The sequence below is a fragment of the Falco punctatus genome, assembly GCF_963210335.1.
Source record: "Falco punctatus genome assembly, chromosome: 6".
Taxonomy (NCBI): domain Eukaryota; kingdom Metazoa; phylum Chordata; class Aves; order Falconiformes; family Falconidae; genus Falco; species Falco punctatus.
Genome location: NC_137585.1, coordinates 79,103,800 through 79,247,978, shown reverse-complemented (window position 1 = coordinate 79,247,978; position 144,179 = coordinate 79,103,800). Strand labels below are relative to the sequence as shown.

Below are 144,179 nucleotides of genomic sequence, written 5' to 3'. Positions count from 1 at the left end.
TCACTGAAACCTATGTTTTTCAAAAACCATTGCCTTGAAAAACCAAGCACAATGTGCCCATAGCAATTGATACTCTTTCAGAAAAATAGATTTTTAACTGTGGCAGAATGTTAATTCACAGCAAAAAAATGAATTATTTATGAGATTAATTTGTGCAATTCATACCTATAAATAATATGGCAGTTGCTAAATAATTTGCACAGAGTGATAAGATGCAGACATCACAGTTAAACAATAAGAGAGTCACCAGCTGTGAAATACCCACTATCTGCTAGCATTCTGTCATGCACAAGCATTTACAGAAAATTATTTGTTAGGGGTGGAAAGTATTAGATCTGATACTTGGCTTCTTCTCATGGGTAGCGGGAGAATACTTGTCAGTTGATTACTGTCTTCTACTCTTCCTGAAAAGAAGTGATATTTCTTTAAATGTATAATGCAAAGTGACGTTACCAGCAGGCTACATAAAATCATGTGATGTAACCTGCCATAATATGATGCACATGACCGACTGTGTCACAAATTTAAAGAGACTTATTTTAGAAGAATTGGTAAGGAAAAAAAAATAAAAAATTACCCCTACTCATTTTCAGTCAGTTGCCATTGATCTGTGTTTGCCTATAGCCAAATGAGTACCTGGTAGTTCAGTAAACGTCTCTGCGCAATATACCATCTTACACTTACTGTATCTATTATTATCATTTAAAAAGCATCTGCCAAGTACTTCATAGTTTTCTACCACTGTTTTTCAATCTCTTCATTCCTAGCAAGCACACAAAACCTCAACAAAGAATTAATTATCCAGTCCTTGTTTCTTGAAAAACAGTTGTTTAAAGTGTATGGCATTTAGAATTTGAAAATGTTTTCTTCATTTTCTTCCTTGACTTCCCCACTCTGGAAAATATAAAGCGTACACTTAATATTAAGCATGTCTTAAATCCCATCAAAGTTAACAGTGACAATGACTGAATTTTTCACTTAAATAGGAACTTTATTTTCAGACTGCATTATCTGGACATTCTGGACAAGGGGACAGAATATGGGCACCCCTTCCAAGGGGGGAGCACACGTGTCCAACCATACCATGCAAACATGATGGCTATTTTTTGAATGGTTCCGAAGAAGGGATAAACTATGCAAAAGAGCAATAATCAACAAAGAAAACCCAAGAATCAGGAAGAAAGTATCTTATGACAGCGTCAAAAAAGTCTTGGCAGCAAACACATCAGTTTTGAAAGCCCACTTGCCTGGAAATATTACTAACTTTTTCCATCTCTCAGTCCTTTTTTCCTATGAGTAATCTGCATCATTGACTATATGGAGAAGTTTAAATAGCCTCTTCTTGTGAGCCAAAACCTGCACAACCTGACACTGAAAATCATCTCAAACACTAATCATATGGAACAGGTGACAGAGGGTTTGCATTGTAAAGATGTCACACTACAGATACACAGACTAGGAAAAAAACTAAAAAAAGTTTAAGCAAGATTTGGAATCCCTAGTTGGAATTAATGATTTAAAGTGCCCGTGTTTACTTTCTTGTTGAGCTAATATGTTTGCTTCTGCTAGACGTAGCAGAAAGCTAACTTTTGTGTTACTTTAACCTGACACAGAAATTTTTAAGAAACCCACAACACCAAAACACCCGTGGAGAGGCAAGGCTGGTAATAAGGAACTAGATATTCATTAGGGACTCAGTTTGTAACAGAGCTTTGACTATGCTTGCTACTTCATTCTCCAAGCCACCCTCCTGTAGAGTCCAGCTGCACAAGGAAGGTAGGGAGGAAGGGTATTGTAGTTTCCCTCTGCTCATTTCTGGTTGTGCCATCCAATAAATGCCTCACTTTAAAATCTTTTTCCTTCTATGCAGGCAGCTACTTTTCTGCTAGTTATTTCATTGTGTTCTCTTCTGGTCATTCAGATTATGACAAAAGAAATCAAGTTTCAAACACCTTCTTGTATCACAGAAATGTATGGAAATCTTGAGTCACACAGCAGCAAGTGGCAAGACTGCTATGAACTTCACCAACCCAAGCGTTCATCAGCAGTCTCTTGTTACACTAACCATCTGTAGGTGGTAATTTCTGGATCTGTAACTTTCCCAACACCAATGTATTTCGTCATTCCTCCTGTAACCTGACATGTTCTGACACACACAAAGACAACTCCTGTCTCCACACCTGGAATGTCTTTGTCTCACTTCTTTCCCTTCCCATGCCCTCCTGCCACCTCCCTTGGCAAAGATCCATCAGCAAAGGGTTTCACATCTCCCTTTTCGGACTGATGAGATCTTAGTGGTCTTTCATCACTCAACAAATGAAGGAAGGCTGTTTATGAAACCAGAAATATGTATTTAAGATCACATCCACAACACAGTTTATTTCTGTAATTGGTGCCTATACAGTGTTTCCTGCCATACAAAACCTGTCCTTTTATGTCAATAGATGGTCTTTGTCAGATTATAAAAGATATTTAAAAGAAAAAAAAAAGTAGCAGTAGAGCAGGGTGTCATGTTGGAGAAGCTCCCCACTGGAAGCAGCATCTTCCTTCTTCTCTGGAAGGAAACAGAGAAAGGTTTTACAAACTACAGAGATTCCCAGACCAATTCCAGTCTCAGTGGTTTCAGAAAACAGTGCTGCTCAAAATAGCTGCATCCTTCTTAGCCACTGACGGATGCAGAGCCGGCACAAATGTCTTCCTGGCAGTTCATATTATCATGGACAAAATCAGTGCAGGTATCAGTAGAGAGGCAGAAAGATGTGGATACACTCACAAAACTGCAGGTTTATACAAATAGCATTCATTTACTCACTGAGTTCAGAAACAGATTATTTAAAGAAATGGAGGGCAATGACAGCAAGACTTTTAAATGATAACTAAGCAGCACCTTGGCCTCAATCACAAGACTAAATTAAAGCGGAAATCATATAAAGAAAAAGGTGACCCAACTTAGCATTAATTATAGAACGACAAAACCATGTAGGTTGGAAGGGAGCTTCAGGAGTCATCTAGTTCAACCTTCTGCTCAAAGTAGGTCCCTTGGATTCGGCTGCCCTGGTGGTGAATGATTAGCTTGCTGGGGCACAAGGAAATTAGAGATAGCTAGACAAGGAAGGAGGTTAGTAGTTTGTTATAGAGTGGATTGTAGCAATGGGGAAGAAAAGGGCAAGGAAACTCAAAAGTGGTTATATAAACGAGGTGGAGTATAGCCACAAATAGAAGTTGGAGGTGAGTCCGCACCCTGCATCTTGCTCCCGTGTTGCCGTACAACACAGGTGACTGAATGAATTGTGCTAGTTGACACCCACTGCAGATCTTTGCTTTCTTGCCTGCCAGTGGTTGATCAAGACTAATACCCACAGCCCTGCTTCCAGGACTCACCCATGACCAGATTCCTCATCCTGAGCACCACGCGCTGCTCATAAGTTCCTGTCATGTGTATGTGACCTACATTCTTGTTTTGAGTCTCCCAAATACTATCGAAATTAATTCTATTTTTCTGTAATTCGAAAGATGATTCTCCAATTTCATCCAGAGTTTGAAAACAAGTTTATTTGTTTCTTTTGATATTATCAAGCTGGTTAGCAGAAATAGCAAGAGTTCTGCTTGCTCATCAGTATCTCACACAATTGTGGATTTCCTCTTTTCCATCTAGGGAGTACACATTTTATGTGTTTTTGCAAGACAGAAGAGAGAACACAGTCGTTGCTTCCATGCTCTGCTGCTACACTTGTAGTTGCTGAGATCCTACAAAACTCTGTTTCCTGCTAATGATGGTTGCATATGTAAATGCAGGACCTGCAGTAATCAATTGCAGAGCTGCAGTTCAATAAAATAATTTACAAGGAGACCTGTTACACCAGTGATGCCACCTGATGTGCAATTTACCTCCTAGCCTATTGGAAGGTGGCACCTCTCCTGCTGCTCATACAAAACTTTTTTTTTTTTTTTTCCCAGCATATTACTGCAGTTCACAGTTCTATTTTGTAAGTGTTTTATATTGTTCTGCTGGAATGAACAGAGGGACCCCTTTGAGATCTTCAGGTGAAATGTATTACAGAAATGCACATCAACTAGCTTCTTATTTGATGCAGAGGCTGCTGTGTAGCTTTGCCTAGCCATTACATTTACTTTCCATGCCTATCAGTATGCACTCAGAGATTGATAGATGATGGTTTTATAATTCTTAAATAGTTTTTTGATATCCTAAACCTATAGAGCCTTCAGACATTTTGTTCAGGAGATTTAGAATACTTTGCTGCTTGAAATAGAAAGAGCTTCAATTGGCAGGGTTTTAAATCCAAACATTTAAGGCATTGATTTTACTTAGTTTTTCTAAAGTAACTCCTTTAGGAAATTGAGTGCTACATTGCTAATTTTAACTTTATTCATTTTAAAGTGCTCCAGGATACTAGCACAAAGGGCACTGTAAAAATTGCATTGTGCTGTATTAGTTTTGAATAGGATGAGTTACAGAACTGTTTGAGACTTTGAATTTCCAGAATTTAGTTATTACAATGCTTATAATACTAAAGGTTTCTTATGTATGCATTTTATGTTTGGGGTTTTTTTCTTAATAATCATAATTTCTAAGAAATATGTACCATACACAGCCTGTCGCTAAAGCTTTCTAATATTTTCTATTGTAATACAGCTGTACAAAAAAGATTTTATAGAACAGTTACTCAGCCCTACATAAATATAAATTAAAATGCAAATGTTCATTGCCTAAATTACAGTGGACATTCATTTTCACTCAGTGAATCTTTAAAATAGTTCCAGTGATGATTAACTGGAATTAAATAAATAATAAATAAAGCAATGGGATTTTTTTTTTTGCAATATGATAAATATGCTCACTTTGTATAAATCTGAATACAGCATGCAAAAATGTCTCTAAATATTACATAGCAAGAGTGAGGGGTTGTGTATTCATAATAACCAATGTAAAATGAAATTATTTGTATGTATTTTGAGTTTTAGAACATTTTACTGTAAGAGATTTGGAGTTTTATGGCCTACTAGAGGACTATTAAATATACAATAAAAACACAACAAAGATTGCACTAATTTTCCTTTGACTATTCTAAAAAATTATTCATGACTATATAACTGATTTCAGTAAAAATTGGTTCATAATACGTTAACTTTAAAAACGATAATATAGTTTCATAGCTGTATTTTTCCTGTAAGTTTTCCTTCCAAAAAATAGATGTTGTAGGTAAAAATGTGAAAGATATTGTAAAGATCCTGAATTTTCCTCTCTGTTTTCCAGTGATTTGTCTCAATCTCATGTATAATCTAGCACTCATAGCAAGTGATAAATACCTAACACAAGCAGGCGTTGAATTACTTTAAAAGCAAGAAGTAAAACTTGAAAAATACTATGAGTTAAGAGGGAAAAATAATCAAAAGTATTCAAAAAAGTAAACATTGGCTTTGGAAGAATAAATGGAACATTCCTTAATTGCTTTTTCAAGACCAGTGGAAAATATTCTTCACACACACAGTGGTTTTTTGCCCCCCCGTGCCTCTCAACAAGGGATAATATGTGAAGGGATAACTCAGTGCAGGAGAAATAAGGTGGATGAACTTAAGCAAAATTTTAATAGCTATACCACCAAACTTCAGCAAGTCATTGGGGAGACAGATCGATGGAATGTATGTTATCACTAACATCAAAAAGAATAGATCTATCACAGAAAAAAACCACCACCCAAACTATTTAAAAATTTAAAGCATTATCTATAGCATTTTTATTCAAAGGCTTTTTTGAACAATTGTGTTTGCTTGCACATTCTTTGACAATAGAAAGTTCCTACAAACCCTACCCTCATGGCCAAGGTACTACATGGGATTTTTAGATTTCATGTGTAACTAGATTTGATACGTACTTCAGTTCTGTTTAGAAATATATGCATTAGTGATCATAAGTCATCTTAGCTTTAAAGGAAGAGGGCAATATTGCAGTCACCCCAAAGCACAAAAAATTGATGGTAAAGTCAGGCAATGAGACACATTTTTGCTTTTATGTTGTCTATATTAAAACACGTTTATCACAGTAAAACATGTACTATGTAGTATTTATTTTATGTTATCTGCCTGACCCATATCCAAAAGAAACTGAAACCCATGGTTACCTTCTCATTGGTCTCCTTTTCTTGGTCAGTTGTCCACATTTGGTCAATTGTGGTCATTTTTTGAGCAAATGTGGTAAAAAAAAAAAAAAAAAAGGTCAACATTTCTTGAAGTATGTCTTCTGAGTATGTCCAGTGTGTCGTTAATTCTTATGCCATAGATCTACCTTTTTCTTCCGTCACTGAGACCTACAAAATTTTTGGTTTTATCCTCACCCACTTGTTCAGTGCCCACATACTGTAGGCATTTTATTGATGACCAGAAAATGCAGTGTTTGTGCTAAAGAGACCCATTGGCTTGAAGAGCACAGGGCCTCGAACGACCTCCAGCCCACAACGCATTTACGCCAAAACACAGCCTGGTGTGGCAGGAGGAACACAGACAAGAGCAGCCAGTAGCAAGGAGGCAACAGGAACCAGAAGCATGACCTGAAGTCGTGAGCGTGTGTGTAACATTCACATCCTGCTGCTCTTCCGAGGTGGTAAGATAGACCAGACTTTCTGAAAGAAATAATAGCTGCAAATTTGTTACAAGTCTGTGATAACCAGTAATTAAGATCTGTGATGTTTTCAACAGCTTTAACTGTAAAATAGTCTGAATAATCTAAATTAACTTAATCTAATAAACTGCTTACTTTTGCCATAGTGAAATCTGCAGTGGCTTAGAAAAGAAGAAAACTGTTTCACACTTCTTAGAAGCTGCACAACAGCTGCTCTTTTTATTTAGAAAATACAAATTTACATAAAAGTGGGAGATGTTTCTCATCCCTAGGGAGAACAATTTTCATTAAAATATTCTGGTTTTCCAATGAAAAGTCAAAACTTTGTCTAGCTAGCAAAAAATACAGTTATTTAAACAATGCCTTGCTTTTCCATCAAAAGACTTTTGAGTAAGTATATTGGTTTACTTACATGAGTTGCTTTTCTTGAACAAAACAACTCTACAGAACAATCAATGTTTACCATAAAACCATTTATGTTGGCTGAATTTAGCATTTTTAAAAGTATGAATTTGGCTTGAAATTTCATTCATCATGGTTACTTTGGACTGGATTACAACACAAACCGTTTTTCCCCCTGGGACTGGGATACAAGGTAGACTTCTGTAATGTATTCATTGAAATATATTTTCATGCAAATTTCAAATAAAAAGCAAAATGTAAGAAATGAAAGTATTTTCATTTGGAAATCCTGACATACTTTTTGCCAGGAGTTGTGCTCCAAGCCTTCTTTCACTTGGAGGGGTTACCTGGTCAATACATTATGCATACAATAGTAGCCTTTCTTAGCTAATCTGACAAGAAAATCCCCAGAAATTGTGATGTAGTTGGACAATCCAGCTAACCATTAATTAGTAAAAAGACAGGGAAGATGACCTACTGTTCTTCTAATCTCCACACTAAAAGCACCAGAGTGGCAGCATTCCAGCTTTTGGGCACATGGCTCTAACGCTCTTTTTTAATTAAAGAAAAACCCAAACAACCAAACCTCTTCTATGAATAAAGAAATGGGCTTAGGCCACAAACCCAGTTGGGCATTGAAAACAAAACCTAATAGTGAAATATAATTTCTTGCACTCCTCTGACCCAAGACACCCTCTTCATAGTTAGTGAGAGCAGCAGTCACCTCTGAGTCACAGCTCCTCTAAAACAGGTCAGATGAATTGCACCCAAACCCACCTGTTCCTCTCCATGGAGTCCCAAAAATGTTGGGGTAACTGTCCAGAGATAGATCTCCAGTACTAGGTGAGATCAGTCCCAAATCTGGTTTTCAGTCACACAGCGTTCTAGCAGAAGGAGAGAAACGAAAGAAAGCCTTCCCTTAGGTTAGGAAGTTACTTTTTCAACCTCTTCTGAGCTCTTTTTGTCCATGCCTTGAAGCTATTTTACAGAGTCATTGTTGGATCTCTGTCAGGAGACTTTCACAGCATTTTCTGAAGAGTAATGAAACCGAAATTTTCAGTCCCATTTCTTCTCTGTATTTTCATGTAGCTCCCACAAAATTTCATCAGTCAAAGCCATGTTTATGTTTTGTAAAAGAAAACAACAGTCTTGTTCTGAAGAGAGGTTTTGGTTCAATTTCCATGTTCAGCTCAGTGAAGTAAATAATAAAATTATATATGTGCTTTTTTAAAAAAATCCTGCAATTCTAATTAATTCAACCAAAATCTTATAAGAGTTTCGAGAAAAGTCAGCCTGCAGTCTGCATTCACATCTCATGTACAACATTCAAAAATTTATATTGACTCCTTTGAAGTCAATGGATTCACTCCAGTGTAAATGACAACAGTCTACTCTGTGACCCTAAAATACTCCTAGTAGGACTCCGTCTGTAATGGTATTTTAGGGCACATTAGAGTGTAGGCACACAAATTTGCTACAGAAACCCCCTTTTGAACTTTGCATTCTTTTCTTTAAACTACTATCTTAATGAAAGAACTTAAGGGTATTTTGCCATCGAAATATGTAAAAAAGAGAATGAATCAAACTTCGTGAGTATAAGTCAGCAAGTATAATTTACATCCTTTCAACACCACTAATCAGCCACTTTTTTATCTATACAATTAAATTTATATAAAATGGCTGCAAAGATCTGGAGAGATCATTCAGTTCATCCTTTACCCCAAAAGAGGTGTCATCACTTTCGAGATTAACTAGGATACACAATATAGCTTTCTTTTTGCATGCCACAATGTGAAGGTGTTCAGAAAGTCCCATTTTCAATGTTTTCATCAGTCCAGTCCAGAAGCCTAGATATATAAAGGCAAATGATATTTTAGTTACCTAAATGTTTGTATGTTCAAGTTCCAGTTGGCAACGACCTATATCTGCACGTGAGGCCTGACGTCACATCCCTGAAATCCATGTGGATTAAATGTGATGGACTTTGAAGTAAGCGCCTATTCAAGCCCCCATGTGGAATAATTGCATGCACAATTGTAAACATACAATGTTTCATTAAAAAATGCCTACAAAACCCCATTTATTTGAAGGTTGATCCGTAAATGAACACAAATCAGCAAAAACATTAGAGGAAAACTTCTCCAGCTAAATTAAAGCATCATTCTCAAGAGCAGAATGTATTAATTAATATTTTCACCAGTGAACATAAGGGCGTTTCCCCCTCTTATCACACACTTTTGCTGTATATAACTTCATACACCTGAATAACTAGCAGTTTCTTCATGCAGCTCTAATAACAGCTCTTACCAAGGCTATGAGGATAACGTGCATAAAAAATTTAGATATCTGCAGAGAACCTTTAGAAAACACTAAAGTTTTATTTTACTTGTTGTTTCTTGAACAACCTTTTACCATTCTGAGCATTTGCTGTACAACGGAGATGTTAATAGTTACCCTCAGCTTGTACCTTATCTTTTACTGTAAACGTCTTCGGCAGTGCATTCACATTTCATGTCCTTTCACAGTGCAGTTCACTTGGAGACAAAAGCCAGAGAAATTTGTTTCAGTTGAGCTATTCCTTTTTAACAGACACTTTACAGCTCACTTGCAGAGGCTGCCAAAAGGGAAATCAAGGATTGAAATTAGCATTTCCACCCCCCCACCCCCCCACCCCCCCAAGATCTGAAAGACCAGTAAGGTCATGGGGAGTTTTAAAATTTATTTGTCATTGATTAAAGTGTTATTAAAGTATTTGCTAATTGATGGACTGTCAATTATGGGACAGTCCTATACCTCTAATCTTCTAATTGTGGTCTTCCAAGATGTCATTAACATCTTAAATTTGTCTGTTGGAAACTGCTTCCAAGTTTCACACTTTTCCAACCACTGCTATTGAATTGGTTTTCCAACAGGAACAATAAAAGGCTAATTATGTTAGCTATACATTAGTCTCTGGCTGGGCATTCTAGAGATGGTGCCGAACTTTAATTTGTTTACATGCTGCTCAAATCTAATGTTATTATAGATGCACATGACTAGGAAATGTTTTGTCCAAATATTTTTAAATTTAGTACTAAAAATAACAATGGCAAAAAAAAATTCTAAGCTTTTGTACTTTCATATGTATGTTGCTTATACATCATATAGAATGAAGTCTCATCCAATCATAATTTAACCAATTTAAAAGAGTACATGGAATTTTTACTATTTATTTTATGTTACACAGAACATGACTATATTATATATTACTGAAAGACCTTAAAAATTATTACCACCTTGCAATACAAAATATTGTTTTAAGCAGAGGTGGACTCAGTCACTGATTCAAAGACTCATAATGAGGAAACCTATTTCATCAGGAGCTTCTAATGAGCCTTTTTACTACCTCCTTCCCCTGCAGAAATGCTGGAAAGCATAGAATAATTTTTCTGTGCATCTTTCTACTCTGTTTGCAGCATCTGCCCAAAACCTGTTTCACAGAGGGACTTTAAGTCTCCATGAAGCCCAAGATTCAACTACCTGTCTTGTTTCTAAATGGAGAAGTGAAGGTTCTCTCCAACAGAGGTCTTAGCACTAGGTAAGGACAGAGTAGAAAAACCACTATTATCAACTCCCATTGCGGTGTCACAGCTTTTTTCACATTATTTTCTCCAAAGCTCCAACAGTGACCTGCCCCCAGGCCCTCTTGGTAGCAAGGGCTGGTTCCCTGGCTAAAAACTGTACCAAGGTCATAACTTAGAAAAGCACCTGAGTATTTCCTAGGTTAAAATATACCACGGAAATGTACAAGACTTTCAAATGTATTGAGGAACAACAGAAGCAGAGGTGGAAGATTACTTAAAGGTGATAGACACAACCCTGTTGGGCCTCTGTCATGTTTTGTCGGGAGACAGTGTAGCAAACATTCATTCTGCCCGTTGTGTGGTTACCAAACCTTTCTTCCGAGAGTGAACTATTATGAACTAGCTTTGGATACATTTGATCGTGAATATGTAGAATTTTTTGAAAAAAATGTACATAATATAATGGTGACTACTTGAAAACACAATGCATTCTTTTAAAAATATTGTAAGCAATTAATACAGTATGTTTCCATATTTCTTTTAAGGTTTGGGAACAGATCATACAAGATGAATTTCAGCAGTGGAAAAAAATAATATTTGGCATTTTTGCTATAGCTTCTGAACTGGGATGTTGTTTTTTTCTCTGGCAGAGATCTGCACTGAGCACTACTGTCAACATTCCCACCAAGAAAAATACTACAAAAACTGGTTTGGATCATCTGAGACCTCGACAAGGGACAAGGTTGCCTATGGCGATCTTTACCTTAATGCTGGTATTGGGCCTAAGCCTTGATCTAAGTTCCCAGGCAACAGATCTATTAAAGCTATATTACTAAGGTTCACACTGCCCCTGAAAGCTTTATTAAATGATTATTTCACAGCATGGTGGGAAATCTGTTGGAAGTTAACATGCAGCATCAGCCAGTCACAGCTCAGAGTTGAGATGTGCTCTTTGTGTCCAGAAACTAGAATTCTCCAAATAAGAACGTGTAAGTGAAATTCCCCTCATTAACTTTACTTGTCTATTCTGACTTCTACGGCTATAGTCAATGGGGGAAATGGCTATTTATAGAGTTGATGTCATCTTTCTTCTGTCTTAGGAGACCGTAGGGTAGGATGCATTGCCCGACAGAACTGCCCCTGTGCTTCTGCAGACCTTAGAAGGGGCTCAGCTCCTCACCAGAGCGGCTGAAGTTCAACAACATGAGCCCCAGATGCTGTGAAAGGAGTAAGATTTGATGGAGCCATCCAGCCTGCAGGATTCCAACAGACTGAAAAAAGCATCTTGAAGATACACAGGATTCAGTGGATTAGGTTATCCTTTTGGCAGAAAACAGTCTGAGACAACTGATGCCAAGTAAAATCATGCCCACACATATTTCTTCAGGAGAATTGTTCAGGAGCAGTTAAGTAACAGCTAAACTTCTACAGTGTTGCCACAGTCAGAATATACATATTTTCTTCTATAAAAACACAATTACATGTTTTATTAAGGTGATTTTTTTTAATGAACAGTGAAGACCTCTAAATAATTTAAAGGTATAATTTAATCTTCACAAAATCTGTCATTTTACATTATTACATTGCTAAGAAATGTAGTAATTCGGATTATACCATCCTGAAGTTATGAACAATTAAGAAAATGGGCAAGTTCACTTGCTGGCTTCAATTAATTTGGAAGGTGAGGGCTAGGAAGAGCTCAGGCAGGCAGGTCCTGTCACTGGGAGCACCAGGTAGCAGTCCAGCGTTGACTGACAGGTCTTCATTTTCTCCTGCACTCCCCAGACCAAAAGCTCTGCTTGTTACAGTCTGACTACCTCTGTTCTGAAAGCCCTCTATGCTTTTCTATCTGCTAAATAACATACGCTCACCCTGGAGATTTAAGGGCAAAAATACTTCTTGTGGAGATTAAGATTCATGTTTTTCATAAACTCATCCATATCACTTTACTGATGCTGAAATGCCAGGGAATTTCCCTTGCCTGAAGCATATTTTCACAAATTAAGCTCTGAATTTTGCTGGTAGGCAAGACCACACTAACACACCCCAAAAGTTTAAATAACCTACAAAACCTTATTCAGGAAACATAAGGCATATGAATCTTTTATCTGCTAGTTTATCATGTTTTTCACAGCACATGTAACAAAGATCTAATCAAATAGCTCAAAATGAAGAGAGGGAAAAAAAAAAAAAAAAAAAAAAAAAAAGAACAACCCCAAAACCTTCACAGCTCCAAATTAACACTGGCAAAAGTACTGGATAGGAGATCAGCGTACATCAGAAAGTTTGTGAGATGGGTTGAACTAGTGTAAAATCACTGTCTTAAAAAACTTGGTGGTCCAAAGGGTCATGTTTTGGCAATGTAAGGTATGTAGAACAGCTTCTAAACTGACAAGCTGAATTTATTTTATATTTTTTCTTGCTAACCTCTAGAAGAAAAAGAAATTTTGTTACATATAAAAGAAAAGAATTTTAGTGAGGTGTACACCAGATTCTCAAACATCCATGGAAACTATTCTGCTTTATTTGTTACTCATCGCTGTGTCTTTTTAACTAGTCTAGTGGTCCGTTTAATGATAAATTTTGTTAACAAAGGACGTAAACAACAACAAAAGATGTAAGCAAAAATCTTATAACCTTCCATATAGTGATAAAATGTATTCTTTTAATAACAGAAAAACAAGTTTTATTAACAAATGCAAATGTTTCACTGAAAATGCCTGCTAATTCCTATATATCTAAACATGCAAATCATTCATTGGAGCTTTTCTCCTAAGCCAAGCAGTCACTCTTTTCACCTTGAAAAATTGTGCTCACATATACAGATAGCTCAGGTTTCTGAAAAGGAGTAATAATAAATAAAACAATAATAGTAGTAATAATAATGTGGGTTTTATGTGTCCATTTTGGTAAACTGTGATTTGCACTGCATGGTGTTCTTTGTCCTCAATGTTTATGTAACCTCCAAGGGAATTTCTTCCATCTTTTCCAGAGGATACCTAAAGTATCTCTGAAGCTGTGAAGGCTGCATTTTTGTAAGAAAATTTGTTACTGAATATTGCTAAAAACATTAAAAAAATAAGACTTTAGAACCTGTGACAGTGTAACTAAAAGTAAAGCTAGTAAAAGTTGTGGGGTTTTTTCCTTAAGCAAAATTAACTGGTTTGGAGAGGTGTGACCATGTCTGAACTACTAATTCTGTTTGATTTGAAAAGGTTAAATTCAGTAAGCAACTATTATTTTAATAATTATTCACCAACAAACAGCTCAAGCACTCTTCAAATTACTTGTAATAAAGCAAGAAGCCTGTGTTCATCATCTTGACTAGAGAACTGAAGCAGTTCACTAGTCTTCTATTGTATGTACACTAATATGATTGCAGTGGATATATCAAGAATTTTAGCCTATGTTCCTTGTACACTTTTCCTAAATTATTCTCTATATAATTCTAGCATTTGTGAAATCTCTTAATTCTTATGAGATTCCACCCACAGTGGGCATACAAAATAATTTATATAAATTACATATATTTAGCCTTACAAAGAAACAAATTGTTTCTTGCAGAGCACTCTCATGTGGCTATACTCTCTTCAGTGATGTTTAAAAATTATAGACCGAGGACAATTTTACTCACAATTAGCATGCTTTATTCTCTCTTTAAAATACACTTGTGGAATTTTCAATCTTCACAGACTATTCTCATCTCGTTATGCTCTTGTGACGGCACAGAAGAGCTTTATAGCCTTAGATAAGCCTACAAGGGAAAGCGCATGATGCAGACTGTGCAAGATGAACACTGCTGTGGCATACAAACGTCGCTGGAGGACCCAAAGGTAGAGGCAGAGCGGCCTCTAATGAAGGGGCAGGAACAAAATCCAGAAGGGATTTCAGCGATAGTAATTACTCAAAGGGAAGTGGGGACAGTCTTTAAAGGTTATACCTGCTCTGAAAACCACATACAAAAGAGTATGTGATCAAAAGTAATAGACTTAAGGCTAAGTGTTTTTCAGTTTTAGCTGGGGTGGGATGAAGATCATACACGTGGCCCATGACCGCTGCTTAGCTGAGCGGCAACACCCTGCCATGCTGCAGTAACTCCGATGCTTTCCGTTTCTGTGTCCGTACTCTTAAGAGCAGTAGAGCACAGTGTGGGTGTGAAGGTTTTTTCTCACACCGGTTTGAAAGCGGCACCTTAATAAAAGCACAGTACAAAATTTCCCCTTAGTTATCAGCAAATTGTTTAAAGCAGAAGTCTTCAACCAGGCCCTCGTCCACAGCTTCTTTCACAACTTTTATAGTAAACAGTCCATTACACAGTATTTTAAAAACTAAAATAGACATACATAAACTACTGACACTTGCATTTTTAGGAGTGTTTGGGACAGTTAAACTCCTAGGGTGCTGCAATAACGTGACAAAGTTGTAGCTCTAGTATCACTAGCTGTGCCCTGTAAGGGCATAGGCTGCATAGGTTTTGCCTTCCCTGTTTTGAGATAAATAAATATAAATAAAATAATTTTTTAAAAAAACAAAACAAAACCAAACCAACCAAAAAAATCTTTACCAGAGTTGTGAAATGGCTCTCTACACACATTTTAGTGTCATGTTCCACCTATCTATTTTCAAGTATTTAGAGCTTTTACTAGAGTGATTACAGTTTATCATCTTTAAAGTATAAATACCTGAGAAGGAGGTATCATGAAAAAGTCTGTTATTTGGTATCAACGTATTCAAACACTATTTTATAAAGTTCAAATAAATTTTAAAAAAAGGAAATATCTGCACAAAGAAAAGAAATTAAAGCCAAATATTCTAGAAAAGATCACGAGTGATGACCAAACAAATAGGAATTTGTCAGACTACACTAGCTAACACCAAGGAGCCACAGGTAAAACAGAGTAGTCCTGCACTTCTCAAAAGTCTTTACCCTCCCCCACCCCCCCCACCCCCCCCCCATTGTCTGACTAACAATAGCTCAGGTTTGTTCCAGAGCTGTCCTTTTGAGCATTCAGAGCAGTATCTGCTGACTTCAGTAAGGAGAGCTGGGGGTGGGGCGAGAGTTTTAAAGCTTTTTATTGTAGCTAGACCTGCAAAACCAGCACAGTTGAGAAAGATGGATTCTGTTCCTTCTTGCTCATCTTCAATAGAATTCTTTAAAATGCCAGTGCAGAAAATGCCTAGTTGCCAAAGGTCATTAAATGTAGAAGTTCCCAGGCATGAACTGTGCTACAGAAGCAGGGTTCTGTGCCTGCATATCGCCTTGCAGGACAGGTGCCTCATAAATGCCTTAGAAGCAATACGTATCTTCTCTGAGTCAAATGTAGAAGGGGGCACACATCATGCACCAAAGAACAGCTCACTTTCTCAAAGTCACTGAAGCGCAATCACTGGCCTTTTCCAGTGGCCAGGTTAAATTTGTGAAGGTTAAAAATTAAAAAAATTAAAAAAAAATAATTAAATAAATTTCCAGAATCCTGGTGGCCCTGAAGCAGCTGAGGCAACCCCATAATTACATCTCCCATGCACAACTCTAGACCAGGCTTCGGCGTCCAGGCTGCCTTACACCATTGCCGTACCATCCCGTGGCCGTATCATCCCCACTGCTGAACAGACCCCTGAGTACCGAAGAGAAGGAACTGCTGGCAGAATGCTTTCTCCAAAGACATGTTGACACGAGTATTGTTTTTTCCTTTGTCTTTTTCTTTTCTGCCACAGCCTTGACTTCCTAGTCTTCACTATGGAACAAAGCCTGTTTTCCTCCTGGATCATCTTTAGCACAACACTGAGCCTTTGAATTTTTATCCATAGTACAAATTGAGGTGATGACTGTTAATGCTAATATGGCTATGGAGCAAGCAGTGCATGGAATGGGCACCTATTGAGACTTTTTCAACAATCAAAAATAAGTATTTTTTTAAACCACATGTGCAACACGTCATGTGCTGTGTCTTTTATAATGTGAGCTACTTGCTTGTCATTTTAAAAAATATTTTTAATTGATTTTCAGATGTCAAGCATCATTACAATGACCTATTTTTATTTTATTGCACTGGCTTTTCCTTTATTATTTCATTTTATGTTATTCTATTGAGATCTCTTTATAGAAGGTATTTTCTTCTTAGCCATATTTTATTGAAATGTCAACTAGTACTAGGGATCTTTCCATGGTTTTTTGAAACTTAGGAATAGCTTGGCTCTTACATGATACTTTAATAATGTTGCCAATCCTCTGATAAGTTGTTCACATCAGATATTTAGCCCCAATACCTAATGCTTGAGAATCTACATTGATTCTCTTCACGTTCTGTTTCTGCATTCCAAGATTTATGAATATTAAGTTGTGCTTGCCCCAAAGCAAAAGTATACTCACCAAGATATTTGCTGAGATCAGGAGTCTCTCTGCCCCATTTTTAAAACAAAGGCATTAATAAGGAAGCACTATAAAATGAACGACACTGAAAAAATAAGGAAAATTCAGTATTTTTAATAAAGTGAGAAAAAAAATCTTCCAGTTCAAAGCACCCTATCTGATCTACCCTAAATAATGCAAAAGAGTAACAATTTATAACACTTGTACAGAATTATGTCTGCTGAGAAGTGTGAATAATCCCTGATTTCTAAAACTATGACCATTATTTATAAAAACAGTGGTCACCTAAGGTAAAAATATATTTTTCTTTATAATTTTAACCCTTACAAATACATGGGCAGATACTATGTACAAAATCTAGGGAGGTCGGTTAGACCCAGCAGCAATGGTTGCATCGTTACGAAGCACACAGATGTTTTGTGCACCAAGAACAAAAGTCACAGCCCTATGCAGAGGGTACACATGTACGTCTTTCACTGCTGAAACAACTTTCATAAGGACTAACTGAGCTTTATAATTTGAAATGCATACACATTTACTTTTATAATTCCTGCATTGTTCTCTTTTTTTAAAAAAAAATAATTACATTTCTTAAATTCTGTTCCAAATGTTCTCAGCTTCCTTTGTGATTTGATCCATTTTTATGTGTGCATGAAAATAAGAAAGTTATTTAAACAAGTTAAAACTGGTACAAATGAGAAAGAAAAAAAAAATCACAGAAGAAATGTGAATGAGGAGGTTTACTGGTTTACCAACAAGTGGAATAAACACACTACTGCAAAAACATCCCATTGAGATAAGGGCTGAAGCAAACTAATACTAATCATTTATGCAGGCATATATTAAGATTCTCAAGGCTCAGTTTCTAAACTGTGACTACACAATATTACTTCTGCGCCTCTGTTTGTAATTACATTGCTTTCAGTTTTATATATTAAACAGTTCCCCAGCTGCTCTTTAGAAAATAATATATTGGTTAATTTTAAGATCAACCACATATGGTTAAGCCAATTCAAGAGATACAACTGAGTAATGTAATTTATCTTTTTTTTTTTTCTTACACAAATCTTTATATTAAACTAAAAATAGAGCTCTACTGTGTTTACTACAGTAAATATTCTTACTGAAATCAACAGTATGTGAGGTATTCTCGGCAGGTTCTGTATAAGGCATTACTGAAACATCTCTTTGCAATTATTTTTCAGAAATTTCCTCCCACTGTTATTCTACATATTACAATATATTGAGCAGAAAATAACATGTTGGTATCTCTCAGTATAGCTTCTACTGGATTACAAATTAAGATGGATATAAATTGGATTGTAAATTAAGAAACACGAAAAGTCAAGGCACCCCTTGGATAGCTCACTCTGTGTGGCAGAGACCTCACCTCCCCACCAGCATCAGGGCTGCCACTCAAGACACTTCAGGATAACGCTCTTATTCGTCACACCAGCAGAAATAAGAAATTCCCTGGCTTCAAGAAGAAGTGCTGGAGAAATTTATTCTTCTCTTTACTAGCAATTGCTATGTAGGACATTATACGGATTCCCGGATAGCGTTAATGGTTCTGTTTTCTGCATGCCTAGGGCCACAGGGCTGTGATTACTTTTAATCAGTTTCAAGTCTCCCCAACCTCCACTGTGCTTTGGTTATCTTCAGACTGGATCAGTACATCATAGCCTACCTCCCGTAACACTCGGAAGTTTCCCTGAGGCTTTCAGGCTATGTAGAATGCAGCCAAAATGAAACTTTAGGTCCTTTTCCTTCCCCTTCCCCTCCCTACAGGAACTCTGCTGGCTGTTCCCTGTTCACCGTTGTCCTAAGTATTACACAGCGACAGAAATCCTGCCCTTTCTTTCGTAAGGCAATACCATAGAACAAAAAAAAGAAAGGGAAATAAAAATCGACTAGAATAGATACATAAAATAAAACAAACCCCAAACCATTTCCCTGGAAGCTTGCAGTGCTGTTTCTTTATTTATATTGCTTGTTACATTGCCATGAAAATACACGTAAATTCACTTTACACATATTCTTCATAAAAAACAAAGTCTCGAAATCATCAGTCTGTGTGATCAGCAATAAACTTTACCAGTCTTCACCTCTCAAAATTCAGTTTTATGTGTGCAATGAGGAGACAACCTTCGGTATTTGCCCATAAACACAATGAAACAGATTCTGCCACTCACACTCACACTTGTTCCTCACTTGTTAGCCTTCCTCATCTCAGTGAAACTTGTAACTTAAGTGTAATTGGCCTCTGCCAATATAACTATCACACTTTCTGTTTCAAAACTGTATCTACAAGATAACAGTCATTGCACAGGGATGCCAAAACTTAACCCAAGGGCTTAAAAAGAGTGAATATTGTTGACTAAAGTAATTTTCACTGCCATATGCTAACCCTTAGCAGCATAACGAACACCAATTTTTCTATCATTGAGGTAAAATCACACCAGTGTAGGGGGTGGGGAGTGACTGGGAAGATGTAATGACAGAACCCTGTGCACATGCAATTTTTATTGAGAAAAAGAAAGAAGAGAAAGTTGGAGAAAATGTATTTATAAACCCCCCTGGTGAATAATATATTAATTATCAAAAAGGGCTCAGCCAAACACTCAGTCAATTTATATAGCACATCAGACAAAATACACCAGCTAATCAAAAAACCGAGGCAGATGAGATTAGGCTTGTGCAGGTTGTCTCACTGACATGCAACATTCTAGACAACCAAGTGAACAAGCTACCAGACAAGCAAGTGAACATATTACACAAGGACCTACGCAAACTACAAAATGATCAAAGACTGCTTCAATATCATAATGTAAAATTGTAATGGGAAGGAAGACAGGCTGATAAAAAGAACCAGATCTCTTTGAAATGTGAGTCAAGAGAAAAAAAAGTGACAGGCTCATAACATTTTCAGGTGAGGATTTAAGATGATGGCATCTTCTGCAAGAGCGACGTAGGAAGTGAACAACAAAACATGCAGCTGTTAAAACAACAAGATTAGCGTAAGTTTTTACAAGCTGTATAACTACACTATTAGAGAACTCGGCTAATTCCGGAAGGGAAGATATTCAGGGACAGAGGGATGGAAGGTCTAATTAAATGGAGAATAATGCTGTTAAATAAAGTCTAGAGTGGGTTTTTGCTTTCAAGTACAGAAACTGCAGCCTCCTATAAAATAACAGGTCTGGACTCCACTACTTGACCAGCAGCAGCAACTCCAGAAGCAAGAAGCTGCAAAAGCTCTTTGTCTTTTGGTAGTTTGCTGATGAGCAGCAATAAACTCAAGTTTAACTAAAAGGAGAGTTTTGCAATTGCAAATCCAAGAGCTGCAGTACCACCAGCTTTTAAAAGCTGCCCCTTGTTGCACTGGCTGTGGGAAGCCTAACTCCAGCTGCAGGAAACCAGGTGTTTTTATTTAGTGTTGACTACAAAACTTATCTTCACCCATTATTGAAATACAGGTTGCAGGAAGAAGAGTTTTGTCCATCAGCTGGAAAAGTACCCGAATTACAGTTAACTCCTGCACCAAGACTGACTGATAGCCATGCTGTGATGGAAAGAATAAGGGCAGAAGCTTTGTACAAATGGACAAAAAACCTGTCATGAACAGCCATGAAAAAGACAGGCCAAAACACTTAACAGTGTGGTAAATGGGAAAGAAAAATAGATATATATATATAGACAAATAAGATTAAGAGACACAGCCAAGTTACACTGAAAAAAGCAAAACCAAAATCACTGTTAAACCATGTGGGCAAACATGCTTTTCATTTGATGGGGAAAGGCGTACATGGCTGCCCAGTTATTGCAATTTCTCTGTTTTCAAAACAGCACCAATATCCCTGTTAAAGTCATGTATGTCACATATAAAGTCATAAATAAAATCAAAGGAGAATTGGGACAATTTCCCAGGTTTTGACAGATCTCGAGTCTGGCTACCTCTTACAGTACTTCTGTAATGTAAATCACCATCTTGAGACATAACAAAAAAACAGGCTGCAGGTTAAAAATGCTTCTAGGAGCATCAGCCAATTTGGTCCTGCCAAGGTAAGACAGTCTAATATATAAATACAATGCTATAGAACATAAACAGCAAAACAAAGCAGCAGGTTCACTCTTAGGATCTACAGATTTCATGGTAACTAACAAACGGCATTAAACACAAAACAAATTGAATGATCACTTTAAGATCAAGCTTATGGAGACAGACCTGCAGACAGACATAGTATAAGCTGCTTTGCATTCAGTCTTTCGTGTCCACAAGCACATTATTCAAATACTTCAGGACGAGCATTGGTTACTTTTCAAGATGAAATATTTTCTCTTTGATAATCTCTTTGACTATCTTTCTTGCCTTGCTGGTGAACACTGGCTCAAGCACAGAGTAGCTACAACAAAAAATCAACACAACATAAAAAAGTAAATATTTACAAGCACGTGTACCAAGGAAGCCAAAGTGGAAGAAGAAGATAAGCAGCAGGTTTTCTCTCAGTGCCAGCTGGTAGGATGCATGCTGTAACCCCCACGAGGAGGCAGGTAGCATGGCCCACAGGAGCTCCAGCATCCACAGCTGTGATTTGAGGTAGGGAGCCACATGCCAAATTAGTTAAACAAGACATTCAAATTTAGCAATTCATACAGTACCAGTAACTGAAAAACAGAGCAAAACCCCCAATCAAACAGGTGTTTATTGAAAAACGAAGTATCTTTTGTTCCAGGGAGAACTCCTGCCGTGTATTCGCTGTGTATGAAGGGTGGTGATTTGCTGGTGCATGCAGGGAGGGGGAGGAAGGGAAAGGTGTTCAAGGTTTTAAAATACATGTTTATCAACAAATGCCTGGCTTTGGTTCAATAGCCTTTTTGGTTACTCATTACGACCTTAATACAGTCCTAAGCAAAGCAGTTCCTGCAGAAGGATGTTGCATTTATAATGGGTAAAACTTTTGTGTTTATGTGTTGGTTTGGCAGGTCAAGGTGGAAGGCTTTTTGGAGGCTCATGGGATCTTCGTTTTTCCTCATTTTGAGCTTAGAAAAGACAAATGTTCATAATTTGTCATTTCTGTGGAATCCTTAGAAACGTTTTTTTCTGCAGTTTAGCTAGTATTGTGAATGATTCCCTTGCATAGCTCCACAAGCTACCCCTGTACAAGGAACAGAAGAACAAGTTAAGAAAATGATAAGAGAAGTGCCTAGGGAAGACAGCACTGCACTGTACATTACAAAGATCAGAGGGAGCCCAGAAGCAGAAGTAGAAAAAAACCCTCTGTTCACAACATGCATTGTAGTGCAGAAATTCCCAGAAAACTCAAATATCATCGTTGTCATTTTTGAAATCAAGAAAGCCGGGCAAAAAAATGGCAGAAGAGACCTGATAAAAGTACAAGCTAATGAGTCACTTCTATAGAAAGATTTTATTGAGATATTTGAACTTAAACAACAGATATGGTAGATTTTTAAGTCCAATCAAAACCCAAATCACCTTCATATCTGGTGGAGAAAACTATTAAAAATGCCTATTTTATTTCCTTTTCTGGAAGGAATTCACTGAACAAACCAACCAAACAGAAACACTTCCAACCTAAGCAAACAATCATCATGTTAGGAAGGGTTTGGAGCAGCATATTTTTCCCAAAATATTTATCATGACCAAGGTGTAAGCATTAGGTAAGAGAAGTAAAGGACGTGTCCCAAACAGAATGTGACAGGAAACAACCCTTTAGTTTGTACATACACAACAGTATGAATCCCTCAGTTTCATTTGCTGTCACCTCTCTTTGACTGCAACCTCAGTAGAAGAAGCGATAGAAGATGTTTTCTTGGTATGTTTACCCGGTCTGTGACGGTAAGAAGGAACACCAAGAGTAGAAACCAAGTGACTGGTTTCTTAGAAATAGAAATGAAATTGAGAAAAATATCATCAGTGTTTTTAATAAGTAACCAGAAGAAAAGATCGAACCAATAAGAAATCTACCTGGCAGGAGAAAGAAATTAGAAATCTTCAGCATATTTTAGTAGAGTAAATAGCTTGGAAGACGATTCAGAAAAGCTGAAACACAGACATCTGTGCTGAACCTGATCCTACGCTACATAAATTACTGATCAATAAACTGAGATCCGGTATACAGAGGCTTATTTAAATTCTTTTAGTAGGACTTAAAACACTCCCAGAAGCATGCTGTGAGTTGGTGCAAAATTTGCTTATCAGCATAACAAGGAGAAGGAGGAGGCCAGAGCTAGTGCAAGCATTGCTAATGAAAAAAGGACAAGACTTTGCGCTGATGCCTGGCATATAACTGTAAGTCACACAGTATTCTGTATTGCCTTTTAAATGTCAGCTATTGGAACAGACGGTTCATATCAGAATTTTTGTTTACTTGACTTCTCCTTTTAAGTTATTTTTGCTACTGCTTTTTAAGGAAGCATTTAGCCTCTTCTAGTTCCAAAGAAAAACTTGAAAATAAATGTTTTGTTTTCAGGCATCCCACTACTGGTCTGTCATCCAAACGTTAGATAGTTGCAGATCATACAGTGGTAGATCAGTGTTCTCCGTGGTTAAAGATATCCTAATATATAGCAGTTCATAAACATTATGACATATGGATTTGTATTTCTATATAAACCAAATCTAGACATCACTTTAATTTGTGATATACTGACATTTTGTTTATTTGAAGAAGGAAATAGAAGCCCAAACCAAACACAAATTAGGCAATGGCCAAGCTGGGAATCACAAGGTGTGCAGGAGGGACGATGATGTCTATGTCTGTGTCATTTGGCAAGCACACATTAACATAAATTTTGCTCTTTCCTGGATGGCTAGGTTTGCAATGTTACTACCATCCGGAGAAGTCCAACTTCTACATGCTTACATGTGATATTCCCTTGATGCAGTCTCTTCCACTAATCTTCTAAGTGGTGTATGTGATTACTTCTCTGTGCAAAAGCTACAGGGCAAACTGCGATCAATGTGTAATTTGACTTGATGCCCTTTGAGTTTCCCAGTACTCTGAAACAGGCAAAATCACTTAGAGCAGCTGATTCAATTTGTCAGGCAGCATTGTGTGTCATGTGGATCGGCCCTAACTCAGCTGTAGCAGCACTGGGTGTCCTGTCAGTCCGTCAGCGTGTTGGGTTATTCACAGGAGCAGGGCAGAGTAGGATGTGAGCCATAAGCAAGAATATTTAGAGAGGAACTCATGTGCATGTACAAATATGAACACTTACAGTCACAGAGCAATACATTTTACAGATATAAATTCAGTGATTGTAGATATTGAAAGTTCACAGGACACAGGCTTTCCCACATACCTCACCAAACCTCTCCAAAGGAACAACAAAACTCTCTCTGACTGTTTTCAAACATGGTTTCCAGTTTTTCAGGCTACCAACTTTCGGGAGGTTTTGAGCATTTTCTTTTGGGTTTGGTTTCATTTTGGTTTGGGTTTGGATTTTATTTATTTTTTTTTCTCTTAAACTGCCTGGCACCATCTGTACCAGCACCACGGCACATTTCTGAGAAGGGAAAGGAAGAGGGAGACGGAGGTCCCTCCATTTAATAATGGTTTTAACTGTGAAGTTTTTTTACACAAATCAGCAAAGACCAAAGTTCCCGTGCCACAGCAGACTGCTACTCTGCTGTCTGACCCTTACACACAGCGTTTGAAATCAGCTTAATAGAAAATTATAATAGAACAAACAATGCATGTCTGCCGTTTAATATACTAATGTCAGGAAATAATAATTTACACTAATTGTATCTACATGTGAGCAATCAGTTCCGTTGTTTATGGTTTAAAAGTCCATTAAAGAAGGCTATGTATTGATACAATCTCCTTAATTCCAGGATTTACCTGAAGGCTATGGTAATATTCATACAGGTACAGAGACAGCAGGCAGATGCAGATGCACATTTGTAATTCCCTTTCATAAATAATAGTTTTATGAAACATACCAATGTGGTGTTTGAGTTACTTCCCAGGATCATACCTTATCTTCTATTTGAAATATGCTAGAACACTTTTGGCCTCTATTGAAAATACAAAAAGATCTAACCTCAGAAAAAAGTGAGATATCCTACATTTATTTAAACCACATACGACACTGAAGAATCTTTTATCAAAGATGCAGGAGTACTTACCTTTCCTGATACACTATTCCTTTAAATGTCAGGATCTGAGAGAATTACCATGAAGCCTCCAGACGGCATGTGCTTTCCCCGATTGTCTCTTCTATTGTTTATCTGAGCTCAGAATCGGGCCCACAGAATTCAACAAAAGGCTTCAACAAGCATATTAACCCAAGCACCCCAGCGCGGTGTTTCATACGTAACGAGTAAAAAAATCAAGCATCTGAAATACAGTCAGCACAGAAGACGTCACAAACAAACGGTGTGCTTCCCATTTTAATTTGAACCAAAGGCTTCGAAAAGTCTTTACACTTCTGTGCAAATTGCCTGCCCTGTGTGCGCCGGCGTCCTTGCTGGGGTGCTGATAGCCTACGCGGGGCACCTACAGTCAACAGGATCTTTATTTTCACTACCCTGATGAAGTAAGTAACGTTCATTCCCGGGAATCCCCCACGGAACAGCAGCATTCCTACGTGCGGGGCCGTAACACCAGTAATGACTGGATTCTGAGCGAATTCGAAAACTTTCCTCAACACACTTATTTCTGTTTTTCAGGCTATATTCAAAGCGATACTTTGGCATTGTTATGTGATTTTTGACAGGGTTACAGTAAATTCATCATGCTAAACTGAAATGTTTCTGGCAGATGTCTGCTCTGCAACAATCAAGCTATGTGTACAGTAAAACGTGACAACCACTGTGCTACTTCTGGTTGTAAAATTATAATACTTTATTAATGCTAACTGGGAGCACCATTACACAGTATATTATTTATTTTTCCATTAGAAAATTTTTATTGCTAACAGTAGCTTTGGTACGTTATAAGGAATTAAAAAGTTACAAATTTCATCTTGAGTCAAATGTTGTTATTGGTAAAAAGAAAGTAAGTGTATCGGCTAATAAGAAAAAGTTTCGTTTTCAGCCCTTCAGATTTTTTTTCTTAGCCACTATCAAATTATTTTTTCAGACATTTCTAGTTTTCTTCCTGAAGGCTGCCTTGGAACAACAGATTTAGAATGCTATTTGGTGGGGAAAAAATCCTAAATCATTAAAGGGGAATACCGTAACTTTTCTGAAACTAAACATTACAAAACAGGACACAAAGAAGCAGGACTTATTTTGAAAGCAATGTAAACTATTCATATTTATGGAAGTCAAGCTTAAATCAGGAAATGGCTTGTTCCATGAGTAGTGGAATTAATTTTCATTTGTGGGATTTCAGTCTCTCAGCTTGATTCCCTTGCATTTAATAAAACGTGAACTTCAGCTGTAGTTTTTTTCACAATTAAACATTTTTAGTAAGCCTCCCTTCTGTGGATCCTCTGACAGTTTATAAGAGCCAAGCAAATTCTGCAATTGACCCCTCAGTAGGGTAAAAAGAGGCCCGTTCCCCTTCATTTGTTTGGGTTTTTTTGAATTGCTCTCTTTTTCAGTTGCTTTAAATTTTTTGCTTTTATAAATTTTAATATTTTTAATAAAAATATTTTATTATTATAAAATATATTTTCTTTATAAAATTTATAATAATAAAAAAATTAATTAAATAAACAGGTTTAAAAGTTACTAGCGGGGAACAAGAAAATGGCCAAACACACATGCAAGCATATACATTCACAGTGGATTATTAAGCCCTTTTCTCTCTGGAAACAAGGCTAAGAAAAAGGAAAATTCACTTTGCCATTGGAGAATTCCCCATATGTCTCACAATACATTCTAACACACTACTCATGATTTCCATAGGGGTCAATTTTCATTTTATCATTTGACTCCTACAGAACTGGGGAAGCAGCCTGAGGGAAATAAATAAATAAATAAACCTAACGGTAGAGTTTGTGAGTTACAATTTCTCCTGGAGTAGGGGAATGCAAAACTATTGCTGAATCAATGTAACGCAGCATTTGTATTAACCTCTAACTAAGGAGCAGGGAAGTGAAATATGCAGTAAAGTCTCTACACACACCTGACCTTTCCACCTGCTCTGTAAATTTCCTGCATTGCAACATGTGGAAGGATAGCATTAAAAAAAAAGCAAACAAACAAAAAACCCAAAAAAATCCAAACCCACAAGTCAGTACCCACTTCTAGCTCTGTATTTTTGCTTTTTTAACATTTCAGAGTAGATTCATAATGGTTATGATGAGCCTGCTGGCAGCTCACAGCACACAAATCCCAGTGGTCTTTTGTTTAATACACTGGAATGCATTTTATCTTGTAAATTTTCCATAAACTTCTATATCATAGATGAACTTTCATGCCTTATTTCAGTGTGAGTGGACTATTTATCTTAACATTGCTGCTCATCCTCCTTTCACAGCCCATTTTATGAACTTTTTTATATTAAGTAAATTCACTTTTTATCTGTGATGTTTGTTTTACAGGTAATTCATCTAATTTAAAGTATTTTCTTAGGGACTTCAATTTAGCTCTGCCCTTGGAATTAACATTTAATGTGTTTTATATTTTTGCAATAGAAATTAATCTTTATTTGAATTACTAGTCCAGAACTATAACCTGCATTCACCATATTTGAATGTCAGTATGGGAAACATCTGTGACCACCACATTATCCCAGGCAGCTGCTGTGAGAGAGGACGTACATCTTTGTGTTGTGGAGATCCTGCCCTAGCAATAAAAGCCCCACTTCAGCCCATTCAGTAGATTAGACATATATACTGGTACTTCTCATCCTCATGCTCCTACCAGTAATGGTAAGGAAAGAAAAAAACCAAACAAAACACCCTCCACCTAATAAAACACCAACCCACAGATATGTTGTAGAACCTTTTACAGGAAGACAGTCAAGAAGCAACCCACCCTGCAGACCCAGAAGATGTGCCCCTGCGTTATCTGATGTATGTTACTTGCAAAGCGTGGGTCAGAAAACGTTACTTCCTCATTAAACAATGAAATCTCTGAACACAGGTGATAAACAGTACACAATAGTGCTACTTTTCTTCTACATTAGAATATATAGAAACCTTATGCCAATAGAAGTTTTATGGAAAAACATTTCCTTCCATTCTTTTTAATGTTTGACAAAAGTAACAATTCTACAAACCTCATTCAAGTGATTAAATTACTGACTATAGACAACAAAGGCATGGGGTGTTATTGCACCACCTCATCTAACCTCGCTAATATTAAAGGTAATAAAATTCCATCCAGTTCAACATTTATTAATATTGTATATATATTTTCTATATATATATGCTATATATATTTGCATGTATGCAGATATACACACGGTCTTTTTAAGGGTAAGCGTATCTTTCAGAAACACATTCAGTTGTGAACTAAGGCTATAGGAAGGTGAGTAAACAGATGCTGGGTTTGGTACTTCTGCTCATTACTATCTTCACAATTACATTCAGGTAAGAAATTGGACATCAATTTTTGTTTGGCTTGAGATTTTCGCTCTTTCTGCATCTCTCCGGTAGAATAAGGAAAGCTTCAGAACACCGTAATTTGTGCCCAGTACAGTGTGAAGAAGTCACATCTCAGTCTTCTGCTGGATAAACTTGAGTAGAACACCTGTGAAATTCTCTCTTTTTAAAGTGATTTTATGTCTCTAAGTCATTTCAGTGTCTCTGGTTTGGACTATTTCTGTTTATCAAAGCACGAAGGTCAGGAAGCAGTGTTCTGAAACCGATTTCCGAAGGACACACTCTTCCCTGCTTCCACTCACTGCATTACCCGTTTAAAATTCAAATGTCACCATGAAAAGCCACAGCATTTCAACTGAAAACCATTGTTCAGTACCTTCTTCATCATGAGCCTCAAGTCTTTTCAAAGTATTTTAAATTAATCCTTTTTCTAAAAAGCCTATTTCCTTTCATTTTCATAGGCTAGAAAAACATTTTCTCAGAAGAGGTCCACCCTACCACATCCAGATTGCTCTAAATAAGCACCTGGTAATAAGGTACGTATTTAATTTACTGTTTCATCAACTATTCATTCATCTACAAATTCTACTAGAAGTGCTTCCAGATCATTGATGAAAATGTTGAACAGTGGCAGGCACAGTACCAATTGCTGCAGAACCTCTATAAAATCACCCTTTTAACAATGATTTCATTTGACAACTACTGTTTGAGACCTAACAGTTACTCCGTTTCAGTCTACATCATCTGCACATATTAAAGTATAATCCTGCAAATCAGGATGTCATATAAGGCCTAAGTCAAATCTGTTAAGAACTCAAGAACTCAAGTATATTATGGCTACACAATCATTTTTTAGCAGCCAAACTTTTATTCTCATCAGTGAGTAATAATTGATAAGTATTTCCTGTAAAACTATATTGACATGCATTAGTATTTTTTCCGTAATTCAATTTGTCATTATTTCCAGATCAAGCTTCCAATGATCTTCCCTGAGAATAAAAGGAGCTTTCCCCAAATTCCAATTAACATTTTTGAACATGGAAAAGTACTAAAGTAGCATCAACCCTTTGAAATGCAATTTGTTTATGTTAAAATCCACTCCTGCCTAAGGTCTTAAAATCATATTCTAAGGCTACCACAAAGTTGCAGCTAAGTTTAATAAGCAAAACACCACTCTTCAGTAGCAGGTTTTTTTTCATAGATAAATATGTACTTAATTATTTTTGCAAAATTATTATTATAATCAGAGAGCAATGAGAACCAATAGAACTGGACAAAAAGTTTTAGAGAAAACACAGAGTATGCTGGCTAGTGAACAGTGGTGAAATGCTAAGAAGGTAAAAATGAGAGGGAGCAAAAATACAGAAGTAACAAATAGAGATAATTTTCTCTGTTTGTTTGCTAAGACAATACTTGCAGGCCTCCACCCTGGAAATTTTAGAAAATGCGCGACAAATCCCATGAAAATCTTTTAGGTGTTTATGTAGAAGATCATGATTTTGATTCTTTGGACCGTTTCCTTTACAGAAGTTAAGGTGCAACTGAAATACTGCCAACTTTCACGTCATAGAAATTCATGCACGTTATAGTCATTAATACATTTCTTACCTCAATATACCATCCACCACCTATGTTTCTCACCAGCAATGTCTCTTCACAAATCATTCCCTCAGTCTTGTGATACTTTGATACGGGAAGCACAGCTCACACAGTCTGTCATGCCTGAAACGAATGTCATCCTGAACAGGTTGAAGAGACTGGACTGGATTTCTTTGGACTAGGTAAAAGAAAATGGGGCAGGAGTACCCAAACTATATGAAAGGTTAATATATGAAAGGTTATGACACAAGAATGGTGATTGTTCTACACATCCACTGGGAACAGTCTTACTTGCGGAAACAAAAATAAGATTAAATTGGAAGTTAGAAAAGCTTTCTATCTGTAAGACTACTGTAGCACTAGTGTCGACTGTCTCTAGAGTGTCCAAAATTCCCATCCTCAGAGGTTTTCAAGAACATGTTTTTAGACACTCTTTCGGTTTAGACTGATGAACTAGAAGTTCTCCAGAAGTTCCTTCCAACCATTTACTTCTACATGCTTCCACAGTATTTATCTGTATATTTTGGTATTGGTATCTTTTAGTATTAAGCTTCATTTATACAAATGATTCTGCAAAGTAATTTCCAGTAACAGTTTAAGATTACTCAGAAACACAGTATATTTTTGTGCTTTCCAAACAATGTGAGTTTCTAAACAATGTGTGAGATAGAAATTCAGTATGATACGGTCTTTTTTGATTTACATGTACTTACACTACAAAAATATTACACTTCTGCTTTCAGATGCTATAAAAATTACTATCAGCTTTAAAAGGATGTGAAACATGTAAAGTATCATTTTAACACCAAAAAGTACATTTTCACCACAGGTTTTTGTAACAAGACTTGCATATGCGATACACGGAACAATTTAAAAATCATTTTGATGCATTATGAATCACCTGTAAAAAAATAAATAAGTGAAGACATTCTCAATTTTGGTAAATATTTATAGAGCCAAACAATATGAAGTATATGTAACAATCAAATTTCTAGTGAAAATGTGTGCAAGTAGGTTTATTTTGAAAGGAAAATTCCTACTCTCAGTGTCATACCCAATTAAATTCTCCAGGTAATGACCCCATTTGCATAGAAAGCTGAACCCACAAGTGGGAATTTTAATGGGCACACCACCTGAGTACATTAATTGAGAGTGACACTACTTGAACTAGTTTTGTGCTTACCCCACTGAAAATTCTACTCATATTATTTTTAATGTCAAGCTACAAGTCAAATTTCAAGATGATGGATTTGTTCTTTTTTAAGCACTGAATTTGAATAAAAGAAAGCTTTAATTCTTTTATGCATTGCATAGCTTTAACTAATCTGTAGTTCTGATTCTCACCATTGCTTCAATTTTTCAGTGATTGGAATTTAATTTTATTCATTAATTTGTGAATAATTAGATAGAAAATAATGCCTTCAGCAGCTAAATTGCTTTTGGATTGCTGTTTAATGTACTTTTGCCAGAATATGTGTTGCACTTGAGCAAAATAGTTTACTAAAATGTAATTGTGTAAATAAGTCTGATTATTTTTTCTGAAGAAACAAGACTGAATATAAAACTTCAGTCATGGATACCTTAATTTTCTTAAAATTAACCCCACGAAAGCTTGGTAGTTGCAAAGCAACTGATTACTGATGCAGAGACAGCAGTTGTCAACAGTTGTGGAACCCTTGCACTGTGTTTCCCCTTCATCCTTCACACGATACTTGTAATGACCTTGAAGTTATTGTGGATTCTAAACCACTGCTGTTAGCCTACGTTAAATATGTAATCAAGGTGTCTCCTCCTCCCATGAAGAAACAGACAAACGGAGTTGCATTTCCTAGGGAGCAAAGCAAACCCATGTTGTTTAATTTTTTTTTTTCCCCAGCTTGTTCTTATTAGTCTTCGGTAACTGAAAGTAGCACAGCATCTAAAAATTAGCACAGATATGCTGCTGTAAAATGTATTAATTTTAAACTAATGTACTAGTCTTATTCTTGTGAGTAGAACTATTTTGAAGATTGCCAGTTTGCAAGACAGCAGAGTTCAGCTCGACAGAACTTTCAGTTCTTTATTTCAACAAGCAAGACAGAATCAATAAATTTTGAACTGCATGTATTTAAATATAAACCACTGTTGAGCTACAATTACTTAGATATATTCCAAAGTTCCAAAGATATCAGTTTCACAAGTCTGTCTGACTAGGAGCTGCATGTAGCAGTGAACATAGAAAAGATGAAGAAATAACTTACAATGTAACATACGTACTGGTTATTGTCCTAGATCTACATAATAAAAACCCTTTCTGTTCTCTTTGAACAACAACAACAAAAAATATTAAAAAAAAAACCCACCCACCCAACAAAACAAATCACCTTGTGATAAATCTTTAAAGAAATAAAGGTAGGTGCTGTGGAAAAGGATTGTAATGTGAAACACATACAAGCTGGACTACAGCACATTCACAGTGTGGTCACTTTGTGCAACTTGGAGATGAGACAAATTGCAGAAGCCTGCACCACTGATTGAAGAGGAATTGTACAGTGCTTGGGCACCAATTACATACCCTACTGAGATGATATAAAGAGCCTCAATTACAGTGGAGTATTTTGTCAGTTAAAACAGCATATGCATATAAGACTAAAAATTAGTAAGATACTATTCGAGGTAAAAAAAGTATTACACAATCTTTCATCTAGTTATCCCATTTTTATGAGTATTGAATGGTAACATACTAACAATTGCTGTAATACACATACATAAAGGAGACAAACAGGATTGTATAGTGTTTCACTAAATTAAGTTTTAAGTGAGGTGAACTGATATGCTAAAAAACACATAGAGATTAAGATCACCTAATCAAACTCAACATCTGCTTGTTTTGCAGAACAGGAATTCAGAGAAATTTCTCTCTTTCCAACTACAGCAGAAATAGCCCATCATATCAAAGACTTCTAAAGAAGAGAAAGGCCACCCTTTTTGTCACTAGCACCAAATCACTGGTAAATAGCATAAGCAAGTGCTCATGAGAAGGTTTAATCCTGTACAATCAACTTCACATTCGAGTATACTGAGCACAGGGAACAAATGCATCATGGAAGTGGGTGCAGGGTATAGATGCCAAAACCGAGTTAAGGTCCTCGTACTCTCTTTGGAAGTGCTAAGAACTGTCAGAAGACTTAGAAGGTAGGAAACCATGTATGATTCATGCCTTTAGGATTCTAGAGCTACTACTCTCACCTTCAAAACTATCTGATGTCTTCCAACACATGGTGTAGGTACTCACATATAAGACAAAGAGAGGGACAGAGAGAAGATAGCATGAGGTATTTCTCTAACCTTTCATCTAATTTGGGGGCCAAGAGTAAGATTTCATGTATATGGTTCATTCTGTGATTCATTCTATGATAACATCTGTTGCCTTCCAGAAAGTTACAAGACTGCTGACAAAAGAGGCGTTACTGTGGAAATACATCAGTTGGCATTGCTTTCTGAGAACATACATCAAATATTGCGATTGTTAAGACAATTATTTTTTTTTTTTAAAAAAAAGTGTGAAAAGTTCAGAAATAGTTCATTTAGGAGATTGTGAAAACAATGATTCACCAAACTCAACAAACAGTTCTTAACATGAGTACCATGGCTGAAACAGAGTCATTATTCAATCCAAAAGCTCCCAAATGTTCCTGATTCTTCTTCACAGAAGCCATTTCTTTCTAGAAATATTATGTTATGCATATTGACTAGAACATCCATAATAAGTCTCAAATGGTGCTATTTGTCTATGAATTTATCAGTTATCTTATAGAAAGTATTATTTTGGCACACAATCTCAATGGCAAGACTTCATGGTACACACTCAAGCACGATTACTGTCAGTTTTAACATCTTACCTCTGTAACATCCAGAGAAGACAAATCAGAATATTTTTTTAGACTCTCTAAAGGCCCACGTATACACAGATATGGTAGAATGTTCAACAAATTTAAAATAGACATAGAAACATTAGTGCACAAGACTGTAGACATGCCGTTTCTGCAGTTCTGAAGTAGCCTACACATGTTCACACTCAGCTTAAGCCAACAAGAAAAAAATCTTTTCTTAAATCACAATTGAAACAGTCTGGGTTTAAACTGTTTTTAAAAACATAGCTTACTTTAAAATAGTGGTACTGTGTCTAAGCCTTCATTTCATAGGCCACATAAGCCATTAGACCTTAATATGTCTACTGCAACACTATGAACCAACTACACCCTTGTTCAACTTGTTTTCAGTAAACTGAATACTCTTGCTGCAGATGTATTAAAATACTTTTCATTTTGATCAAATCTAATCATCACTGCAATTTCACCTTATTAACACAACTTCACTAAGGAATGAATTTGCCCTCTTAATGATGAATGCTTGTACTGTTGGAGATTCATGCTAGCACAGCTTCCAGTGCCTGAGCTGGTTTAGCTCCACCTGTAAAACAACTCAGGTAACTGGCTCACCCTCCGTGCAACTCACCTGAAGGGCAAACCCTTCAGGAAGCATTGTAACAGGAAAAAAAAAATCACAAATAAGATATGAAATTATCATATGGAAGAGTAACAGGGCAAGACTAGAAGAAGAAGATATCCCAAAATTTCAAAATAAAGATCTTTATTTCAAAATAGTGTTTGAGAATAGCACATCCAGTTGATATAAAATACAAATAGCAAGTTACCATTTTTTCAAATGGGCCAGTTTGCAGAACAATATAGTGAAACACTGTACAAGTTCACAAGAACTATTATAAAATAGACGATTAAGTTCTCATGTTTTAATTCTATTTAAACTATATTTTCACATTTGACTCCTAATTCTGCTTGTTTTAATTACACAAGGTGCTTACAAGATTGCCTATAGAGTGAAAATTATAAAACAGAATTTAAGACTATAAATATAGAAAGGAATTCCTTAAACTACATAATATTCTCTGCCACAAAGATACATTTTACAGAAGTGCTAATATGTCTAAGACAAACAGTAGCAGATTACATTTAAATGTCAAACAAATCACACAGTTTATATTTTTTTTCAATTTTCTGTCATACTTCTAATCACTGTGAGGGTTAATAAACACTGTTTTCACTTCCTAGTATTTCACAAATGAAGTGGGAAAAGAAATAATATATCTGCATATGTGTGTGAAAGAGAGTCTGTACACATACGCATATATGCATGAACAAAGTTCTTGTAATTATTGTTTGGATTTGAACAGTACTGGAAGTAAACAATAGTAAATACATTTCCCAGGTTTTCATAATTTCAATACATCAAAAAAACCTCTGAGTTCCTGAAACTAGAAACAAGGTTTTGTGTAGAGCAAACTGTAAAGATAAACTCTTACACAGAAAAAGGACTCCCTAGATTAGTATTTTCTGTTTTAAAAAATTATACCATCCTGTGGCAGAAGTGATTTTTACTAACATCCAGTACTCACTAAAAGCTTGTTATGCAAATGTGCAGTTTTCCAAGCACACAACTGGAACAGCTCCGGCAGGGCACGGATATTGGGGCAGGACAGCAGACTGAAGTCCTCTTCCCCACCCCCAAAGCCACAATCAGACAAGACACAGCCATAATTCACCTCTCCATGACCACAAGAACATGAGGAAGGACAGCTCATGGTGCTGCCTAGCCCCAGAGAGCACGTCCCCACCACCACAGTGTCAACCATAGACCTGCAATGGGCAAAGCACTGTCTAGACTTTTTCCAAGGTGCAGAGTCCCAGTGCTCACTGTGATGCCCCCAATTTCCCCAGAGGCATTATGCCTTACAAAGGCAAAATGCCTCCAGGCACTGCCACTCAACCAAGGCACCTCTTCCCCCTTCCCAATGTGGTTCAGACTTTTAGGAGTCATAATTGAGCCCCATGGGCCTGATTCTGAGCTCAGGGAATTTATCAGTTTAACTATATGATTCCTTATTAGCCTGCCTATTACCATAATATCTTTGTGCTCTCTAGCTGGAGCTAAACCAATGGAAAATTCTGACATTAATGGAAACGCACTTAGATTATGCAACACAGATCTGAATCTGGCCCAATATATAGAAAAAAAATAATCCCATGATAAGAATCTATTATTGTAGTAACTACCAGAAAACAGGTAAGAAACCCTCTGAGTAAATCTGCATTGCATCAGAATACACCACAATATTGCAGATGTTAAGGCAAAACATAACACCTCCCAGCTCCCTAGTATAGTTGAGGATTCAGCTATATTACCTTCAGTGATAACTTGCAGTAGTAGGCACTACTAGTCAGTGTTCACAGGGAGAAGCTTTGGTTAATATCAGACCATTTGTTGACTTAGCTTCACACTCCTATGATCTTTAGCTTGTCACATTTGCATAAACTGAATTCACTACAGCGGAAAGAGACATTTATGGTCAATTCACGCAACAGAAATATGCTATTGGCTATTGATGACTCCTGTAACAAGGTCTAAATTTACAAGATCCAACAATCTACAGTTGGGAAATCTGGAGTGTAGATAGGAAAGTTTAAGTATGTGAGATCAAGATGTGTAGGCGGTTTACACAGAAAAAGCTAGAGACACAGAGGGGAGAAACTAGCAGATGGTAAAGAAAATGGGTACCATTATTCCCTAAATCTGGGAATGCCATAAACCTCTTGATGTGTTAGACCAAATTCATTTAACAATTACAATGACAAAGAGAAATATTTCTCAGAAAACCTTTATGGGATTTTGGGAAGAAGTTGCTCACCAGATCCTAACTCTATTTTTCAAACATTTTAAATCCCAATCCTTTTATTTTTAAAGGATATAATACATTTTTAAATGTCCTTTTTTTACACAGTTATTTAAAAATAACACTTCAACAGTATTAGAGAACAAACATTTTAGCGTTTGCTTTTTACATTCATGACAGAATTCCCCGATTGAGTCAGTTTTAATTTGGACTTTATGCCCTGTTTAAATTCTGCCATCCTCTGTGGATCTTTCTCACACAGTGAAGAAATAAATATTAAGTTATGTGACACTAGCCCTAAAGCCACAAAAACTGACATGGCCACTTAATGTTCAGGTTCAGATTATTGAGTTAACTCCTGATAATTTCCTTTTTATAGCCAAATTTTGAAGATTAGCCTATTAGTTAATCTGTTAGTCTAAGGATATATTTCACGTCTACAGGTATTTCCAAGTCTCTTTCTAAGAAGAAGCATTTCAAGTAATATTAGTACTGAAGTAAAATATGAGTTCTCCATTCTGTCTTGACTGATAACAATGCAATCTTGGTATTCTAGTCCACAGCAAAAGTTGCATTGACTATAGTTTGCCAGGTCTTCCCATAGTATCAATAATGACAAGGGAAAATACCAGGAATCTCTCTCAAACCAATGAGATGTTCAGAACAAAAGAAATATTCCCAACGTGACCACTGTAGGAAAACCAACAGTAGATTCCTGATGCTGACTTTTGAATTAAGTTTAAAATAACAGAGCAAAGTTGCTTTTAACCCAAAGAGATTGAAATAAAGCCATTTTGCTCTTCAGAACACCTGTAAAGACATGGTATGCATTGAGGCATTTGAGCATTTAAACACTGAAGTAGGTAAAGGCAAATACTTAAGTCTTTGCTCTGTAGTCTCTCCTCTGACCCAAACCTGTCATTCAATTCAAATGGCAATTTTGCTCTCGTACAGCCTGTGGTACAAGGCCTGTAATTTGGTTTCAATAAAATCTTCCATTTGCAACGCCAAAAGGAAGCAGGAATGTAGCTTGAGTTTCACTTACAAAACTATACAATTTGTGTTAGAATACAGATTTGAGGATTGCTTTAAAAAAAAATATTTATATATAGGGAATTAACAGTGCAATACCATTTGGTTGTGTGAAAATCTTACCTTTTCTTTCTTCAAATGTACTTAAAGAAAAGCTCTCCAGTTTTAAAGAGAATAAAATAAAGAGGGATAAATATTTCATGATGGGAAGCAGATCCCACAGCATTCCATGCAGATCTCCAAGCAATCTGAAGATTCACAACATGCGTCCATTATGCCACAGTCCATGTCACACGGGCAGTTACAGTCATCCCCCATCTCGTCCCCACAGCAACAGCAGCAGGCCTCCGATGTGCAGATGCCACAGGATGCTTGTCCCAGAACAATGTTACAGAGGGTGAGAAACTCACAAAACAAGCAAGCCAGGATACAGTGAACACAGCAATCTTCATACATACCCGTTCAGTAGCATGTCGTGTATGAACAAACGAAACAAACAAACAAAACAAGCAAAAAAAAAAAGAAAAAAAAAAGAAAAAAGGACTAATTAATATGTTATTCTAAATCCAGATATATCACAATGCCAAATAAGTAGCTGAAAGACAATGATTCAGTATAAACATAATCTAACACCACAAAGAACATGTTTTTCATCTTCAAGGTCACTTTTGCAGCCTAACTTGTCTCCAATTTTGTATTGGTTTTGATGCAAGTTTCCTTTCACAACTTCATGCAAATCTCAAGTACTAAACATCCACTTAGATCCATTTCTCCAACCACTTATTATGCAAAACATCCATATCTATCATCTTCAGTCATAACTTCTTCCAGCAGGCTCAGAAAGTTATTAAAGAAAATAAAAATAAAATAAATCAGCTTATAAAGGAAACTACCTAAAATTATTTCCAGCCCCTCCCAATGCATCTTGCCCTTCTGAATCTGTTTTATTGGCTTCTTACTTAAGAAGAAAAATAAGGGAGTTGCCAAATTTTTGCTTTCTTTATACTTTTAAGCACACCTTAAAACCAGCATAACAGCATGTTATATGTAATTCTGTATTTTCAACAGTATATAAAACATTCAGTCAAAACATGGATTTTTCTATTGCTTCTCCATAGAAATATCTTGGCAATCCTTTTAATGTGCTACTTTAATCTTCAACAGAGTTCATAACTACACCTGAACATCAATACCCATCTCTCATAAATATTGCTTAATTACACCTAGATAATTGAAGTGTCCCTCAAACTGTCTGCAAAAAACGCGGCATCTAAAGAGGAAATACATGGAATAACTTCAAACAATTAATGCATCCACAAGACGAAACAGGAAAACACAGGCTGGAACTAAATATGTGCCAGTGAAAAAGAGACTGCAGTAGTGAAGGATATAATCATGTGTTTTCACCCTCCTCCCACAGTAAGCACATAACATGTAGAAACTTATATGTATAAACATCCTTAATTTGTACCTGGCAGTGAACAGTCATCCAGAAAGAAAATGAGAACTTAGAAATATAGGGAATGTTCAGCACAGAGAATTGTTTTTCTTTCCTAGCCTCAGCTTTCATTCTTCTTTTTATTGCTTGCAAGCGTTGAACTTTAGGCACAGACAGCTGAAGACTGGGAAAATGTTCTGGGGAAAATATCCCGCACCATCTCATCCTTTCCCTGTCCCTACAATCTAACACCGGTATCTGCTATGAGAAGCCGGTAGGAGAGACAGGATATTGAGCTATACAGGCACATATAGGCAATTGGTCTGATCATTTACAGACATTATGTTCTTACAGTTCACAGGCTGCAGACTTGTTATCACAGGGGAAAGCTTGCAATTACTTGCAACAGTAATACGATTACCAGCCCTCCTAAACATAGTTATAAATGTCAAAAATGATGCAGCAACCATGGCAAGTATCTGGATTGATGCAAAATACTTCTAACATCGCAGAAACTTTGACTGCAGGATAGTTTAGCGATGGCTTCACATGGGCAAGCATGGATACCTTCAGCAATGCAGCGACAGAGGCTCAGACCTGCAAAATCTGTCCCAAGCAGCAAAGTAACCACCTGAGCTCTTGGCCCACCCTAAACATCACTCTGCTGGGGACTGTCTTCTCCTACTTACTACTCAGTTCCAAACTTAGCCTGGGAATGTCTGTACTGCAACGTGGTCACAGTCACAATATACATAATGAACACTTATGCCCAAAGGAAAAAATGGAAATATCAGGAAAAGCAAGAAGGAAAAAAGCACCCCAACCTCAAAAACTCCCTGCTACTGTGCAGGAAGCGAAACTGAAAGGAAACCACAGGTAAGGCTGAGCTGGGTTTAAAGAAAGTTGTTACTTGTATAAAAAGGCTCCTTTTCCCAAAGAAGTGCTGTCGCTAAATAAATGACCTTCATTGAAAATGCAGAAGGGATGTGAAATAAAGCTGGGGAGTATCAGTTCACTGAAGAGGACCAAAGCCAGACCGATAGCGATTAATTAGCTAGTTGTCATGGAGATGGTGTTAAATTTGTTCAGGTACAATCTCCTTTCAGATTTTCTTTTAATATGAAGGAAAAAGATAAAGAAGCCAAGAGTTCTATCTAAGAAGCCTTCACATTTAAGAAACTGAGGGTTTTACTGTTTTGTATCTTTAAAACACAGCTGAAAGAAGCTAATACCATAACAATTTTTGTTCTACAATTTTTTTTTAAACATAATACCATAATAAAACTTTATGTGTATCAGTATTGAAAATAAGATGCCAAACAAATCTTGCCTGCTTCATGCAGGTTTATGTAAAATTGCAGGGAGAGAAATAAACGTTATCAGAAATTATAATATACATATTTATTGATGGGCAAGAGACAGAGTTCATAGGTTAAACAAAAGGGACTGCACTCAGAAAGCACCTTCTGGACCCACAAAAGAACTTGTCCCTCCTAATCTAAAAACCACACAAAATCAATACTTACAAGAGTCTGTGTTGATTTAAATAAAGGTATTTCAAAGGTTAAAGCTACCAAAAATCATCCGAGACAGAAATTTCGGCCATTAGTGCTATGATGGAAACACTGTGGAGGGTCTGTCTTTCTCTTCTTCACTGACTGGAACACTAAAAGGATTTACTTACCTACTGTCTATTTTTATTTTCTTCTCCCCAGATTGCAAAACTAATTTTCCATTCAGAAAATCTTTCTATAACAATTGTACTTCACCTATGCAAACACTTAACGTAAAGCAGAGATACCCTTTACTGGTCTCTTTATTCTTGCAAGAACTCATTTGTACAATGAACATAAACTTTGATCCACATTTCAAGGACAAACCTGAAATAACCATGCTTTTATATTCTTCATGTTATTGACTTTTAATAGCTATCCAGGTAGCAATTATTTAACACATGACAAAGCATGCTGTTACCTAGTCCTGCCTAACTTGCTGAATTCAGAATCATGACTCTAAAGGTCTGTAATACAATGATAAAATGAGTGGAAGAATAATTTCTTCCATGTATGACTCCTACTTCTTAGTGTCTTATCAACAGATATCAATAAGATAATTATAAGGAAAAGATACAGTCACAGTAGTTTTTTTGTAATAATAACAAACCTACAGACTACAGGAAACTCACATATTCGTCTCTAGCACCCATATTCCTACAGCAACCTGCCAGTTCCATAGAAAAAATTCTACAGCTAAGCCCCGCTTCCTTTGGCTGCTGTTGCAGGGTGTCATCACCAGTGGAATCCAGCCAGGAAGAAGACACTATATAAAGCTCACTCCAAATGAGATGACCTCAGGTTTTTCATTACTATGTTGGAGACCACTAAAATATATTTCACTGCTTGCACAAGACCCTCTAATAATTCTTTCCTGCTTCCAAGACCAAAGAGACTATTTTAAATTACAGATTATTTAATAATTTCAAAACTATTTAAACATGTTAAGAATAAAGACTATACTTAACTTCCACTCTTTGACCTTACCACTTCACAATCCTAATAGTTTTTGCAGATGAGTGAGTAGTGGAACACATTAATCCAGCTGGAACTAAAAAATTATATATCTGGGAAGAATTTGGGAAAAAAAAGTAAATTTTATGATCTTAATGTCTGACAGCATGTTTTCTGGAAACTCTGAATGTATTTTTGTTTTTCTGATAAAAAATGATATAGTAATATCAGTTATGACATTGTATTACTGTAAAGAGGTGCTAGCTTAAAATGTTCTATTTCTTTACACTCTTTTTTTAAAATTTATCTGAGAATTGGAGGTTTTCTCATTCTTCTTTTCCCATTAGATACGCTAACGCAACTAAGAATTAGTAGTGTGCCTTTATCAAGGACCAAACTTCACCTGCCTTGATGTCCATGATGCAGTACTGTTGATAAATGGTTAACTCCCAGGCTTCTTCGTGTTTAAGTTTTCGTTAAATACTTTCACTGAAGAAGAAATTCGTCTATGTCTCATTATGTAAGTCCACCATTAATGAAGATAAGCTTTTCCTTAGGTCTTACACACCATACCACACAGATCTCCAATTTCCACGGGCTTTCAATTCTTCTATTACACCTTCCTCTAATCAATGGAGAAATGCTGCACTACAGCACTATATAATAATAAGGATGTGGGGTGTCAAAACATACAGAGGTGTACTTCATACACACATACACCCCGCCCCCCCAAACAGTAGATCTGCCTTAGTTCCTTTATCAAATGCATTTGATTTCATCAAAGCACAATATTACATTTATTGACTAGGACCCAAGCTGCCAAAAGCTGTAAGTTAATGGCATAAATTACAATAGGCTTGGTCTGTAGGCAGTGATAGTATATTTTATTAGACCAACTCGCAGCTGGGTAAAAAAAAATAGTAAAATCTTTCAGACATTCAAGCTTATCTTCAATTATCCTTTCATTTTGCCTGGGATGAAAGTTAGAAAGGGTCATCCCATGCAGCATTTTTAAATAATGATGTAAGTAAAGCTGTTTCCTTAGTTCTTTGGCACATCCCCAAAAGTTACAGTTTTGTTAGGTAACTTCATCAAAAATGTTAAACAATGCCAAGGCAAACAGAAACCCAAGCAACTCGTCCAAGTTTTTGCTGCTTATAGCATACACACACACCAAGCTACTTTGTGCTGAATTAACTAAACGGTGTATACCGTATATGTAACATCTAATATTCCTGGGTTATAAACGTTACCACAGACAACATCCAGACAAGAAATAGTCTAAAATCCCTTAAAACTGTTTACACACTGTTCTTCAAAGCCCAGAGAGCCCCACTCTATACCTTATAGAGGTATACAGTTATGTTCCTTTAAGGAAAAGAAACAGTATCAACAATAAAACAACTTTAATTTTTGTTCATGTCTTTCAATGTCTGCATGTGCACACCATTTTTTATTTCTAAAATCTCTGCATATAGATGTTACATTGATATCCAATTCCTTTTAAGTACTGAAATATGTATTTTTTTAAAATTTATTTCAATTTCCCTTTTATCACCTCTTCATTTTTACGAAAAGGTGCGGCTCTACTTAACAAACACTTTTAAGAGAACTATCGACCATCTACACTGTACAAGAGATGCAGAAGTCAAACTGAAAAATGTACAGAGGAACACATGTGCATGCTGATCTGTGCTGCTTTTGTAATGTCTGACACTAACCTGTCACCAACTGACCCATTAAGCTCTCATACCAAGCAGGCAGGTCACATATGATAAAAGGTTTTCACGTCTGCAATGGGAAATAAGCTCACTTACAGGATGGTGACCTTGGTCAGCCTCTTCGTAACTATATTCACCGAGTTCAGACAACTCAAACCAAATCTCTAGGCACTCTGCTGTCTCGCAGAGAGAATTAAAAAGGGCAAACCTGCAATCAAAGTGGCAGCTGAGGTCCTCAGCGGGGGTTTACTCCAGGCCCCCGCAGAGACCTGAACAGAAGCCCCAGCAGGAGCTACAGGCGTCCCGCAGTCCAGCAGCGCGGGGCCAGCCCCGGCAGGGATGAACACGCCGACGGCAGAGAAAGCCCCCAGCTAGAGTGGCACAGCCAGCCAGCAGCAAAACACCCTGGCACAAGTTTCTTAAAGGTGTGCATTGCACAGAGATGGGGCACCAGCCTACCGAGCAGCGGCATGCATGCCATCACACCACCGCTCCTGCAACGTATGGGGCTCGTGTGCAGACTCTGCTACCCACCCCCTTCTAGAAAACTCACTGCACCCAGGAAAATGCTCAAAGATAAATAAGAAACGCAGAAAGAACCAAATGACACATTGCATGTAGTATAGTTATCTCTAGATAATAGAGCTACAATTATTTAGACTGGGAAAATATAGTTACAAAGCACAGTATACATAGTATTTCAGATTTTTTTTTTTTTAAATAGAATACTTTTATTTTTTTTAAAAAAAATTAAATAGAAAACTATCACCTGTATTGATCAAGAAAATAAAAATGTTGACTGAACAGACACATTGCACTGCAAAACACATGGAAACTTTCATCAAAGCTTATTTTCTAAACTCTCAATACAGGTATAACCTCAGGAGTAAAATGATCCAGTTCAAACATACAGATGTACTAAAAAATGTGCAAATTTCCAATATCTAAGGCTTTCTCAGACTATTAAGCTTTCATTGCCATTGCTCATCACTGCAAATACTGAGACTAGTTAGGTGCTAGCTAGACCATGGCCTTATAAAATGCATTTTGCAGGGAGACTTTTTTTATTGGCCCTGTGTTCCACTCAATTCTCTTACACAACATGCAAATCACCTCCCAAGACTTCTATGCAAACAAAAATATAAACCATGCTTAAACACAGCACTCTTCAAAATGCCTTCTTCAAAATCACAGGTTTGACCACATGACTGTTATTTGCCTACTGCCTGAGTAACAACTGTGCTCTGATACAACCTTGTCTAACAAAAAACCGCTTTGTGCTCAGACACAAATCCACTTTGCATCAATTTCTAAAAGGTAACAGTGGAAATTCAGGCCCGAGTAGAGGGATTTGCAAGACACCAAGTAGCTGCCTAGATGTTATCTGATGCTTTGGGATAGATTTCAGAAGTGCACGTGTGTTTAAAAAAAAACACAAAGAAAGAGAGAGAAGAGATGGCCAGTAGATATTTCTACAATGACTATTCACGGCGTAACACACGCTCACACCAAATCTCAATCCAATGACAGAACAGTATATAAAAGAAAACTTATTGCTGCTCTTGTGGCACGCAAGAGGGAAAAAACCCCCAAGGCCCCTCCCCCCCCAAATCCTATTCAAAATAATATGCCCAAACAGAAAGTTGACTGAAAGCTATTTTTCAGTTTATACAAAATTACATAAACCAAAGTAAGATGCTCCTACTTCAAACAGAGGTCTGTGACTCTGCTAAGAGAACTACTCACTACCTTCCACGTATATGCACCTAGTGGTTCTTAAGACCCTTGCTTAAGGTTATTCAGTGGACTTCCTTTGTCTTCAGTTAAGCCATCAATATCACTTAGGATACTCTAATAAATTAACGTAGCCAGCAGCATGAGTTAAACAGTGCCCACCAACCTGATGCTTGGATTCAACAACTTGAACAGATGAAGTTGCACTATACTACAAAGGAGGAAAAAAGTTTCTTTCAAATACACCCTGAAATGTTGAACTTTAAACACTGGATGTTAAAAAACGCCACACATTGGGTGAGATTGTTCACTGCATCTCTGAGCTCAGTAGCAGAAGATACACAGTCCAGAACGCTGAGGAAAGTTGCTTCAGGTCTTGCTCCTGGAAGAGCATGTAACTTTACATCTGGCAGCGAGCCTGCATTGCCTGTCCTTCCCCAAAGCCTCACCCCCATGCTGCAGGCTTTCTTTACCTACCTCACTCCTGCATCTAGCCTCACTCACTTCCTAAGACCTATCTCGAAAAAAATCTTTGGAAAGAAGATGCTTTCCAGTGCCTCTCTGGTTTCAAGACCCTGGGATGGAATAATGTAGAGATCGCACCGTATATACAGGAGGCAGGCTCATGATCACCACAGTTTAACGTGCTACCATTTCCAGGTGAATACAGCAATTGTGTATGCTCTCAGCCTTTCGTGAATATGTGAAGTACCACCCTAAACTCAAATTCTCACAAGTTACTGGAGCTGTGGGAACTATCCTGACAAACACAGCAACTTGTGCAGTCACAGCAACTTGACCAGAAGTGAGCACTCTGTTTCAAAACTGAACTGAAACCTGCATTCCCTCTCTCCATCATTAACTTTTTATAAATTATTGCTTTGATTAAAAAAAATACCAATATCAAGCTTCATAATTTTGGTAGGAAAACTTGGTTTGGTTTTTACAAAGTAATGAGTGCCTACTTCATTTTGCCCTGTCTGCCCCCTTAATTAAATTCCTCTTCCAGCCCTCCCAGTGCCCAGTTTCCTCGTCCCCTTCCTCCTCAAACCTTGCATATGTCATTACCTTCCACTACTCTGGTACACCTATGTACCCATTCAGGTACCCGTTTTTCTTCATTTGCTACCATCTAGATTTACTGTTCAGCTGCCTCACTGCTGGCCCCCTTAGACCTCCCTCCCCTCTTTAAGTTGCTCTGGACAGGTACCACTGCTTCCAAACACAGCAGTTACTGCCCTCCTTTTACTCACTTCCAATTGCCTCTTCAGGTTTCTAAGGTGTTTCTCTGTACTACACATAACAGGTGCAAGAGAGTGACAATTCTCTTTGCTAGCGGTCTACTGACAAGAGTTTTGGAAGAATCGTGACACCTTTGACATCAATAATTATTTATATTATAATTTATTTGAATAATAATAATAATAAAATATTATTCCCAATATGCACTGAAACCTATCCAGTCCTGCTGAAAAATATTTAGAACTTTATTAGTTTTTAAAAACTGCTTTTTAAAGGAGGCACTCCCACTATTTCATAACTCCTTTGGTTTTTTGTAGTGTAAGTTATGGAGCTGAATAAGATTTCTTCAGGGACAATATGGATTAATAATAGATGCAGAGGAAGAGCGGAGCTGGTGAGTGCGCTCACACCCTCCTGAGCCTCACTGGATGTGAAAGTGTTTCTAAACAGCATATTCTGGAATGCTGACATGACTCTATACACTACAGGCTCATTTAAAAAGCCAGTTTTTAAAGCTTTTATACTACTGCTACCAAAATGTCTGTTACATTTAAAGCACTTCCTATGTAACTTCAGTTCCAAAAGCTTACAAGATGTGATCGACAGCGCAAGTGGAGCTTGCAGCTGGAACAATTAATAAAAGAGTTAACTAAGATGGGGGGATTTTGGTGGGGTGGGACACTGCGGGGCTTTACAGCTTGCATTAGAGCTGTTTAGTCAGGAGCAGTACTGAGCTTCATGGGAAGATGTGCTGTCCTGGGTAATATAATACTGAACTTCATTTGGCTTACTGGTATAAACAATGAAGTTTGCAGTATCTGAAGCAGCACGCTGCATTTGCTAACCTTTTAAATAAGCATGATCCCATGACACTACCATTAAGTGGTAAGCCCGTATGTCCCTTGATTCTCTCCTGCTTCAAGGTCTACCAAGCTTTCTGTTCTGTCAATAAAGATGTTCTAGAGCAAAATAACTACCAGACCTGGACTTATTTTGCATTACAAGTATGTGTGGTGCTCCAGAAATATTTACATCTTGTCTTTTAAGAAGAAACAAGAATACATCTTTTGGGAGGGAATAAGAAAAGGTGAAAAATATTTGCTCTTTCTTTTTTATAGTCTACACTCAGCTTGATTACTGGAATTTTCACTTTTGTTCCTTCTGAGGACATAACCTATTTCTTTTCTCTGGCCACTTCAATTAAAACGAGTTATTGTCCTGACGGGCAATAGAGCACAGCACTCATGGTAGAAGACAAGGCAGATGAAGTAAGAATACACAGCATGTATTTTCAGGTTAGAAAAAAAAAGAAGCAGCTATAAATTAGATTACAAAATCCAATGTCAAATATAAAGAACAGGAAAATGAAAGTGAATTGGAATATCTAAAAGCATACAAGTTTACTTGTATTTCTTTCTACTAAAATTATCTTGATATTCTACTAAATTGAAGTAGCTGAGTTAATTTGGGTGATTGTATATTCAATAGTCACAGCACAAGACTTAATATGTCTCTTTCTGCACAAGGTTATATAAGAAACTGCATACAACTTACATTATTATACAGTACAGATGTGCACAGACACAATTGCACACCTTCAAGTAAACTCAAACCCAGCAGCTCTTCAGCAGTAATCAATGGCTTAGTATGTTAACATGGCACAAGTTAAAGCAAAGCCAAGTAGTTACACAATGTTGCAAATAATTTCCAATAGTTTCCTATCTTTTCCATCTTCCTAAGCCTTTTCAATAGTTTCTACAGAAATGTCATTGGATCAGAAGAGACAACTGCTCACAAAAAATGCCACTTCGCCCACAGAAGTATATTCATAATACAAAGAAGCTGTGTAGGTTAGGTTCAAATCAATTTGTGCATACCATTTTGCAAGAGTGTCTACGCAATCCTCAGTCAAAGGGCTTTCTAGTGTACTCTTCTGGCTTTGTACTGTTAGACGTATTCATCAAGTACACATACTGCTGATTTAAATGCAATTAAACTCCTTTGAACAAATAACTTGGCTAATGCATCAAGTTTTTAAAATATAGCCTTCCTGAAGTAGTCATGAGGGGCTAACATTTCTTAAATTAATACAAAGAATTATATTAAAGTTATGGGTAGATCATTTTTTCCTTAAATACTGATCTAATATTTGTGTTATTTCCGACCATTGCCAGTCTTTGTGCATCTCATAAAAAAACTAAGGGATGGTAGAACAAATGAAGTATATATGGATACTTCCTGCAAGGCAGCAACTTAGTTAGAACATTACTTTTAGCCTACAGTTCCCCCATGCAACTCCAGAGGGTAAATTACTGAAAAGCTGAAGAAACTGTCAGAAGGCTTGTACTTGTGTGCATGCAGATGTGTAGATACAAATGTAAAATAAGTCTGCCAGAGAACTGTAAAGCAAACTAAAATTTCAAAACTAGAAAACTTTTTTTAAAAACAAGTATCCCCTTACAGGCATATCACAATACCCTAGATATACTTTAATCATTGCACAATAAAATTTTTGTTTCAACCACATTGTAATGTTTGGGGCTCTAAGTTTTCTTAGCAGTGTGGGTCATGCTATTCAGACCACATATCTATGTTCCCACATTCAAAATGAGAACGTTACAAGGTTAGATGTATAACGTCAAATATATTTGATTTAAGCTATTAGGTGACTCAAAAAATGACATGTGACAGTAAGGATTACACTGTATTTCTGTACTTTGAAAGTATGTAAATTAGAAAGTGTGACCACACAATGTAATTATCTGTATTCTAATCAGAGATGCCTTTAAAAATATCAACATTTCTGACTGTATATATAAAAAATGCATATTGGCAGTTTCAGGCAACTAACATAATCATGTGTTGGATACCAAAATCAGACATCAGAATTCAGAGCTAAATCTGAAAGTATCTTCTTAATTTTCCCTCAATCATTCGGTAATTTGACATCATTGCCATGGTTATTAAAAACAAACAAAAAAACCCCACGGACTGTATTCATTCCAATAAAATTTTAGAAGAAGAAAGGAAGTGTTTGCCATAAATAACTGTATAAGGGCATGAACAGGGCAGGCACTCTTTTCAGAACTCTCTACATTTTTTTCAGAGGTCGAATTTCTTAAATTCAGAAGCTTGCACCTTGTACCAGTCACGCGAACAGATCTAGGTCCCTTGAGTTACAGGTTTTTGATACTTGATGAAGGAACAAGATAGATAAGAAAAATATCAGGCTGGACAGTGAACTAGATTTCATATAACAGAAAAAGATAAGGAGAAATTATGAAGTTGTGATTTTGGAAAGAAATGTTAGAGGACTGAACGTGCAACAGAAAACTAACAGTAGATTTTTGAAGACAAATATGAAAATAAACCACAGGAAGGACGACTAGCCGATGGCACAGTCTGAGTGAAGCTGTTCTTGAAACTGCTACACAGATTGACCGAGTGAGTAGGTTTGAGTGAAGGAGTTCAAGTCAAGAGAACTCACTCCACTGGCATCAGCAGGCTCCATTCAGGCCACTATGGCAGTCCTCATCCCTCTTCCTTTCATCCTGGCTGAGAATCCTCCTCATTTCAGTGAACAGTACCATTTCCCATTTCTCTAAGAATCTGTGTCTGTATCCACCCCCCACACACACCCCTCCCCCCCCCCCCGAGTTTTATTTAACCAGTCACATCTATGCCTGCCTTAAAACAATAAAACATATAGAGCCTCTGCACCCTTCTTGTAACTGGCAGGAGCAAAGCCCATCAAGTGTATTAGTGCTAATGGGAAGGCAGTGGATTGAGGAGAGGCTCAGGAACTCTGGGACCATTAGAGTAATTGCAAGCAGTGAAAATGCATGCACACACACAGCTAAAACATAAGGGAAACTATTTACTTTTGCTTATTTAAGCTGTGCACAGGGAGTACGCAGCTTTTTAATGCAAATTAGTTACAGCCCAAATACAGCGTAAGGCATGTTAAACATTGAAGCACAAGTCCAAATTTTATTATCTAGTGTTCAGACCTCATGGCTAGTCAGAATATATGCTAACAGAACATTTTCAAAAGCAAACTCTACCCTCATGGAGGCTGTCATTACTGGATTTAAGTATTTACTATACTTTGAACTAGCGCTTCAAGATTTTTTTTTGGTGTACATGTGACCATGTTGACAGGAGTTTCTATCAGTTCAGGGTACTAACTAGAGGGACTAAAACATTATCACACTATGGTGGCCAAATGTTTGAAAGCAAGAAATCTCCCATTGCTTCAATTTCCTTCAAATACTTAATATTTTCCTTTGGGGAAGTAACTTGTGTTTTATCATAATGATTTCTATTTGCTTCTGGAGCATGTGTCATGCTCTTCAATTATTTTCAGATGATTGTGTAATTATTAGTGAGAATGGGGTTTGGCTAGTCTTTATTCAGTTTGGGTTTTTTAATAAGAATTTCTGCTTACCTTCAGGTGAAGTACCTGGCTTTTGAGAAAACACAGAGCTTATTTTACTCTTCTTACTGCTGTTGCTGTTGACAGACAAGGTGGACTGAATTTTTCTGTGCATTTTTTCTGAAACAGGAGCTGAAAGTTTTCTGTTGTCTGCAGGTGTGTGCTTGACCGCATTGTGAATTCCACTTCCATTACTCAGACCCACGTGGCCGTTCTGGATTTTGCCACTTTCTTCCTCACACCTTTCCAGTACTGAAGTATTTGGCTGAGGCAAACGTTGAGGTTGTGCTTAAAATGAAAGAAAGAAAGGGTTAATTTAAACTGGAAATTTATAACTGAACACCTTAGGCTACACTGGGAATGCAACTTTCGCTGCTTTTACTGATCAAAGATCAGGCTGAAAAGTTAACCTTTCCCCATCAAAACAAGAAAGCAAAAAATCTCTAGATTAAAAATAATTACTAGGTATTCAAAAAACACCTCATGTCTGCATGAGGCCTAGATTCCCCATTCGGCACTGCACATGGAAGGTTTGCAAGGCTCTGTGAATTGCACAGAGAGAATAAGGCAAGCAATTTGAAGGAGATAAAAATCAGAATAGGAGAAAAAGTGAGATAAACTTGGGTTAAGGGAGCCAGATGAAGAATGGGGGAAATGCGACAGAATGAGAGAAAAAGGTATGGGAGGGAAGATACAGACTGCAGCAACAGAAGTGAAGCTGCAGCTTGGCCAACCTGCCAGTCTTCAGAAAATAACCTGAGTGACATGTTAGGGGCCCCCCAACACCCAGCCACAACAGAGCAGTATATTAGAGAAGATTAGAAGCATCCAGGTAACTAACCAGACTTTGAAATTAAATTCATAAAGATTGGGGATTGCAGGGAAGAGCAAAACTAATCAAAATCTGATTTTGTGGAGGAGGAGATCCAGTAACCAGAAGGAACATGTATTCACACACCACACAGCTGTGGCAAGCCAGAGTCCCCCCCTCCATATTCCTCAATTCAGAATCACAATTTTAAAAATGCCTGTAATGGGCCAGTTAGAGCTTTAATGGCAACAAACTGAAATGGTCAAAGGAAAAAAAATACAAAACCTGTCAAGGCAGGCATCTGCAGTGGCCTGGTTAAGACTCCAAGAGCATGTCTTATAAACATCCTAATGAGAGCGCATGAACTTGACCTCTCATAGTAGCTGAGCTACTATATTATAAAGGAGCATATTTTTAATAACATGGAAAATATATTGTCTATGTATTTAAAGTCTGTATCTAAAGAAAAGAAAAGCCGCAGGATTTTTTTTTCATGCAAAGCTTGTTAATAAAAAAGTGGTTTCCAATTAAATATTCTTATTTAGAAAAAAATGCAGACTTCGTTCAAAAACTAATTAAACTATACACATAGTAACACAACAAGATTTCATAATCAAAAAGTATCAGCCCAATCACTTCTCCTAATCAAAACAATACTGTATCATGCTTGGATACATGCAAAGAGGATTTCAGACAGTCCAATCTTCAAGTATTTATAAATCTAATAACAAGGAAAAAGCCCAGATTGCCATGAACACTCAGCTGAAGAGAGATTAGACAGTGCTAGCAGTAAAGAAAAACAGTGCTGCAGTTCATACTCTTTTCAGATCATTCACATCCATTTTCAGGTGATTTCACAGTAAAGCTTTGTATGTAGATTACACTGTGTCCAAGATTACGATACCTATAGAAAATTATAGTTAGCTTCCCCTAAAAGAACAGTCTTCACTGATCACTCCAGGTACAAGTTACCAAACTTTTAGATAAATACTACTGGGACACACCGACCAACATGGTCTCTAAAAACACTCTCGGTTCTGAATTTGCCTAACAAACCCTCAATGCTTCCCTTTTATCAAGGACACTGATACCATTCTCAGATTGCTTCCTCCAACCATCATAAACTTGTCCAGATTAAATTTCAGATAAATCTTAAACTCTAAGTCCTGGTCACATTCACAGGCAAAAAGAGATACTTTTCATAATATTTTAAGATAAACTGGTTCATTTTTTCTTGCCATTTGATTGTTTTAATCACAACAATTGAAGATACCTAGACTGCTGATATCTCTTATGAAGAGAGGCCGAGAGGCTTGGAGTTGTTCAGCCTGGAGAAGGCTTCGGGGAGACCTTATTGCAGCCTTCCAGTACCTTAACGGGGGCCTGCAAGAAAGCTGGAGAAGGACCTTTGACAAGGCCATGTACTGATAGGACAAAGGGTAATGGTTTTAAACTGAAAGAGGGTAGATTTAGATCAGATATTAGGAAGAAATTCTTTACTGTGAGGGTGGTGAGGCACTGGAACCGGTTTCCCAGAGAAGCTGTGGATGCCCCATCCCCAGAAGTGTTCAAGGCCAGGTTGGACGAGGCTTTGACCAGTGGAAGGTGTCCCTGCCCATGGCAGGGGGGTTGGAACTAGATGATCTTTAACAGGGGTCCTCCCAACCCAAACCATTCTGTGATCTATCTAGGTTAGAGTAACCCTGATTGAATCTACTTTAGTAAGTGGTAATTTTGTGTTGCAGGAAAGAAAGGGGGGGCTGGGGGAATATTTATGCTTCAGTGTCTCCAAAAGTGTTGCAGGAGAGACAAAGATCATTGCCTTCCATTACCAGTAGTAGCCATGAACCACCAAGCCCACAGAGCAGAAGCACAATGCTATCTGACACCTAAACAACTAACTGTTGCCCAAAAAGTTTTTCACTGCCAATGTTAAAAGTGCTTCTCCTTGCAATTTTGCATTACTGTTTGCAAAACCTATAAACAGAAGCATAAGCAAGGCACTTTCCTCACTCTGGAATTCAATTTGTAGTATATATTCTGTTAACATTTCCAGACTTTCATAAAGGCCCCCAAATAAATTATTATGGCGTTTTCCTTCACATGAATCGGATTCACTAAAAGTACACTACCAGGAACCATTCGCATAGGTCATCTTTCTAGATACATGCAAAATTCATTTTTTTTACAAATCAAAAGGTATCCCTTCTATTTTAAAAACAGTCAGTGTAGACCTAACCACAGTCAAGAATAAAATCTTTGGCAACATCAGAAATCAAAATTATACTCTCTAAAATTCAGTGTTCGTAGCCATAGTTCCCCATAGATTTATTTTCATTATCTCACTCAAAGGTAAATTGTAGTATTAAGGAACAGCCTTTTTCACATTCCATGTAACAATGTGTCCTCAAACTGTGCTGCCTATGATTCCCAACTGTGCCATGGTGCATTGCAATTAGAATTACCTAGAATTACTGGGGAGGGTTAACCTTCCTCAATAAACAAAAGCAATAAGACTACACAAAAAATTCTGTATGTCTGGATGCAAGTTTCTAAAACTGACAGTTATGACCTTTTCCAAGCCAGCTAAATTGGTGGTGGCAGCTTATAATTGTTTGTATTTTTTTAGTGCTTTGCTACCATACAATAACTTGACAAATTATCCAAAATTCAGTCTTTAAAATCAGGGCTATTTCTGTCAAACTGTGGGAATGGGAAGTCTTGGGGAATCTAAACAGTTACATGTTTTTACTTTTACTACGATTTTTGCTAAGGATTTTGGGAGGGTGGGTTTTTTTGTTTGTTTGTTTGTTTTTGTTTTGTTTTAATTTTCTATTAAATAATCCTGTTCCCAAAGTACTCTTACTTCAGTCTTTTAGCATTAACATACAACTTTTTAGCTGACTGGCTTTACAGTATTCACATGTGATACGCAGGTCAAATCAAAATGGAATAAAACCCCAAATGGATTAGTTATCTCAATTTAAATTTATTTTAACTTTATTGATAATTTTGCACTAGGGAGACTTGAATCTTATGGTTAAAACACACTTGAAACCAATTAGGAACCATATGACCGCATTCTAGCATAAAGAACAAAAGCAATTGACAGTTCCAAGATTAAGCCACAACCACTCAGTTTAAAACAGAAATATTTTTACCTTATTTTTTAAAGGTTGTGTATATCTAAAAAAAAAAAAAAAAAGGTGTAATATGGGGAACGACACAATGCTTCTTAAAACACAGCGATACCCAGGGACTCTCACTCTCTCTTTAATGATCCACTGCTCTCATTCAGCTGTCTTTCTTTTTTCAAATCTTTACATATGTGACAGCTCTCAAAAGTAGACCATAGACCATCTGGCATTTTCCGAGGTGTAACTTGTGCAAATTCAGCTCTACTGGGAACACAATGCTATCTTCTGCCTGCGTTATAAAAGATACAATAGAATGTAGAACTTATGAGTTGTTTTGAATTATTCATTTTTTGCCTGTATATTCAAGAAATTTTACAAACTCTGCATTTTGTACTACATAATCACATGCGTTAAAGGTACAAAGAAACTTTTTGACACCTCTTTTCTACAGAAAGATGGCATTTTGTTTGATATGTGAACATTCAGCGCCTGTTATATCATTCTAAACAGGCCATGTGCTGCTACAAAAGATCCCATTTTACACTCTATGTATGAGCAAAAATTTTATTCTTGATATTCAGTAACTAATGCAATACACATCAAAATTTCAAATATGAGTTGGATGAACATTCAGCATCTTCAAATCAGGATGGCACTGGTCACTTACTATATGTTAAAGATTTTTTTTTTTAAAAAATCATTTCTTACACAACATAGAAAAATTGTCATTTCAAACATCCACAATGAATAGTTTCAAATGTCCTAAGAAATACTGTGCTTTTTAGGTTAATATGTTTTTAATCTTTGGCAAAACCAGTAGATTTAAGTCAGTATTTTATACAGTGCTAACACTAGTGGATTTTCAATAAGAATGATAAATATTGGATTAATGATTCAATAGACTGAATCTTTTTTGATAGAAAACTAGCAGATAATGTAGCTAGTAATAACTGTACATGAATCTGCTGCCTGTGGAAAAGCAATAAAAAGGCAATATATTGCTATAGCATATAATCTATTAGCATGTTTCACTGCTTCCTTGTCACTGGTTTCCTCGCAAAGTGGGCCTTATTACAATAACTTCTGCTGTTATTTAACTGACTTTACATAATGATTTAATTGTGAGGTTACTATCTGGTGAATAAATATTTGAGTACTAAACATTTACTATGGTTTTGATGGTTTTGAAGTAACTATGTACATTCTCGTTCAGACTGTAAAATCCTTAGCACAGTTTAAATGAATATGCATGTATAAATGCAAGCTTACAACACATGTTTACACCTTGCAAAGTAACAGCTATTCTTAGGATAAAAATCCTGATGCATTGAACAGAAAAATGTATGTCAACACAGGGAAATTCTCAACCAAAAGAGGACAGTCTAAGCTATCATTAGGGATTTTGGAGAAAACACAAAAACAAACATACACGGAATACAGGCTCCTCAGAGTCAAAGTGAATCAAAAGAAAACATCAGGAGGGAGAGAAGAATTGAGACAGCTAATTAGTAGCCTAATCACATCAAAAGCGATTCCAAGGCAGCTGATACAGATGCCTGTGTAGTTTGGTAGGCTGGCCAATGCCACCAGTGGAAAAAATACTGTCCGGTTTACAGCCTGGGACATCCAACTGCATACCCAGAGAGGCAAGAACGCTGTTTTCTTTGTTTATGACACAATAGCTTATGACATCAGATCAGGCCACAGAAGCAGGATTTTTGCAGGTGGACTAGGCATAAAATGCGTAACTCCTGGGTGTGAAAAAATGTAACCTTTGGTATTTTCAAACACTGAGAAAACACAAAGCATCACTTCGTTTGAAAACACCCTCAGCACTTCTCTGCCTCCCCAAAACACTTGCAGCCACAATAACAGTATGAGCTCTTTTTAGGAAATACAGAGGTCCTGCTTTGGTCCGTTAATGTAGAAAGCCAAGATCTACATGCTAATTTGAGCTGGGCAAATTGTCTGATCTCAGTGGTAGCTGCTCCTACTCCCTCTGCATGGATCACACGGAAGAGACCACATGCAAGGGAGGTAAGAGTCAGGCCTCTTTTTTATCAGTGCTTCTCCATAACACAGACCTAAGCTTGAGGGGTAAAATAAAGCAGATGACAGATAGTCATGGATTGCACAGTAAAACTAGGGGCTGCCTGGATTCTAGAGTAAAATTAAGGTGATTCCAAATTGCTTCTGGAAAAAGACATAAATTCGGAGATATAAAAGGCAACATTTCCAACTGACTAGCAAAAACTCCCACCTTTTCAAAAATATTACAAATTGTATGCATTCATAGGCTCAATAAGCATAAAATTTCAGTGAAGCTGGGAGAATTCAAATATCTCAATCTCTATCCCTCCCCACTTTTCTAACTAAAATCCTGACTAGTCTCTACATGATCTTCAAACTACATCAATAGTTTGCTCTGCCTAGCTATCCAGAATATTAACATTCAGATTACAAGATGTACCTCTAAGTCAACCTGTGAAGTGGCTTTTGTCAGCAATTATTTTTGAATATTTACTAGGACATAAATAGCATATACTGCAGCTTCCATATCACAGAAGGCATACATTAACTAAATAACAAGGTACCATCAAGGTACAATCTATCTTTTAAAATCAATTTTTTACACTGAATTTTTTATACCATGCTGACTTTACAAGGAAAACAAAGTACCAACTAACAGCATCAACCACCTTTTTAGAAATGCTTCTTGTAAGACATGAGGACATCTTCAAAATGAATACAATATATTATTATGAAACAGGATGTCCTTTGTAATGAAAATACTGTAGTAAAATTGCTGGTACGAGTTTTACAGGACCCACACTGAGAACACTTTGTTAAAATACATTTGAGAACACATCCAGGGAACACCAGGTATAACAGAAATGGGGCTGGCAGGGGACAAAGGGAAAAGGCATTTTATCCCGTCAGCTCTCAGTCGATGAAGGGCTGAGAGAACAGCAAATGCATGTATGTATGTGTGTTTATGGTTGAGAAGGCGACACAAGTGCATGAGAAGGTGCCACAAGTACTCTTACATCTGTGCAAAGACACCTGCAGTGCTTCCAAAGGAAGGCACTGCAGGACCTTACACACTGCTTGAAGGGTTGCATGAATTGTATAAAGATGTCTTTGACATAGCCAGAAAGAAGCAGTTACTACAGGTAAGCATAAAAAGGGTTGGTAGCCAGAGGTTTACAAAGTTGATAGGCATTCCCACTGAAAATGTAGAGTGAATTTCTCTATTTACAAATCCTCTTTCCTGATGCGTTTTTGCAATCAAGAAATGCCTAGTGCTTTTTTTTTAATGATAGCAACAGCAATTTTTTTATCACTGCTGAACTGAATAAATCCTTAACATTTTTAATTACCTATCTTTTAACAATTATCTCAAAATCCAAATACTCTTTTTTCTAATTACCATTAGATTATCAGGAAATTCTCCTTGTTTATCATACAGAAATCTTGCCATCATTAGCAATGTTTTTGTGAGACTGCAAATATTACCAGCTGTGCTAAACTTTGCACATGATCTGGAAAATCCTGCTAGATCACAATATAGTTAGAAATAAACACGATTCATATAATCCAATTATTGTTAAGCCACATCTAAATAAAGTAGAATACATTCTTACTGTAGCTTACAGTTTTTCACTTCTTAAGAACAAACAACAGTAACTTGCCATGACAAATCCAAGAAAAGAGCCTAACACAAAACAGGACATTATAGGTAACAGGCACCCAGACACCAGGTGAATAAATTTCTGCATGAAGCTGTGCTCAAAAGTAAGACATTTTACTGCAAGCTTTCCGCTTGCAACATTTATCTATCCATTCTTCTCCTCACACATTCTGCTAGAGGACTGGAAAAGAATTTCAGTGATTTGCTCTTATATTTCACAGCATTACAACTACTTACAGCAGGAGTAATCAAAGCACAGACGTGTGCAATGGCAGGTTAACCCACTGTCACCATTCCAATGTTCCATGGGCATATTTATGGTGTTTTATACATTCATTAATTACTACTGAAGTTATTTTTTTTTATTTAGGGAGAAAAGCCTAGTTATTTTGTCCTATGTTTTCTACATAGGTAACTTATTAGAGTTAATAGAAGGCATCTTAATCTACTTGATTTTTTTTGTTGTTGTTAAATCCTGCTTTATAATGCACAGTGGCTTGCAGAAATTGGATTTGAGAACAAAATAATAAACGCATTAAGAATCAGAGAATTAGGCTTTTTGTTAATTTCTAAAGTGCTGAAAGTGATCTATTTCTCCAACACAAATAATCAGTAATTTAATAAATGTGAAGACAGTCTCCTGAACTATAAAAGATACAAAGGGGTGCAAACCCAATACAATCCCATCTCACTGAGGAACAGAATGCTTTGCTTCTGGAGCTCTAATTATAAAAGGAAGGTTAATTAACCATTAGACGCAAAAAAAGGTAATCCAAGCTGTTGGCATGACAATTACAGCAGTTATACAATTAGTACATATTACAACATATGGTTATACCACCGCATAAAGACACACTGTTGTCCCATGGAATTCAAGACATTAAGCCAAATATTTGGAACAGCTTTGGTGCCCCTCACCATTGTGTTACTTGTTCCCAAATCAAATAATAAACATCAAAGAGAAGCTACAAACAACAGGATATCACTTGCTGGATATTGCCTCATAAGCGGCACAGCAGGATGTACCAGACAGAAGAGATAACCTCAGTGCCATTAACAGCCGTAACCTGGGCGAGTGCACAAACAGGTCCTCCTGGCTCCAGCATCGCCTGCTCCCTTCCTCAAAACCCCAGCGACCACTGACAAACTAGACACTGTAATTGCAGGAAAGAACGTGGGATGGTGAGGCAAACAGTTTCTCTGCCTAGCCCATTCACTATTCACCTCTTAGTCAGAAAATACTCAAAGGTTAAGTTTATTCTCCACTGACCATACACACACTGACTTTTCAGATGATGAGATTACAGTGCTCAGTTAAGTTGATGTAAATATGCATAAAAACTGGCTGTACTTGGTTTTAAAAAGAACATGAAGGCAAACGCCTGGAATAAGCAATTCCCTTCATGTTCACTGCTCCCTTGATTTCGAGCCCTCCACTCGGATAAGTGGCAGAATTTCAGAAGACTTCAAAAAGTGCTCCACCTCAAGTGTGAACCTGACCACCTGCTCTCAAGTGCTCTATTGTCATCTCTATAACTCTAAGTAATACCCAATGCTACTATTAACAAAACTAACAAGATGCAGAAATAGAAAATACGAGTAAAAACAGAACAACAGCCACAAAGAAAGGGTAATGTAAAAAGGTAGCAGGAAAACACAGAGTATCAGTACAAAAAGAGTAGTGCATACATTGATAACTGAGTTTCTGATCCTGTTGCCACACTTGTTTTCTCTCTGCTATTCTTTCCTGCAACCTAGAGCTGAGTATCAAGTACCAGAAAACCAAAGGAAGAAAGAGAGAAAGCACAGCTGCAAGGAAAATGGAACAGGAGAAACAAATGGAAAGTAACCACAAGGAACAGGCTAAAACTTGGGATTTTACATTATTAAAACAATAGTACAGCAAAAACATCAAAAGAAAAAACAGCAGACAGCAGCCACCCAGAAGAAGACAGCACTGGAGGGGAAGGAGCCAGAAAGGGAAAAAATAACATAGTGAGCTGGGCCACTTCAGTCTGTGAGGGCAGAGAAGTGTAGGGAAGAAGAAACAAAACAACTCAGAAGTAGAACCCCACTAGAGCTAAAGTATTTGCTACAAATCTTATAAGCAAGAAAATAATTAAATGATAAATCATTAGCTGATAAGCAACAAAATAAAATGAAGATAAACACATTGTACTTATACAGCCATTTAGCACTAAAGCAACGGTTCTCTTCTGCTGGAGGGGGAGCAGAATGCTCCTGAGAGGCTCCTGGAGCCCAGACCAAAAAAAATTACATTCAGCAATAGGGGCACGATGGAAAATGGAAATTTTGTGTCAAAAAGCAGGCCAAGGACTTGAGGGCCACAACAATAACTCTTCATGACCCTGCTTTTTGTTACTACAGGCTGGATAATTAATGAAGTGACTGTCAGCAGGAGAAAAAAAGATGTGGAAATGTAGCAGGGAGTGCAGCAAAAGTCCATCTATTTCCCGATCCTGAAAAAGCAAAGTGTGAGGAGAAAGAGAAGCACCATGTATCTGCATGGCCAATACTAAACACACTGAGAAGGGTTAGTCTTTGTTGTAGTTGTCCTTCAGCTACGGGAATTCCCTCATGACAAGCAGGGTCTAGAAGATGGGCACAGGACCCTCGTCACTGATCTACCTGGCTGCTATGCCCGTGGGCTGGATGAGTGGGGCTTCCCCATCCCAAAGCACTCCAGGGACCCCAGGTCACCAAAGGATTTTGAGTCCAGGCAGAGCTACCATAACCAAAGCTGGCTCTTGGGCTGCTTTATGCCACTAACACACCAGCCTGGCATCAGGATGAACAAGAAATGAGAGCTCTTTTTCCTTTTTTGACCTGTTTTGGTATGTCTTGAAAAGATATGGCAAAATCCCACCCAAAATGTTTTTTGTGCAAGCTGACAAATCAGATTCTTGAGAATATGCCTTGAAAAGTCTTATAAGAGTCCTCAAAAAACCTGTATTTTTTTTTCCTTCCCTAGATTTAAAACTGCAAGCAACCATGGACTAAAGGCTGCATCTCTGCAACAGAGCTCGCTGCCCTTTCCCTTCCACATTCCACAGGCAGTTTAACTCCTGTTTTACACTACGCAAGTAGTTCCGTACGCTGAAGGGAAAGTAAATTATATTTCATGTTATATTTCAGAATGTAAAAACTTATGAACTAAGAGATTTGTGTGTTTAATTCAAAGCTTCATGTGCTTAATATGTAATCATTACCACCAATACTCAGCACAGAGGAAAATGTTTTTTACTTACCTCTTATTTACTGTATTTACCAAAATTATCTAGGAAGTATTTTTTTTTTTGACTCAGCTGGACAAACCCACCCATCCTGGCCAAGCTTTCATACATGACCTCCATTACATGAATTCAATATGGAGAAAAAAAAAAAAAATGCTAAATGAGTTTTTGCCTGCTGCTCACACACACATCCCTTAAAGCAGTGCAAAAGTCTGATCGCTGACTGTGCCTGGTGAAGACCAAACTTCCTGTAAAAATGATGCACTTATTTTCCTGAAAGGAAGCAAAGCATAAACCGCTCAAACAATTCACAAGAAAGCTCTGATATCTGAGCCATGCAGTTACAAATCTGTCCTGCCAGAAAAATACAGTGTCACATCAGTGACCAACAGCTATAAGCACAGAAAATCAGAGAAACAAATGCTTTAACACAAAGAAGAAAGCACCAGATTATCTGAAGAAATGGCTAAATGGTATTAATGGGATCAAATTACCTGTAAAACTTTTTTCTTTCATCCCACAACTGAATTAAATTCTGACTCTCCACCCTGTTCATGAAACAAGGTATAAAGCTCTATGAAATTATTGTGCCCAAATTATTTCAGTATAGCAGAGGCCAGCAGCACCTGCAAGTCCTTATACTGCAGAACTGACTGAATAGCAGAAAACTGGGGTTTATCTTTACCGTACAGAAAAGGAGTATTCTTATTTCAACATGTTTAAAAGCATTCAGCATTACATATGGAATAATTTTCAATCTCTATCAAAATAAAAGAAAATATTTCTTTCAATTTACAGAACTATGTATTTTGGCCCACTGAAGTCTATTTAGTTCACCTTCTGTTTAAAAATACTTCTAAGTAGCATTTAAATTTGGATGAGGCCCGTGCTTTGAATCAGCTCACCTTGCAACAAGGATCTGTTTTCTGAAAACCTTTTGTATTGTCTTATTTAGGACATATACTTCCCTTTATTTGCACTAACATACAATGCTTACTTATGTACTCTAATAACAATAACAGTCACTGTTTTTTTCACTGAACGCACACACAGCAGTGAAATCTGTGCTATGCCAACATTATTCACAACACTGAACAGTGTCCATTTTTACATTTAAAAATACTTTGTTACAAGATTTTGTAAACAACCTGAAGGATTTCTCCCAGAAGAAACAGCATTTTACATGAAAGCACTGGAATTTATAGTTACATTGTTATTTATTTTTTTTTGTCCTTTTACAATCCAAGAGCTTCAGAAAGTCACAGCTGAGGCAGCAACCTCCCGTTACCCAGAAAGTACAGCGGCAACTCTTGTCTCATAGAAAAAAAGACAGCAACTACATCACACGCAAACAATGTTCCTCTGCGACTTACACAAACCTTCAGCCCCACAAAAACTTTTGTGTTGTTGTCAGTGACAGCAGCTTGACCAGGCTGGTGATGGGTAAGCCAAACTGCTGCCTCCATCCCTTTGTCCTGTGCAGCTGCTTCGCGCTTGGGAAACGTCTCGGCCTCAACTTCTTGCATTTCTTGGCCCCAAACAAAAAAAAAGCTCTCAGGAAACCATTCAAACAACTGCCAAAAGGACAGAACTGCACTTTTTTTGATACATCCTTATCCACTTTACTAAAGATCTTCCCATCTGCCATTTTATTTGCACCGCTGCCATAGCCCTGTCACTTGGAGTTAACTGCAGCACCCCTTTCTTCACCGTTCCTTCCTCATAACTAGCTACATTTCATTGTGCCATATCATTTTCTTTGGCTGCTGGAATTAACAACTCACAATGGGAACATCTCCCTACCACCTTATATTTAATTAGTGTTATGCTAATTGAGACAAAATTCCTTGTTTCTGTACAGTACAGTACTGCCAAGACAAACTACTCAAGAATCATCAATATTTTATTTGTAAACACATCCTTTTAATCGGCATTCTCAATTCTGAGTCTTAAACTTTCAGCTTTTGTCAGGAGCTACAGACTCAGACTAGGTAATTTTTTTGTTTATTCTATAAAAATTTAAATCTTGCATAATCATATGACTCCAGAATCTCACATTTCCATAGTGTGTTTTAATATTGAACAGCTGTTTTTGGTTTTTTCCTGAATGCACTGTATTTTTTCATGTTTAATTTACTGTTAGTTCTCCAATAGTCAAAATACTCATTCTAAAAAGAAGGTTCATTGCTACTTAAAAAATAGCTTAAATGTTGGTGTTAAGATGCAGAAGCTGAAGCGAACATGCCTTTATACTGAAGCACTTCAAAAAAATCTTGTCAGCCTCTAAGCACAACATTCTAGTCATTGCTTACAGATATGTAATTGTAATAGAGAAAAAAAAAGGGGAAATGGGCAAAAGGACTCTTCAAAAGAACAAACAACAAAAAGAGAAAAAGGAGGGACTAGAGAAAATTATGGAAACAAAGAAGTGGCTTAGAGACAGTAACTACAATGAGGATGTGTCAGTGTTTTCGCTCTCTTCTTGCTTTATAAAGTAAATATGGTAAAAAGGATGCAGAACAATTATTAAGAATGAGAACAAACCTTCAGCACTTTTCCAACTTTGACTCCACCATGATAGCCATGACTTCTCTTTCTACCATATCATCAACGCATATCCTTTATTTTCTTCCAAAACCACCAAAATTTCTAAAGGATTCTCTTTTTTTAATGATTAAAACTCTGAAGTTTGATTCTGTTATAGTCATTGTGAAATGGATTTCTATCTCTGAGTTTAAGTTTTGAGGGTAAAGTGGATTATTCTACAGGAACCTTCCCTGTGCTATCAAACAAGTCTTCTCTCCTTTTCCGTAAGGACCTGCTCCACAAATATCTAACAAAATATTGATAATAAGACCTAAACATCTTGCCCTATTCCAGCTATCTCAGCAGAATCCCTGGTACGGATGCAGACACGGTAATGAAAAAACCCTCTGTGTAGTTTGGTTGTTTTTTTTTTTTTCCCCCTGTTGTCCACGGAGGGAACATAGCACAGCAGACGAGGTCCCTCCATTAGGCTGTTCTCACAAAGCTAGACTAGCAGATGCTCAGTCATACACAAACGCTCAAAACCAAACAGTGATTCATTTAAAACTGAGTTTATCAATTAAACTGTAGGGAAAATGTTCCTCAGGCGTAACACCACCCTACAGATGGGAATCAGAAAATCAAGTGGACAAAGAAGATGATGAAACAACAGTCAAAGGAAAGGGATAAAGAGAGGAATGGAGGAAAAAAAAGTTAGCTTTTATTAGAATTCCTCCTTTAAAATGGTGTTGTGTGTTGTTTTTTTCCCCTCCATATCTTTCCAAAATCAAGCACTGTCTTATTTGTTGTAAATACATAAAACTCACACTAGTTTCAAGTTTCCAGGTCTTGATCCAGCACAGAGCAGTTTACGGAATGGCTGTGATGATGACTGTTACAGAACATACAGATCTTTACAACTACTTCAGATGCATGAATGTACACTGCTAGCAACTTTATAGAGCGATTAGTGTATAATCCCACCGAGAGATCTATTCCCATATAAAACTATTTCTCAATACTGATTTTACATTATAAATATGACAGTGACTATTATCACTAAAAAGTCAGCACACAGTAAAAAAAAATTATATATATATTGAGGTAGGGAAATAGTTTATAAAGTCATAGTTACAAAGTCAGCTAGGAAATACTAAATTATTAAATGAGCTGGTGTAATTTAATGAAATTACATATATGAAAACTGTATGCGTGCTACCCAAACTTAGCTCTGTATCCTGCCTCACTACCCAAATGTATTTTTTATATCACCTCTGTGGAAAAACTCAGTTTGATCACTCAGACAAACCTTTCCAGGCAGGCTTATCCCAAATCTCACCAAAACTTAACATTTCCTTAATTCTGAAATTCAAGCAAAAAGATCATCGTTCACTAATCTCTTGTATTTCTGAAATGTAAAGACCTAAAAGATGTTCACCCTGGTTTGACACTGCTCTTATGGCCAATTTTGGTCAGCATAAGTCTTCCATTGCTTTTCTGTTAAAATGTGAATTTTATTTTAGCTTGCAACTTAGAGAATGCAGTTAAAATACGCATCTGTCTTAATAAAGAAAGAAGATGGGGAAAAGGTACATACCTTCTAAATGGCTAAGAGGTTTTATTTTTGAAGAAAAACGTAATTTCAGAGCTATCCATACCTGAAGGCAGGCTTGCTCCTGCTCTGCTGAGGAACAGGCAAATGGCTTATACTGTCTCCCAGGGGCAAAAACTTGCCCTGAAGGTCAAATCTGACTCATAGGCCACATATTTTATAGGCTTACCTAACAGTTTGCTCTACTTGACTTGTCTCAAAAGCAAACTTCATAACATTTTATGCAAACATTATACAACCTAAAGTCTGAGCTGTAAATCAATAAAACTCACTGTTTTGAAGGTTGAAGAACCTCTGCAACAGGAAAGTCTCTTCATTGAAATTCTGCTGTAATTAACATTAGCATTGCTAAATCCTACAATTTTCTCTAAACAAGTTTCGTAATATTTACAGCTTCAGTTTGAAGTAAAAACATGATAACTGGGATACTGCATAGAAGAAGGGAAGTAGGTTTAAAAGTAATGTTTAAGTCTCTGATTTTCATGGGTCCAAACATAAAACTCAGATTTTGAAAGTTCTTGTGTTAGAATGCCATGGGTTTGCATTTCATGATCACAAATTTCAAGAGCAGTCTCCATACAAAAACATGTTTGTCACACACCGGAACACTAGAGTTCATTTAAAAATAGTTAAGTCTCAGGTGGCAAATAATTCATCATCCTCTTAAATCAAGCCTCAATATTTCTGGAGGCCTACCTCACCAGTATAATGAGTTTAAAAAAACAGTATTAGAAATAGCCTGAGTGACCACAACTGTTTGACATCGGAATGTTTTTAAAGGGATCCTTTGGGTTTGGATCATGAAGAATTTTTATTTTGTTTTTAAAGAGAAAGCAAAAAAACACCACTACCACCACAACAACATACGAATAGGTCACAGGCTCCTATTTTTCCTTGTCTTTTATAAAAATACCTTTAAGGAAAGGTACTTGTGGGTACTTTTGCACTGCAGATATTACCAGAACGCAGAACAACTATGTAGTATTCAGACCTTTCTTTCCTCTGGACAGCTATTTAAAGAAGAAAAACATTTAACCATAATTACTTAGCTATGTTCTGTGTTGTGACCATGAGCCCCTCTTCATCTTTTACTTTTTTTTATTATTAAATACAAAATTCAGAAGATTAGAACTGCTCTGGCTCTCTAAATTTTGAGGATTTCATTATTTTGATGTACACACAATATACAGTACTAGTTTTCAGCTGTATAAATTTACTCCAAGCATACTACACACATGACAGCAGCTATAAATTAAGATTTTAAAAAAGAAAGACTAAGAGAATTTTTGCCATGGTGTAAGTTCAAGACATTTTTGACAGAAAATAGGCTCCTAAAAGTACAGCTTCCATGACGATACTTTCATGCACTTTGTAGGTGTTTCCTTTGTTAAAATTGGCTAACTGAATACCGTTAGTACTGAAAATAGCAGACTGAAACCACATTGACTCATTGGCTTTGTAGTATATTATTTCGCGTAGAATGTAGTTGGTTTTATTACTCTTCCTCTTTAAGGAACCACTACAAATAAATTGTACTCTTCCCCCTATATGAGGAACTAATCAGGAAAAGAATATAAATATTCTTTCCCATCTAGGCATAACAGCACATTATTTCTGAGACAGTACCAATACAACAAAGGAAAATATTCTGAAATTAAGATACAATTTACTTCAGTCTCAAACACAGCAAGCATAGTAGTCTTCACGTTACTTGAAGAATTTCACCTTTGGCTGGTACTGATGGTTCCTGACATTAAACTTTCCCAGCCTCAGACCATAAATTCAGATGTTGCTCTGAGAGTCAGAAGTAAGGTAAAACAGAAAATGAAAGGTTCCAGGTAATTCTGGCTACTCGTGATATACAGAATGCATGCATGCATCTGTCTTATGGTCACCTGGTGCAGTCTGAAGTTCTCACTGACGTTTCACTACTGTTCTGTGAATGGATCAACATCATCAAGTTTATTTCTGCACATGGAGTCACCGCAGAGGATACAAATTCCTCACCCTATTGCAGTCCATCATTAACTGCATTGCTTCAAAACATTCAACCTAGAGTTTAAGGGAAAAGGCTACACAGAAAACATCACATGTCACAGCAGCTCTGCTTACAAGCAAGACTCAGGTCATTCCACAGGTGACTTCTGTGAACACTGAAGACCCAGTCTTAAACTCTGAAGACTGTAACTGTAAAGATACAGCTATCTGCGAAAATGCCTCTCTACCCAGGAGAGGGTGAAATGAAAATTAAATGACAATGCTATGGTTGTGCAACAACGAGGTGTGACATGCCCTGGATGGAAAATTGTCTCAGCTGAGAGGTTTGATCCCAGAAATTCCTAGGGGAAATCAAAATGATGAGTAGATACACTTTCAGCAAGAAAAGGCCTAACTTTCTGCAGAAGCCTTCCAGGTAAAGACTGGGAAGAGTGCATCATCTTTATCTGTTAAAAAAGGGACCCAGGAAATCTAAAGAACCCCAGCTGAACTATCAAAACTCAAGTGAACAGTAGCAAACATGAGCTCCAGCAAACTCTCATTAGTTCTTTGGAATACTGAAGATATTTGGTCTCTTGGTATCCTGACAGCACCGATTTCTCATTTTTATTTCTCAGCCTGCTGCAAGACCACTATTACTCATTCTTCTCCTCAGCTTCAACTGGAACATTGTCAGTAGGAGTAAATTATGGGTCCTTCACAGGCCCTCGTACTTCTGATGCACAACACCCTGGCCTGCCTGTAAGCTAAATGAATTCCAAAATTTTGTTAAATAGCATAATTTTCACTACCACCTTTATTAGATGCTTTATCTTGACTGGCATGAACATTCTGAACGTGCTGTACAACATAGTTAGCTTTCTTCCAGTTTATATAAGTCTTATGTCACTATTTAGTGGCTGAAAACTTGCTCCAGCGTGACCCCAGTAGACAGCTATGAAGAAAATTCACTCTTTCCCAACCAAAACCAGGACAAAATTATTACAATAAATCACATTTTACCTCCTGTGTTCTGCTAAGGGAACTAGTTGATGCACAGTAATTTCAAAGAACATTTTCAAAAATGCATGTGCTGTCAGCCGTCTTACAACTGGTTGGGAAGAAGTCAAAACACCACTAGGCTCCTCAGAAGGTGTGAGAGGAGTTTTTTGAGAACTTTTGGAACAGAAGTAAGAGATCTGCCAGGTCAGGGGAGAAACAGAAGTAGTACAAGCTAGTTCTCTTCTGGGGAAAGGAGTAGAAAATCTCTCTGGGAGAGGAGTTCTCAGGGAGGACCTTCACACCTTCATTACTTCTACTGGCCAGATTCCTCAAAGATTCATCCTGTTTGAAGAAGGATCTAAATATCAAATAGTGCATTTCTGTATTTAAGTGTTTCACTGATGAAGGTTTTGTTCATTCATAGGCTTATACTTTTCTATACCTGGGTATATTCGTAACATTATACATAAATCACTTCTTTAACTAAAAGAACACACTTTCAGACTCAGCAATAGATTTTGAATAATTTCCATTAATCTGCATGATTTCTGTACTCACACAGTTACGCTGCAAGAAGACTGTATCTGTCATACTTTCTAGCTTTGAAGAGAAGCACTTAAGTTATCTCAACCACTCTGTACTATTTTTCAGACAAAACAAACACAGTCATCTGAAATCACAGTAATTTTAAAATGAGTGTGTACCACAAATTAGCCAAGAAAAGACATTTGGATTAATATCAAACAAAAAGAACAGTTCTAACAGCAGATTATCTTCTTCTTGTTGGGAAAAAAGTCCCAAACCCAAACTGCATAATTTAAACTACGGAAATCACTCACTCACTTAGCCAGAAGGAAAAGGGAATCTCTAGACGTTAACATTAAATAAATAGTCATGTAAAGTAAAAATGTCAACGTAAAAATATAGGAAACAAAAAGATAAAAATACCTAGGTTTATAGTTCAATAAAACAAAACACAATAAAGAAGAATGTAGTAAATAAAATCATGGGCACAAGAACATGTAAAATTGTTTAATCCCCGCAGAGCTGAAAGAAGCATCCATTTCTTTAAGAACGACTCTTATCAGGAGGGTGTTTCATGGAGGAGAATGAGGCCATTGAAGCTAGGAAATGATGGATAGCAATGACCTTTCTATCTGTAAAACATGGGCACATTTTAGGTATTTAATCTTGAGAATTGGATTATTATTAATCAATTATTCATGACAATTTGAATCTATGGTAGATGTTTTTTGTTTTCTTAAATATCACATAGCTAAGGTCCTGCTTGAGAACTGGAAAGGAGATTAAATCCTCACAAGCAAATAGTGTTAAAGACTGGCATTTTCTTCCCTCCTAAACATTCCTTCCCCTGCATAACAGCACACACTGATGATAACCTAGTACCCTCTGCAAAAATTCTGCCTAAATGTTCTGAAAACCATCTTTATAGCCTTTTTTTTGTTTTGTTTTGTTTTTTTTTAAAGGGGGAAAAAAGAAATCCTCTACCTTTCCCAAAGAACAAAGCAGGGTATTGTGGTAACATGGAGCAGAAAAAATCCTGTGGCTTCATTCCTGTAGACACAGGTTACCGTGCTGCATTTTTTAACATAAATTCTTCCTCACTTGCCCAAAGGTGAATGGTAACAGAAGCCGAACATCTTCATTACAGGCCACCAGATCGTACAATGAAAATAGGCAGAAGGTGTTTGCAGATATTTAAAATGCACTGCCACAGAAGAAGGAAAAGTATATGGAGCCATTCCGAGGCTAAGTTCTTTAGAAAAGCAGAACCCCTACATTCTGAAATAAAATACAAAATGTGTACTGTGAATGGAAAGGATAAAATAAAATACTTGAGCTGAAATATATTGAGGTTATCCCAATTCGAGGGAACCACTATGGAAAAGAGACTCCCCCTTTACTCAGGTTCTAAAATTGAAGGCTATGGATAGCAATGGCCTCATTGTGAAAAAAGCCAATTTAACACACCTACAAACACCAAATATTTGGCATTCTTCCTGTTCTCAAATACTCTGTTACAAAATGTACACTTTATTTCTAGTCTAACTGAACTTCCAGACATTACATCTAGTTTTCCCTTTGTCTAACACAGTTGAAGAACTGTCTTACCAATTTTCTGTTCATTGTGGTATCATGCTTCTCAGGGACTACGCAAGCCCCTCTGTACCCCTCATGTTAACACTAAACAGATTGAATTCCAGGAGTTTTTCCACAATAAGGCATGTTTTCAACTACTCCAGCCATTCCTGAGGTATTTGTGGTTCTCCCCTGACCCTTGTCCAACTGAATGCAATATTCCAGTAACAGTTATGCAAGTGCATTAACAATTAATACAGAAAGATAACATAACTGATTTTTTATTTAGCTCTTCCCTGTTCATATGTCAGTATGTAGTCATCTTTTGACTCTCAAGCTCTCTTCAAAAACAATTAATTCCTTGGTTGAAGCTTCCCATAAGATTACCCGTTTACCCAGGATATTATGAACGTTTTCATTCAGGTGGAGAAGGGATGGGGAATGGGCTAACTGGGGGGAAATCTCATCCTTGAGAGATTAAAGAAAAGGGGGCTTGAGAAAAGGACTGCAAGGGCAGGGCAAGGTGAACTGAGAACATCTCACTGTGGAAAACAGGGGTAGCATTTCAGTTTATTGATGTTGCCTGGTAAACTGAGTTCACAAGTGCAAATGAGAAATCATACATAATGAAGTCATTACAGAGCCTCTAACACTGGACTTCGTTGTTGGTGTGCCAATAAAACTGACTGATTAATCTACTTCCATATAACAGCAGGATAAAACAGCTGCAAACAAGGAAAACCCTGGAAATTAAACACTGGAAACATTTATAAAGTGAAAAAAAACTAAGGCTAACACAAATGGCGTGTGTATCAACTGTGGGGGTGGAAAACAATCTGTATGAGAAAAAAAGAAACTGAATCATTAGAACAAGTGGTAAAGGGTTGTTAATACCTAAGAAAATTGAAGTACGCCCTGTCTAAAAGCATTCAAAGAAAAAGTTCTAAAATAGACTGTACTGGTCAAAACACTGTTTATTTCTAACCTCAAGCTTCTTTCAATACGCAATATTCTGCAAACTTTAGTCTAGAGGGTTAATAGATCTGGTTGAATCACAGCCAGATCTATAACAGATACTTGTTATTTAAGACGAAATACCTTAGTAATGTTTGCGATAAACAAGTTAATTTGTGCTCTATTTGTTCTATTTTTCAAACTTTAGTTACTAGGTAGATCAGGTGGTAAAACTTCTGCAAACTACAAGAAGCACTTGTAACTGAGCCAAACACCTTTCCTCCATTTTTTAAGTAGAACAGACTTCCCTACTCATAGCCACAGCTGATTAAAAAAAAAAAAAAAAGCTGCTTTAATTTAATATTTTTTGTTTCTTCCACCTATGGGACTTTAACATTAAAGGTTAAAAAAATATATCATTAATTTGAAACAGAGAGAACTGCTTCATAGCAGCTGCTCAAACAGGTCTCATAATAAAGCCACTACCACACAAAACTCAGGTATGAAGACCAGGAGTTTTCGATACTTCCAGCTTTCACCTAAACCTGTTTTTCACAAAGTTAAAGGTAAAACTACTAGTGACTCCAGGAGGATCACAGTTTGCACACTGGAGCAGTACATTGTATCTCTGAATTTTATCCTAGCTTTGCCCTTTTTCCTGTTACTTTTTTAATTCAGCGGCAGATAACCCTCCCATCACAGAGACATATAACTGTCAAGTCACTTTACCAGGGACTTGCACAATCTTCTTCAATTTCTACTACATACTGAAAAACATTATTTTTTCCTTCCCCGTTTCCACAGTCCAGCCGCTACAGCATGTCCTCGTGGTAAACAGATTAGAGAAAGCGCACCACCACCCTACTGTCCTTTGTCCTTTCTTCCACAGTTCAGGCATGCTGCTAACTGCTATGAAATAAATCTGCTTTGCCACTGGTCTGGGAATAAGGAGACCTCTAGGAAGAGAGAATGAGAAGGAGGCCACTTCAAAAGCAGCAGATGCCATATGCATCTTCCCACGTCCTCAACACAGAGCATGAAACAATTACTTTTCCAGGGATGGTTACATCTAAAATAATAATTTTGGGGATTCAGTAAACTCTCAAACTATGCAGGACAACTGTCCTTCTTTATAGTCCTTTAATAATTGTTTTTAACTTGTCAGATAAGTATCTGACGTGCTAAATTCAAGTTTCCTGTAAAGGATCTAGATAATTATTCAATACAATAAGGGTATAAGTATTTACCAAGATTCATTACTTAGAAAAAAAGGATTAACTAAAATTTGAAAAGAACTTTAAATACTGACACAAAATTCAGAAGCTGACTGTACAGATAAGATTAAAACAACAACAATAACAATAATAAGAAACAGGTAATTCCAGAGAAGATCACAAGTTATGACAACAGCAGGTTCAGAAATATGAATTTACCCCACTGTGTACAACGTAGTACTTGTGCAGTGTAAAGATAGACTGACCCTGAAGAGTGTGGTTGGACAATACCAGAGAGCTGGAGCACCACTCAGCATTTAGTCCATTTGCTTTCTGAATACACCCTATAATCAGAAAACAGTTTCTCATGCTGCCCCTCCCTTGAGCAACTAACGTTCAATTATTCACAGCATTATAAAGCAGTATTAGCTCTAGCAGCTGACAGAAATACTTTCACCTCAGGAGGGTGTAACTGTGGATGATCCTTTGGACAGCATATGATCTTAAATTCAAGGCAGAAAAATGGGAATAATATTGCATATCCTTTTGTTTTAAAGCATCCAAGACATACTATAGGAATATGGATTTGTGAAAACTAATCAAAAAACCTCATTTTCAAAGCATAGGTCTAAAACCTTGTTTTACAGCATTCTTCTAGCTTTGACAGAAATAATTAATTTAGGATTCAAAACTCTTTATAAACTTACACCTGACTAGTACTCAGTGCATATGGAAGCGACTGCTCTCAGTACAGTTTACTCTGCCACTTAAATGTATAACCTGAGAAACCAAGGCGACGACACCTAGCGCAGTTGCACACTGCAGCTCACATGCCTACTAAATATACAGATCCCATTACAAATGGTGAGAGAACATTAAGGCTTTAAAATGTAGATGCTACAGAGGTTTATATTATACTGTGCCACTCAAATCACACCTTTCTTTGAACTTACTTATGCATACTGACAGGTGTCATTCTGGGAAGCAAATTCCACAGACATGCATTATAGTTACAACACAACTGTATTTGACACACATTTAGCCGAGTCAACAGGCAGTATATCCCATTACACTTCGAAGCAAGCCTAAACGGCAGCAATTTCTTCTAGAAATACTTACTTCTGACGAGGTCACCATCAGTGCGATTTCCCCAGACAGACTGGTCTTGTATCTCTGATTGTACACTTTGGTTACTGGGAGGCTGATTTATGTTTTTATCTCCTGCTGCGGTATTCTCTTGGTCAGTTTTTTCTAAAAGAAATTTTAAGATATTAGTTTCTATGTCGTTTTTCCTCTATGTGAACAAAATTCATCTTTGAAAATTAAAAACAAAAGCACATGAAATATAACTTGTCTTAGCAACTCATGTAGTTTCCTTAAAAATAACTGCTAATAAAGTTGATTTTCAGTTTGTTTTCTCATCCAGATAAAAAAAATTCCTCTTTAAGGAAGTCTTTTAGTCATATTGTGTTTCATCATGTAAAATAATACTCAGCAACTTTTGTAAAAAGAAGTTATGGTTGAGTTGGTTTATATTTAGTTACCTTCCACAAAATTTTCAGATAAAAATTGGAACAGCTTGTCACACAAAAAAAGCATGAATTTTTGCCCACATTTATGTGGCTCTGGCATATAAAAGCTATAATAATTCCACAAAAGTCTGTTCTCTATTAGTTACAACTGAACATATAATTAATGACAAATATTGTTGAAACTTTCAAAACTGATCAGTACAGAAATTCAGAAAATGTGTAATAACACCCTTTCCTATTTTTCATTGAAAAAATTAGCCTTTTAAAAGCCATTCCTGAATAAAAGTCAATGTTTAGTCTATGATGAAAGGAAAAATTATTTCTTCTCTCCAGGTATATATAAGTTGCAGGGAAATTTCCATGGTAAAGTTATTTGAGGGACTCTTAAACCTACTTCAGAAGATAGCAAATCTTGTGGGTTTGATGATTTCGCCAGTTCGCACACACAGACCTACATTTCCTCAAACCAAGGTGACAGCTTTCATTTCCGCTGCCATTAATGTTTTAATAGTCAAATTCACACACACAAATCTTTCTGTTATTGATTGCTACAAGTTTTTCCTATTGGCATTCAAGGAAATGTTCCCCAACCTGGAATTACTTGGTTCATCATTCACAGTGACACATTATCAGTTTGTATCATTTACTCGAGGGATCTGTAAAACACTAAATATTTTCAGTATCGATTATTTTTGGAGTATATGTACAACATTTAATATTTACAGTAAATCTAAACGAGCAGCTGTTGAAAAGTCTGTTAGCTCTATTTATTTGTCTCAAACAAGAATGTTTATAAGCCACTTATCACAACGTAACGATACCATATCCTCTAGTAAAGCAATGATTCCAGTCCTGAGACACAGAAAACTCAGTTATTGCTACTGCAACATATTAAAGGTTAGTTTCTTTATGTAACCAACAGCAGTTTGATTTTAAATCCTAACTTTCTGCCTTTGTTATCCACCCTATTAAACTGAGGCATTGAACATCACTCAAAATAATATATACCATATTGTATGTATAGTAGCATGTGCCTTCAAGCACTGCTGCTCCCCTTCTATTAATTTCCACCTCTGAAATATCTGACCCAGCTACCTCTTTGGTACTTCTCTCTGAGCCCTCCCTCCCATTGCCACTTCTTCAACAACTTGTCACTACTTCCTCCAGCCCATCCCGAGATGAACCATTTCACTGGGCCTGGTGTAAAGTTACTGAAGCAATTGGGAAGAGATCCATTGACTTCAAGGAGTTTTGCTTCTTGCCCTGATGACTTAAACTCACCTAGATACTCATCCTATATAAAAAAAAAAAGGCAGATTTGTTCAACCCCTTTGACAGACCTCAGATACAAATTATTTCTACCTGATACCTATCAAATTCAAATCTGACTGTTTCGAAGTATGATGATTTTGCCTGTGCAGTTAGGTATTAGGTACAAGTGTGTTTCAAAAGTGTTTCAAAAGTGCCCTGAAATAGACCGAAGGAAAATAAGTGGTATCCTGGAGAGACCTAGTGTAAAAGCACTCTGCTTTCCACATAGAGTAAGCTTAAATGAGCTGTTTTAAGAGATTTTGCTCTTCAATGACTTTGCTGCAGTAGCAACACCAAGATTACAACAATATCTACCAGCAACGGTAGTACAAAACTGCAGGTACTGTATACAGTTTTCTTGTACAGGATATGACTTTACAATGCCCTGCTAGTTCATGTAGTAAACAATGAACGGTTCTAAGGAAACCTTAATATTAATATTATGGGGTCCTCAGTGTTCTAGATTACCTTTTTATCTAAGAAATCTGAGTGCAGAATACAATCAGTTATCATTAGTTATAGGGATTTAATTTTCATTCCTTTGCTTGGTTTCAGTTTGGTATCTTTTTCTCTCTCTTTTTTTTTTTTTTTTTTTTACTAGGTAGAGCTTCTATGTGTATTTTTCACGTTTATTTTTATTATATTAGGTGGATATGGTAAAAAGGCCAGTGAAAACCATGGAAATTATATTAACAGTTAAGAAGAAAGAGGAATTATTAAAAAGTAAAAAAAAAAAAGTTGCAACTGAACAGGAAACAATTTCAAAAGGAGGTTTACAATTAACATTAATTGAGTATCTGTTGTTTGATCTATTGAATTCACATGAAGACTTCCCCACAAACGTACGTTAACAGAAACCTACACCATTAAACATACATATTTGGTGTCTTACTTTGCACTACAGAATTATGCATGGATGCAGCTCATCTCCTGGCAGATGCTGCTCTGTGTGTGGTGGGCTGACCCTGGGCAGCAGCTAAGAACCACACAGCTACTCCTTCCCTCCCTGGCCCACAGCGGGACAAGGGGAGAGAACAGAAAGAGCAGAAGTCAGGAAACTCGTGGATTGAGATACAGTTTAGTAAGTGAAGGAAAGCAAGAAAACCAAAACAAGTGATGCAAAGGCAATTGCCACCTCCTACAAGCAGACCAAAGCCCAAGTCTCCAAGCAATGGCCAACTCCCCCCAAACCTCCTCCCCTCAGTTTTTATCGCTGGGTGTGACATTATATGGCATAGAATATCCCTCTGGTCAGTCTGAGCCCCCTGTCCACGTTGTGTCCCCTCCCAAGCTCTGGCCCAGCCCCAGCCCACTTGCTGCAGGGGCAAAACGGGGAAAGGGGAAAGAGCAAACCTTGATGCTGTGGGAGTGCTGCTCAGCACTGCCAAACCACTGGTGTACTCTCAGCCCTGGTTTAGTCACAGATCCCAAACACAGCACCGCAGGAGCTGCTATGAAGAAAATTAACTACATCCCAGCCAGCCTTAGCATGATGGGGCTTTAGAAAAAGTAGACCTTAAGCTATGTTTATTTAAGATTGTTTCATGCATCCCTTCTGACGCATCAGAATACTGAAAATAGACAAACAATGGTGTCCTGATTAATTATTTTTTCTTGAATGTGCATCAGGTTTCAGTTTCAGAACACAGGAATTTCTTGATTATTCCTTTATAATAAACAGCTGATGATGGGATCATGACATTATTTTTCTGGTTTGTTCCAGAGGTGCAACTACAGCATACCAATTACAACCAACCACACATGAAGCCAGCCTCAAGAACATTCTTGAGTCTGTGTTTGGTTGATGCCATTATTTTTGTTAGGTGCATAAGAATATTAATAAGAGTAGCTGATGAAAGCTAACACAGTTTTGAGTCCAGTAAGAACTGACACAAAAGACCTTAATCTTCTCTGATGTGCCATGCTTGTGGCAAAGCAGCTTTAAGAAAGCCTATAGCTGTCACAGATACCAACGCTGGATCTGACCATAGACAGGTATTGTTTTTTTCTACTGCATCTGCAAATATATATTTTTATATATATATATAAAATATATATATCTCTGCAAAACACTCAGTTGTTTTAATCAAGTTTAACCTTAAGAATTTGTATGCAATATGTCCTCAGTATTTCAGATGCTGCTTCCTTTAGTGCACCTTTCCACTTTCGTGTGGCCAACCTCCAAAACTGAGAGCCAAGAAAAAAAAAAGAAAAAAAAAAAAAAAAAAGCAAAGCTCTTCCTAGCAGTTCAAATAACGGAAAGAAAAGACTCATCGTGTTCGGAGTCTGGCACTGCTGAGGTAAAAATCCAGTATCTCTTCAAAACCACACTCTAGATCATGTCATAAAAGCAACATAAAAGCAAAAAACTTACCTATCACGGCTCAGCCCCAAGAGCAGCAACCCGGTAACTTGTGGCTATGTACTTCTAAACTAACAGCAGTCCCTGGGGCCAAAAAGCTTCTAGCCAAAAGCCCCCGTGGGAGTGACACCCACACAAAGTACCCTGTGATTTATCCTGAAGGTAAGCATGGGTGCATACTCTACTTGTGTAGAGATTAATGCAAGTTCAAGGTTTAAATAAGGAAGAGAGACAACATGCTGGCAAAGTATAGAATTGAGATGGTTAACAGCCCTAATCATAACTATATTACAGAGAACTGGTAAGCCACTTAGTAAAAAAATTTAAAATTTTAATCACATCTCAAAATTACTGTTTCATGCAATAAGTGAACAAAGCAAACTCCTAATTTTTTTGTCATTTGGAATTATTAAAGCATATACAAATCACTTTTATAGTACATACGTACGTTTCCCACATAACTGTTATATTTATTTTTAAAATTACACAGCAATACATGTATTTCATAGACTCAAACCTTGTTTTCACTGTTAAGACTACTGTAACATTGATTGTTAACTCCTATTTTAGTTTGGAGTACACACCTCTGGATACATACACTTCTCTGCATCATGACATATACACTTTACAAGACTCCACCAACAGAATAGTATCAGCAGTCTGGGTCATCAACAAGGCTACTATTACAACAGCCCTATCAAAACCAAAATTATACAAATACCCAGAATTGTCAAGAAAGACTTCTGTAGTTAGGCAAGAAGGCTATGTGAGGCAATCTCTCTAGATCCCTTCCAGCCCTATCGTCTATGCCTTTATAAAGTTGTGGGGATACAGATCAAACTAATTCCTCAAAATTTCTTAGAACATCCCAGGGAAGTACCCCTCTCTTCAAAGCTCTATTTATTCTACTTTTCTTTACGATAATGTAAAGTATATTGAGTGGACATCAAATTAATACACAAAACCGTCAGAAAACACAAAAAAGATATGTAATGGACGTACATTTGCAGGACACCACAAAAAGCTCCAGTCTTTGATGAATACCCAGCTTTTCTTCTCTAAGTGCTTGTCCGTCTGTATATTCACGTTACGGCTGCCCCCACACGACCCGCTACATCTCATGAGTTTACTCAGAAATGGGTCTCAGTGTGTTCAAATATGGCATCACACATTAATGCATCAGTAACTATAATATTCAGTCTCTGAACATGCAAAAACCTGGGAACAACTGCCCACATTAAGTGGGTTGCACATCCTCAGAGTGTGATTGACAGCTGATTTCTATTAATTAGATGACACATAAGCCTATATACTGACTCAGCTATCTCTTCCAGGCATGTGAACTGTAAGAGTGCTTGACTAGCAACATGACAAACTGGACTTGAGAAACAGGTTTAGAGTTTGTCTATTGAGACAGGGAGGCTGTGGATGTAAAGTGAGTTAAAAATCCTGTTGCTACAACAATAGAAGGCTTTCTGTTCACCAACAATGTGGTGGACTGAACCAAGTAACCAGTAAAGCAAAAGAAACTGCTGGGAAAGGTTTCTGGAAACCCAAGCACATCATTCTCATCAAGGAGAGAGGGGCAAGCAGAATGGACCAGCAGAGTGGAGTCACTCTGACCTCCAAAAACACAGTCAGGAGCAGTCCAACAGTTCTGCTGTTTAAGGACAGAGGAATGATGGAAGCACAGGGCAAAGCTTACTTAGGCACTTAAAATTGACCAGGAGCTGGGAAGTAAATTTCTCAGAAGGCCCGAGCTAGCCCTCAACAAGCAGACACAGTTTTAAACATACCTGTACAAAGCTCAAACCATCCCAAATGCAATTTTGTCCTTCAAAGCAGAGAGAAATGACAAAAACAAAGAAACAAACAAACCCAAACAGAGATCTACCAGAAGTAAAAAAGTTGAGGAATGTTTCCAAAAGGAAAGATAACAAAACAGTTCTCTGTCTCAAGGCTACAGCAGTTGGGAGGGATTTTGAAGAGTATGTGGCAAACTGCATTTCTATCACTTCCTTTGTTGATTAATACCCTTGCTGGAAAGGAACCGCTGAGGATGCTATTTCCTACTGAAAATTCCACTGTTAGCAACAATAAATCAAAGGAACCATGATAATACCAGCTTTCACAATGCAAAACAGTAACACCCACCAGCTAAGTGCCTAAAACTTTTAGGCATTTCACATAACGAGTAAGTTCAACTGTGCTATTCGTGCAACAGAACGCCTACTCCAGTTTATGATTTGCCTGAAATAATTTCATTAATGACTAGTTTTACAATCTAATTAATATTGCTAATCCAGAAATTATGGAGTTGGAAGCCTCCGTTTCGACATTTGAATGTTTTGAAAATAAAATAACAGATTTGGGGTTATTTCATTTTAGTGGCTTTCACTTAAATGCCCTATCACAACTTTCAACGGTCTCAAAAATGCCACTGAAAAAAATCAGTTTCTTAAAATTAGAGTAATTCAGCTGAACTTCTTGGAAGGCTCTTACACAGAATTTTCCAGGTGCAAGCTATGGAACTATGAATGTACTACAAGTTTGACAGCCCCGGACAAATTTCAGTTGTGATAAATTAAAAATTAGTAGCAACATGCAAAGAGGTACTCTGCACTATTAAAAGCATTAAACAGTTCAGATTTATAAGTGAAAACTTATTTTCACAAATAATCATTAATTGTCGTGTGGTCAGTTATAAATTGATGTCATTCATGCAACAGTGTTTGACATGTACAAAAGTCGTGTCATGTTCAGTGCTAAGCAATATTCAGTGGTATGCCTGTACTAGCACCAGCATAGGCCAGTAAAAGGGGACCTGTACAGTGAAAGAGTTGATTTTAAGGACACATTCCATATGTTCCAAAGATTTCTACTTTGGACTAGCTCTCAGATTTAATCTCAAAGACTGGAGGCTTATTAGTGGCTGGACTGCATTAGGCACATTCCTGCAGTGAATTTTGCAGATTATTTTGTCCAAAAGGAATCTAGTCCAGGTCATCCTCCAGGGCCACTCCATAAGGCAAACCAAAGCAGAGGCAAACAGGAAATTAGCTTCAAAACGGCACTGCTGATCTAAATGAAAACACTAGCATAAAACACTCATAGCTGGATGCCACTTATTAGGAAAAAACACATGTTTAAAGCAAAAAGAAATCTAACTTCTGAGAGCCTGGAATGGAATTTGAGAACTAGTTCTGATATAAAATTAGCCTATGAAATGGAACAGAAGTATTTCAAATTTGATGCAAGAACTTGCAGTCAACTCTATGAAATACAAGTCTATCACACCCATGTGGAAATGAGTCACTTTACTGGAACGGCATGCACGTGAAACCGAAAGCAGAAGCATATTTTTATGACAACTAGAGTTAGACACTTATGAAAGTTTTAGGTATTTTAGTCAGTAACGTTCAATAAACACCTCAGTACTGACAGACAGCGATGAAACAAATTAACACAGATTCACTCAACTCTTGTCAGATTGCAAGTGGGAGCACAAATGTAGAAGAAGTATTTGGTAAGTTTGAGTAACCTGAGTGCACTGGTTAACCGTTAAAATAAAAAGCCATTACTCATAACACAGAGGCACTGCTGGTAAAGTGCATTAATTATGCTGATAGTAATCGTCGTTGCCTCAAGAATGTCCAAACATTCCCTGCAGTAAGTCTTCTGTCACCCCATCTCATCTAGCCAGCACATTCCTTTAGCGCTCCTCATCATGAAAACACAGAAAGCACAGCAAACATGAAAAGGTTTGAATCACATACTTTAAAAGGAGCACATGTGTTTTGTACTTTTCTGAATGGAAGTACTACTTGCTGAATATGGTTTCTTCAGACACCAGATCAGAACTGCATCTCCATCCAGCAAGTGATGTGATTTGCACCAGAAAGAATGGTCACTTGTAGAACCTGATCCTTAATATTTCTACCAGAATTCTCCATACTCCTCCCCCACCCCATCAAAAAAACCAAGACATTATAGTGGATTTCCATCATCTAAAGTGTTATTAGAAAGTTCTTATAGTTGAAATGCGGTTATCAGTCTCAATTTCATAACAGGGGTTTTTTTTTGTTATTACTATTTATTTTCTTTCTGAATTGAGAAAGCTAAATATTATTCATTTGTTATTCTAGGTTACATTTAGTTACAAACAAGCAAAGGTAAAAGCATTCGAAATACTTGACAGGCTTACATCTTCTAATATGTGGCCTGATTCTCTAAATATAGTTCCATTTTCATTGAACTTCTTTCTTGCATTCGGTTTATGCAAATGCAGAGGATTTAATGAAAAAAGTCTAGCCATAGCCCAGGCAATAATCACAACAAGACCTTTAACACATGAAACATCTTCCTTAAAGCAGACAGACTAATGGTCACCAATTGTCATATTCCTTCCTTAGAGACACTATTTTGGTACCTTCCAGCAGAGAAAATACTTAATCACAGCCAAATTGAAGTGGTCTGAGCATAGAGATGACACTATCCACTGACTACATTACAGAGCACACAGGTAGAAGTAGTCATAATTTGATTCTAATGCTGGTGGAGCTACAGGAGAAGAGAGACAGCATGACATCATCTTGAACAGGGGTGCATGAGTAAAGCTAAGCTTTTGGAAGGATGTGGCAAAAATTCAGCAGAAGTTTTCAGAAATTAGGTTACACATTTCATCCTGTAGTCTGCACCTTAAAGCAGCTGACTCCATTGGCACAGATAATAGTTTAAAGACTGAAACTGAGTATTGACATTGCCACAAAAGAAGACGCTATGATTTTATTTGCTCTCTCTCATAGCACACCAATTGTGGAGGGGCAAAGTCCAATAATCTAATATTTATGCATTAATTCAAAAATGAACAAGGAAGACAGGGGAGATGTTGAGAGACCATGTTGGTTAAAGTAACACACAAACATTACTTTAAGTTACAAAAGCCAGAGCATGCCACACCTGTAGGCCACACTATGTCTCAACCCACAGTTTTCACCATGGCCACAACTGATGTATATCCCCACAGCCTGCCTAAGCGTTATTCCTTTTGTCTGTTTTTTAATTATGTTGTGGGATAGCTATTTGTTGAATATTTAAGATTCAATTGAAACTTCTTTTCCTTTGATGGAAAAATACAATTTGCCTTCAGCATCTGAACGTATATGAGAGCAAGCAAAAGGAGCACTTTGAAGATCTGGATTTTTTGATGACACCTCACAGAACTACAGTAGAGAAGTTTGTTCTCAGGATATAAGGTAGTTATACCAGTTAAATATAGAAAGCATATTACAGTATGCTGTTACCAATCAAAAAATATTTCTCAGTAGAATGCAGTTAATGTTTTATCATACATGTAACACAAGCCATTTTTTCTGATTAAGGAATCTTTATTTCCAGGTGGATATAGATTTCAGGTATCTCACTGTGAATATATGGAGTCACCACATAAACATGATGAGGTGATTCTATGTGAAGCAGTAATTATTTCAAATTATTGCAGATTTTTCCAGATACATCTAGCCTATTTCCATAAATAATATGAATTTCAACCACAGCTTTTAAAATTATCGCCACATTCTAGAGAAGTAGGTGTACTTTTGGGTGTCTTGGGGGTACTACAGAAAGAGCACGACGTGTTGAAAGTCCCAGACATACTATCTTAGATCTTCAGTCCTGGAATATCTGGACTACCTTACCCTGTAACCACATGCTGCAAAGCTGACAACAGAAATGCTGGAATATGGACTGGAAATGTTATGAACTCACCTCTTCCTCTTTCCACCCCCATTTCCCCAACAGAATTAGGCTAGAAAAAAAGCAACAAATATCCACAGTTATACTTAAATCTAAGTTCATTAGAACAAAAATTATGTATCTGAATGCTGAATTCTGTAAAAAAAACAGCCTTGTCTTTCTGTGAGCCATACATATGCTCTAAAATTGAGCATGTGCCTTGAAAAGTGTGGCCAGTGAGCAAACCTGAATCAATCGATACATTACACTTGCTCGTGCCTTACCGATCCCTAAAAAAGTAACTTGAAAATCCTCCACCTCAACAGCTGTGAGCTCTAACTGTATCACTCAGATTTTCTGTATAGAAGTTGTCTGTGGACAGATTAGTATTTGTTGCCTTGCTTTTCATAAAAAGAAGAGCATATATAGAAAACCTTACAAAATAGAATCACATAAGACTTTAATTCTTGAGTCAAAACTCAAATGTGAAGTAGCACTGTCCAAATGACACTACTTTCCAAGCTAGTTAGCTCACCGACTTAGAACTTCAGTAACTTTGATGTATGGCCTGCATGCAGAATTTAACCAGTGTGGCCGCTTGATCACATGACAGATAAAAACAACACATTGAAAATAAACACGTATCACAGATACTGATGTTTCTAACAGTTCAGTTATGCATACTTGATCTTCTGTATCAAATCTTTTTTTTATTATTATTTCTAGCTGTTTAGAAGCTCTGAGTCATTCTCTGGGATAAAAAAAAAAAAACAACCCAACAATAAGATAAGTATAAGCCAATCTAATTTGTCTCCCTGCCAGAACATTTTTTTTACTCAGCTGTGGATACTTTCTGGTTTCTCAAAAGAGTCTTCAACTTTGATTTCACATAGCTATTGATTTTCCAAGTTACAAAAACAAGACTGCATCTCCAATCCACAGTTGCACAACTGTGTTACCAGGCTCTGCTCCAATTAACTAGTTATGAATAAAGTTACAGTTTTAGAATCAGCTTATTTGTTTGTTCTTCAGAGACTTTTTAAACTCTTGTCCGAATTCTGGAAAACAAGTACATAGCTGTAAACAATAAAAAATTAAGTCTCAACTTCACACACCAGGACCTGGGAGGCAACCATACTTCTTATTTTGTGGATAACCTGCAACACACCTTGTCAAACTTCCCTACATGAAAGTGATCAGAATATCAATGTATTTTATAAATAAGACATAACTTAAAAGAATTTCTCTTTAAGATGAATGTGCTTTTCAACAACCTTTTGAACAGCTGATACCAAACAAGTTAATACTCTCAGAAACTGGTTTCAGCTGCAGCATCACAGAGTAATCTCAGAAAAAAAACCCCAGCAACGTGACCTCCAGCCTGAACCACGATCTTGCTCCTAGATTAACCTTTCCCAATCTACTGCAAGACCTGGAAGGCAAGCTTTACAGGAAAGAGCTTCTAAACACAAACACAAAGCTGAGAAACAAGAAAGTGATTTTTTTAAGAAGCAGCTTCTGCCTCTGAACTGCTGCAGTTTTTCACGTACTGAAAACCAGTGCTGACAACAGTGCATCTTTTTTTTTTTTTTTTTTTTTTTTTTAATTTCCACAAAGGGATTCCTGGTTAAAACAATGAAGAGGTGGCCCTGAAAGCTTTACAGAGTTACACCAACGAGGGGAGGTCGAGGGGAGGGGAAAGAAGAGGGGTTAAAGCCCACAAAACAAATCAGTAAACGTATCATTCAAATAAAAAGCGCAACAATTACAGAGAAACTTTAAAGCAACTTACCTCGAGGGAGAGAGATCAAAGAGCTGTTTTCAGTCGGAGCTTGCTCTGGCCCTTCAGGCCCCGGAGGAAGAGGTTCTCTCACTTGGGACATCTGCCAGCGCTCTCACCGAGTAATGAAGAGCCGTCACCCCTCTCCGACAAAACTAACACGCGACCCTGAAGGAACAAGCAAATGAAAGGACTCGTTAATGTATTTTATGCAGAAAACTCACGGCTCGGGGGCGAAGGACTGAGGAGGGACAGCAACGAAGCGGCGGCAACTTTGCGGCGCGGCGCCGGGCGCGCCGCCCGCCCGCCCCCCGCGGCGAGCACCCGTGGGGCCGGGGGGGCGGCGGCCGCGGGGCGGGGGCGGCCGCGGGCCGAGAGCCGGGCGGCCGCGGGGGGTGCCGGGGGGGCGGGCGGCGCGCCCTACCGCCACATCGCCTCCTGCTCCGCCGCGGCGCTCGGCCCTGCGCCGCCCCGTCGCCCCCGGCGGCCGCCGCCTTCTCCCGCCGCGGGCCTTCCCCCGGGCCTTCCCTCGGGCCGGGGCGCGCACGCACTGGCACTCGCACCCGCCGTCCCCCCGCCGCCACAGTCACTCGCTCTCCATCATTTCCGGACAATGAAACATCCCACCCCGGCTGGCGGGGCCGCGGCAGGGGCGGCGGTCGTGCGGCTCCTGCGGAGCGCCAGGGCGGGCGGGCTGGGCCGGGCTGCGCGGGGCCGGGCGGCCGGCGGGGCGCCTCGCTGCCCGCTGCGCTCAGCCGGGGCTCCCGCCACTGAAATTCCCCCAGGAGGCCGAAAGCCGTCAAGCACAAATAGGGAGGAAGGAAAAAAAAAAAATCTGAAAGGGAGGCTTTCATGCCTGGCCGGGACTCGCAGCTGCAGCGCTTGGCAGCGGTGCGGGGGCACTGGTAATGGTGCAGCCGCTGGCTCAGAAGTCGTCGGCCACGGCCACTCGCCATAGCCCGGCTGCGCCTCGGGAGCCGGGTGAGGTGGCACGTGCGGCGCCGCAGGCCCCACGCCTGCCCCAGTGGGCTCCCATGCCTGCCCCAGCCTGGCCCAGTGGGCTCCCACGCCTGCCCCAGCCTGCCCCACACCTGGCCGCCTGCCCCAGTGGGCTCCCACCCCTGCCCCCACCCCTGCTCCCACTCCTGCCCCCACGCAGGCCCCCCTGCTCTGCTGCCTCGAAGACCTGTTCCAACACAGCCCAGCCCTCGCCTGCACCTGAGCTGGTGGCACACAGCGATGCCTACAAAAAGGACTTTAAAGCAAGCGTGTATAAATATACCCAAAAGAACACAAAGGACAGAACAAGCATTTTCCAAAAGTAAAACCCAAAAGACCAAACTGCTTCCTCCACCGCCACCTGCCATCTGGCATTACCCCTGCATTCCACCTATAGGAGATACATTTCTTCCCCATGGCACAGACTGATCTGCACATCAGCCTCATGCTCTGCTCCTGCCCACACCATGGGGTGCTGCGGTATCGCTCATGTGTGCGCTGGTGCCCACAAGCTGCGTGGTTTACCTTGCTGATGCTATCATGGTGTATCACCTTCCTCTGCCAAAGTATGTCCATGTTTAAACTGTAATTTCCTTAAAACTTAGAAGCAGATTTTTAATTATAGTTTAGCAAATGCACTTTACTAGTATGTCATTACAGTGTACAGCCAGTTTTTTTTTGGAAAATAAAAGTAGGAAGACAAAACAGCCAAGTTACAGACTATCTACATCCTAACCTAAGAGGCTATAACTGAAGGATATTTATTTTGGTACCATAAGTGCTAAGGAACATGCTCAGGTATTAAAAGTCCACTTCTTAAAGTTTAGCACTTCCCTGCAATGCTTGCAAACCAACCGGGATAGAGTACAAGTATCTGGGTAGGAGCCAGTTTGTGTGACACTCCACACACTTCAGAGACTCCTCTTATTTCAGGCATCATCAATAACTTTGCACCACTGTATAGCTTTATTATTGGTCATTACTGGTTCAGAAGAGAACAGTGTGATGAAAGATGCATATACTTCCCACTGAGAAATACTATCGTTGGTAAGCATTTCAGTAATCTAAGATGTTCTTCGGAACAACATATCCTTCCTTTAAACTCTTTCATGAGAAATTGGAAAAAAAATGTTTATGTGGGGAAGAAGCTACGTAAGAAATGCATTTTGGGCACACAAAATTATTATTGTACTGCATAACAATAATATCGATCTCAATATTTATACTTTTCATCTACGAAAACACTGCATAATTTTCCATAGCTCCTTCTCTCCTTGCTGCCCTGGGGGCAGAGCAATTTGGACATAAGGTAGAAGGACTTACCTCAAACTCCCAAGTGAGTCAGTAGCAGGAGAGTGGTTATGACTCATACTCAACGTACAAGCTTCTGTTTTTCCCTCTGAAACTGGAAACATAGCAGGGAACAGGGAGGAGCGATAATTTAGCCAACCACACCCTGCCTTCAAAATATATCATTGGATAATAAATGCCTATGAAGAGCAGATACCATCCAGGGTCGGTGTTTGGGTTGGTTTGTTTTTTTTAACCTTATCTATGAAACCCACATGGTAAAGTCCATGGTGTTCAGTTTATCTTCTTAAAAAAGTTGTTGGGATGAGCTCACCCTGCCAAGGTTCAGCTGTGTCACAGCCCACATAGAAATTAAAGCAACAAAGTGAATGGAAGAGGATCTTCAGCTGATATTGCAACTGGTGCAATGGGAGATAACCCTAAGAAAAATATGATTGGGAAAAAAAAAAAAAAAAGGTAAGAGAATATGATATACAGAAAGCACAGCTCCCTGAAATAGCACATTAAAAATATTGAGCAATACATAATACATTATGTACCAAAGACTATGACTGTAAAAAGATGGGTCCAGATGTGGTCACTGTTAATGAAATACCATAGATAAGCAAAGCTCATCAGCGTAAGCCAACCATGCAGCACTTCCTGACAGTACAGCATAGGTCTAACAAATACACAGCTAATCTAAAATAATTGGTTTTATTACTTACCTTTAAAATATGTATCATTCTAAAATGTTAGTGAAAATTCTTAGGAAGCGAGCAGTTCAGACGTCAACATCAGCAGCTTTTCAAGTAGGCTACAAATACGAGATATGCTGTATCTGATTACAGCAATCGAGTTATAGCCTGTTGCACATACATATTCCATATACTCTTCCATTGCTAGATCATAAAATTCAGGTATGGTCTTCTAGAGAATTCATGGCAGGTTTTGGGAAAGATGTGAATAGAAGCTAAAAACTCTTGTAAATAGACAATATGTATAGTTTGTAGGCAGGTAAAAATTCCCTGAAAGAAAAAAAATAAATCAAAAAAACCCAAAACTTCAAGGTTTTCTTCCCATTAAAACATCTCTGTAAAACAAATTCCTATTAAAACTGCAGAATATAAATTAAAATTAAAAATGTAGAATATAATCATGTCTTCATGGCAAAATTGGTCATCACCATTTTCTAGTCTGAGCTCCTACACAAGCGGTAGGATAGATATTACCTCCAGCCAAAACAGACTTCTCACTGAACAAAACGAAGTGTTTTAGAAAGATACAAGTTGTTTATTTAAAGTACAAGTTGTTTATTTAAAGTAAGCTCACAATATCCCGAAATTAACTACTGCAAAGCTTATTTACTTACATTGCTAACAACTTGAGCTATATTTCTAGCTTGAATTTTCCGAGGCATCCTTTTGGTCTTTGAGGTTTTTTGGATATCAGATAGTTTGCTGTGGAGGAGGTTTTGGATAGCATAGTTACTCATCTCACCAATGCTGTAGAAAGTTTGTGCATAACTCTTCACATTAAAAATATTTGATTAGAAATAGGGCTGCTTACATAGTGAAGTGACCGATAACTCTTATGGATCAATGCAGGTGTAGGTACCCAAATTTTCTCGTCATCCTAACGCTTACCCTCCTCAAGGCCACTCTAACTGATGCTGACTTCCTTCCATCAGCGGGAACAGAGGAAACCGGAAAATTTTTACACCCTTCTTAACACCCTGGGTCACTTAAATGGTTCTGAAAGATGGACAATAATATTTATTATATTTTTTGTGATTGATCGCTTCTACCTTTGTACCTTTGAGTTCAAGATATCCTTCTGCTATGTCTAAGAACATGATTTACAACTTTGTAATATGTATCTTTAACATATATGTAGTACTCTAAACTTCATAGCTCTTTTCAGTATTAGGATCATGGCAGGTTCTCTGTCCTAAATATATTATAGTGTAACAATGCTGAAATGGGAAGACTCTTACAGTTAAAAGGGCTAAATAAAAGACTTGGAGTTAAACCCAAATTATATTACAAAATAACAGTATTACAAGTGAAGCTTACAGTATTTTTACTTTTTTTTTCCCCCCCAAATTTAGCTCAAAAGCAGAAATACATGCAGTGTATGCATAAAAGCACAGTAAAAGGGAATTTGAAGGTCACTATCATGCTGGTTTCTTTTCGTTCCTGGTGTTCGCGGCCCAGCTTGTCTATTACCCTTCCCCAAAACATCTTGTTTAAAGCCATGTAAGTTGTCAGGTGCCAGAACAAAGCTGAATGCATCTGTGTTGTAGGTGAGAATTTGTACTCTCTATACCATAACCACTAAAGTGCTGCGGGATTGAGGGTGCCTTAGACACCAGCTGGTCCTAACAGGGCAACCAACCCCTTCTAGTCCAAGGAAATCCACCACCAAGGAGCACAAGCCAAATAAACGGTAGGATGCCTGAAATGGAATTAGAGATACATTCTCCTTCCATAACCAGAAATGGAATAAAGAAATGCATTCTCTTTTTGAAGAAGTGATTCATTCCAGTAATGCTGTACATTGTCCTGGCAGCAAGAAGTAGTCTTTCTACCGTAAATGAATGTTCTTCAGGCTTGATGTTTTTCTGCCACGGGATGGACTCCGCAGTGGGGAGAAAGGGAATATGAGGCTTAATGACCGCTTTGTGCTGGCTTGAGACAGTAATTGAGAATTAAACTCAGTGTAAACATGAATTTAAAATATGAAAAGGGATTTCCCCATTTTATTTTTCTGTTTATAGTAAGTATAACAGCACTAGAAATATTTTGTTTCTGTAAAATATTTTCTAACACAGATGGCAAAGATTTCATTAAAACCGATAAATTATAAAGTAAACCAAAATAAAATATTCTGAGATTAATTATTTCTGATCTAGCTCTAGTGAAGTCCAAGGAGTTGCAAGAAGATGAATTGAGCTCAACAAGCTTTATCCTGCTTAGGGCGAAAGACATCACATGGCATGGTTTATGGTAGTTTCAGCTATTTCTTAGCAAGCTCAAGCAAGTAGCTCACTCAAGCAGGTAATAGATCTCACATGAAAAAGTAACAGATCATATATTGAGGCATACAAAATGACGTTTCATCACAACAAAATGTCAACTAGTAATTCATTACATTCCTACAAAAAAGTCAAGAAGAAATATCCAGTGTTCAATTACAAATAAGACTGCTGGATTGCAACAGTTAATTTATTTGCATATATTCTTTTCAGCTATTCAGCTTTTCACTTTGCAGTTAACATCGCACCTTAATAAAAAACTTATTTAAGACTTCAGAAGAAACTTGAAATCCAGCAAAAATGAATCTTTCAAACTCTTTACTGATTTTTTTAATGCATTCAAGATTATTTGGGTTTTGTCTTAACATTAAAGATCATCTCAACAAAGGCAAACGACGGACAACAGCATCTCTTACTTAACAAGACAGAAAGTTTAAAGGAATATTGATTAAAAACTGTGGCTAACTGAACACAGAATATCGTAATATGAACTATATAGCACTTCATAAATTTAGAATAACTCTAAGAATTTACCTGAACCACTTTGTCATAATAATCCTAGAGTCTGTATCTATAGCAAGAAAAAAAACAAACAACGAAACAAAACAAAAAAACCCAACCACAAACAGAAAACTAAGCCAAATATTCCTCTTGTTTTTCAGGTTAACAAGGCTTCTTTTGCTTCTGCAACCTGAGCAGTATCTGGATCTGGCATTATTCTACATTAGTATTTTATGCACATTCCTTACAATTGTGAGTATTCATGAAATTTACATTACCTTTTCTCAGCAGTATCAAACTAATTGCCAATATCAAATGACATTTGCAAAAATACCGTATCTAGAATTCCACAAAAATAAAAATTTCCATATGAAAAGAATACCTAGTTAATCCTTCCCCCCCAAAAAATAAAATTAAAAATACTAAAACAAGCATGTCTTACAAACGGAATAAATAATGCAGTGGAACAGAAGACTGTATGCTATATTGCTGTGTGAGATCACGGTATCACATCCGGAGATCTATAAACATTTAGTTAAATTTGTGCATCTTCAATATGAATTCATAATACACAGTATCGTTGCTCCTTTTGAGCTGCCAGAGAGTACACTGTGAATGAGTATTAAAAATATTGTGCATTCTATGTTATATTTTCATAATATAGAATGCTCTTACTTACATAGTGTGTATTATTCCTAATACATATTCAGTGCCTATATTGTAACAGCTCCTCTGGAACCACTCACATGTATGCTGTGAATGTGTATTAACAGCAGAATGCATTTGCATATTATGCGTCCATAATACTGAAGGCACAATCAAATCTTTGATAAAAAGTCATTGCTATACCTACAAACAGAAGTGATTTTCTTGTGCTTCTCATTCACAACTGTGCCATCTTGAACAGTCCTTTCTCACCCATATCTTTACAACTCACAAAGAAAAATAAAATCCGGTACTGCAACAGTTCTGTGAATTTTAGTTTTCTTGAAGTAAAATATTTCATGAGGTCTTTTTTTCCTCTCTTTGTTATATCTCATAATGAATATTTTCTTTAATTGCCAGAATGTATCTTTCCTGTTTTGTTCATTTTGGCATCCATATAAATGACTGGACTAAGGTCTTAGTATCCAATGCTCATTTGGATATTACATGTAAAATATAGGTCATGGGAAAAAAATCTATAAAAATAAACCTCAGTCAGTTCTACTAGTATTTTCAACTATCATGATTTGGTTTGTTTGTGTATATTTGCCTAAAATGTGTGGTGTTTGGTTTGTTTTTTTCTTCCAAGCCAGGAACACACAATTCCCTAATTTGGACAGAACTAAAATTACAAAATAATATAATTACAAAACTTCATTTGGATCAAAAAGTTATTTTTTTTCTACATTGACAGGTGAGCATCTTGGCAACCCATGCAAGAAAATACGGAAAAAGACACCCTGACTTGTCTAAAACAAGAGTTAAAGAAAAATAGTCTTCTGACTCAGTTTCTTGCTTAGCTAAATGAAAGTAATACAAATCTTGGGGTTCAGGTCCAATATAATTCTGTGTCTATGCTCCCGGGACGGGGATTTCCCCTAGGAAGCCAAAGAAAAGTTAAGGACAACTTTCCTCATCCCGTAGACTTGCTGGAATAAATAGAGATGAGTGGAAATTATCTGTACCATTTCAAGGACTGCATAGTGACGATACCGACTTAGTTTTAAAATACTTTCAGTTGTATTATTTTAATAAGCAGTACTGAAAGGTATTTTATAGTTCTGATATCACCACAGAGATATTAACTCCAAAAAGTATTCAGATGAGCATTCTGGCAATTAATGGCAAGTATAAACTACCAACCGTACAAGAACCAAATATTTAAGCATGACTAGACTGATACCTCAGCTAAAATATTAATATAATCAGAAAACACAAATTAGATTCAAAGGATCCCCCATATAGCTGGTACTTTTGAATCACATATGGGAATGCAGTCCTGCCCACTGAATGATGGGCAATTACATTCTCCATTAATATGTGTAATACCTGCCACATATCAGAGAGAGAATGTGTGTGTGTATGTGGACATAAAATCACTGGAATTTTAGTGTTTTCCACTTAAAAGAAATGGTTACATTTTAGTTTAGTGAGGAAGCCTATTACAGTGTACAAATTCCTTCATTTCTCTTTTCCTTTTTTCTGTGGTTTATGTCAAACATTTTAAAGTATTAATGAAAATGCTGTAAAAGCCATAATGTTAAAGTATAATTTTATTTAAGATTGTTTTACATTATAAGAACTATAAACAGGCACCTGTAAACTTATACAAGCAGTTATTTTGAGATCTGAGCTGTGTTTTTATTTCTTTTATGATTGTAAATAGAAGATAGGTTGTTTTGGTTTTTTTAGAGTTATTTTATAATTTTAACATACTAGCTGCTCACTCTCAAGGATTGTTTTAAGATATAAATGGCAGCAGTCTGTAAATTACCTTGATCATCAGTGATCAACAAAAACAAGTTAAATACTTTTCTGTGGGTTTCCAAAGTGACCTTTATGTCTTCCTAATAATTTATTTGAATTTCATTTTAATACACTTTATTATAATAGTTGTAAAGTTCTGATAACCATGATCTACAGCCAAGTGAAATTCAAGCAATTGTGGCATGGGTGCTTTCACTGTAGAACCTCTGGTGTTCCAGTCCTGGATCTCTGACCAGTTCCCTGATTTTTGCCTGATATTGTTATGATGGTAAAAGAAGTTCTAAAAAAAAGTCAGGTTTTTTTTTTATGTAATAATGGTAAACCAATCCTGAGCTTGATCCAATACTCTCCAGACTAGTTAGACTTTCAAACACACTTTTATTGTGGGCTTCAAGAAGATTTGACGCTTGTTTTTTAGAGTAAAAGGTATGCCTTTAATTGGTTTATGCCACGAGTATAATTGAGGAGCAAATCAAGGGAGTAGCACAAATGTTACTGCCGTTTTTTCTCATGTATTTCTCACTTGCAGCGGGGACAGGAGGCATCCCAGCCCACTCCATTTTTCCCCACCTCAGCATCAGTCTGTCCCGAGGCTGGGAATGGAATCATTCCTCCTGTGGTCACCCCCCACACACAGACCAAAATAGCAAACGCTTCTCACCAGAACTGTATCTTGCCTCTTCATGTCACCATTTGTGGGTAATTCTGAAAAATAATCATGTCAAATTTAGAGAAGGGTTACTGAAGTGCTTTCCCAAAACAACATAGCATCAGTAAGGTCTTATTTTTCTTTAGGAAAAAAGTAAAATTTACATCTGGAAATTTATGTGGAGGAGCGCTCAAGGCCTATATTCAATAAGTATCTCCTTCTGCCTGCCATTGTAATAGGATCAAATATTCTAAGAATTTATTTTTAAAAATCTTCAATAATTTGTGAGAATGTGAAAATTATGCAAGTCATGCTGTAAAAACTTGGTGCCATATATGAAGAATTAGTACAAAAAACCTAAGTCTTCAGAAACATCTTAGTTATCAGTCATTGATTTTTATTTTTATAAAACTGTAGCTGGAAGAGAGAAAACATGAGGGTAAACAGAAACGCAAAAATATGATACTTTTTTCCTTTTTAATACCAAAAAAGAACTCTCTCTTACAATATCCACAACTTCTAATTTCTTGTCACACTTTAAATTCTTCTCCGTTATGATATTTTTTATGGAATGAGAAGAGATAATGGCACCAACAAGAGCCCATGACAAAGGACACGGTGTTATACTTCTTAAAATAAAGCAGGAGACATTTGATCTCGTTTTCTCAATGTAAATGAGTGAACTTGAGAACAATGGGGTGACTTTGGCCTCATGTTGATGCAACCAAAACCAGAATCTTGACCCATGGATACAGCAATCTGCAAAATACTGCATTAGTTTGCTCTCTAGTTTGCAAGGTAATACACAGTTCGGGTATTTGGTAAAATAAAGCGAAGCTTTTGGAAAAACGCAACAGATTTCTGTACCTATACATTAATGTTTGTCTAAGTATCTGTCTAGACACCCATAGTTAACTACAATCACAATGTGCATGCGTAAACGATATGGTACAGTAGACCATGAGATTATACATTTATCCTCATTTGTGAAGGTGGATGCCTAGAACCCATGAATGGAGAAAGATATGTTATAAAGTATTTAATCCTAATCAATACTTATTAAAGGAGACAAAGTTAACAGTAAGTCAAATCTGCAGTACTTTAGGAAAAAAGTAGCAAGCTGGATTTCTTATCTTGCAATAGTTAATGAAGTTTTATGATTTATTTTAACCCTGAACTGGGCTTTAAAAAACCTTAATTGTATTAATGTACTAAAAGAAATACAATTTTCACTTACTTTCATTAAGCATGACAGGTGACAGTTCCAAAGATAAATGCTGAAACTTGTGAAAATTGCAAGTTCAGGTTGAATTGACAATAATATGGTAGTAATGGAATGGAATTGTGCTGCTTACTGCATTAATCAATACCACAATTTATTTTTTAATGTATGAAGAATATTTAATTTAATTAATTTATTACTAGGTTCTTTCTTCTTAAGTCTTCCTTTCAGTCTTTGGATTTTGGTTTCATTTTAAAACATCCTGGCTATTTATAAATCCAAAGCTAATCGCATAAAATATCAGTGTTGGGAAGGAATCAGTTTTCTGCATGCCATGTGCAATTTGGGAGACTGATAATATAACTAAATCAATTAAAGGGGACGTGGCTCTATTAAGACTGAAAAAGTTGTACTATTGTCACCTGTGCTAGACTCTCTGCAAAATCAGAAGGTTTAAACTTGTTCAGTTTATGATATGTCACTTATCTTTGTAAAACACAGGCTACACCTGCAATGCCCTAGCAAAACCTAGCTTTTTTATTTCCATTTGTAAATATGTACACTACTGTACCGAGTCAGTGTTATATTTAGATTAGCAGAGCCTATATCATGGTGTCAGAGATCTGAAGCTCTTGAACTGGGACTGAGAGGATACTACCATAAGATATTTTCATTGCAACTTTATCATTCAAAATACACACACACACTCCATGCTGCCATGCACAGACAGGGTTTGCTTGTGTTGTACTTTTGTGATAACCCATGTAGTTGAGTTGTAGCACTTTGGGATAAGCAAGCAGTTAAAAAATTTAATTTCTAATGCAGTTAATGAGTAGTTGTAAAGGTGTGTGTACAGTAGATGTTTATGGAGAGCTATCAGCAAGAATGCTTACAGCACCTAGAATAAGCAAATATTTGGACTTCTTTAGGGATAAAGAACATATAGATGGCAATTGATACATAAATTTAAACTTCAGAAATTACAATTATGAAACCATTAAAGCAATCTCCTTCACAGTTCTATAAAATCAATATGGGAAGGGTTTCTGCAGCAGACCTTTAGCTGTGGTTTGGGATACAAAACCCTTTTCAAGTAAAAATGCAGGCAGTTTTGAGTATCAGACAGTTCTGAGAACTAACCCTGTCAACAGGGGTTGAGCTTGTCTTTGACACCATTAGGGACAAGAAATAATGTAAACATTTTCGTGTTGAATGTAAATGAATATATTAAGTCAAGTGTAAATGACCATGAACCTGTTGGTAGCTTTCTCTGCTAATATCACATATTTCTGCTCTCTGCATGTTGTATAAGCTTTCAGTTATGGACTTGCAGCTTATAGTGCTCTTTACATTTCCTGTACATCTGGCTCATTATTCTCGTGACCTACCAAAATTCACATATAAATTGGTAATGTCTCTTAAATTTATTAATCCAGTTTGATTAAGAGACAATGTTCATAGTGGAGGAGTATATGAGGCAATTTATGGCTTTTGAGGGTGATTAAATGCTGAAGTGGAGCCAAGGCATCTGATAATCACAAGAGCTATTTATTGCTGGAATATTCCAGCCACAAGAACATTTTTCCCATCAGTCAGTAAAAGAAGCACATTTTAAAAACAACATTAAAAAGGCAGATTTTTTCTAGGTAAAGGAAGGTTTGAAATGCCGTATGTAACTGCAGTTGAGAGCCCCCGCTTGTGTCCTGTGAAGGGCAGTTATAAGTAGGGTGTGTATAGAATTCAGAAGGTATATGTTCCTCTCCCTAAGAGCCGGGCTAAAGGACAAGTAATTGCGTGAGGGATTTACCTGTGTAGAAACCGAGGGCTGAGGCTGAAGTGTGAACATGCGTGATTTGCGTTAGAATTTATAACTCATTTTCATACTGCTACTGTAAATGAGTAACAATTATCATCTGCCAAACTGGCCTGTTAGCACATGTTGGAAACAAGTCCAGAGTGGCTGCAATTCTCTGGTCTCATGGGAACAGACCTGTTTTATTTATACCTCCAAAAATATAAAAGAGTTAAGGAATGACGCCTTAGGAAGAGGCCACTGCAGAATTAAGAGAAGGAAGATTCTGGTGGAAAACCTTTACAAGAGCTTGGATTGGAAGTTGGAGTTGAGGGTTTGGAGCATTTTTTTGATGTTGGCTTATTTGGTTTTGTTTTTATAGGTGATGCCGTGAGTCACTAGTAAAAGGCCTATGCAGAGATACTACTTCATATTTATTTAGATAGCAGATAGCAGGAGAAATCATTCACAGATCCCATACAGTAGCATGCTGTACACAAAATAGCCAGGTTTGGTTATTTTATATTTTTACAAAGAAGGTGTCACTGGTTCTCATGTGAAAACCAGGTAACATCTTCTGCAGCTGAACTACTAAACACAAAGATGCTAGGCCGTAACCAGATGACTTCCAGAACTGGGGAAACCAATCTGTAGATGCCCAGTGACATTTCTGATCACGATTCTCCTTCAACCTGTTCCTCTGAACTCATATGCCTCAGTCCAAGGCTGTGTAAAATTCAACCTTCTTTTAATTTACTGGAAATGGAGAAGGAAGGTGGAAGGAAGAAGCTGAAGAGTTGGGCAGGCAGGTTTGGGGAGTCTGTCCAAGCAGACTACAGAGAAAGCAGTTTATTTCCACTGGTAAGCTGGCACCTCCTTAACCATTAGTCATAAAAAAAAATGTAGCATTTGTCCTTCTCACTTCACCTACAGAGAAAAAGAAAAGGAGGCCTCGTTTGCCCCAACAGTTCTCTGTCTTCAGCTTTCTGACGTTCTCACTTCATAACTACTAGCAAGGATTCACAGAGATAAAAGGGAAGATATCTGAATTACTGAAAATACTCTTTTTTAACAGCACCCTTGCAAGGGCTGGAGATAGACTATTGCTGCACAGTAAAAAAAAAAAAGAAAAAAAAAAAAAAAACAAACCAAAAAAACAACAGTACTTTTATTTACAGCTGTTAGATGTCTAATTTCAATGTCTAGTTTCTTCTCCCTAGGTAGTTTCAGAAGGGAGAGAGGAAGGAGGTGGGAAGACTGGGGAACACGGTGTTGCAGGGGGGCATGGATCTTCACACCCCTTTGCTCGCAGATGCTCTGTAGCTCCTGTTACACCCACGGTCTCACGTGGTGAGAGCACAGAACAGAGGAACCACTGTGTTGATTCACTCCAGAGACTCTTCTAGAGCAGTCTGTCTCAGAGAGCAGGCAATGCCAGGTATTTCAAGGAAAAGTGCAAGATGTCAGTCATAAAAATGGGGAATAATTCCTTCCCATCTACACTCAATGAGATCTTATACTAATTTGCAAAGAGCTACTTTTTCTTTACTTCAGACATCAGACGGTCCATACAAAAGACCATCCCTATGCATAAATGGTTTATCCAGTTCAATCATTATATTCTATTCTTCACAAAGAAATGTACAAAATCTCACTTTAATGTGATGAGGGATTCTATTTTTTTTCTCTAAAAATTGCTCAAGCCTCAAACCGAATACAGTTTCAGTGCATCTAAATTCTGAGTCCCAGCTGCGTTTCTGTAAACATGTACCTTCTTCTGCATGTACCATTGTTTTTTGGGTTTTGTTGTTGTTTTGTGTTGTGGGTTGTTGTGTTTGGGTTTTTTTGTTTGGGTTATTTTTGTTGGGTGGTGGTTTTTTTTGTTTGTTTTTTGTTTTTGGGTTTGGGGTTTTTTTATGCAGGAAACCTCAACTCTATTCTAAAATCTACCACAAACTTTCACTGTATCTACAAGCAAAACAATCTTTGCATGCCTTCTTTTTATTATCTACAAAATAAGAATGGATGTATTTGCTTCCCAGGAAGATTATACTTACCTGAGATCCTGGGATGGCAGGTACCAATGAATTCCAAGCAGGGTGTTGTTGTTTGTTTTGTTTTTTATTTTACAAATTAGCATAATTTTAACAAATTATTTGTTTAAAGTCTCAAGACAAGAATTTGAAAAATCAGGAAATACACCTGTCAGTCATCTTGCGCAGGAGAACAGGAGAACCTCTGTCAGGAGATTCTATTAGGAGGCAACATTACCAGATTTTCAGTCTTGCCCAACCATCAGCATTCACGTTTGGCCTGTCTCACCTGTGGTATTATTGACAGCGATGGCTTTACCCGCTTTTGCTTTCCACAGTCAGTCAGAAAGGATGCGATGACAAAATAAGAGCAACCACTGAGATAGCAAGGTAGTTATCTCTGAAAGCATACTGAGCCACGGTTTCAGAACAATCCCACAACACTATTTAGAAGTTGACTGGCTTCTTGTTAAGGACATAACAAATCAGCTTGTTCATTCTTGGGATGATAATGCCGTTTCACTGAAGTACAACTGAGTTCCTTTTACATTTTCTGTGTGCAGCAAAAAACCCCATAACAATACTGTTGAGCCTTCTGAAATGAATACCTCTTGAAGCAATAAATCTGTTAAAGGAAAAAATGGTTTCTGGGCACCAGGGCTATGTGTTTAAGGATTTGAACTTTCTTAATGCCTAAAACCTGGGAAAAAAGTCCAGAAAGGACACCCAATTAGAAGGATATTGACTCATCCTGACAAAGAGGGTTGGGAGGGAGAAAGGGAGGAAGGAGGGAAGAGATCAAGGCTCACAACAAAAGACCTATTCATTTATAACAGCTTGGCTGTGGAACCATTCCAGCATGCTTAAAAATACTTTATCCATTAGTTGGGAACTATTTGCTAAATGACAACTTGCTGCCCACATCTGACCACAACCAGCTCGCTTTGCACATTGAACCTAGCAAGGTTCATCTTGTCAAAAGCAGCTTGCCACCTCTTCTGGACGTTGTAGGGGGGTGAGGCAGAGTAAAGCAGAGGTGCCCTGTGCGAAACAAAAATCCCTGACCTCCAGCATATAGAGAGGGGAAGTACAATGCCATTCAGTTCCTCCCAGGCTATTTTAAGAAAAGAGGACAAACGAATACAACGTTTAACTAGAGTTCTCCTCACACACACACACACACACACACACAAAAAAAAAACCAACAAAAAAAACCAAACAGGAAGAACAGTTTAGGTTAATCAATTAAAAATAAGATCACTTAATGCTTCAGTGTATAAACTCAACAATAGTCCTTTGCAATTTTATATGAGGCTACTTTATGTTGAGCTGTGATCAGAGCTTAACATCCTGATCACACACATGAATAAAATCAATTGCCAAATATATACCACCAATGTTCCTATGTATTAGCCAACACAAAATTTTTTAATTACAGATACTACATACTTGTTGAAAAGTAGGATTTTTTAAGCAAATTATTCTCTCCTAGGAACACTTCCTCCTCAGTTATAAAGTGGTATAGCTGGAACTATTAATATTTTATGCTAGGGACTGTGGATACAACTTCATATAAAAGCTTTTCTTTATCTGTAATGTGACTGTTGCTGTAAAGTTGGCATTTCTACCTTTTCCCAGTATTTTGTTGCATATGCTTTCAGAGCTTAGTTTGAGGAAAATGGATCTCTAGTTTAATGTGTGTTTATTTCTCTCGACACATACATTGCATCCTTATGTTAGTTTGCATTGAGACTCTGGAGAAGATTCTGGGAGAATATTGTGTAGTTGATCTTCTCATCAAAGTTTCAGCTTTTCTAAACGTGTCAGTCAGCTACCGCAAAAAGTACTCTATATTACAATGTATGCTATCTGATTCACCTTCTTACAGGGATCATCTTTGTAACCTTTTCTCATGTGGATATTCTTAATAACACCAGCTCTATGTAAATGCAAAAAGACTACATCTGTATCTACAGCATCTGTTTAAAGTGAAAATGCAGTGAGCAAATGCTTAAGTTCGTAAAACAAAGTATTCAATAATTTATATTTGGGGCTTAGGTTTTAGGTATAGAGCAACAAAGTTTGTAAGAATTCCTTGCTTTCTTTTCTTAGTTTAGTTGATGACTTTCAAACTAGGATGGGAAAGCAGCGGTGAAAGTTGGCATTGTAAATAAATATTCATATGTCCAGTTGCTCATGAAGCCAGTTGTATTGTGCAGAACAAAATGAGTGTAAAGGAGATGCCTTTTTAGCTCCCTGGGACATGATAGCTCTTAACCTGCATTGGCAGGTACCTTGAAATATTTATGAATAATACAATACAGTTTCTAAAATGCATCTCATCTTATGAATGCCGGCACATTGTAACTCAGCTCTGCAGAAGGCCTAAGAAAAACCGCAGGGCAAGATCAAACATTTGTTTATATCTCACCTCCAACAAAATATAATTTTACTTTGGCTGATATTTTAGTAGGTGTAACAATTATGTAATGATGTAAACCACAAGCCAAATTGATAAAGAGAGACCACAGGTCAACAATCAAAAACGTACAAGAAACAAAATCTGGTTACGGTTTTATCACGAGAAGTGCCATCTATGTTTTACGTGCAAAGCTGAACTTGTAAATGTCTCTAATTGAATGGGGAAATGTATCCAGATTTTAATAGTTCATCTCATTTTCTAGGCTACATCAAAGAGCAAGATGATCTCAACACAATACCAGGAACAAAATGAATTCCTGAATTCTGAGCCCAGCCAGAGGGCAATTTCAGAAATCTCTTCCTGTCTCTGCCTGGCTCCCATCTTCTGACAAGTTGGGTGGCTGGGGTTTCTTATTTAAAAGCAACATTTACCTGCTGCATAGGAGCAGCACTCTGAAGATTAATTCGAGTGCCATGTAAGATATGGAATGTGCTGGAAAACAGATCTCAATCGTGGAAGTGCAAAGGGCAGTTACAGTGCTGCTAGCATGCTGTCCAGGAGAACGTGCCTAGTTGTCTCTGTTGACTTTAAGCTCCTTGCTTTGACACTCCTCAAGAGAACACGTCAGGGCAGAAAGGAAGGGGTCTCAGGGACAGGCTTCTCTTGGCATTTCTCAGTAGAAAATGCTCTGTGGCCCTCAGCCCAAGCTGGTGCAGGCTGCTTCCATGTCTTGACCAGCAAGGTCAGGTGTCGAACCTTGCATAAACTTCTCTCTGATTCACACCTGGGCTTCTCTGCCAAAAGTGCTTTTAGCCGAGGTTGGAGCTTAATGTATATGCAGAGCTGATAATCAGACAAATTTGACCCTTAAGCAAAACAGAGGATGATCAGCTTGGCTGTGCAGGTGTAGCTCATATATCATGTTCCACTTGATTATTGAATTCTAATTTGTGGGGCTAGTGGACTGCTTAAAACAAAGAACTCACTGCCTCCTCAAACATGAGCAGCCTTAAGCAACATCTTAGCACAACAAAAACTAATTATTAATAGCAGCATAATATGTTTACAATGAATACCTCAAAATGAAAACGATACTATTCTTTGTATCTTCAGTCACAATGTCCTGTGGTCCATCCATAGCATGAAAATGGAGGTACATTTGCATATCTTAATAACTTGAATAAACTTGTCAACAAAGAAAACTATACCAAATGCAACATGCAGCAGAATTAAGCACTTGTTAATTCTGTTTATAGGGATATATAAGAAGAGGAATGTTTGTTTAATGAAATATAAAAAAATAAGTAGAGAACATAATAGACCAACCACTCATCTCTGTACCAGGTAACACCAAGTTCAAAGTAGCTCATTATCTGGTGTCTGACATTAGCCAACAGCAGATGCCTATGCAAGAACAATTATAATTCCCAAGTCTACTTTTGCATGCCACATATATTTTCAGTTCAGAACTAGATGAACCAGATAATTCTTCTAATTCAATAGCTTAGGTAGTTCATGGATTTTTCTTCCAATTCTTTTTCAAGCATCCATCAACTTTTAACACCACCAATGTCCTGCAGCAACTTAATTACATGAATAGGGGTTTTTTTATTGTTTTTTTGAACTTTCCATATTCTAATTTCATCTGATAACTACCTTTTCTCTCTAGAAGAGACAGTGCACAATCATTCCTTGTTTAACACCTCCATAACCTTGATGACTTTATAAAATGCTGTTACATCTCTTTTCACTTGTTTTTGTTTTGGTGTTTTTTGGGGTTTTTTTTTCTAGCCTGAGGAATCTGAAGATGTTTAATTAAGAATCATATTGAAACTCTCATACTTTTGATCATCCTTGTTGCCTTCTCTGTGTCTTTCTGAGTTGGGAAGAGAGGGGAGAAAAGTGAACCAGAAGTATATAGTGTTCAAGATGAGGGTGCACTGTGGAGTTACAGAGAGGCATAATGACATTTTCTGTTTTGAGCTGACATTTTCATAGAATTGTTTCTCTGCAGTTATCTGCTATTTATAACTTGCAGATCTCATGCCTGAGTGACAGGTTGTGTATGTTAAGTTAGGATACATATATATAAGTAAATCTGAGGTTATTTTCCCCCATGGACATCACTTAACATTTATTTACATTTCATTTCATGTGCTTTGTTGTTACCAAGTGTTATGTTCTACAGCTCTTCTCAACTGGTCCTCATCCTTCTTGTCTTGAATAACTTTGTAATACCAGCAAACTTTTCATCCACCTTTCCACCTCATTTTCTCCTATGTTGAATAGCACAGGTCTAGCACACACTTTTTCAGATTTCTACTCTTACTCAACCAAGAAAACTGACTATATAAACTTATTTTGTCTCTACATTTTGAATAATTATTCATCCATTCAAAGACCTTCCCTCTTAGTCAATGGCAGCATAGCCTGTTTTCTAGGAACACTGTAAAAATGTCAAGTAACATTGTAAAAAGCCTTTTGGAACTGCAAGATAACTTTGGCAGCTGGATTACTCTTGTCTATTTGATTGCTGACACCTTCAATGAACTGTACTCAAGATTTTATATGTGACTTTGCTTTACAAAAGCCACGCTGCTTCCCCTCACACAATATTTCATATTTATTCCTATGTCTATAGTTCTGTTCTTCTATTCTGTTCATATTTGCCCAGTTCAAATGGGAACAAGTAGTTTCCTTGATCCTTCTTAGAATCTTTCTTTAAAAATCAGCATCATGTATGCACCTTCCATTCCTTGTTTTCATCTTGATCTTGATTTCATACCTGATGCTATCTTTTAATTTTAATTTTTTAACTTTTCCCCATGAATTCTTTTGTTGAAACAGATGTTCTGATGTCAGAGTCTCTTTTTCAAGGGCTTCAGACGTGGGCCCCAAGTTTCTCCACAGTTAACACAGGTACAGAAAAAATGCTTGTGGTTTCAGCTTTATCTTCCCTAAATCTTTTTTGCATACCTTGATTATCTAATGTCTCTACAAACTCTTGTTTCCTTCTTGTAAGCTTCTTATTCTTCAGGTGTTTGAACAAAAATGAATTATTTTTTAATATATTTTCCAAGTTTTTCCTTAATTCTTATTAAGGCTATCCTTTCCAGTTTCTTTTTTAAGAAGTTTCTTCATTCTTCTGTAGTTTCCTTTTTCAAAATTAATGGGATTTTGGCTTTGTTTTTCTGGCAACAATTTTGACATTAAATACATTATGGCCACTCCGTCATTCTAAGCTTCCTGTGTTGATCGCAAACCAAGATTAAAAAATTAAAACCTGCTATGGCTTTGCTTGCAATAACATTTACATGAACACCTTTTATGGTAATGTAGAGGAAATGAAATCAAATCTCGATGTACCTAGGACAGGACTTGCTCCATAGTAAAGGAATAGTGGTAGATCATGGTACAAGGCTTTTAAGGTAGCATCCTGGAATTTAAAATTTTTCTAGATCATCCCTAAAGTAGAGAATGACAGCAGCCAAAAACCAGCGTAACCCAGTGCAACTGACCTTCACATCAGCTCCAGCCAGTAGCAGCCGGACAATGTCCCATGCGTATTGCTGGGCTGAAGATCATTGTCAGCACAGGCAGAGCCCCTGTACAGGGCTGCTTGCTGAAGTGATGGGTCATAAATGGTGCAGAACCCATGGCTATTAAAAATAAATGAGGGCAGCTGCAACCATTGTACTGGGCCTTCCACGAGCACCTGATGGCAGCCAACCTGCAGTCCAAGTGTCAAGACAATTCTCCAACCTAGAACAGTCTGTATGTGGTCTCTGACCCCCACAGATTAGACTGCATGCAAAACCCAGAATATTAAACTGAATACAACAGGTAACATGAATAGAAAGAGAAAATTGGGATAACACTGGCAAAAAATTTACATTAAATGGAACAGAGATGGTGACCAATTTTTGTACAGAATGGTTAAAGAAAATTAAGGGGTGCTACAGTATGGTCTGTATCTGACAGGATGGTAAATTTGTTTCATTTTAATAGGTAAGACAGAATTTGAACACAGAAGTTTGGATAACATGATAGCATTCGATGCTCACTGCTGCAAAGTCATTCCATATTTAGGAGGACTGTCAAAGAACAGTGCAGAATTTAGTCAGTCCTGGAGCATGTTTAACATTTGGCTTACAATTTGAAGGATCCCAGCCAGACCTGCAACAGTAGGCACTCCATGACTTATCCTTGTGGCTGTTACCTGTAACATTTGTAGTCTCAATCAGCCGTTAATGCTGCTCTTGTAAGATTATAAAATAATTGCAAATAGCTGAGATTAGGAGGTGTGAATGTCACTTAAAGCTCATTTCTGTTTCATATGCTACCCAGCATTCTCTGTAGGCAGCAGATGAGGGTCTACAGAAAAACAGGAGCCTAGAAACAAACAATAATAACAAGCACTAATCAGAGTGTAATAATCTTTGGAGTTGCACTTATGTTAAAAGGTAATCACTGATATTCACATGGTACTGAATAAGTAGCATTTCATATGGACTTCATAGTTACAGAAAGAAAATAAAGAACTTGATTTCCTAAAGGGCATCAGGAAAGAAATATGAAGAAAACACAGCATTGAAGTTTCAGCACTGGCTTTTAGGGTAGCTGTGTTTTCTCAGTTATGGTCTAAGATCCTGTGCAAGTTAAGCAAATTTTGCATCAGTTCTATATTAACGCTGTGCTTGAACACATTTTTCTGTTGCGGTACGGCAGCGGGTGGCTGTCCACTAGGTCAACAGTATAGGGACAACCATGTCTGGACATACTTGAAAACAAATACTAGGTAACTTAGCTGGTGGAAACTTCTGTTAAAGGGTATAAGCACCACCCTGATGAGACGGCAGGTGAGAAAATGGTTTCATGGCAAAGGGTCTCAAGAGACATGCCCAATGTAAAGAGTTGCTGTCCCTACGTCCCCTGTTCTTGTGGCAGCTGGGACAAGCAGGGTTTGCCATACGTAAGAAAGTGTTGTTGCTACAGCCTCCAGACATGAGCATGTGAGCTGAGAGGGTTTTCAACATAGAGATGCAGTCAGAGACCTAGATCTGTGGATCTAACCATATAGTCTTCCAATGTCTCACTGTCCACATTTTTAAAACAGTGTGCGAACATCCATTTCCAGTCTATATGAGGTACCTGAAGAAAGGGTATTGTTGAGTAAGAATTACTTTTTTATTTCTTTATCAAACTCAAGAAAGATGGCATTCTTCTAAGGGCTGTTAAGATTTCTTCACAAAATTGAGATGCCTGAATAACGTAAGAAATATGTAGAAAACTAATTTGAAACATAGATGAAGTGTTTTTCACAACATAACTAATACAGAAAGCAAATAAGATTTCAAACCTCTGCTTTATTTTATGCCTTTTTACATGCATATACACTAAACCAATGTATATACATTATACACATGTGTGATTTATATAATACATTTATCCTAGCCACTTAAAAGCTTTTTATCTGCTTGAAAATCAAAATGTATCTGCAATATGATACTGAACACATACATTTCATACAGGCTTATTTCTTTGTTTGATTAAGATTGAAATAAATGCTTTGGGGTCTAAAATATAACAATAAAATATATGAAAGGGAAAAAATAGCCAGTAAATTATGTTTGTATTTATCATATTCTATCATATAATCTTTGAATTAATAAATATAGTAATCCAGAACTGTGGACTTTAAAATCAGTGATATAGTAACATGTGAAAGATAGTATAGTAGTGTTTCATTATAATAACCTTAGTGATATGAGCTTCTTTATATACACAAATATGATCTTCAAAATGGCCTCTATCAGCCTAAAAAATGGACAACATCATGAAACTTGTTAAAGTCAAGGTGAACTGTGGCACCATATCCAAATGCAGAAAAAGACAATCACATTTTTCGACATTTCTACAGCTGATGGCATTGAAATGTCAGCAAAGCTCAAAGCAAAAGTACACAATAAATTTGATATTACACCACATGTTTGATTAAGCCCAAGGGTGAAATTGTAACCTGCAATTTTATTCTGAGTCAGTAGATTTCTGACACATTTTGATTTTTAACAAAGGGAAACTCATTCCTAAGGCTTCACAGAATTCAGCAGGATTGTCATTGTTTTATTCAGACTCTCCTAGAAACTGGTCTTTACAAGCCCAGTGGACACAAGTTCATTAGTAAATTTTATTATTGCAAATACTGTTCCCAAAGAATTGTTTCAAATAGCAAAGCTGTTTGAACACAGGCTATTAATTAATGGCAAGTGTATGGTGAAACAGCAACAATATCATCTAGTGAAAATTATATTGTTTTCTACTACAGATTTTTTTATACATCAAAAATAGTTTTATACATGTACCTGAAGTTGTTCACATTTAAAATGCAAGAGTGTTGTCTTTGAAAACCTCAAGGAATTTATGACCATACTTGGTTATTTTAAAAAATCCATTTATGTTCATTATAAAGTAAAGGGTAATATAGGGTAATTCCAATAATAGTTAAAAAAAAAAAAAGAAAAACCCACAAAAAAACCCCAAACCACAACAAAAAAAAACCCCAACTCTGCCTTGCAACTTAGACACAGGGAAACTGTATCAGTTATTGTGACAGGTCTCAGAGAAGAAATGCTTGACTAAGATGAAAGAAATACAAATGGCAAAATCCACTCTGGTTTATGACCAGAGCATGGTAATTAACTGACACATATTCAAGCACTTTTTAAAAAACAGCCTATTCAAAAGCCACACATTGTTTTTGTTGTTTCCTAATTTTTATCGCACTGCTGGATGGCTCAGAAGTGATGCTGTCAAAGCGGTAGTCAAGGACTGAAGTAATTGGAACTGCTGGGTGAAAAGACAAGCTCCATACAGGAATTTCCTGCCACTCCGGTGACTGTGACAGAAAAGCTCTGAAAATGCCGGTAGAGATTTAGAATGATGAATAGCTGCTATGGTTAGTGAAAAATCTTGGAAGTTCAGTTTTGTTTTATTTGCTAGAAATATTACCAAAGAAGGCTCGAAGCCTGTGACTTGTAAAATGTGACTCCAGAATGACCTCTGACAGTTGGGGTTGCTGTGGATGTTATGCTTCTATTTATCTGTGAGTATTGTCAGGTCCTTTGTCTCATTTCTCAAAATAAAAGCACAACCTTTGTCCCACTGTTTGTCATTATTTATACACTACAAGGTCAGTTCCTTTATTTTGAGACGTCCTAATTTTCCTGACATTATTTGTTGGGGCTGTCTTTTCTACCATTCTTGATAATTATCCCTGTATTCCATTCTCCAGTCTTCAGAGATAAACTAACAAGGCTATCTCCACGTAATGGACTTCAAAGTAAATTGTTGCAACGTTCAACCTAATTACCCTGCTGCTTGGTGGAATCTGTAACCCTGCGACAGGCACACGGGCTTCTGCTGCCTTGAAGCTCCCAATGAAATAAGCTTGTGAGAATAATATCCACCAAAGGAGGGAAATGACACACGGTACGAAATGTGAGTAAGGGTATCTATCAGCACTCCCAGGCTGGAGGCCACCTGTCTCCTGGCTGGACACTGATTGACTCTTCCCCCCGCTGAGGTTCTCAGATGTGAACTTTCTTCAGGTTTTAGGCACTTAACACAGTTTAATGCCCATGACGGCAGCAGAGAGCCAGGAGTAGTAAGTTAGAGAGTATAAGTAATGCAGCAGACCCAGCTAGAGGATTCACCTGCAGGAGACCCACACTCAAATCTCTCTGAGCATTTAAACTCTTCCGTCTCTCAGGTCTTTGGAGAGCTGCAGCAGTTAGAGCAATGGGGAACAAAACCAACTTCTTTGTAGCTTTTCATGCAAGGAATTATACAGTAAGTACAATTCCAGGGTATCAACATCATTACATGTAAGAGGCAAAAAGATGAGTTTGTGAAATCTTCAGATATTTAGCCACTGGCCTCTTTGACACCACCAGGACTGTGGCTGTGATATCCAGAAATGTATGCCGAGTACTTTATACAGCACCTTGGACACAAACAACAGCAGTAGAGCAATGGCTTTGAAGTTCTACCTGAAAATATTTAGCATCTGCAAGTTATTTGAAGTGAATGGACCTTGACATGATTTCACTCAAGTAGATCTAATTGCAGAAGCAGGGCCTGAAGACATCTGGAGAGCATCTTCAGAAGCATTAAAGGTTAGGACTGATGAAAATAATCCATTGGTACCAAAAGAGTGTCTGCTAGACACTCTTAGATATAAAGCCCATACCCAGAATAAGTGCTAAAACAATTTTATTTTGTATATGATTTTTCAAGATAGCTACAAAAGATTGCATGAAGCAGACAAAATGAAAGCAATAATCTTCAAAGCCAAACACCACATCCTTTTCCTTCCTGGCATAAGTACAAAAATGCAAGCTAAAAGAAGATAACTTCTTACTGAATGAAACCGCTTTCACAGAGACTGGATCTAAACTGCTTTCCTCACTTCTGCTAAAGACTCTTGAAAAAACAGAAATGAACTAATCTGAAGGAGTGGGGGAGAAGGACTCCAGCAAACCTAATACAAAAATAAAGAAACGTATTACATGGAAAATGTAAACTTACTGGTATAGCTGAACATAAAGTTCTTTCATAACTTATTTCTAGGAGTTACTGTAGTTGAACACTTCCACAAGGAAAAGTGCATGTCAAAGTTATAAATGCAAATATATACAATTGATTTAGTTAATGGTCAAGGATGTAGCTCTCACTTTCTAGCTCAATTGTAAAATACAGAATCCCACAAAATTAACTTTTCACAAAGCTATAGTGAAATGAATTTGAAGGCCTTTAAAATATTTTGCTTCTAGTTTCTCTCACTTCCCTTGTGCTAGTTTACACAGCATTCTTTTTCCTATACAAATTCTCTTTTCCAATCCTACTTCTAAGTATTATACTGTATTCCTGTTACGTTGTAAAATGAACTTTTATAAAACTACAGTAAGTCTCAAAAATTATCTACCAATAAATCAGAAACAAAAAAAACCTATGAAATTATTATACATTTTTATGTAGTTATTATTATTACTGTGGTTTAATTTACCTAATTGTAATGGGTGCTGTGCTATACAGTCAAACAAAACCCCCTCAGTCTGTTACCCACCATTAATGCCAACAACAATTCAACTGAAATAAGAAAGAACAGTAACAAGGATCAATGCAATCAACACCTACCATGACCACTGCCACTAAAGAATCCTAAAAAAAAAAAATGTTAACTAGAAATTACTTTCTAAATTCAGGATGCAATAGATACTGAGAATTGAATTGAAGAGTCAGCATAGCACTACTTCCAGGACACTTTCGTTCTGGCAGTGCTCAGCTACTTATCAAAACAGCAGATAAACAGAAGAGAACAGAAAACATTTAAATACCGCTTGGTGCTACTCTTTAAGTTGCCAGTCATGCTCTGAGAATAAACTCCCAGCTTTGCTCCATGTCCTCCCTCTCAACTAACGTTCCCAAACTGACTCTTTTCTCCTGTGTGCTGCAATCATACAGAGCAATCCCTGGCCAACCTTGGAAGAGTTACCGATTATAGGAATATGGGTCTCGCTTTGAGCAAGGCTGATATTTTCATTTAGTCTACACATCTGTGTATATTGTGAGCTGTCCCTTAGTTTTTGCCTAGTCTGACAGATGACCTGGGATAAAAACAATAGCATGGTCTTTCTTTCTGCTCTAAGCCTGCTGGAACCGCTTTTTGGACAGAAGGAGTCACAAAACATCCTGGTACTCTTATAAAAGTGAACGCTCCTTGGCCAGTGGAAGAACAATAGACAGTTTTCCATTACATTCATATAATGTCTGTAAGTTATTAAAAATGCTCTAGGGCATGCAAGTCCCAGGAGGAGTGCCAATTGAAGGGAATATAATTTATATTGTGCCTATTTAAAATATCTTCAAAGAACATTAAAGTTGAACAGCCAGTGTTTCAGACAGGATTCACATATCAGGGAATGCCAGACGAAAGGCCATCTACCCCAATTTTATATATATCTGTATGTCCTTGGCTTCTCGATCATGCATTGTTTTCCACTTTACAGAACATTATCTGGACCTTACATGGAGCCTTTAGACCACCAACAAAAAATCACGAGTCTTTAAACAGAGATAACTGCTCTTCGCCAGTTGCAAGGCAGGCTATGAAACAAGAGTGAAATGCAGGTTGGTTCTCATCCATCTTCCAGCAAGAGGTTGATTTGCTGTCCGTGGCCTCTATTAGCTAATAAAGCCAACACACTGGTTTGGCACATTCATTCTGAAAGTGCATTATGCTTACAATTAAGTCTTGGCTCCTTAATATTAGAAATCAGTATTTTACTCTTTCTGCTAGATCCCAATTAGATCAATTCTAGCTGTCCCAGATCCACGTCATTTATCAAAGCAAAGTTTATTTCAGGGTTACCTCATCTGCATCTTTGTGATTTTACTTAGACCATGATCAAATGTGAGAAAGGACGTCACTGATGTGATCGGTACATGAAATCTGTCTGTTCAGTGCCAGATACTCAGATGTGCTTACTCCTGCCATTTCTTGTCCTCTGACCACCAGGACTCTGGACCACCAAACCCCCTTGTCCTAGTTTTAAAAGAAAGCTAGAGCCCTAAATATTTTTTTTTTAAATTGTTTTTCATTTCTCCAAACAGTTTTCTGATTTCATTAATTTTCTCAGAGAAGGGGAAATCCACACCCAGGTAATGCCACCCTTTGTGAACTGGTGTAGTCTGAGGGACACAAATTTCAGCAGAGAAAGTACATGCACTTTCCAGAGGTTACTGGATAATAATAATAATAATAAATTTTATTATTAATAATAAATAAAAATAATAAATAATTTTATTAGCTTTTTCTCCAAATCATCCTTGTGCTGAGAACAGACTCAAAGTCAAAAGGGGAATATTTAGAGAGACACAGCTGTCATTAATTTGGTGTTTTTAATTAATGTATATCATTGAGTATGGTTATCACTTAGTAGCTTGATACTGTGGTCCTGTGATCCGTCTCAGCGTCCTGACAAACTGGTGGCCATCGCTGTACCCATGTCATTTCTGAAAGCAGGCAATCTTAGCAGATACCATAGATCTTTATGTGGCTGTATAGATCACACAGCTGGAAACTGAGAAAAGCCTTTAAAATGTCTTACTGTACATTTTCTCCAGTTAAAGTGAAGGGAAATGAAATATTCATACAATATGAAGCTTCCTAGGCTGGAAATAGGGTTTCCCTTGCCAAAGGAAGCAAGCACCTTCTATAGAATATTTTTCTTGCCAGGAATATGGAATAAGCATTACCTGACTTCTTAAAATCACCCTTCTATTTGATTTCTTACCAGGCTGAAGTGAAATGTGAACTGTAGCTTTAAGGCCTCTCCCAGACTTAATAAGCTCCAGGTGTACTTGAAGCAGTTAATTGCTTCTGAAGGGAGCTAAGAGAATATTGGTCCAAGAGCCTGTTATTTCTGAAAAGACGCTAAGATCAGGGTTTGCTGCCTCAGTGAGTTCCTATGGTGAAAGTTATTCATGGCAGGAACTATCAGGCTTGAAAGAAAGAGCTTTTGTGGAGAACCTCTTTGTGGAAGGATGAATGCACTGAAGATTCTCTACAGAAGGCTATTTGAATGACATGCATCTTAAACAGTGTATGTTGAACTAAACCCCTCTGAATTTTATGGAAATGGGCCCAAAGTGTGAAGCTGGGCTCATGATCCAGGTTTCCTCCTAATAGAGGGGGCTAAATTCAGTTTTAACGTAAGGCTCCTCTCCAATTTTATTAACAATGCATTCTAGATGGCTCTTTTGACAACTCTGGGTTGTAAAAAATCTTTTGTTGTACCAAACTTTCTTTTGAGAAAAATAAAAATTTCCCCAATAGTAATTCTGCAGCTCTATAATGTACTGACACAGTTTCTATTTTTCCAACCCTACAATTAAAAAATTATTTATATTTTTTTATGGTAATTAATAACAATGAGATATACATGAAGAAAAAATTCTTCAGGATCAATTCCCTCCTTTCTAGCTTCCGTATCATCACATCGTGATAACTAGCAGTGTATTGCAGCCAAGAGATGTTATAGCTACATGCTTTTGCGATTTTATGTGACTATCACGTTTAAAGTGTGAAGGGGTTAATATAAAAAAATGACTTTGGCAAATGCTTCTCTCCAGGGACACAGAATTTTAGTAAATCACACTGAGTTATGAAACATATGTATCATGTTGATTTGTAAAGAAGCGCTACCCTGTGACTGAGACACAATGCTACAATTTCTAAGGTGCAGGCTTAGTTCATCTTTTTTAAATTTTCCATTGTGGCCCTGGATAAGTCATACATTTTTCAGTCTAATCTTGTTGCTGGAAGAAACTTATCTATTAGGATTGAATTTTTCCAAAAATTCAGGCTCTATGGGAAATTTTAGAACAGATGTTTTAAGCTTGGCAAAATTACAAGTAAAGAAAACAGGCTCTTATTTTGGGAAGTGTGGAGCAATTGTATGATTGATGAGCTCTCTCTATTTGAGTGTAAACAGGTCGTACACAAAAATGGACTTTGCCTGTTTTACATCCTGTACACTTATCCTTACTCTACTGTCTTTATTTTCTGCACTAAGTTCTTTACTTATAATTTCAAGATCCCTAACACTTTCAAAAGACAGGAAAATGTCATCTTCAAATCTGGCATGACTCAAGTACTATGATGTTTGTGTCATTTTTTTCTTATTTAAACTTCTTAAAGACCTTTTCCAGGCATGAGGTGAAAAATTTCAGCAAGACACTATCTCCATATCTAGTTACACTTCAACTCAATTTCTTCACACTTCTTGTCATGCTAAACATTTCTGTCCTAATAATATAGCTGTGTTTTGGGGTTATTATATATGTGGCCCTTCTACACCTTTCCTTTCCACAACTTTTGACACTACTTGAATTTCCATCCAGTCGGAAATCGGTTCATAATTCCAGGAAGGTATATACAATCTCTTGTTTTTTCTGGCACACTTTCTCAGGGGTTATTCATTGTTTGAAGGTGATTGGTGGCTGAGGCATTATTTCTAAATCCAGGCTGCTCTTGAGCATGATTAGAGTGTCATTAAATATTTTTAATGTACATAAAGTGCTGGCTATAAAACCCAACCATCTGGCATTGCTGTGTCCTGGTGGTTGGTAAGACAGTAAAAGAATACATTCAACTGATTTTGCCCCTAGAACAACAGTAACAGTCCAACAGAAACACAAGATTTATTTGCTAAAGAAGGAGCATTTCAATGCTGCTGATTATTATTTTTAAATCATTATTATTATTATGCAATATAAATACAGGTACATCTTGGAAGCCCTCAGTATCAAGATTTCAGACATGCTCTGTAGTATCAGTAGTTTAATAAGGCACATCCTACTCTTACATGATATTACGGTTAAGAATCTGGAACACTTCAGATTACCAGGAAATTCCTAAAAAAGCCTCATTCTTTGTTTTTTTAGTTTTACAGCTAGGGAAGTGTGAATACGTTCAAGATGCAGACTGTGTTTGACAAGGAGGAGTGTGTAGATGGAGGGGACACGTTGGGACATCTCAGCAAAGCAGCCATGCCGCTGTACATGTCATACCTAAGAGTATTAGATTTGGGGAGGAAGCCTACAACCCCCCTACTCCCTCCCCTCTTAATGAATTTGCTTTAAATACATCAACTTGAGGGCCTCACCTAACCTGGAAATCTCTTTATCTTTTTTTTATCTCAAAAGAAAAATTCTTTACGTGCTTCCTTCAAAACAGATATAAGGAAGTCAATAAGTGATACTACTAAAAAAAGATATGAAGAAAAAACCCAAAACAAAACAAAAAAATCCTGCCAGTTTACTATCATGCCTTAAAGCGCTGTTCCACATCATAATTTGTCTTCCTCAGAACCTAAATAAGATCTAGCTTTCCTGTGTAACCTGTAAACTGGTCTGTTTGGACTATTTCAGACCAAGGCAACAAGCCAGTTTGAACTACTTGGAGAACACCAAGTACCAGATCTCCTGCTCACATGAAAAAAAATTACTTTAAATATTCTTCCAATTGCAATTTTGCCACTGCATCTCATAGAGAGATAAAATCCTCACAAATAATTTGTTTTCAAACTGTTTAGAGTTGCATAACCTAAAACTTTAAATTCTACCCCAAAACAAATAGGAACCAGAAACCAATTAATCTCCTGCTTTACTTCACAATTTGATTTAAAGTGTTGCACTGCATAAAGACTGTGAAATGCTCCATAGGTGGGTTGATGAAAGTATGGATTTTGGTTACAGCTGAAACAAAACAAAACACGTTGCCATTTCAGGAACTCAACAACATGGACAACCATCCTGGCATTTGTAATTTAATTGACAAGTATTGTGGTATTGTGCCCTTTCTAGAGTCCTTATACCCTCACATTAGGACAGCAGGTTGAAATCTTAGGATGTGGCAGCTCTGTCCTCGTCACAGGATTTCTTAGTATCTCTAAAATTATGCCATCTCAAATTAGTCATGAAGCCATGAATGTGCCACCCAGGAGAATTTTTTTTTTTTTTTTTTTTTTTTAGATAGTTGTCTTGTTCTACTAGGATATTTTAAGCCCTGCAGCAAATTATTCAAAAATCTCATTGCCTTTCCATTCTGCCTAGGCTGTATTTAAATGCAAGTAACTGAACTGAGGCAAAACGGTGTGCCCAGCGGAGTCAGGCTATGACTTCTAGTAACAGCACTGACCAGATGTGTTACAGGAATTTTACAATATAATGTTTGAAACGTATGTTACTATTCAACCTGCTCTGTCAACGCTCAAATCTCGCTGAACAGTGTCTGGTCCAATCATGAATCTTTTTTTCTACATGTCCTGCAGTGGGGAACAGCAAGAAAATGAACGCTGTCTGTGATGCTAATGCTATCGCACATATAATAAAGGACGGTCTGTTTGCCAAGTTGGTTGTTATAATAGCCTTTGCGTAGCACGAGAGGCAGGCTCAGAAAGTGTTTTACAGTGGTAAGGTAAAATTTGTCATGTTCTCACTTCCATCCCTGACAGTGACTAGTAAAACTTTGGGATTCCCTATGGGTTAGCAGGGCATGTGACTAACATGGAAATCTTTGGGGTAAGGTGCATTTCTTAGCGTTTGCTAAGGGTCATTCTATACTTCCATTCCAGGGTGCACAAAACTAAAAAAAAATAGATATTTAACACACAGAGAAATTGAAGAGTTACGCTTTTGAACAAACAACAGGAACTTATTTTTGGGAGTAGAAACTGCATCTTAAAATCCAGTATGAAAAGGACGATTCAGGGCTAATATTTTTTTACCAGTTTATTGATGTAGAAGGTACAATGAAAATACATTGCTTCCCGTTCCAAATTTGGCTGTTGTCCAGTTTACAGGTCTGACTACTAACTGTCTATTCTAATACCAGTTCTGTAGTTATCCAATTAGGTGGAGCTGGGGAACACACATCAGACATTCACATCCACATCTGTATGTGACAGACAGAACTTCTGATAGTCAGTGAAGCACACGGGAAGTGGCTGATTAAATTCTTCCATCTGAATTTGTAGGCTGAAAATCTGATCTCAAGTTTTTTCCACTCTTTCTAAAATCTGACAGTTCGACATCCACCTCCCCAACTTCAACTGATTCCTAATGTGATTTAGAATGACACGAGGCTGCATTTTCACTCGATGAAATGTGCACTGTAATTTGTTCTAAATGTTAAAGGAAGAAGATTAGTTAGATTTCTATATTAATAACTACTCAAACTAGGCAAAACAACGGTGACTTTTACCTGTTTAGACTTAGGTAAAATATGGAAGGATTTTTTTCCCATAATAAAAGCATTATAATTAATCTTTCTTTTAACAAAAGTTAAATTAATAAGCATAATTAATAGACATCAGCTTTCATATGTCTTGTTATGAGAATGTACACCCCTATCCTCTTATTGTTTTTGTTGAGGAAAACCAAGGAATCCTTTAAGAGGATTAATACATGCAATGTGCTTTTAAATGATAAAAAAACACAACATTTGAAACATTTCTGAGCAGAAAGCACTTAATAAAATCTATTAGAAGTAGTAGCAAAATATTCAGAAAGTCAATTTGTAAAGCATTTACTTATATTTCCTATGTGCAAATCATTTTGTATGGACTACAAGGATCAGAGAATGAAGTGTCAGCAAATAACTTCTGAAATACTAGATACCCTTGTAGTTAAATATTTCATTTCTGCATGAGTGGTCGTGAACATCTATGGATTTACCAGCCTTTTGTAGCCTATATAGCAGGATAATATGAGAATACCTTCTACAAGTGAAATTGAATTTTAAGATATTCAGATAAAGTGGGTCAGAATAGTATGGAATTATCAACAAACTTAAAACACTTCATGTCAATTCTTATTACATTCAGTAGAACAGAGCTCTCAAAAATGATATAATCTAACCTTTTCAATAATAAAAAAAGAATACTCCTTCTTTAAAAATCTGATCTCACAAGTATTTTTCTTTAGGGAAATACAGCTCATCTCAGAAATATCCCTCTCTTCCTTTCACTGTCATTTATCATTGAGTTCAACTGAATCTCTTTCACTGAGACTTTATAATTTCATCTTTAATACCCCCCACTAATCTCCCTCATGGTGGCCTTCAGCCAACAAATGTTCTTTACATTACAATACCCTCATTTATTCAATTCCCAAGAAACAGATCTGTGAAAGGGTTAACCATTTGATTGTCAAAAGCTTTGGGTTCTGCTGAGCTACTAAATTTTATGTGCACTTATTACCCAGGTTAGGTTCAAGCCATTGCTGGGCTGGCACAGCGTTTGCCTAACAGGGATAGACCCCTGTAGGGAAAACTAGACAATTAGATGATACTCTGCACACCTAGCATTTATTCAGCCTAAGCCACACTGGTATAAACTCAAAGGTAAACCGTCTTTCCCTGATTACTCACTGGGAGTGCCGGTTCTACAATAAAGAGTTGCAACTTATTCTAAATTAGAGGAACAAAATTAGTTTAACAGCTCACAGCTCCTGCTGCCCCTCCATGCAATACGCAGGATGACATTCTACTTTGTTCCAAAAAGGGGGTGGGGAGAAATCATTTGCAGCTTAAATGGGTAATATGAAAAGACTTATTTTTCACCATTTATTTTATCAAAAGGAAATTACGTACGGAACAAGCAGATGCAATATCACAGGGGATGAAGTGACAACAGCAATGTGTTTGTCTCCTGCTCAGTCTTCCCACTTTTGTTATGTTCCTCTGACAGTTATTAGGTGAAAGTTAGTCCCTCTACCAAGTGACCTGCATTTCATATAAATAATTAAGCATTCTTTGGAAAAAGTACGTGAATATAAGTTTCCTGAGTCCCAGGAGAATGTCCTTGCTGCCTCCCCCCTTAACCTTTCCCCTAATTCACATTTCGTTATTTAATACAGCATTGAATAGCCTTAACAGGAAATATTGAGGAAGCTCTACATCTTTGTCAAGAAGCCTGGTGATTAGGACATTCCTACATTAAATGTGGAGGATTTGGCTTCAGATTCCTGTTTCAAATTACACTAATTGCAGCATCTTAAGGAGGTCCTGCCCTGTGTATGGAGACACAAGTCGATGTCTCTTTCCAGCTATTTTCTGTTACGGTTTCCAATTCTTGTAAGGTCTGAGAACACTTCTGAGCTTTGAACCTGTGTCTTAGACTCAAGCTAGAGAATTTTGTTGGTATTTAGGCAGGTGGTAAGTGTTTGGACTCTGGAGCATCAGCACCCCACCCTGCTCACTGGCTGAAACTTCGGTACTAGCACAACAGATAGCTGGGCTGAGGATCCACAGAGTGCAAAATATTTCTCTGTGAAGTGGATTCAAGTAGGCGGGTGCCTCACGCCCTATTTCTTTCATCCAAAGACAGGTCTTAATAATTGGCCACCCACAGCCAAATGAAAAAAATGGGTGTTACTTTTATCTTCCTGAAGAAACAGTCTGAAAAATGTTCTTAACCCCCTTGTAAAGTCTCTTTACTGAGTTTCTGATGATCTTGGCACTTTGAAATGGGGGGGAGTGGGGGGGTGGGGAGCATCCTGTGGTTTATTTGCCATTCTATATCATGGTATTACGAAAACCTGAGTGCAACTGTCCAGTTTTACTAGAATGGAGGAAATGATCCAATCACTTGGAAATACAAGGGATGAAGTTCAGGCATTATAACATCTCGTTCTGTAAGAGCAAGGGCATATCCCTCCCATTCATTCACTGAAAATGAAGCAGAGAAAATGGAGGAAAAGAATAAAATTTCCTTTCTTGTACCAAAAAAGGCTGGGTGCATTCTGGGTATAAAGAAAACTGCTGCTTGTGATACCAAATGGCAGATAAAGGTTGTTTGATTGCACGGAAGAGGGACTAACAGCTTTTCCAATCTTAAAAATTGTCCTATTAGAGACAAATGAAGGAGTTCTAATCATCATTGAAACAAGTCTTTTTGATTAAGTCAGACAGAAGAATCATTTAAGATATAGGAGACAATCAGCCATGTTCGGATTTGAAGAGAGCATCTAACTGACATAGCACAAAACAAAAGAAAGGCATGCAAATAATTTTATTTATGGAATATCCCTTACTTATTAAATTCATATGAAGCCACAGCATAATAATAATTGATATTTAGGCCAAGATGGGTAGGAATTAATATCTTTATAATATAGATGGTGAGTTAATTAAGACAGAGAGGAGGGAAATGATCTATTTAAGGTCAGCGAAAATAGTAGGAAGAAGCACCAGATGTCCTCTTGTTTCTGAAATCTCTGTTATAACCATTAGATCAGTAATTCCAACTCCCAGTCTGGCAGCCTGTAAGGTCTTCTGGTGTTCTTCATGCCAGTACATATTAAGAAGCTAAAACCAAAGCCAACAGCAAAACATTGCCCATGGCATGTTACTTGCTTACTATTTGGCTGATAAGTGGAGCCAGTTAGAGGCCACTGGTGAAACTGCCTAATTCTGCTTTAGATGTCTTATGTGTAGAGCCAGGTTTCATCCAGTCTATAAACCTGTCTTTGTTGACTTGTTAGAGAAAAACAAAAAGCATAAAGCACTGGCAGCAATGATGCATCAAAGGGAGGCAGCCACCGCCACGGGGAGGGAGCAGCTGCAGTCGCGTGCACAAGCACCACGGTGCTGAGGGATGGCAACACCCACGGCTCCAGCCTCAGCACTGACCCCAGCAGCTGCTGCACCTGGTCCCACAGCAGAGGGTGACTGCTCTAACCCAGCCACCGCTTGTGTATGACAAGCAGGTTACCCACAGAGACTGTCAAATAAACATGGGCCAAATATAAGGTAAAGCGAAGCAAATACAACTGACCACTGCACGCTAGATACTCTTTCATGCCAACTTACATTTTGCAGCCTGATCCTTCACATGTATTGCAGTGCCACTGCACTAACATAACTAAACAGACATTACAGGCTTTTCCTTAGAACCTTTTTATTCAGATTTGATTGTTTTATTCACCACAGAAATATTAATCAAAACTCATTGCAAGAGGACATAGCTAAAGAGATCTAAAAGTGCTTCTCAATGAAGCTATTCATTGAAAATCCTCAATGTGGGAAATGAAGGACCATATCACATCATAATAACTTTGTTTTGTAGATTGCTATCTCTCCCAGAAATCATGGGTAATAGAAGTTTTAATGTTCCTTCAGTCACATGAATGCATATTTCTTTAATTTTTGCTATTTTAAATGAATGGGAATTATAAATTTTGAGAGCAGGTTAGAGTAACAAGACATATTAGAAAAATAACTACACTTTTGGCTTTCTGTTGGCCATGAGAAAAAAAGTTAAACTCAGAGAAGACAATTTTTCAATTATGGCTAATACAGAGGAGTTTAAAATACAGGCAACATGTTAACTTTATATAGACAGGTATTTGATTTTTAAAATAATACAGGTTTGAAACAGTACAAATTACCCACAATGTTAATCTCTCAGATTAAGTTTTCTCTTACTAGAGTAACCTGATCAGAAACATTCTGAAGGAAAAACAACTTTAATAAGGGTACTGTATGTCTGGGTTTCCCTGGTCTTGGTGATTTTCCTACTATAAGTTTTGCTTGGGCAAGATTCATCCTGCTTCATCCAAGATTCCAAATGACTGATAATATCAGAAAGGCCGAGAGGTCTTGGCGAATCTTAGTAGCCCAATGCAATCACATAGCTCTACATCCACATTCAGAAGAGAACAAATCAGACTCACTGCAGGTAAGATAACCTGATCATGGATCCGTATTTCCATGGCAAAAAATTTCCCCCTGAAATATTGCAGTCCTAATATATGCCTAAGTATGCAAATATCATCCCAAATGCTGTTCTGAAACTCAAATCTTCTAGGTTTATTTATTTTTTTTTCCTTCATGTGACAGACATACTGCCTATTTGCCCCTGGGAGTTCACCCACATCCCCTTGCCAACATGACTGAAATCTGAACTGGAGACAGACACGTTTAACCCCTAAGTTCATTCATGTTAATCTCTTTCTACTGACACTGCAGATACAGGTGGCAATCAGACAAAAGCAGTAATAGGCTGTCCACATGATGTGGACACTAGCGTAGGAAAAAAATAATAACAAAGATTGATACTTGTTTCATATAGTTACCCAATGGTTCTTTCTTTTAAGATAAACGCAGTGTAAACCGTTCTTGGTTTCTGAATCATCCTTTGCCTTTGTCAATACGTATTTTAGGTGAAGTGAAAGAAAGTAATCATGAAAAACCCTGAGAAAAATGTATTTGCCCCCATCCTGGTTCTGCCTTCCAAATATTAATGGAATTTCAACAATTAATTGAAATTATCTAAATGAAAATATTTTTCCAGTTATCTGAGAATAAGCTTGAGACTACAGTGGGTTTGTTTTCTTCATTTAAATGGAAAATTATACTTTGACATATATATATATACTACTACTTCTAAAAAATGCTTATAGCACAGAAATTGTCACTGCAAGGATACCAGCAGGAGGAGGATGAATGCTGTCAATGCTTCCAAAACCAATCAGTCATTAGATTTAATATTAGAGTGTACATTTTTGATATTAGAGGAGGGGAGTAGGGAGATGGCAAATATGGACTTTTCCCACCTGTTTTACTTGCAAAGACAAAAGATCAGGTCTGAAAAGAACTGAAAATATGCCAGAAGTGCACAAAAGATGTCATGATGTGAAAGTCCAAGTTTCAGTTACCTCTCTGTGTATCTAAGTTTAGCACTTTATATATATATATATATACACACATACATATATATATACACACACACGCATACATATACATATATATATATATATATATATATGTCCAGCCTTTTATATATTAAAAGATGTATCCTGGTGATTTACTTTCAGGCACCTGAAACATATACATACATACATACATACACACATACATACATACATATATATATACACTTATATACATACACATATATATACTTATATACATATATAAGACACATAGGAGTACGCATCGTGGTTTAACCCTGGAGGGTAATTAAGTGCCACTCCCGCCTCACCCAGGGGGACAGGGAAGAGAATTGGAAAGGAATTTTGAACTCAAGGGTTGAGATAAGAACAATTTAATAATTGAATAAAATAAAAATGAAAGGGCAATAATAATAATTACAGTTATAATGAAAAGGAGGGCGAGGTGGAGAGGAATGAAATCCAAATGAAAGGGAGAAAAGAAAACAAGTGGCACACAGCACAGCTGCTCACCAACCACTGACCGATGCCCAGCCAGTCCCCAAGCAGCCATCGGCCCACCCAGGCCACCCCCCCCCACCCCACCCCAGTTTATATACCAAGCATGACATCCCATGGTATGGAATATCCCTTTGGCCAGTTCAGGTCAGCTGTCCTGGCTGTGTCCCTTCCCAATTTCTTGTGCCTCTCCAGCCCTCTCACTGGCAAGGCCCGAGGAACCAAAAAGTCCTTGACTTAGTATAAACATCACCCAGCAACAACCAAAACCATCAGTGTGCTCTCAGCGTCGTTCTTACACTCAAGCCAAAACTGTATCCCAGACAGAGCCAGGGCAGTACAGAAGGCATAAAGCAGTTCAGAGTAGGGTCGGAGCAAGCGTTTCACAAGGAGTGAAACAATGCGGCGAGTGCTGGAGGTAGATGAGGAATTATACCTGGCAAGTCAGACACAGAGAGAAACTGCACAGAAGATCTCCAAAGAACAGTCCATGGCTATCAGAAGCACTGAATCTAGATTTTATTAGGTTAAATATCTTCTACATTCAAAGAAATAAATGTTCCCATATCCTTTCCAAATGAGTCCCAGGTTGACCCAATTTGCATGGAAATGTTTACACTTCCTTCAAGGTAAATCATCTAAACTTACTTTTCACTGCACTGAAATAAAAACTAATTTATCATTTCCCTATTTACAGTACTAAAATATTTACAGCCAGACATGTACCACACATAGATATAACAAAGACTTAATGATCTTGAGGCTTTTGCACTAACAGCAACGTGTAGACATAGTCTCTGTTATGAGATTTTTTACTTGCTTTCAATAAACGAAATCAGCTTTTTAAACTGCCACTAGGCACAGGAGAGTTAACAGAGCTTTGGCCCAGCTGTGTGAAGGGGCTGAATCAGGACCAATATTCCCATATTTTGGTGTCAAAGAGCCAGTGTAAGTGGTGGCTCTCACTGCCTCAGGTGTGCAGTCTGTGAGGAATAGCCTTGGTCATAGCTTTGCAATGTCTGCTGCAGGATCCACTGGTCGTTTGATTAGCGCCCGAGAGTGAGTACCAGTGACACTACTCACAGCATCTTTCCAACTGCCTGCAGGGCTCACTAGCAAGTCCAGGCTCAGTGAGACCTCCAGGACCACCTGGTGTTCAGGGGCTGTCTTCTAGGAAGGGGTAGCACTGCCAGTTTGTTTTAAATTGAGACATGGTCAATCTTTGCCACAGTTGTCTGGAGCACATTAGTAAAGTCATCAACAGGAATGATGAAGGCATTAAGTAAAAGGCACAAAACACAGCTTAGAGCAAGTGTGGGGATCTGTGGGACATTAATGCAGCGTTATGGCTGTATGGCATCTAACAAGGTTTGGTGCTGTAATAATTTTTGTGCAGTACTCAGCCGTGCAATGGGACATAGCTGGCAATATCAAGGGAAGTGTTGAGGGGAGCGTAATAAAGCTTTCAGGACCTGGCAGCACCATTAGGTTTCCCAACACATATGCCATGGTTCTAATCCTGCCTCTACAAGTTAGCAAGATCTCACTGTCCTCTCAAGCCTCAGATGGAGCCAGGTTAAAGGTTCAGTGGGGCAAGAGGAACATGCACTCAGTGCCGTATCGCCATGCAACAGCTGTACTGTTGTCCCTGCTGGTTTTCATCCCCTGATGCCACAGGGTGGAATGAAGCTGGGGAACCGCAGCAGAGCCAGCATGCAGTGGGACCAGGTGTGCAGCCAGTGATGCTTCCATTGCCCTGTGGTGGAACAGCTTGGCTGCTCCAGCAGTCTGCCTAAGGAGCTGCCTGCTGGGCTCCTGGGTGTGTTTTGTGTCTGCTGGTCCAAAAGACTGTGCAAGAAGGGGAGGGTTAGGTAGGAGGCACAGCAGTGTGGCGCGGCTTCAAATGTGAGATTTTTGCCTCTCGGTGCAAGGCTGGCTGTGCATTTGAAAAAAACATAAACTCCTTCCTAACCAGACTGGCACGGAAATATGAATGTGTGTATGTATGTGTAAACACAGATGAATTGGCTTCAACATTCAGAGTTCCTCATTTCAGGGGAGCACTTGCTTGCAGGCATTTTGAGCCCCAAAAGCTTGCCTTGATAACTTTATTTGCTCACCACTTAGTAATTATATATTTCAGTCACCCAAAGATGTTCAAATGCTGGAAACTGGAAAGAAGTATCAGACATTTTTATAAATACAGTGACTGATTCCATGATTTATTCATGAGGTTATAAGGTACTGTTGGGTTTAGCAATCACTCCATAAATAGGGCAATAAAAGCACAGACCAACACCTTTCACTTACCCTAGTAAGTAACTTCATGGTCAGATTTGTATGGTATACTGAGCAGAAAGCCATTTTCTATCAGATAATGAAAATATTTAGAAAACCTCTAGAGCAGCAAGGTCTACAGAACTCCTAAAGCTGTAATTGCTTTATGCCATTATTAGAATTGAAAATATTGGTAAATTATTGACGTTTCCCAGTAAATAGGGTGTTACACCAAATAACCCTCAGGCTGCTAAGAAAAGCCTTTTTGAACTGCAGGGAAATGAGTGGTTACTTTTTCATCTATCTTCCTCTACTGTATAACAGTATTTATAATGATACTCTTGTTGTCATAAATCTTTTTTTATCAGCAAAGAAGCTATCATTTGGAATAGAGTGTATTTAATATAATTCAAAATCAGAAAAAAAAAAAAAAGTTTTAACAAATGTAATGATGTAAGACCAAATGCAACCGCACATACACTGCAATAACACTTTATTGTTATCTGACATATGTTAACTAACATATCAGCTGAACTATAAAAATGTTATAACATTTATTATTTAAAAAAGAAACTATTTAAGTTCACTTAAAAGTTGGGCCTGTTCTAAGCTAGTCTTTTTATTCAACGTGTTGGAGAAATATCTTTTCTCTGAGATGTCACCCGCGTCTAAGTCTTTCTCCCCACATGGAAAAGGGAGCAGCATGCATGAGATGTCTGGTTCTGATTTTGAAGAGTTTGTGTGGACGTTGCTCGGTCAACAGCTGAGGCATCTCTGAGGAAAACCTGGGGAGGCTCAAGTGACCACAACAGTTACGGTGGGTATTATAATCCCACCAAACTGCTTTAAATCATTTGCATTCACTACGCATTATAAACTTGTAAAGAACCAGACTTTATCCTGTAACCAAAAGTACAACAGAAACTCCAGATCACAAAGAACCTGAAAAAAGCCTGCAGGAAATCAGAAAAGTACATGAATGTGACCACAATGTTCTCAAATCACCTCAAAAACAAATTCTGAATTTCTATACTGTACTCCAGTCTACTAATAATATATACTCAGAAATTCTGGTAAACCTTTACCAGCTTCAGCTCAATGATTAAAGGTAATATTTATGTCACACAATGGAAACTGTCCAACATTATTAAAAACAAATATACTTTGTAATGATTTCTTTTGCCAGTGCATTAGATCACATAGCTTGTTTTTCAGGCAGTATTTCTGTATATTTTTGAAATGTTATCATAAAGTTAAATTGCTTAGAAAGGATTAGCATGTGGCATTAAGATAACTGGTGGATTCACCAGCAAGTGCATGCAGGACGGCACAACCTGTTTAGGTGGTGTGGTTCAGTTAAGCCCAGGCAACAAGGAAGGCTTAGGCCTGGGAAGTCCCACCTGGGACATCGTCACAGCTCTCACAAGATTTGGCTTCCCGGGGCCAACTGGACTGGCTTTTGAATACAGGTGGGAATTATTTACCCTGCATTTACTTTAGTTTGGGGTGAATGGAAGCAGTGATCCCACCTGCATTTACCAACACCAGCTACCTCATCCTGTGTGTGTCTGGGGAGCAAAAGGCTTTCTCAGAACATCAGCTTGGCTAGGCAAAGCCAGGTAGATTTCTAGCTGCAACTAGAAGTTGCAGCCATTAAAGGTACTTTAATAGGTGTAAAATATTTTCAGTTATGAGGTCAAGCGTGATTCCAGGGGTAAGGGATAATCTTAAAAAAGAACAAAGTGCAGGTAAGTTGGTGGTTTTTGAACTATCACTGAGTGCTAAACTTGTTCTTGGCCATCTTGGGCAGCAGACTTATATGAGTAAACTCTGCAAAAAATTTTTTCTTTATAAAATGTGGCACTTCAAGATCTGTGCCTGCTAGAACAGCTCCTTCTCCCAAATAAAGATACCAGCAGTGAAGTTCATGCTCAGCTACTGCCTTCCAAATCTTTCTTCCAGCAATAATAAGATTTTTTTTCATATGCCAAACACCTTCCTAATTCCCAGACAAATCATTAACAATCTGAACTGTTATGCAACAGGTAAAACTAAGGTAAAACTAATACATGATTAGCCTAAAACCACAAATGCAGCCTGGTCTGAGCAGAATATAGAGCTGAGCTAAATAAAATAATTGTGGGTTCTGCTACCTGATTGCCTTCTGAAACCAGTCAGCTTTGTGCTGGGGTGGGAGAAAGTTCCCGTTTACACTGTGTGTTCAAACATATTTATGTACTTTCTATTGTTATGTCAAAAGTAGTTCAGTCAGCTTTTAAGAGCACATTTGGGAATTTTTCCACTATTGTTGGTCTCATCTGTGCTTCCTGTTTTTATGGATGATTCGTTTCAGGAAGTGCTGAGGCCACAAAAAATACACGTATTTATCAAAATAAACCAAACTCAACTGAACCTAATATTTTTCATGTAAAACCAAAGCACAATCTTATGACTTCACAGAAAAAGCTTGAACTCTGTGAAATTTCAAGAATTATTTTCAGCATTTTTCAGCACCTTACCATTTGCTTTGTTTCTCAGCTACAAAGTTTGGTGCTGTGTTTAAAAAAGCAGATTAAAAGGGGGGAAAGATAAGTTTATAATGCACAGTAAAAAACAAACTCACTGTTCTGCACCAGCTTTTTCCATCGGTCAAAAAAATATAACAACAAACATTTCATTTACAGCAGATTAATTTACACAAGGGCTTTGCAAAGTAAAATGAAGTAGAAAAGTATAGAGAGTTGCACTTTCTATAGCTGCAGTATACTTCATATAAAATAATCTACTCTTATGTTAGTAGCCTGATGCAACTTCCATGAGAATGTCAAAGCTGTGCTTTGTCAGTGTAGTTGGGTTTTCTTCCTCAAATAGATTTAGCAAGAGTCAAAGATTTCTTGCCTTGTCTGATCATGTCTGTAATGTTACAATGTCCTCGGTGCGCTCACATCTCAGGAGAAAACTGTTCTGCCAGTTTTTTTTCAAGGCAACCAACAAAAATCATCATTATTTTGGCTACTTACTAACCTTTTAACTGTTGCCCTAACTACATGCTCACCAGCATCTTTCTCATAACACTTCTGTAAGAATCACAGAATTGCTGAAAAAAATTATTTTTACAGTGGAGTAGAACTGCTAAGCTTTTCCCTCGTTTTTGATTAATTTCATGCCTGACTCAGTCAGAGATTAGGCCCTGACACAGGTTATAATTAAATATTGAAATCATGAAGTGCAAGAATGTTTAATTTTTAAAATATGAGTTTTAATTTACCTCATACAGAGAATAGCTCTGGTCACCTGCAGAGATGCATTACACACTACATTGCCTAATGTAGGATGCCTGAATAAGGCTGAGCATACAGTTAAAGTAAACTAATGCAATTTACTGAACAGCAGTCAAATATTTATCCAGTTGATGAAGCAGACTTTATGTGAAACTCAGACAATAATTAAAGAGAAGCCTTGCTTAAAACATGCTTATTCCAGTTTTCACAAATATGTTATACCAAAGCAGCATCTTCCTTTTCTCAAATATTGATGTTCTCCTAACACATTATACAGTAAGCTTGTCCTTGGCATTCTCTTGACTATTTAATGAATACATTTCCTGGCATTTGCCTTATCTTTGTTATGTTGTTCTTTGGAGAGCTAGAGCTATTAGTTAGCCCTTGACAGAAAAACATCAGAGCAAGCTAGTAAAAGGTCTTACAGTATCAGGGTTATTAACATGGTATTTGATTAAACCATAGAAAGATGAGGAATAGATACCACAGAATATGTCCCCTGTACTTAGACTTTCACAGCCTTGGATGTTTTTTCATAGAACTTTCACATTTGTTTTTGTCATTTTATCTGAGCAAAAGTCTGAATAGTCACAGGCTGAATACTAATCCTATGATTATTTTGTAGCGCTGTATCTCTGTCATTTCAAATAGAAATGAATATGTCAGATATTTCCTGTTCTTCAGAACAAATATTTTTGCTTCAAGTTTAAGTTTTCCTAGAAATATATGTTGAGGAGATACATTTTTTACAGGATTTAGAACAAAAGGTAAACAGCTTACAGACATGTAATAAAACTGTAAATGGTCTCAATTTTTAATTTATAACATTGAAGTTTGCGTACTGTATAATTTCCAAGCATTATTCGAGCTTCACATTTCATTAGAATCAGGAAACCTAAATAGTTGTTCATCAGAAACACGTAATACTGACCACAACAAGGAAGGACACAGAGTTTTGATGTAATCTGTATTCCTGAAAGAGGTGGAAGTGTATTTTCATAACAATCTGATGACTTGTAGGTAGTGAAGAATATATACTCGCTGGCTATTAACAGTCATTAGGAAATCCCAAATTTTTCATTAGTACAAAGCTGATGAAATGTTGATGTCCATCACCTTCAAAATGCACCATATTTCAAAATACACCCTACAAATAAAGTAACATTTTTTGTTTGATAGCTTTTTTTTACTTTGATAATGTCATGCATACAAGCAGCCACTGCATCAGGAAGGCTAATGTTGCATTTTTGAGAAATCGGGATTATTTTGTCTGGATCAGAAGAGCTATAAAGGCAAATGCCAACAACACCAAGTTAGCACAACAGAAAAGCCCTTGAGCAAGAGTCTAACTGGCATAAACTACCCTAATTACTTCCATGCAGCTGTGCCAGTATATGTCAGCTGGGGTTCTGCCCTGGTGTTTGGAAGATGCATTCAGCCACACTTGGTTTTCAGCTGCAGCCTCCAACCCAAACCAGCTGCATCTGCAAGCAGCTGGGAGACTGCCTTGCAGACACTGTGTCTGGACTATTTCTATTCTTGAAGATGCAGCATCACCTCAGCCCTTGCCATGCTTAAAGACAATATACCACAAACAGTTACAGATTTAAGCCCAATGCTTACGTGCCCTGGGGGTCAGGAAAAATATAGAGGATTTTTGTATGTGCAAAAATAGATATGTATGCTCTGTAAAGTCACAAAATTAATGCTTATTAGTGATAGGACATCACGGCAACCGGTTTGAGCTGCAGAGGGTTTGGCATTGTATTCTGCCATTCTGCTTGCAGTGTTCATATCATTGCTCAAAGCATGTAGGAAAATGACAGATCACAAAGTTTTAACTACTCATTTCTCATCAGTAAACCAATCTGGGGATTATCAGCCAGTACTTTTTGTAGGGTAAGGCAACAATCCCACCTAACTTGTTTCTCCTCATCTAAATTGGGGGAGGTTGCTGTCTACCCATCTTTCTACCTGCCTTTTCATTGATGATTGAGGAAACGAGAAAAGGCATCGGGCTTAATTTTAAATCAGACATCAACAAAGTCAGTCCTATTTGCCAGATATATTACTGTTCATATAATTACATAAAGAACCTCCTTGCTAAGACAGGTACAACACATACAAAGGACTAAAGCACCAGAAGCTCAAGCAAGACCACTAGTGCCGTCATACCGTATCAGATTTTGCGGTGATTTTTACAACCTGCTGTTGTTACGGGACCTTCAGTTGTGTTATACTATGATTTAAGGTTGGATTGGACCATCAGATTTCCAGGATTAATTGGCTGAGTGCCCAATTAAGCAATAAAAGTATTGATTAAGCTAAAAAATATGTAAGTCGATTTTAAACTATTTTGACTACAGTATTTTATTAGTAACTGTGTTTGAATAATTTTAAACACTTTTCAGTACAGTTGGGTTTGTGCTTTTCTCCCCAAAAGGTTTCAGCAGTAGTAAAAATCTTTGAGTAACTATTGTGCACCACCAGACAAAAAACTGTCCTTTGAGGTGGAAATAAGACAGGGACAGATGACAGGACGTGCCATTTTTTGAGGATCACTTTGGTTTGTCTGCAAACATTGTTCAATGTCTTTAAACTCTAGATCCTATTCACAGCCAGCTCTGTGGTGATTCACATTAGATGACATCACGGATTTTTTTTCTGTTCGGCTATTTCCCTTTACATATCCCGTTTTAACATAAATTTTCTTAAAGGGCATAGGAGTTTTAAGGCCCATTTGTGTCTCAAAGATCAGCCCAGTCCCTACCTCTCATCGATAAACACACACAGGAAATCTCAGGAAATCTCATAGCAGCTGATCACCCCATGAAGCTTCCACTCCACATTCCTTTGTGCTACAACTGTTTCCCAAGACCATACAAAAACTCACATTGCTATTCCAAAAATTACTGACGCTGCAAAAGATGCAATATATTCCAGCAGGAAATATCCAGCACATGCAGATGCTTTAGGTGAAAATACCTGAAGATTCTTGTCGCTAAAGCTCACGTTTTTACACCTTCGTACCTCCTTTGTGTATCTATACTGCTGACCTATTCTCCTTGTGTTTATACCTATTTACTTCACAAATCTGAATGAGTCTCACTTGTGTAAGAGCACCTCATGCTTTACTGGCTTCCACATCATTTTAGCTATAATCCTTGCACTTCATTTATCAAGATCTGAGATTGTATGTCAGGGAAGCTGTCACAAGATTGATTCTGTGTTGTCAAAAAGGAAAAAAAAATGCTTGAAGGGTCTAATACCATGGCCCTTAATTGCAAGACTAATTGTACTTAATAGATCCACTCCTGGGGGCTGTGGGAGTGGGTCTGAACAGATTATGTATTGCCCCCTAGACACCTGTACTTGCTTGGCATGCACCCACTAAGAGCAAGGCTGATTCACATGCCAGAGCAGATGCCACTAATACAGAGGGCCGTGAGTTTAGCCTGCCAGAAAGGATTCATTTTCATATTTAACCATTCACTGCAGCAAGATACATGGGTACACGCTGGCTTGTGACTGTTACAGCCCCATGCTATTTTACAGTGCATAGAATCTGTAATGGAAGAAATCATTCCACAATAAAAATTATTTAAGATGGCCTTACTTAGACTGTATGCATCACAGGGCATCAAATTATTTTACATGGTGGATAATGACCAGCTATTGATGTTCTCCACTCAGGCTTACGAAGTGAATAGAAAACTTCACCTATGCAAAAGGAAGGTTCACCGTGCCATCCTGTACAGTCTTGCCTTGATGGCTACTGCTGAAGATTAATTAACAGCTAATAGCTGCTTAGACTAATTTCAATGTTCTCACAAGTATTTCTTCTGTACCTCGAGCCATGTTTACACACATGTGTGTGTGTACATACTAATCTATACCGGTAAGTACTAGTGTTGGGATCCCATTAGCATAGTGTAGATGTTTGTTTTATCTGAAAAGTCACCTCAGTACTGGAATCCTTTTGATAATCGCTATGAACAATCATCTTGCTATTCCAATGAGTAATGCTTTAAAATAAATAAATGAATAAATAATTGAACAAATAAATAAATAAATAAATAAAGCTTTAAAAGACTTCATATTTCCTTCAAAGACTGTTTTGGGGGTTTGGGGTTTTTTTGTTTTTGTGGGGTTTTTTTTGGTTTTTTTTTTGATGGGAATGTGGCTCCTAAAAGAAGTCCCACTCATATAGTCTAATGTGGAGGCTATCTTCTTGATTCTTTGGAAAAAATACAAAACACACTCCCCTCCCCCAGCCATTCTTAATGCTGATAGATCAATTAGCTAGATTGGTTTTACCATCTTTATATGTATGTGTGTAGACATAGACACCTTTCATTTGAAATGTAAAAATAATGCCAAATTCTTGTTTGAAGTTGTTCAATGACAATTGCTCATAGAACTATAACCTTACTTATGCAAATCACTAGAGTTCATGGTAAGTCTGACATTTACAGAATTAATGAACTAAATAATTAAGTGACCTGGTAAGTGAATTGGTAAACCAGAACTATTAATCTTTTAATGAATTCTTTACTATCACTTAAATAATAATTTTTTTGCATAATTTTAAAGGATTACAGTAAAGAAATATTAGAATAAAAAATCCATTATGTAAAGGAACGTTGCTTTTATAAATCTGTCATTATGTCTCTTTTTATTGAATTCATTTCTATTCAAGGTTTAGAAAAGTGGCAATTCCTGCACTGGTGACTAACAGTCCCCAACATTTTAGTGGCAAGATTTTTTCCTTGCTAAGACAAAAAGTCTAGGATCATTTACTGCTTCAGACAAACCACTGCCTAAAGTGAGTAATTAGCATACAACTGTAATTTAAGAAATCCCCTATTTGATGGTGTGCATCACACATGTTTCAGATTTTCAAAGCACTAGTAAGTTAACTAGGCACAGTAAATGATGTTTCTGAACCAGTTCTTCTTAGAGATTTTTTTTTTTTCTCTACATGTTGCTGGCTTTCACCTTTCTACCAGCTTTGTAACACATCTCTTACTTTTTCATGTTAGAGTGTCCTGAACTCAAATACATTCTTAAACTCCAATATACCAGTATTCCTCATACGGTATTTTGAGTGGTACATAAATTTATCTTTCCCATCTTCCTCTCTATCAATGTCTACAATGGAATCAGATATATCAGAGTGGGAATCTGGAAGCACCATATGCTTCTATAGGTACCATTTCTCCCATTTAGGAAACCATTGCTGTACAGACTTAGACACGTTCTGATTTACTATATCTAGATGTCGATATGTACCAGAGGCAACGTACACTACAATACATGTGCATTTTTTTCCTGCATAATCTGATTTGGCATGACTGCCAAAGACTTTAAGGACTTGTAAAAAAGGCTTCAACATCTGTTCCTTTATTATCATTGCAGCCATTGAAAGCAACCAGGTAAACACAATGACATGTATCCAAAACTATTAAAACATTTTGAGACATTTTTACAAAATTAATACTTAGACTTAATTTTTCATTTGTCTCCCTTGAAAGATAATACACAGTGTCATTTGTCTCAAGGTTACAAAACATTTCACATCGATACTGAAATGTCATAGGGTGATAAAAATAATAATAGAAATAATGACATTAACATCTGATTAGGATCTTTCTTTTGAAAAATAATCTTCGTGGCATACAAAAAAGCAGAAGAACTACTTGTTGTTAAGATAAATATAACATTTCATGGCTCAAGAAAGAAAGAATGGGGTTCTACACGGTTTCCTTGGCATGTGCCAGATACTCAAGCATCTTTGATTGCAATCCAGAAAGTGGATCATATCCACACAACTCCCCTGTGAGCTTTCTGAGCAACATAAAACCACCTGAGATATCTGTAACATAATGCAAAGACTTTAAGTTGCTTTTACAAGCATTTCTAATGATGTTTCTTTTGTGAGTTCAAAGGAATGCACAGAAGATGGGCCATGGCTGATGTTTACTTTACCCATGTTTAGTTTTTATGAATAGATGCACTTAAATGACAGTAAGTAAAAAGGGCAAGGCTACCTCAATATACCACTGTTACAGGTGTGCTTGGGGAACACAATCCTAAAAAACCCCCAACAACGCCACAGCTGACAGAGCTTTACTGTTTGACATGAGTTCAACTTACTTTCAGGAAACTGGTGAAACTTCATCAACAGAAAATCTAATTCTGCCGACCTATGCTGCACCCACACAACAGGGTATTTCCAGTTCATTATGCAAGCACAGCAACTGCAGCAGGCAGTAACACCCACAAAAAAATTTCTGAACTCACAGAGTACTATTCTGTCTTGCAGAACACGCTATCCTTTAGTAAAAATGCTACAAGAAAGCAAGAAGCAAAACATAGGCAGAATGCTATTCTGCAAGTTAATCACTAACTGTAGCTGGTTAAAAATTTGCTACCAGACAATAAAAAGACATTTAAAGAAATCACGTAAACTTAAGTTTTAAATATATTTCATTATGAAGAGGGATGGGGAGCATGGAGACAGAACCAGTGGGGCAAGGTAGAATAAGTTCAGTTCACATGAGTGTTTGCTATACAGGCGTGCACATTTGTGTCTGAATCCTCTGAACTAACACCCATGCAGAACCGTACCTTGTGTTAAACATTAAACAAGCTACTTAGCTTTTCAAGTCAAATAGCATATCTAGAACAAAACATCTATTGTACAGAAAGGGGTTTCTGGTCTGGAGATGATAACATGATATAAAGATACCCAAGGGCTAGAGGATTCAAGGACTAGAGGAAATTTGAAACCAAATGGAAGGAACTAAGGAGTTGTGTGAGCTGTGTGACTAAGAGTGACTGCTTTCAAAAGAAGTTGTGTTGGTTGATGTTTTTTACTTAACCATATTAAAGCTGCAGTGTAAGCCAAGGCTTGATATCAAAGAATCCATATGAGCGAAAATAGCAAAATGACATAATCATAGCAAAAATGTACATCCAGATATTAACTCCCATAGAAAACAAAAAATACACAGGACAGAAAAATGTAAGTGAAGGTCAGATTATTTGATTTGTAATACTGTGCAAACAAGTTTTATAGAAGTTCTTAATTTTTAGGAAAAGTTATTTCCCTCTTTCCCACAATTTAATGGCTGATTCTCTGATGTCTAATATAAATTAAGTTTAACACTGCAACTGTTTCTGCAGTAGAGGAATTAGCAGGGTCTTTCTTAAGCATTTTGGTGAAGATGGTACGCATTTGCAGATATGCATTGAAACAGTTCATTAGGTTTTAAAGTTCCATACTCATCGCACGAGCATGTGCAATTTGAACAGACTCTTTAAAAAGCAAGATGAAAATAAGAACAAAAGAAGCTAGCATAAGCTAGAACAGTGGAAATCAAGACTTAGCAGAGAGATTATGCTTGCAGATTTAAAAATGCATAAGTATATATCAAAAGGCCAATATTTAAAAATGGGATTTAATTTTGACCCTGAAACCAAGGGAGAAAGTCACCAAAATTTTGTTGACATCCGTTTTAAGCTACAGGTTAAATTACTTCACCAAGTACAAAGAAACTGGGGGAGGTGGTAGTGGAAATGCTGAGTAGTTTATTTGAGATATGTTCTAAATGTCATCTAACATAGTTTTTGTTTTTCTTATATTTTGGTTGGGTTTTTTTTTTTATGTTATCCAGCTAATGCTGGTAATTGCACTTTACCTCTCTAACAAACAACCTCTGCAGGAGATTCCTACCATGGCAATCACAACGGCCTTTGGCTTATTTGGAAAATAGAGTATCAGGCCATAAAGGGTAAATATGTAACAGAAAATGAAGCATGTAGGAGTAAAAAGAAATAGCAGAGGGACCAAAGCCAGCACAATAGTTTAGAAAGACAGCGAAATGCTCTTTTTTGAGCTCATTATGTTAAGATCACAGATAAAGTGACTCCAAAATGGTATCAGTTTAATGTGCGCTGGCAGAACCCAGTTGCCAGCTCTTTGGATTGGCCACAGACAGTGTATGGGAGGATTCCCCGGGCTGCCGGCGCCTTCAAACAGAAGCTCTTCAGACCAGCAGCATGGGAATACTCCCTTTGAACAGCTGAGTGATATGCAAAAGATATAAAAACAGATATAAATGCTAATAATTAAAACCTAAATGAATAATACCCAACGCAGAATTTTTAAGAAGGCTTTGGCATTCAGAGGCGGTGCCAGCCAGCTGTAATAATCATCTTTAAACACTCTGAGAAAGAAGAAAGACATTATTAGCGTTATGGAAACAAAGCAAGTAGCCCCATGGATAAAACTGTGTTTCCTCAGTAAAAGCTTCTGTAGTAAACTGAAAAGGTTACACAGTGGAATCTCACGGCTCTGAATGAGCAAAGCAACATATTTTACATTTATTGGTCTGAAGAGACCCTGCTAGAAACATATGGCCTTTTATCCCAGCCTACCCAGAGCAATAAACTTTGAAATACTGTAGTTGTGTTTGTTACTTTATGGGCAACAAAGTATTAAGAAATAAACATTTTTAGCACTGTACTTTTATAAAATGGAAAACATTCAATCTTCTCTGGAACCACCCGGTAAAGTTTTGCTTTTGTTTGATGGTGCATGCCCCTCAGACAAAAACCTTGGCTTTAATGAATTTCAAATAACAAACCCGAAATTAAGCAGCTGAGATAATTTATCTTGAAAATTGTGAACTAAGCATGCTTTTTATGAGCTCTGAGATAAGTTTGATTTATGAGTTTGCTGTGCAATTGTGTCAGGGATAGCTACCCTTCCGCTTTTTGGCTGGTGTTCTTCTCCCGCTGGCTCTTCCAGCATGTGGGAGAACCAACGGCATCTCCGCAGGCTCTCTGGTCCGTTCCCAGCCACCTGCAGCTCTGCCCGCTGCTACAAACAGCCCAGGTGAATGTCCATTGCCTTGGACATAAATCTCCAAAAAATATTTTCAGACTACAGGTTGCCCCTGCCACACAGTTTCTGATTCTTTTTTCATATATGACAGTGCATACGTGATACCTCTTCCCTCGAAGTACTGGATGAAATGCAGGGGTGGATAATGAAGGTAAAGACTGGCTGGTGTTTGAAAGCTCACCTTTCTGCTTCAAATGCAAAAAAGCCCAGCAAAACAAGTACAAAATAAAGAATAAAGACAACTGGTGGATGGCTGATGTTGTTCAGGCTAGGAATAGCCACAGAAGCAGAATCCAACATCAAAATACCACTATCATGGAGACTGGGAAGGAATCTAAGCTTCGTGCTGGGAAATCTAATTGTATATAGATTTTGAGCTGTTCTTTCTCTAAAAAGGGGAAACAGGCATGGCCACCAGAGAAACCCAAACCCCAGTTTCACCAGAGGCCTTGAATTTAGTCAAACTTAAAATATGAATCAAGATCCAAACCCACGGATGTAACACAGACCTGCTGGTCTGATAGAGAGGGAACACACACAGCATCCAGGGAATAAAACCTGCCTTTATAAACACATCAGTGACATAAAAAATAGCACAGACTAAAAATGCATTTATCTGCAAAACTTGTGAAGAACTGTGGGTGTGTTTTGGTGCCAGTTTTATCCTTGCCAATGAAACAATCATGTCACATAAGCAGCAAAAAGAAGCACAACTATGTCATGTTTTCTTAAATTATCTAGGGATTGCTTGACCGGGAAATCACTAAGAAAATCACACCATAGCTGATCGATGGCTGCAGCACAAATGTCACGGCATTAATAACTTCTGGCGGAAAGCTGAGAACGTTGCACCGTGCCTGAAGTGCAACACGGTGGTAGAAATGCCCCGTTCTGCAGAGTCCCTCCTCCAGCAGTGGACGGCAGATCGGGGTGCTCAGATTGTGTAGTGGAGAGGACAGGGTCAGGAGATGGCAAGTTAGCTCTCAGCCCCTCTTCCAAAGCTGACTTTTCAAACTCATATTCCGCTATCTGACCTTAATACCACTGGGAAGAGAGAGAATGTGTGCCACGTCCTGGTCTCCAGCCCAAGGTACTGTGATGAGGACAGAGCACCAGTGTCTGCAACGTAGGTAAATATTTCTGCTTATTTCCTGAACAGCAGTACTGCAGTGTCTTGCTGCCAAGGTACAGCCCTCCCTCATGCAGTTACATGGAAAAAAAAAATAGTGAGAATGTTGTCATTTTGGGGGCCTACTAAGATGAGATGTTTTAGTAAGAGACAGCCAGCAATAAGGAAGGTCTGGGGAGCAGCAGTGCAGGGAAGCAGCTGTGATGCAGTGGTTGCCATATCACGGAGCAAATATGCACCAGGAAGGGAACTGAATTGCTGCATCTTGCCGTTGATCTCAGAAACACGAACCTGAACCTCTATCTTTCCTTTGAAAAAAATTCATTGAATTTTTAGGAAGCCAAAACAAGGAAAACGCAAGGGGTGGGGGGGGGGGGGGGGTGGGGTGGGGTGGAGGGAGGGGAAGACACATGACCCAAACCAACCTCCAGCATTCTTTGCTCTTAAACTGATGAAATGCATGAGAACTCACTGTCATGAACAATATAGCTTGCCAGATCAGCAGACCCCAGAGAACACTCTACCAAGAGGATAGAAATTTTTCTTTTCTTTTTCCAGCACTGGAGGATGCACAGAGATACTTGCATATTGCCTGAAGTATAAGAGGGCCAGAGCCCCCCTCAGTTTGCATCGTGTAAATTCTAGCCCCAGTGAGACCCACGAGGTCAGCCAGGTTGGCACAGCCATCGAACCTCCTCCATGCAGCATGCTGCGGACCCCTGAGGAAGGACAAGGAGGCATCTGGGGGCCCTCCAAAGCTGAAGGGGTCGAAGGGGCAGCCTGTCTGCAGATGGTAGTCCTTCATGCTCAAGAAAACAGAGAGAAGCAGCACATCAGAGGATGTGGCAGCCCTCACCTAGCACGGCAGCACCAGGTTTTTCCTATTTGTCTCTGAAACCTCATACAAGTCCAAGTAAAAACTAGTTTTCCACAAAACTAATAAAGCACCATCTACAGGTATCTGAAAAAATGCCTTCAAGGAATTTTCCTGCTGCACGCATGATTTGCTCTTGTACCAGATCGCTTGGGACAAACACTGTGTCCTCAGTTCTGCCTTCCCTTGCTCCTTGGAAGTGTGTGCCTTCAGCAGGCACCATCATGTCCCAACAACACAATGCTTTCAAGGCAGGACATTCATATTTCAGGTTTGCCAGGTTGCAACTTTCCATTTTGTAGCTTCAGCTCTTACACCCAGGCAGGGGTTTTGGATAGAGAACCAGAAAGTAAACAGAAATTATTTTGTGTCCCCTGGGATTTTCCAGGTGTTTAGGTTGCTCAGAGACAGCTTCAGCCCTCACAGCAAGTCACAACAACATTTGATGGACTTCTCCAGGCCACTTGATTCTGAAGCCTGGACTGCATGTGGACCACACAGAAGGCAGAGGTATGTGTGCCAGGCTGCAGTTCTGGACGTGGCACCTAGACAGGCATCTTTCATCTGTCCAGAAGCCATTGATGACACATGAGATCACAAAGCCAGGAAAAAAGCATTGGCATTAACTGTAAACGCACAAGACATGATTGCACTAGTCAAAGGGGAGGATGATCTCAGTTGCATACTCAATATTCAAGACTTCACAGGACCACTAAGGGTCCATCTCACCAACCAGAGGAGAGCAGCACAGTAATATACCTCCTATTGCCTGGTCATACTGCCCAATCCAAAAATACTCCCTTGCCTACTTCAAACATGTTTATAGCTCATACCAGGGCAGTGCAAAGGGACCCTGGTGGAGTCCTTTTGCCTTATTTAAGTTTGTCGTGGCTCTAAGATGGTATCACTTGCAACAAATTAGTCTTCTCCTAGCTCCTTCAGGAAAGCTAGATCCATATTTCCATCATTTCAGTAGTGTAAGGCCATTATTATTACAGGCGCTTATTTATTTTGGGGTTCAGAAAAATCCATTTTAGCTGGCATTGTGAATATTTAACATACTTTCACAAGTGAAAAAGCAGAGTCGTTTTCACATAATTAAACCTAATGCAGAAAGCTTGCCCGGTATATATAATGATTATAGGAAATTCCATCTATCTTATATGGTATTTTCTTGTTTATTTCCCAGATCTCCAGAGAATTTTCTGAACCACCCTGGAGGACTAGAAGAGGTCTCTGAAGAATTTCCAATGCTCTAGAAGGCCCAAGGCAGCATTTCCAGTGCCGGGAGGTGGATGAAGGGCTGTATTAGCCTGTAAGCTTGCTGTGATGACTAATGGCAGTACTGTGAGACGAAAAAATACTGTACAAGACAAGGCTCAGATGAAACAGATTCTGACTTATCTGGCAGGTCTAAATAATTTAAAAGCATAAAGCATAGCTAGCCTGCTAGAATGAGTAAAGCACATCCTGCTGTGTATGAGGAGACCCGCGTTTTATCAGTTCAACATTTTGAACTACAAGGAAAAAGATTGGGAGGTTCAGAGGAGTGCAAGTATAATAAATTAATACTTACTCATAGCAGCAAGAAATAGCAACAGTTTTGGAGAACACAAGAGATGTGGCAAAATCAGTGATTTCTTCTATCACAGTTGCCTCCTGAAACCCTGACCAAGGCTGAAGTCTTACTCACCCAAACCGCAGCTTCCTGATGTTTTCCTTTCAAGAAATGCACCGTGAGATAGACAGAAGTACATTTACTACCCTGTGATGTATGTGCTGGCATGAGAGATGCCGGGATCTGGGACAAGTATCAAACTACAAATGTAAGACCATCCTACTTACTGTCTCCTGTCTTAGTATTTTTCTTTGTTATCTTTCCCCAAACCTTTGGAATTTATAAATTCTGGTGTTCCTTCAGTATAAAGAGCAGAGGATATTGTTAAGCCTCTTCTCCCCCATGGCAGTACTTTCCAGCTCCTTTAGCCTCTCCCAAGCAGGAACAGCCACATGCCTCCCTTCTAAACCTCCCTTTTCCCTTTGAGTCTACCTGCCAGACACCTAACTCCCTCCTCTACGGCTAACTCTTCTGGCCAGCTCAGAAATGAGTAGTACTGTCTTTGAAGCTTTTCATGCTGCCATTATCCTGCCCAGCCAGCCCAGCCCTCACAGAAACGGAGAATACCGATCATCAGGCACTCTCTGCAAGTCATCAGTGAAGTAATTTCTCAGGGATGGACAGCGAAGTCTACCCACCGGTGCTTTACTTACAAGCTGAATTTGATCATTAATGATGCTGAGCACCTAAAGGTTTTTAAGTACAATAATGTACAGAGCCACGTTAGTATATTCTGTAGATGTTCCTCACCTCCTAGAAACCTCTATGACATTGATGAATAAAGGAATACCCACCCCTAAACTTAAACTAAATATGAAATGTTATGTACTTAAAGTTCCATCTGTGGTTTGGTGCCTATGTGTTTTACTGAGCTGTAGCACATAAATAATTTTATAGAATCATGACCTGAAGAATGTGTTTCTCCCTGTCCTGGTTTCAGCTGGGACGAAGTTAATTTTCTTCTTAGTAGCTGGTGCAGGGCTGTGTTGTGGAATTGGTGTAAGAACAATGTTGATGGCGCCCTGATGGTTTTGGTGGTTGCTGGGTACTGCTTGTACCAAGTCAAGGAGTTTTCAGTTTCTGGGGCCCTGCCAGCAAGAGGGGTGGAGGGGCACTGGGAATTGGAGGGGACCCAGCCAGGACAGGTGACCCAAACTGGCCAAAGGGATATTCCATACCACGGAATGTCATGCTGAGTATATATAAGCTGGGGGAAGAAGAAGGAAAGGGGGGGGGCATTCAGTGTTATGGCGTTTGTCTTCCCAAGTAACCGTTATGTGTCCTGGGGATGGCCGAACACCTGCCTGCCCGTGGGAAGTGGGGATGAATTCCTTGCTTGGCTTTGCTTGTGGGTGCGGCTTTTGCTTTACATATTAAACTGCCTTTATCTCAACCCCGCGTTTTCTCACTTTTACCCTCCTGATCCTCTCCCCCGTCCCACTGTGGGGGGGTGAGTGAGCAGCTGGGGGGGTGTGTGCTTGGTGGCTGGCCAGGGTTAAACCACAACACTCCCTTTCTTGTTTAACAGGCCCTTAGAAAAAATAGAACTTTCACCCGCTAAAGACAAAATAAGGGATTTAGGATTTAGTGAACAGATGACAAAACTCCTTTGATGTAGTTAAGATATTATTTGTGTTTCCAAAGTGAAGCAGTACATGAAGTAGCATGTACCAGTTATTTTTTAATTTTTAAATCCAATTAATTGTTCCAGTTACAGTACCACTAATTTTTATCTAGCTGATTAACTGGAGAATAATCCAAATACATTTCAAATTATAAATCTTTCATGATTTGGGAGATTTTATACAAATGTACATTTGACAGTGCTAATTTAAAGCAAATATCAAGCTTGATTAAACATTCCCAAGATAAGAAGGATAAACGATTGAATTATTTTATAGATTTAACTACCATTGATATGATGTTATAAACAGAAATATTTTGATGT

At 37.7% G+C, this 144,179-nt stretch overlaps 1 protein-coding gene and 1 long non-coding RNA gene across 6 annotated transcripts; one reads left to right on the top strand and one right to left on the bottom strand.

The window, feature by feature from the left end:
* Positions 1-34,709: 34,709 nt before the first annotated feature.
* On the bottom strand, positions 34,710-86,082 carry MDFIC (MyoD family inhibitor domain containing). 5 transcript variants are annotated; one of them, XM_080391044.1, is made up of 6 exons: positions 85,942-86,080; positions 84,183-84,222; positions 74,331-74,462; positions 73,478-73,555; positions 50,946-51,221; positions 34,710-38,302 (listed from the first exon to the last, which is right to left on the bottom strand). In XM_080391044.1, the coding sequence occupies exons 2-6, from the start codon at positions 84,202-84,204 to the stop codon at positions 38,055-38,057; spliced, it is 756 nt and encodes a 251-aa protein (XP_080247170.1). In that variant the 5' UTR covers positions 84,205-84,222; positions 85,942-86,080; the 3' UTR covers positions 34,710-38,054. The 5 variants fall into 5 exon arrangements, with proteins under 5 accessions (XP_080247170.1, XP_080247171.1, XP_080247169.1 ...); XM_080391045.1 differs by lacking the exon at positions 84,183-84,222 and adding an exon at positions 76,947-77,060 and having other exon boundaries at positions 85,942-86,065; XM_080391043.1 differs by lacking the exon at positions 84,183-84,222 and having other exon boundaries at positions 85,942-86,082.
* A 2,460-nt stretch (positions 86,083-88,542) lies between these two features.
* Positions 88,543-99,105, top strand: LOC308065274. The gene is made up of 3 exons (XR_013928723.1): positions 88,543-88,695; positions 91,918-92,008; positions 93,156-99,105. It is a non-coding gene; the product is annotated as an uncharacterized lncRNA (long non-coding RNA).
* The last annotated feature ends 45,074 nt before the right edge of the window (positions 99,106-144,179 follow it).

Coding starts and splice junctions, on each gene's coding strand:
- MDFIC (XM_080391043.1), bottom strand. CDS start 86,032: ATGTCCCAAGTGAGAGAACCTCTTCCTCCGGGGCCTGAAGGGCCAGAG. Junction 73,556..74,330: donor TGATGGTGACCTCGTCAGAA/GTAAGTATTTCT, acceptor TTCTGATTATAG/GGTGTATTCAGAAAGCAAAT. Junction 51,222..73,477: donor GTCCAACCACACTCTTCAGG/GTCAGTCTATCT, acceptor TTTCATTTTAAG/CACAACCTCAACGTTTGCCT.